Genomic DNA, 144,179 nt, shown 5'->3' with positions numbered 1-144,179 from the left:
GTGCCAGTCAGTGCTGCCAATCAGTGCCCATTAATGCTGCTAATCAGTGCCCATCAATGCTGCTAATCAGTGCCCATCAGTGCTGCTAATCAGTGCCCATCAGTGCTGCTAATCAGTGTCCATCAGTGCTGTTTATCAATGCCCATCAGTGCTTCTAATCAGTGCCCATCAGTACTGCCTATCACTGCCTCCTCATCAGTGCCGCCTATCAGTGCTGCTAATCAGTGCCCATCAGTGCTACCTATCAGGGCCTCCTTATCACTGCCGTCTATCAGTGCCACCTATCAGTGCCCTTCTGTGCTGCCTATCACTGCTTCCTCATCAGTGCCGCCTATCAGTGCACATCAGTGCTTCCAACCAGTTCCAGTTAGTGCTGCCAGTCAGTGCCCATCAGTGCTGCTAATCAGTGCCCATCAGTGCCTCCTTATCAGTGCCGTCTATCAGTGCCACCTATCAGTGCCCTTCTGTGCTGCCTATCAGTGCCCATAAGTGCCGCCTCATCAGTGCTCATCAGTGCAGCCTATCATTGCCCTGTAGTGCTGCTTATTAGTGTTCATCAGTGAAGGAGAAAAATTACCTGTTTGCAACATTTTATGACTGAAAACATTTTTTTTCCAATTTTTTTTAATTTGTTTAGCAAAAAAAATAAAAAGCCCAGTAGTGATTAAATACCACCAAAAAAATGTGTGAAAAAAATGATAAACATTTAATATAAGTACAGTGTTGCATGACCGCGCAATTGTCATTCAAAGTGTGACAGCGCTGAAAGCTGAAAATTGGGCAGGAAAGGGCGGGGAAAGTGTCCAGTAGGCAAGTGGTAATGAACATTAGTGCATACAAACACAATCTACCCATGGCTGTGTTACTAGCCAGTAACGGTGGGTAAACAAAGGACCAAAACCAGAAGTGACAAAATTGTTTTCTGTGCGGTTTCATACATCATAGAAATGATCGGGGAGTGTAAGTTGCTCAATACTTTGTCTTCTTTGGTCTTCTTTGCAGGACCTCTCAAGCTCCATCAGGTTGGATGGGGAGTGTCGGTGCACGGCCATTTTCAGATCTCTCCAGAGATGTTTAATTAGGTTCAAGTCTGGGCTCTGGCTGGGCCACTCAAGGACATTCAAAGAGTTGGTAAATATTGGCCAGGTGATGAGCACAGTGGCATAGCGTGGGGGGTGCAGGGGGGGCCAGCCGCACCGGCGCAACATCTGGGGGGGGGGCGCATCCGCTCCGCACTGTCCGCAGTGTCATGTCAGATGTCACTGAGTCACTCACTCTGTCATAGGCTGGCCGCCGCCGCCGCCGCCGCCCGCTGAGTCTGCTCTCGACTCTGCCCCTGGCTCACTCTCACTGCTTCGGCTTGGCAGCTCGGCTCGGCCGCTCAGCTCCCGAATCCGATCCAGCCGGCGTCACCCACTGTGGAGTGGTGGTGGGGGGAGACAGGCCAGGCGTGCGGTGCAGAGATGGACTGTCTGGGGGAGGGACTAACTCGCAGCGGCCGCCCAGAGCAGCGCGGGAGACGGGGAGAGAAGAACCACACCAGGCCAGCAGCAGAAGAAGCTGGCGCGACGAGGAGGACGACAGGACAGGAGTCACAACAGGACAGGAGTCAGCAATTTCAGCAAAGAAGGTAGGTGAGAGCCTGGTGACAGTGGTGCTGCAGCAGGAGGAAAACCTAGCCTGGGGTCGGTTGGGACAGGTGAAAAAAAGGTAGGAGTAGTGTACTGGCTGAACTAGTCACTGTCTGACTAAGAAGACTATGTAAAGGGGATCTATTTTAAGGGGAACCTGGCCTGCTGTAAGGGGGGAGATCTAAATGGGGGACAGGACCTCACCTCACTTCACCCTGGCCTGCTGTAAGGGAGGATCTATATGGGGGACCTCACTCTGGCCTGCTGTAAGGGGGGATCTATATGGGGGACCAGGTCCCCCATATAGATCCCCCCTTACAGCAGGCCAGGGTGAGGTGAGGTCCCCCATATAGATCCCCCCTTACAGCAGGCCAGGGTGAGGTGAGGTCCCCCATATAGATCCCCCTTACAGAAGGCCAGGGTGAGGTGAGGTCCCGTCCCCCATATAGATCCCCCCCTTACAGTAGGCCAGGGTGAGGGGGATCTAAATGGGGGACAGGACCTCACCTCACTTCACCCTGGCCTGCTGTAAGGGAGGATCTATATGGGGGACCTCACTCTGGCCTGCTGTAAGGGGGGATCTATATGGGGGACCAGGTCCCCCATATAGATCCCCCCTTACAGCAGGCCAGGGTGAGGTGAGGTCCCCCATATAGATCCCCCCTTACAGCAGGCCAGGGTGAGGTCCAGGGTCCCCCATATAGATCCCCCTCACCCTGGCCTACTGTAAGGGGGGGGGGATCTATATGGGGGACGGGACCTCACCTCACCCTGGCCTGCTGTTAAGGGGATCTATATGGGGGACCTCACCTCACCCTGGCCTGCTGTAAGGGGGGATCTATATGGGGGACCTCACCCTGACCTGCTGTAAAGGAGGATATATGGGGGACCTGCCCTGGCCTGCTCTAAAGGGGGATCTATGGGGACCCTGCTCTAAAGGGGATCAATGCCATAGATCCCCCCTTTAGAGCAGGATCCACATAGATCCTCTTTTGAGCAGGCCAGGGTCCCCATAGATCCCCTTTAGAGCAGGGTGCCCATAGATTATATGGGGACCATTCTCTAAAGGGGGATCTATGGGGACCCTTCTCTAAAGGAGGTTCTATGGGGGACCCTGCTCTAAAGAATACATGTGCTTAGGGGGTAAGGGTTTCTTTAACTAATCTAGTGGAAGAGACTCAAGTGCTAAAATCCCGCAGGTTAGGGGGCGCAAATTACTTGCCTTGCCCCGGGTGCTGACAACCCACGCTACGCCACTGGATGAGCAGTGTCCGGTTTCCTCCAGACATGACGCTTGACATTCATGCCAAAGAGTTCAATCTTTGTTTCATGAGAACAGAGAATTTTGTTTCTCATGGTCTGAGAATCCTTCAGGTGCCTTTTGGCAACCTAAAGAACAGGCTGTCATGTGCCTTTTACTATGTATTGGCTTCCGTCTGGCCTCTCTACCATGCAGGCCTGATTGGTGAAGTGCTGCATAGTTGGTTGTTCTTCTGGAAGGTTCTCCTCTCTCCACAGAGAAACGCTGAAGCTCTGTCAGAGTGACCATCAGGTTCTTGGTCACCTCTCTCACTAGGGTCCTTCTCCCCCGGTCGCTGAGTTTGGCCGAGTGGCCCGCTATAGGAAAAGTCCTGGTGCTTCCAAACTTCTTCCATTTACAGATGATGGAGGCAGCTGTGCTCATCGGGACCTTTAATGCTGCAGACATTTTTCTGTACCCTTCCCCAGATCTGTGCCTCCATACAATCCTGTCTCGTAGGACTACAGACAAATCCGTGGACTTCATGGCTTAGTTTGTGCTCTGACATACACTGTTAACTGTGGGACCTTCTATAGACAGGTGTGTGCCTTTCATGTCCAGTCAACTGAATTTACCACAGGTGTACTCCAATCAAGTTGTAGAAACATCTCAAGGATGATCAGTGGAAACAGGATGCACCTGAGCTCAATTGTAAGTGTCATGGCAAAGGCTGTGAATACTTATGTATACTGTATGTGATTTTTTTTGTTTTTTTATTTTTTTATAAATTTGCAAAGATTTCAAACAAACTTCTTTCACATTGTCAGTATGGGGTATTGTTTGTGGAATTTTGAGGAAAAGAATTAACCACTTTACCACCGGAGGATTTTGCTGTCTTACGTCCAGGCCACTTTTTGCGATTCGGCGCTGTGCGACTTCAACTGACAATTGCGCGGTCGTGCGACGCCGTATCCAAACGAAATTTACGTCCTTTTTTTCCCACAAACAGAGCTTTCTTTTGGTGGTATTTGATCACCTGTGCGATTTTTACTTTTTGCGCTATAAACAAAAAAAGAGCGTTTATTTTGAAAAAATAACAATATTTTTAACATTTTTTTATATGAAATTCCCCCCAAAAAAGATGTAAAAACCAATTTTTTTAAAAATTTTTGGCCAATTTGTTTTATGCTACATATGTTTGGTAAAAAAAATCGCAATAAGCGTATTTTGATTGGTTTGCGCAAAAGTTATTGTGTTTACTAACAAAGGGAAAGATTTCTGTCATTTTTGGTGTTTTTTTTTTAACGCGTAATGGCGGCGATCTGCGATTTTTTTTGCGGGACTGCGACATTGCGGCGGACAGATCGGACCCTTGACTGACATTTTTGACACTTTTGGGGGTACCAGTGACATTACTGCAGTAATCAGTGCTATACATATGCACTGTTACTGTAAAAATGACACTGGCAGGGAAGGGGTTAATTTTATTGGAGAGGGAGGGGTTAATGTATGCCTGGTGCTTACTGACATGTAGGGGGGGAGGTGACTGTGTGACAGAAGGACAGATGGGATGTCCAGCTATGCTGAACAGTCCGATCTGTCACTCCCTGTCACTATGGAGATCTCCAGACTCGATCCCCGACGATCGGGTAAGAGCAGCGGCGATCGCCGCTGCTCCTCCCCTGGCCCGACTCCCGCTGTGAATGAAAACAGCGGGAGCGAGCCTCCAGCGGCGCGCAAGCGCCGCCCAGAAGGGGGAGTGTCTAACGACGTTAATACTACGTCGCTGGACGATAACGAACCACTCTGCCGCAGTAGTATTACTGTGAGCGGTTCTAAAGTGGTTAATTTAACCTCTTTACCACTAGCCACTGTGCTGCTACTGCGGCACAGTGGCTCGTTATCGTCCAGCGACGTAGACCTACGTCGCTAGACTCCTCCCCCTGTAGGCGGCGCTCGCGCGCCGCCGGAGGCGCGCTCCCGCTGTTTTCAGTCACAGCGGGAGTCGGGCCAGGGGAGGAGCGGCGGTGATCGCCGCTGCTCTGCCCCGATCGTCGGGGAATCCAGTTTGGAGATCCGCCCGCCTGTGTAAACAGAGCGGGCGGATCTCCTAAGTGACAGGGAGTGACAGATCGGAGTGTTCAGCATAGCTGGACATCCGATCTGTCCCTGTGTCACTCAGTCACCTCCCCCCACACATGTTAGTAAGCACCAGGCATACATTAACCCCTCCCTCTCCAATAAAATTAACCCCTTCCCTGCCAGTGTCATTTTTACAGTAGCAGTGCATATATATAGCACTGATTACTGCAGTAATGTCACTGGTACCCCCAAAAGTGTCAAAAATGTCAGTCAAGGGTCCGATCTGTCTGCTGCAATGTCGCAGTCCCGCAAAAAAAATCGCAGATCGCCGCCATTACTCGTTAAAAAAAAAAAAAAAACACCAAAAATGACAGAAATCTTTCCCTTAGTTAGTAAACGCAATAACTTTTGCGCAAACCAATCAAAATACACTTATTGCGATTTTTTTTTTTTACCAAACATAGGTAGCAGAAAACAAATTGGCCAAAAATTAAAAAAAAAATTGGTTTTTACATCTTTTTTGGGGGGAATTTCATATAAAAAAATGTTAAAAATATTGTTATTTTTTCAAAATTAACGCTATTTTTTTGTTTATAGCGCAAAAAGTAAAAATCGCACAGGTGATCAAATACCACCAAAAGAAAGCTCTGTTTGTGGGAAAAAAAGGACGTAAATTTCATTTGGGTACGGCGTCGCACGACCGCGCAATTGTCAGTTAAAGTCGCACAGCGCCGGATCGCAAAAAGTGGCCCAGACGTAAGACAGCAAAATGCTCCGGTGGTAAAGTGGTTAATCCATTTTGGAATAAGGCTGTAACTTAACAAAATGTGGAAAAAGTGAAGCGCTGTGAAAACTTTCCGGATGCACTGTAAGTTGGTCAGCAAAGCCCCTGTGAATTTTTTCTGTGTAGCCTGTTTCTGTTTGAGAGTAACAGCAGCACATACACTAGCAATATTTAAAAAATACATTTATGATTTTATTTAACTACAATACTGGATTTCTGAGCGATCTTTTCTATCTGTTTGGAGATTAGATTTTACCATTGTATAAACATACCAGAAAATAACATAAAGTCTCAAAGTAATTTCAACAACGTAAAAGTCACCCAAATTCGAAAAGCAGTGAAAACAGAGGTGAACTTTAAAATTCTTCTAAGTTATCACGTAGGAGGAGAAAAAAAAAAAAAGTTGCTTATTACAAGACTCTGGTTGTTTAATGTCAAGGATTACATCTGTCAGAAGGCTCTTTGAACGTGCCCAATAATAAGCATGTCGTTTCGTTGCTGAGTTTTCCTCTGCATGCCAGGAGTTCGCTGGTGGTGCCCCAATAAACTAGTGTCAATGGAAATTAACTGGAGATGTTCGGTGATAGACACTTACACACGGCGGCTCCTAGCTTTGTCTTGTATCCAGCTGGATTACATCCATCACCCTTTCAGGCAGGGAAATATTAATGGATTAGTATAGACGTATCAGCCACACGGTTCTTCAGAAGTGATGGAGGTGAAGAAATGTCTTCATAGCATGGATATTTATTTGGGCTATCTCCTCCTGACAGTTCTGGGAGAAATGGATGAGCTGATAGCTATGGGTTTTATTTGGCACGTTGTGTGTGTTCCATGGGTTGGATAAATGTCACTTTTCATTTGGGGTTTATCGTTCTCCATCACTTTTTCTCTCTCAGATAATTCCCAGGAAAAAAAATAAATGCCCTCATAGAGTGCCATTTAATCTTTCCTTGGTGACAATCAATTTCTGGAGCTAATGTATTGAGTTTATGTCCCCTGCTTCTCTTATTTTATTTTATTTTTTTGTTTCCTTTGCAGGCAATTATCCTTTCATTTTCCCTCCTTCCTTTCCTTTCCTTTCCTTTCCTTTCCTTTCCTTTTCTCCCCTCTCTTTACTGCTTCTTAGAAACCAAAGCATTAGTTCAACTTTATTTATTAAAAAAAAAAAAAAACTCTATTAATAATACTTTCCTTTCCTTTCTTTTTCCTTCCCTTTCCCCTTTTGAGTTCCTTTCCATCTCTATGAATAACCCTTTCCTTTCCTTTTCTTTTTTTTCCCTTCCCTTCCCTTCACTTCCTTTTTTTCCCTTTTCCCCTCTCCTTTCTTTTCCATTTTGGATCCCCTTTCCCTCTCTATGAATATCCCTTTCCTTTCCCTTCCTTTCCTTCCCTTTCCCTGCCCTTCACTTCCTTTCCTTTTCCCCTCTCCTTTCTTTTACCTTTGGATTTCCTTTTCCTCTCTATAAATAACCCTTTCCTTTCCCTTCCCTTCCTTTCCTTTCCTTATCCCCTCTCCTTTATTTTCCCTTTAGATTCCCTTTGCCTCTCTATGAATAACCCTTTCCTTTCATTTTCCTTTCCCTTTTTTCCTTTTCCTTCTCCCCTCTCCTTTCTTTTCCCTTTGGATTCATTTTCCCTCTCTATGAATAACCCCTTCCTTTCCCTTCCCCTCCCTTCCCTTCCATTCCTTTCCTTTCCTTCCCTTTCCCTGCCCTTCACTTCCTTTTTTTTTTCCTTTTCCCCTCTCCTTTCTTCTTTTACCTGTGGATTTCATTTTCCTCTCTATGAAAAACCCGTTCCTTTCCCCTTCTTTCCTTTTCTCATCCCCTCTCCTTTCTTTTCTTTTTAGATTCCCTTTGCCCCTCTATGAATAACCCTTTCCTTTCCCTTCCCTTCCCCTTTTCCCTTTCCCCTCTCCTTTCTTGTCCCTTTTGATTCTCTTTCCCTCTCTATGAACTTCCCTTCCTTTCCTTTCCTTTCCTTTCCTTCCCTTTCCCTGCCCTTCACTTCCTTTCCTTTTCCCCTCTCCTTTATTTTACCTTTGGATTTCCTTTTCCGCTCTATGAAAAACCCTTTCCTTTCTCTTCCCTTCCCTTTTGCTTTCCTTTCCTTTACCTTTTGCTTTCCTTTCTTTTTCCTTCCCTTTCCCCTTTCCTTTTTTTCCCCTTTTGAGTGCCTTTCCCTCTCTATGAATAACCCTTTCCTTTCCTTTCTTTTCCCTTCCCTTTTCTTCCTTCCCTTCACTTCCTTTTTTTCCTTTTCCCCTCTCCTTTCTTTTCCCTTTTGGATCCAATTTCCCTCTCTATGAATAGCCTCTTCCTTTCCTTTCCTTCCCTTTCCCTGCTCTTCACTTCCTTTCCTTTTCCCCTCTTCTTTCTTTTACCTTTGGATTTCCTTTTCCTCTCTATAAATAAACCTTTTCATTTCCTTTCCCTTCATTTCCTTTCCTTATCCCCTCTCCTTTATTTTCCCTTTAGATTCCCTTTGCCTCTCTATGAATAACCCTTTCCTTTATTTTTCCTTTCCTTTCCCTTTTTTCCTTTTCCTTTTCCCCTCTCCTTTCTTTTCCCTTTGGATTCATTTTCCCTCTCTATGAATAACCCCTTCCTTTCCCTTCCCCTCCATTCCCTTCCATTCCTTTCCTTTCATTTCCCTGCCCTTCACTTCCTTTCTTTTTTCCTTTTCCCCTCTCCTTTCTTCTTTTACCTTTGGATTTCATTTTCCTCTCTATGAAAAACCCTTTCCTTTCCCTTCCCTTCCCTTCCCCCTTTTCCCTTCTCCATCTCCTTTCTTGTCCCTTTTGATTCTCTTTCCCTCTCTATGCATTTCCATTCCTTTCCTTCCCTTTCCCTGCCCTTCACTTCCTTTCCTTTTCCCCTCTCCTTTCTTTTACCTTTGGATTTCCTTTTCCTCTCTATGAAAAACCCTTTCCTTTCCTTTTCCTTTTCCTTTTTGCTTTCCTTTCCTTTCCCGTTTGCTTTCCTTTCCTTATCCCTTTCTTTTTTCCATTCCCCATTCCTTCCCTTTCCCTTTTCTTTTCCTTTTCCTTGTCATATGCACTCATCAAGCTTGCCTGCCTTTTCTACCAGCTCCTCCATTCTGTACTATACCTGTACTAGAGATTCCATGAATGAAACACAATCTACGAATGGAGGATGGGTGGATGAAGGAAGGGTCCGCCTCCTTCATTCATAGGTCATTTTTCATTCATTCATAGAAGCTATAGTGCAGCTTCTATGAATGGAGGGCATTGGTGGAAAGGGTGGGCGATCTTGAAGAGTGCATATGACAGGCACCTCGTCTCTAATAACCAATGAAACACCAGAATATTATGGAAAAAAAAATCCCTAAATAATGAGGCACAAGAACAGGTCCAGGAGAATTGAAAATAGCTTTCGGAACTCTCGGGAGCCCATTGCACTCTAAAAAAAAAAACCATCAACTTCTCTTTGACCTTGCGTTTTGAATAAATGGCAACATTTTGGCAAAATCTCCAACTTTTTGCCAAAATTTTGAGGAAATGGAAACTGCTAATTCTGGTTATCTGTATTCCTAGGATATTTCAGGGAAAATACTGTATTTCTGACATGCCCTCTATTTTGTATTACAGTACTTTCTCCTTTCCTCTCTCTCTCTCTCTCTCGATGGATTCTTACCTTCCGTTGATGATTTTGCAGTCCTACATCATGAATGATATAAAACAGACAGGTGCAGTTCTACTTCAGAAAGTCACCTGTTATAACAACCAAAACAAGCAATCATATTTGTCATTTTAATGTTGCATTTTATGGACTAGACTCAAAAAACTCAATTTAGTCGAAGTTCTGAGCCGTTGTGATTTGCATAATGTGCAGAAACTGCAAACGGGGAGAGAGAGAGACGACTGTTAGCAAAGCAACACGGGTGTCTTCTCCGTCCTAGGCTTACTGCTGGAGGGGAGAATTCTCATCATTCTGCTGCAGGCTGCCGACAGTCTAATGAGCGAGCAGACTTTCCTTCTTCTTTGTGCTGCTTTACTTTGTGACAGCAAACCTGTGACTTTGTCAAAGTTTAGTGAACTTTCCCAATACATTTTTATTTTGTCAAAACAGCAGATAGCCAAACTATTTGAAGTGCTATTACTATTTTGTAGCAAACGTGTTTATATCAGGGGTATTGCACTGAAATTCACATAGGTCTGGTCAGCAAAATTTTATTCCAGCAGAGGGCAGATTCTCATGTTTGTGCTATGACTCAGATCTTTCACATCATAAACCCCTCCCCCTTTACATCTCAGTCCCCCCCTTTGCATCAGTGTCCTCAGTCCCCCTTTCAAATAAAAACCCTCACTTTTACATCACAGCCCCCGTTTACATCTCAACCCCACCTCCTTTAAATCACAGCCCCATGTCCCATTACAGCCCCCCCCCTTCCGTTTGCATCACGGTCCCTCCTTTACATCAGTGTCCTTAACCCCCCTTCACATCATAGCCCCCATTTACATCAAAGTCCCTACCTTTACATCACAAACCCCTTCTCCTTCATATCACAATCCCTGTCCCACCGCAGCCCCATCTTTAACACCACAGTTCCCCCTTTACATCATTGTGCTCATTTCCTCCTTCACATCAAAGAACCTCTTTTTACATCACAGTCCCCCCCTTAACATCAGTGTCATCAGTCCCCCTACGCATCAAAGCCCCCATTTACATCAAAGTCCCTACCTTTACATCACAAATCCATTCTCCTTTACGTCACAGTCCCCTGTTCCATCACAGCCCCCCTTTGACATCACAGTTCCCCCTTTACATCATTGTGCACAGTCCCTCCTTCACATCAAAGAACCTCTTTTTACATCACAGTCCCCCCTTAACATCAGTGTCCTCAGTCCCCCTTCGCATCAAACCCCCCATTTACATCAAAGTCCCTACCTTTACATCACAAATCCATTCTCCTTTACATCACAGTCCCTTGTCCCATCACAGCCCCCCATTAACATCACAGTTCGCCCTTTACATCATTGTGCCCAGTCCCTCCTTCACATCAAAGCCCCATTTTTACATCCGAGCTCCCCTTTGCATCAGAGCACCCTTTTACATCACAGTCCCCCCCCCTTTAAATCAGTGTCCTCAGTCCCCCTTTACATTATAGCCCTCTTTTACAAAACAGCCCCCCTTTACATCACAACCCCACCTCCCTTACATCACAGCCCCATGTCCCATCACAGCCCCCCTGCTCTGCTTTTTTTCTAAAAATGTATTTGAATTAATTTTTATTTCCCCAGGCAGGGGCGGACTGACCCATCGGGCACTCGGGCACTGCCTGAGGGACCTGGGCCAGTAAGGGGCCCCATGAGAAGCTCTGCAGCACAAGCGGGAAACATCTGTAATAAGACCTCTTACAGCGCCCTGCTCCCCGCCGGCCCCTCCTTCTCTCCTGTCCTCCCCAGGTACTTGTAACGGACATCACCTAGGACGGACGAGAAGAGAGGAGGGGCCATGCCGTGAGAGGTCATGTTATTACAGGCATATTGGGTGAGAGTAAGACTGTGTACTTTGTTTACAGGTGTCTAGAGATGCAGTGCCTCCTCCACAGTCTAGAGGATCCCAGTGCTTAAACACAATATACCAAGAAACTTCTGCAACCATGTACTCTGCTTTGTGCCCCGTGATATGCCCTGCCATGTGCCCTATCGTGTGCCTCATGTCCCCTACTGTGTGCCCCATGCCCTGCTGTGTACCTTCTGATGTGCCCTGTGCCCTATGATGTGCCCTACTGTGTGCCCTGTGACGTGCCCTACTGTGTGCCCTGTGACGTGCCCTACTGTGTGTCCCATGAACTGCTCTACTGTGAGCCACAAGCCCTGCTGTGTACTTCTTGATGTGCCCTGTGCCCCATAACGTGCCCTACTGTTTGCCTTGCTATGTGCCCCATGATGTGCCCTACTGTGTGCCCCATGCCCTGTGATGGGCCCCATGCCCTACTGTGTACCTCCTGATGTGCCCTGTTCCCCATAATGTGCCCTGATATGTGCCTTGTGCCCTACTGTGTGCCCTGTGATATGTCCTGTGACCTGCTATGTGCCACATATGGACATCCCCTCTTCACATGTTGCTGGAATGAGGAATGCCCCACCACATATAGGCGTATGCCTGATTGGCATCATACAGCTGTGGCTCCCTGCTTATATGTTCTCCCACTGATACATACTCAGAATTTACATGCTGGATATCTCAATAGAGTCATGGAATGTCCGGGGCCTCCACAGCCCTCTAAAACTCTCCATGGAGAATGCTTTCCTTCGTAAATATTATCCTGCCATTTGTGGATTTCAAGAGACCAATCTTACAAAAGATACTCTACAATATGTTGGCAATGTCTGGGCAGGATGTAGGTATCATTCTACACATACCTCATTCACTGGGGGTGAAAGTGTGCTTATTCATAAGGCTCTGGACTTTCAAGAATGTTCGGTTAAAATAAACAAGGAAGGTAGATATGTATTTATTCACTGTAGATTATATGCTATTATGTGTTCTATTGCAATGGTGTATGTACCTCCTCCTTTCTCTACAGCTGTGCTGAGACATCTGGCGACCTTCATGTCAGATAAGCCCAGCATACAGATATTCGTACATGGAAACATCAATGGCTGTCTGAATGTGCGGCTGGACAGGCATTCTCCTTCTTCTGGGGTATCTCAGCACAAAGATTTACTCCTGGCATGTTTGGTGGCAGAATTTGGTTGGTTGGACTTGTGGAGAGCTAGGAACCCTACAACTTTAGAGTTCTCCTGCTTTTCTAAAACACGTTCCTCCTTGTCCAGGATTGACTTGTGCTTCAGCACCACGGTCTCCAATATGCTAGTTAATGATATTGTTATGCTCCGGTATATGACCACTTCCCCTTGGTGGTTGGCCTTAAAGGTAGACCCCCCCAAATCTTCCCCATGCCCCTTGGAAGCTGAACGCTTTCTGGCTCAATCTTATCTCCCCCATGCGACCCATAGAGACCCGTATTGCTCAGTTTTTTTAGGATAACAGGCCAGGTGTTGATGTATAACCTAGATGGGATGCCTTTTAATGCTTTCTGCAAGGCATCTTCATGTTTGAGATTACAGCTGCCAAAAATGCCAGTGGGCATCAGGAGGCCCATTTGTCTCAGCACGTGAGGGAGTTGGAGCAGCAATATATATCTGACCTATCCAATTCCACTTGGGCAGCGTAGCTCTCAGCACTAGATGCGGTGGTGCATCTCGCTTCTGCCTCAGCGGAAAAGAGGGGGGAACAAACTGGCCGCGTGCTAGTAAAATTAGTGTCTGCCCACACTGCAGCTCCACCCATACCAGTTCTGGTGGACTCTTTGGCGAGGGTGCTCTACACTCCTGATTTAGTTATGGCTGAATTACAACTATTCTAGACAATGCTATTCTGCTCTAAGGCTCAGTATACAAATGATGATTTGCTTATATATATATATATATATATATATATATATATATATATATATATATATATATATTTGCTTATATATTTACAATCTTTGGAGTTACCACAATTGTCTGATTCTCCAAGGGCAAGTTTAGATTAGTGCGTTCCCCACTAGGTGCCTAGGGAAGATGGTTAAACCTGTGGAGATCTACAGACAGTATGAGGAGTCAATTCTGGCCCATCTGTTAACAATGTTTAATGCCGCTCTACACTGTCAATGGCTGCCAGCCTCAACGTCTAAAGTTATTATAGTGCTTCTCCTGAAACCTGGAAAATCTCCTACACATCCCAACTCTTACCACCCCATTTCACTTCTTCAGTCTGACATTAAAATTTTGACCAAAGGTTTCTGATACAAAACGTTGCATGAAAAGCTCATGTTGTATGCTGATGACATGTTACTCTTCTTTGAAAGCTGCTTTATCTATCATTTAGGGATTTGGTGTCTATTCTGGCTTGACCATAAATTAGTCCAAGTCTGCAATATTACCTTTAGATGGGTAACTTAACCCTCAGTTACATATATATTGGCCAGTCCCTAGTGTTGAAAATATGGCTAAAACTCCAGATCTCTTTGGTGGGGTGTGCCAATTTGGTAACAATAATCATGATGCCACAGCTACCATTTAAATTGTTCTGTACGTTTAATTCTATTTTTCGCTCCCTTCTCTGGAAACATGGCCACCCAATAGAGGCATACCATTTCCAAATCTATGGCTTTATTATCTGGCGGCACAGTTACAACACCTGCTGGTTTGTATAGCTCAGGAGCGCTGCAGGAGAGCGTGGGAACTCAGGAATCTTCTTTATCGAAAGTTCTATACTACACTCACTCATCCTCCCTTCTGGAGGGTTTGGAATCCCATGCTTTGCCAAGTCCTATCGGCTATACCCCAACTATAAACTGATGCATTAAGTGGGGGAGGAGGCTAAACAAATGCAAGCTGTAGAGGGTTTTATGCAGTTCAACCCCATCTGGAATAATCTCTCGTATCCCGAATTAGCTAAGCTTCCTTACGCAAAGAAATGGTTAAACTATGGCATATTGCATTGGAGGTATATATTTAGGGGAGGCACATTGCTTTCTTTTTCTACTTTACAATCTCAATAACTGCCACAGTCTATGCATTTTTATTATCTGTAGTTGCAACATGTGGTCCAGAACAAAAACCTACCACCAGGCTACTCACACACCCCCACCCCCATTTTTGGTATGATGCAGCAAGGTCCTATACAGAAAGGTTTCATTTCTCAATGTTATGCTATGCTTCTGCCTACGTACCTAGCAGCTTACCCCTGTAAGGTGTTGGAGAAGTGGGAGCCTGATGTGGATGACTTGTCTGGTAAATAGTGGGAGATGGGGCTGGGGGTTGTCCACTCTAGCCCTTTAAATACATCTCAACGACTGTCCCAGTTGTATATTTTGCTGAGAGTACACTACACCCCCATTGGGAATTTTTAAGATGGGCCTCCTCACATAACTAACTTGTCCCAAACGTTGCAGGGATCATGGTACTCTGATCCACACGTTATGGCATCGCCCAAAGTTGCGAAGATATCGGGAGTCTGTCCTCAACACTATCAGTGTGAAGAGGAGCCACACCGATCAGGTGAGTCTGTATCTACAATCCAAGGTGGGTGCTGAACCCGGCTCCCCACCGCAAACAGCATACATGAAGAAATTGGTCGCACACCACCGGGAAGCATAGTGAAGAAGATCTTTATTCGTACATGCACAGGTACAAGGTACTGCAGGATGGATATGGTAGATGCGTTTCACCTGAATTCAATGTGCTTGTTCACTGCCAACACTATCAACCAGGCATTGTAAACTAATCTCACTTCGGATCCCAAGTGCTGTATCCTGGGCATAATCAATGATGGGATGACAGATCAGTTCATCAGGAAGGTGGTTTCCAAAGCACTGTTCCAGGCACGTAACGTAAAATGTTGTTGTTACATTGGAAAAGCACTTCCCCTTAAAGAATGTGTGGTGCATATGGGTATTACCCTCAGGTTTAAGCAGGTTATTTACCAGCATAGGGGCTGCCTGGCTAAATTTGACAGGGTCTGTGGTGGCTGGCTGAACATCCCTGGCCTAGCTCCGGATGACCTGGGTATGGATAGATTGTGTGGCTGACATTCATGTACCTTTATGCATTTATAATAGGTGTGCGTAGCCTATTGCATTAGGGTGTGCACCCCAAAGCTCCAACACACATGCATGTGTGTGTCTACATATATATAACTCCGGCACATTGGAATTCCAAAAATGTAATGGTGAAGCCATTCCTTTGTTGATTTGGATGTATGCTTTCGGTCGTTGTCATGCTGAAAGATGAAGCTCCTCTTCATGTTCAGCTTTCTAGAAGAAGCCTGAAGGTTTTGTGCCAATATTAACTGGTGTTTGGAACTTTTCATGATTCCCTCTACCTTGACTAAGACCCCTGTTCCATCTGAAGAAAAACAGCCCCAAAGCGTGATGTTGCCACCACCATGCTTCACTGTGGGTATAGTGTTCTTTTGGTGATGTGTAGTGTTGTTTTTGCTCCAAACAAATCTTTTGGAATTATGGCCAAAAAGTTCAACCTTCAGATGTGTTTTTGCAAACTTTACCCAGGCTTCAATGTTTTTCTTCATAAGAACAGGCTTCCATCTTGCCTCTCTACCCCATAGCCCAGACATATGAAGAATACGGGAGATTTTTGTGACATGTACCACACAGCCAGTACTTGCCAGATATTCCTGCAGCTCCTTTAATGTTGCTGTAGGCCGCTTGGCATCCTCCCTGACCAGTTTTCTTCATGTCTTTTCATCAATTTTGGAGGAACATCCAATTCTTGGTTATGTCTGATGCTTTGGAAGCTCTCTGGGGACTATGGCTTTTTCTGTAGGATGCAACTAAGAAAATGTCAGGAAAGACCTACTAGAACAGCTGAACTTTGTTTGGGGTTAATCAGAGGCACTTTAAATGTTGGCAAGGAATGTACTGACTCCTATTTAACCTGAGTTTGAATGTGATTGCTTAATTCTGAACACAGCTACATCCCCAGTTTTAAGAGGGTGTGCACACCTATGCAACCACATTATTTTAGTTTTTTATTTTTACTCCTCCCCCCAAAAGATTTCAGTTTGTTTTTCAAATGAGTTGTACAGTTTATAGGTCACATTTGTGACAAACTCACTCGGGACAGGGGCTTTTGGAGGGGACTATGGGCCCTGGCTTGTGAGGGGACACTGCTCTTTGTGGGGTGTATGCTGCGGGGACACTTGGCGTAATGTTACTTTGGATTCAAGTCCACATCTCTCCAAGACACTCAGACTCTGGGACTCTAGACCTAGGATCCATGTTAAAGGCCTAGCTGCCTATTGCCAATAGGGGACTGCTCCGCACAGTCAGACTCATGGCAGATGCTAATATCATCAGCTCAACCACCTGTCTTCCACACATTGTTGATTGTACTGATTAACTCATCTATTGTCTACTGTGGGCATGTGTTTACACTTATAATAATGTGTATTATACTTCATGAGCTCGATGACGGCAAGTCTGCTAGTTTATTAGCTCAGGTTAATTAAATCACTGTCATCTATTAGTTGCTAGTGGGAAAGTAAAATACTGTTTGTGTTGGTTGTTCCTTAGATATGTTAATTATATTTCTGTACAGAATTTCATCTGCATATGATAATGTAATCAGGCACCTGACCTGGTGTGGTATATATTCGGTGTGAGTCTGTTCAATAAATGCTCCAGATCTTATACAAGCTATTCTTGGCTAGTTTTGTATGGGGCAGCTAGGATATCTGCTATCTATGTTCAAGAATGAAGGAAGCAATATTCTGACGGAAGCACACAAGCGCATTGTGGGGTCGTGGTTCCGTTACAACATTAAAGGTGGAAATGTTCTGAAATTATTTATCTTTGTCTCATTTTTTTACATCACAGAAACCTGACATTTTAACAGGGGTGTGTAGACTTTTTATATCTATTTTATTATATAAACTCCAAAGTCCCGGTTTGACTTGAACGCCCCTTGTGTATCACATTTGCAGTCCCTTTAAAATCTCATCCTTTTAAGAGATACTTCTTGTTTCCAAGGGGAAAAAAAAAATGTTTGTTGGTTGATTATTTTTAAACTTCCTGATGCGGAATCAGCTGCATGGAAATGCAGAGTCATTAACATCACGCAGAGAGGAGGAAGAAAGATGATTTTATTGTGTGCTGTGTGCGGCAAGAAATGCCACAACGATTTGCGCTATAATACCGGCCTGACAAATATGACATTATGTATTCAATCTCGGGGTGGAGGCGCCTGTCACCGAGGCTTCGAGGGGCTTAAAATAAAACATTGTTACCGTTGATAAGCCTAATGGATGAAGAGACGTGTGCCACATGTTTGAGGGCTGATAACCAACTCGGATCACAAGGAGGAGAGTGATGGCTACAAAGAGGATCTGACACATCAGACTGCAAGGAGCCACTACGCCAGAGGGGTCGTGAAAGACCCCCCCCCCCCCCCCCCACAAGCACACACTCTTTACAATGAAAACTGCTAATTAGACAATTAAAATAAATATATGTTTCTTGTTTCGCCTGCCAAAGGGTTAGTCATTCTAGACAACCAGTCTTGTGATTTACCCATCACACTGCACTGAAAAGACCAAATGCCACATGTAGTTTCCAAATAAAGCAAATCTGAAGTCAACAATAAAAAGTGAAAATTAAATAGCCCATTAAAAGATACAAATAAACCTGTTTGTGCTGCAATATTCACCTTCAATCCAGAGATTTAGCCCCCGTTCACACTAAGGCGACCTGTGAGGCGACCTGGTCGCCTCACAGGTTGCCTCCCATAGGGAAGCTGCGGACCCTTTCTAATAGGAGCGACACAAGTCGCTCCGACTTAGAAAAAGGGTCCGGAGCTTCTTTGGGGCGACCAGGAGGCGACCGCCATAGACTTCAATGTTATGAAGTCCGTGGCGGCCGCTCCGAGGTCGCGGCGCGCTGCTTGTGAAGTACCGTCGCCTGCATGTGAACGGGGGCTTACCCTGCAGGACTTTATTTTGGTTCCATATTTTATTGTGAAAATTCAGAGAAATACAAACAGTGGCATAAACATTTTCAAATGGGCCCATCGGCATGTTAACATTTAACATTACATGACCAGACCAGTGGTTGAATGGTATAATTGAAATACAGATTAACAAAAGGTCAAATGGTAGAAAGTCACAGATGTTGTCAAGTTAGGTATGTTTAGTAGGGATGATCGAACTTTTCAAAAGTTTGGTTCGGCCAGAACATCCGAACTTCCCGAAAGTTCGGCCCGGATTTCAGAACCCCATTGAAATCAATGGGAAACTGAACTTCGGTAATCAAAAAACACCATTTTGAAGCCCTAAAACCCAATAAATGCCCCTAAAAAGTGCCTAGGGTTCTGGGTCATACCCCAGGGACTATTAATCACACAAAAAAAAGTTCTTAAAAATTGTCATTTTTGATAGAGAGCCAATTATTGGAGAAATTAAAAAAAAAAAAAAATCTTTGGATTTAGTATCTGGGGGGTCTAAAAAGTGTACATGTGAAGTTTCAGCTCTGTAGCATGTCCAGAACCATAAAAAAAAGATTGCTTGTATTTTGTCACTTATAGAACAGGTTAGTGCAGGGGTGGCGAACACGCGGCTCTCGAGCCGCATGCGGCTCCCCGCCGAACTGATTGCGGCTCTTTGGCTCTTTGCCACTTATGGTATACTGTGGCTCGTGAAGAGATGAGATTTAAAAAAAAAAAAAAAAAATGTAAAATTTTCGCCCATTGGCGGGCGCCGTACTGTGTCCTGGGTATAGGGGGGTGGAGTCAAAATCCAGCAGGGGCGCCGATTGGCGCTCTTCAGCGGGACACTCCCACTTTTATGATGTCCGGGCTGTGATTGGTCCAGACTCCAGCCTGGACCAATCACAGTAGGACATCATCTTCCGCCTTCCACCTTCCTTCCCGCCCGAGCACAGTGTGCGCAGCAGCGGAGAGAAGAAGACGTCGCGAGTCGACCAGGAGGACCGGAGCGGACGGAGACCAGGACTCGGCGGGAGTCGGCACTTCAGAGAGACCGGATCCAGACCAGGCCGTAGGCGCAGCGTGAGGAGGTCATCTGGAACCAGTCAGCAGCCCGGTAAGTGAGTCCTCCTCCTCCTCATGCCTATTCCATCACCTGTCCTGTGCCATTATTATACCATCTGTGCCATGCCATACCACCTGTGCCATGCCATACCATCTGTGCCATGCCATACCATCTGTGCCATGCCATACCATCTGTGCCATGCCTGTACCATCTGTGCCATGCCATAACATCTGTGCCATGCCTGTACCATCTGTGCCATGCCTGTACCATCTGTGCCATGCCATACCATCTGTGCCATGCCTGTACCATCTGTGCCATGCCATACCATCTGTGCCATGCCATACCATCTGTGCCATGTCTGTACCATCTGTGCCATGCCATACCATCTGTGCCATGCCATACCATCTGTGCTATGCCTGTACCATCTGTGCCATGCCATACCACCTGTGCCATGCCATACCATCTGTGCCATGCCTGTACCATCTGTGCCATGCCATACCATCTGTGCTATGCCTGTACCATCTGTGCCATGCCATACCATCTGTGCCATGCCATACCATCTGTGCCATGCCTGTACCATCACTTGTGCCATGCCTTTTCCCTCACTTGTGCCATGCCTATTCCATCACTTGTGCCATGCCTATTCCATCACCTGTGCCATGCCTATTCCATCACTTGTGCCATGCCTATTCCATCACTTGTGCCATGCCTATTCCATCACTTGTGCCATGCCTATTCCATCACTTGTGCCATGCCTATACCATCACTTGTGCCATGCCTATTCCATCACCTGTGCCATGCCTATTCCATCACCTGTGCCATGCCTATTCCATCACTTGTGCCATGCCTATTCCATCACTTGTGCCATGCCTATTCCATCACTTGTGCCATGCCTGTACCATCACTTGTGCCATGCCTATTCCATCACTTGTGCCATGCCTATTCCATCACTTGTGCCATGGCTACAACTGAATACAAACCTGATTTGCAAAAGATTACTGGAAACAAAAGATGCCAGAAATCCCACTGAGATTATCATCCCATCATTTCAACAAGGTAACAAAAAACACCTGACTGAGCATGTTATATTATGTGTTTAATATATTATTGTTAAAGTTATATGCTTTTGTGTGAGTGTTTGTCTGTTTTGGCAGGTCACTGCGTGGTGTGGCTCTCTGACTCTCACAGTTTAAAATTTTGGCTCCTTTTGTCGAACTTGTTCGCCACCCCTGGGTTAGTGGCTTCTCGCTTTTCACACCTTGCCGGTTTAATAGCAGGCGTTTTTTTGGGCATTTTTTGGGTTCTTTGGAGGCAGGAAAAACATCTGAACTTGTGTATAGTGGTATATATACACACACACTTATATGTATATACACACCTAGACATATATAGGTGTGATGGGAGCGTAACTATATTGGTGTTAATTATTTCATTAGCGCAAGTAGTTTTTTCTGCTCCTTTCACACCTATATATGTGCAGGTGTATATATACATACATGGGTGTGTATATATACCTCCTATACACATGTTCAGATGTCATGCCTGACTCCAAACATGTCCTCAAAAAATCACTATAGATGCCTGCAGCCAAAAAGCAAGCTGACAGGGGCAAAGCCATATTACTGCAGCGAAAGTGACTTGAGAGAAACCAGCTTTTCTCTATAGCGGTCACCCTGATATGGAAGGGTTTGGTCACCCTGCCATAGCAGTCACTGTCAGTTCACCCTACACTACATTACGGTCACCCTGGTATGGAAGGGTTTGGTCACCCTGCCATAGCAGTCAGTTAACCCTACACTACATTACGGTCACCCTGACACTTCACACTTTCCCTACAGAAACTAAATTTTTGAAGCTAACTAAAGTGTAAAAGAGCACTCTAACTACACTAGATATCCCTTTCCTCACACTAATAAATGCTAAATGACACTTTTAAAGTAAAGTTAACAGAACTGCTTCCACCCTCTTCCATGTCCTGTATAACAATGCTAGGAATTTGGCGGGGGCTATCTTATATACTGGGGGGCGTATTCACTAACGATTGGCCTAGGGACCCCCCTAGTCACTCCAATCACATTCCTAGCATTCTCCTGCCCCCTCAATTGGCTTTTGCTAATGGTTCTGGTCCAATCACAGGCTTTTAAAGCCCATTTCCTGAACCATTGCATTTTGTTCGGTTCTGATTGGCGAATTCCGAACTTTTTGGGCAAAAAGTTCTAAATTCGGCCGAACCTCGAACACCCAATGTTCGGGCCGAACCGATGGTCGACCCGAACCGTTCGATCATCCCTAAATTGTTTAGTATATATTTGGAATTTCGTAGGCCAGAGAGACCCACTTCTGTAGCCCAGTGTATAATGGAGCCAATTGGGAGCCTTTTAGAGTTGGCTTCTCGGGTCACATGAAGTAGAATGGAAATATGTTGATAAAGAAAAAGAGGGGGGGGGGAGTTTGACAGGGGATGTGTGTTGCCATAAGAGGTTTAAAATCAATACTCATATCCAGTATGGTAGTCCAGCTAGCCATCCTGGTGGGGAGGAGAACGAGAAAAAATAAAGCAAAAAAAAAACAGGGGGGGGGGGGTGGAGAGGGAAGGGTTGAGGGGAGGTATGGCGAGAGGGAAGAAGAGAGAAGACGCGTCTTAAGGTGGGGATTGTCGGATTGCAGGTGAAGAGGGGTAGGAAGGGGATGGGCAGAGCCAGGGGGGTGTGAAAACCTCCATCTAGACCATGGTCCTCGACCCATATCTTCTTGATCATCCCCAAGGATGTAGTATAGTGGGTAAGTCATGCTTTCTCCTCTCTCCCTCCCTCAACCCTCCATTAGGAGATTGCGCGATTGTACCAGGACTTTATTTCTGCAACTAGATTTCCTCCATTTGAGGGCCAGCCCTCCGACAAGGTACCCCCTGCAAGTTGAGGGCATGTTGTCTGGTATGTTTTAGGAATGCAGGTACACTACCCCCCCACCCCCTTTTTGGCCTGCCAGGCAGTATGCTTAAATAAGGGTCTGGTGTGGATTTTTTTTTTGGGTGGGGGGACCTTACATGTTTTTCTTGATTATTGCATTGGGTTTCACCTAAGATCCATACCAGACCTCAAGGTCTGGTCTAGAATTGGGGGGGGGGGGGGACTCTTTATTTTTGATTTTTTTGCGCATGCCTAGTATGAATTATGGGGGAACCCCCACCCCATTTCTCATGACTATCCCTAACTAGTTGCTTACATGGCTAAGGATCCCTGAAGTGAATAGGTCCAGGTGACATCAAATGATTAAAGTTGAACTCTAGCCAAAAATGGCATGATAAAAACGAATAGATCATTCAAAGATAACATTATAAGACCAGCCTTGGGTACAAAATTCAGCTTCAATCCAGAGATTTGCTCTGCAGTACTGTTTCCTGCTGCTAGATGTTCTCAGTCTGATGGACAACATCATTCAACCAACTTCCTATGAGCCTAGATCATTCCGGACTGTACTTAGTCTTTGATTGAACAGGGAAATGAGAAGTAGCACAATGATGAGCACATCTCACTGTCAGTTCCCCCCCCCCCCCCCCCAAGTAAAAATAGATCAACCCCAGCAAAAATAGCCCCCTCCAACAACAATAGACCCCCCACCAGCCAGCATCAATAGACCTCTCCTGCAGAAAGCAACAATAGACCCCCTTTCTTAACAATAGATCTTGCCACGCAACAATAGACCTCTCCTGCAACAACAGATCCCCCCACAACAATAAAAAACTCCAGCACACCCCATCACCCCCTTGCCATTACATACATTCAGTGTTGAAGGAGGTTCCTGAACTGTGTTCCCCCACGTTCCCTCTGAAAAAAAGCCCTGCTTATACTACTTAAATTCTCTGCCTTAGAGCACTGGAGTCCATGGTTTGAATCCGATTAAAGACGCAAGCTGCATGGACATTGTAGGTTCATTCCTGTGCTTTTGTGGGTTTCCTCTGGGTACTCCTGTTTCCTCCCACACGCCAAAGACATGCTGGGAGATTCAAATTGGCCCTAGTATGTGTATGTAGCAGTGGCGGCCTGTGCATAGGGGGCGCCAGGGCGCCGCCCCCCCCCCCCCTAAAAAAAGAAAAGAAAAAAAAATTAAAAAAAAATTACAAAAAAATCGATAAAGTTTTCAAAAAAAAAAAAATTGTGTTCGCCGGCCTATGTGGAGGCTGTGGGGGGGGTGGGGTTTACGACCCAGAAGAGGCGCCGATTGGCTGCCTTCTGGGGCGTAACCTGGGCGCAGGGTACAGCGCTAGGAAACCCCCACTTTCGGAATGTCCTGGCTGTGATTGGTCCAGTCTCCAGCCTGGACCAATCATCATCCAGGACATCCGATGCTGACCCGTGACCCCGCTGACGTCGCGTACGTCAGTCACGAGTCAGTGCGGTGGACGGACGGGCACAGCAGAGCGGAGCGGACTCAGCGGAGACTCGGAGAGCAGACCGGAATCGGCTTCAGAGAGACGGACGACCCGACCAGGCAGTCACCTCACCAGGCCGCAGCCGCGCAGCGTCTCCAGAGGAGTGGAGGTCATCTGGACTGGAAGAGAAGACTCGATCACCACCGGTAAGTGAGCTGTGGCGCTCTGCAATCATTGGGGTACAATGCTGGCACTCTGCAATCATTGGGGTACAATGCTGGCACTCTGCAATCATTGGGGGACAATGCTGGCACTCTGCAATCATTGGGGGACAATGCTGGCACTCTGCAATCATTGGGGGACAAAGCTGTGGCACTCTGCAATAATTGGGGTACAATGCTGGCACTCTGCAATCATTAGGGGACAAAGCTGTGGCGCTCTGCAATAATTGGGGGACAATGCTGTGGCGCTCTGCAATAATTGGGGGACAATGCTGTGGGCACTCTGCAATCATTGGGGGACAATGCTGTGTGCGCTCTGCAATCATTGGGGTACGATGCTGTGGGCGCTCTGCAATAATTGGGGGACAATGCTGTGGCGCTCTGCAATAATTGGGGGACAATGCTGTGGGCGCTCTGCAATAATTGGGGGACAATGCTGTGGGCGCTCTGCAATAATTGGGGGACAATGCTGTGGCGCTCTGCAATCATTGGGGGGCAATGCTGTGGAACTCTGCAATAATTGGGGGACAATGCTGGCACTCTGCAATAATTGGGGGACAATGCTGGCACTCTGCAATCATTGGGGGACAAAGCTGTGGCGCTCTGCAATCATTGGGGTACAATGCTGTGGCGCTCTGCAATAATTGGGGGACAATGCTGTGGCGCTCTGCAATAATTGGGGGACAATGCTGTGGCGCTTTGCAATAACTGGGGGACAATGCTGTGGGCACTTTGCAATCATTGGGGGACAATGCTGTGGCGCTCTGCAATAATTGGGGGACAATGCTGTGGGCGCTGTGCAATAATTGGGGGACAATGTTGTGGCGCTCTGCAATCATTGGGGGACAATGCTGTGGCGCTCTGCAATCATTGGGGGACAATGCTGTGGCACTCTGCAATAATTGGGGGACAATGCTGTGGCGCTCTGCAATAAATGGGGGACAATGCTGTGGCGCTCTGCAATCATTGGGGGACAATGCTGTGGCGCTCTGCAATAATTGGGGGACAATGCTGTGGCACTCTGCAAAAAATGGGAGACAATGCTGTGGGCACTCTGCAATCATTGGGGGACAATGCTGTGGTGCTCTGCAATCATTGGGGTACAATGCTGTGGCGCTCTGCAATAATTGGGGGACAATGCTGTGGCGCTCTGCAAGCATTGGGGGACAATGCTGTGGCGCTCTGCAATCATTGGGGGACAATGCTGTGGCGCTCTGCAATCATTGGGGGACAATGCTGTGGCACTCTGCAATCATTGGGGGACAATGCTGTGGCGCTCTGCAACCATTGGGGGACAATGCTGTGGCGCTCTGCAATCATTGGGGGACAATGCTGTGGCACTCTGCAGTGATTGGGGTACAATGCTGTGGCGCACTCTGCAATCATTGGGGACAATGCTGTGGCGCTCTGCAGTGATTGGGGACAATGCTGTGGCGCTCTGCATTGATGGGGGCACGGAACAGTTGCATTGAAGGGGGCACGCACGCTGAACTCTGCATTGTGGGGGCACAGAACAGTGTTTATTGCATTGAAGGGGGCACAGCACAGTGTTTATTGCATTGAAGGGGGCACAGCACATTGTTCATTGCATTGAAGGGGGCACAGCACAGTTGCATTGAAAGGGGCACAGCACAGTTGCATTGAAGGGGGCATGCACGCTGAATTCTGCATTGTGGGGGCACAGCACAGTGTTCATTGCATTGAAGGGGGCACAGCACAGTGTTTATTGCATTGAAGGGGGCACAGCACAGTGTTTATTGCATTGAAGGGGGCACAGCACAGTTGCATTGAAGGGGGCATGCACGCTGAACTCTGCATTGTGGGGGCACAGCACAGTGTTTATTGCATTGAAGGGGGCACAGCACAGTGTTTATTGCATTGAAGGGGGCATAGCACAGTGTTTATTGCATTGTGGGGGCACAGCACAGTGTTTATTGCATTGAAGGGGGCACAGCACAGTGTTTATTGCATTGAAGGGGGCATAGCACAGTGTTCATTGCATTGAAGGGGGCACAGCACAGTGTTTATTGCATTGAAGGGGGCATAGCACAGTGTTCATTGCATTGAAGGGGGCACAGCACAGTGTTTATTGCATTGAAGGGGGCACAGCACAGTGTTTATTGCATTGAAGGGGGCATAGCACAGTGTTCATTGCATTGAAGGGGGCACAGCACAGTGTTTATTGCATTGAAGGGGGCACAGCACAGTGTTTATTGCATTGAAGGGGGCACAGCACAGTGTTTATTGCATTGAAGGGGGCACAGCACAGTGTTAATTGCATTGAAGGGGGCACAGAACAGTGTTTATTGCATTGAAGGGGGCACAGCACAGTGTTTATTGCATTGAAGGGGGCACAGCACAGTTGCATTGAAGGGGGCACACACGCTGAACTCTGCATTGTGGGGGCACAGCACAGTGTTTATTGCATTGAAGGGGGCACAGCACATTGTTCATTGCATTGAAGGGGGCACAGCACAGTTGCATTGAAGGGGGCACAGCACATTGTTCATTGCATTGAAGGGGGCACAGCACAGTTGCATTGAAGGGGGCATGCGCGCTAACTCTGCATTGTGGGGGCACAGCACAGTGTTCATTGCATTGAAGGGGGCACAGCACAGTGTTTATTGCATTGAAGGGGGCACAGCACAGTGTTTATTGCATTGAAGGGGGCACAGCACATTGTTCATTGCATTGAAGGGGGCACAGCACATTGTTCATTGCATTGAAGGGGGCACAGCACAGTTGCATTGAAGGGGGCACAGCACAGTGTTTATTGCATTGAAGGGGGCATAGCACAGTGTTCATTGCATTGAAGGGGGCACGCACGCTGAACTCTGCATTGAAGGGGGCATGTACACTGGTCTCTGCATTGAAAGGGGGCATGTACGCTGGTCACTGCATTGAAAGGGGGCATATACCATCTCCTGTACCATGACCCGTGACATGCCTATACCATATCTGTGCCATGCCTATACCATCTCCTGTACCATCACTTGTGCCATGCCTGTACCATCACCTGTGCCATGCCTATACCATGACTTCAAAGTCACGCAATTTTTTACTGCGTTTTTTGACGCGAAGCAATACCTATTACATTTTTCTTTTTGCGCCCCCCCAAAAATTTTGAGCACCAGCCGCCACTGGTATGTAGGTAAGATAGAGACCCTAGATTGAAAGCTCCTTGAGGGCAGGGGCTCTTATAAATGTTCAGCATATAAACTGATCTGTAAAGTGTCAGTGCTATATTAATACCTGTAATAAAACAAATTATTTGTATCTTTTATCTCTTCTTGGAGTTCAGCTTAGATTTTTCCCTCCTGGTTCAGCTGTTCATTTTGTTTCACCTCTTTGGGAGCTAAGTAGAAAAACATGGATATGTACCATTTGTAGCAATGTTTAATATACATATATATAAAAAAAAAAAAAAAAAAACTATACATAGGAACACAGATGTTAACACTATTCAACCAAAGTCTATGGAATCCTGACCATCACATCTATAACAGCTTGTTGGAAATTCCATTCCAAAATCATAGCCATTAATATGGAGTCTCCTCCCTTCCTTCTTTGGGTCTATAACAGCCTCTACTCCTCTGGAAAAGAGTTTCACAAGACTTTGGAGTGTATATGTGGGAATTTGGCTCCATTCAGCTAAAAGAGCATTTCCTTAGGTGCTGATGGATGTTTGATGAGAAAACCTGGTTCACAGTCAGCATTCCAATTGACCCCAAAGGTGATCAGAAGGGCTTTGAGGATGCCACTCAAATTCCTCCACACCAAACTCATCAAACCTTGTTTTTACTGATTGTCACCAGTAGGGTTGAGGTCAAGGCTCTTTGAAGGCTACTCAAGTTCCTCCACACCAAACTCATCAAACCATGTCTTAATGGATGATAATCTGTAGGATTGAGGTCAAGTAGTTCCTCCACACCAAACTTTTAAAACCAAGTCTTTATGGATGATCATCAGTAGTGTTGAGGTCAGGGCTTTGTGGAGGTCACCCAAGTTCCTCCACACCAAACTCATCAAACCATGTCTTTATGGATGGTAATCAGTAGGGTTGAGGGCAAGTCTTTGTGCAGACCACTCAAGTTCCTCCACACCAAACTCATTAAACCATGTCTTTATGGATGGTAATCATTAGGGTTGAGGTCAGGGCTCTGTGAGGACCACTCATGTTCCTCCACACCAAACTCATCAAACCATATCTATGGAATGAAATAAGTGGTGTTGAGGTCAGGGCTCAGTGAAGGCCACTGAAGTTCCTCCACTCCAAAAAAGTTCCCCCACACCAAACTTATTAAATCATGTTCTTATGGAGCTGACTTTGTACACAGGAGCACAGTCATGCTGTAACAGAAAAAAAAACCTTCTCCAAAATGTTACAACAGGGTTGGAAGTGTACAAAAGTAAAGGCTGTTATTGCCGGAAAAGCAGGCCAACTTTTCATTTACATGGCCATGGTTGTGGAATGGGATATCCAACAAGCTCATACAGGCGTGATGGTCAGATGTCCACAAATGTTTGGCCATAAAGCATATGTACATGATGACATCCATATTTTCTCATTACATGTGCAGACTTTTGCTTACTAATTATTAGTACTGTGCAATGAGTAAAATGAGCATGCTCTGCTGAAACTTTTCACTCATTATAGTCAAATGGACATAGTCTGCCAGATTTCAAGCAATAGACATTCCTCAGTCTTAAGGCCCGTACACACGTACCGATCGTCGTCATACAAACGTCGGCGGACGAAAGATCTGCCGATTGTACGCGTGTTAGTATGGTGCCTCCGACAGCTGTCTGCGCACAATCCGCGGACAAAAGTCTTTCTTGCAAACATGAAAATTTTTGTCTGCGGACACCAGAACGGACGATTGTTCGCCTGTCAGTACACAATTCGGCCGACACACAGCTACAAATCCCAACACGCATGATCAAACCAAATGAGTTCCCGGAAGAATTTTCTCTAGTAAACTCATCATTTTATTCAGAAAGAACTTTCGGCTCGCGGCAGTCCAAGAAATAGGTGAAATGCTAAATGTGAGAAGAAGGAAGATGCTGCTCATAATGCTGCTCATAATGCCATACTTTTCTAATCAAAAGGCATGTGTTCTGTTATGATGAAGATAATGTTTGTCTATTCTATCTGTTCTATAAAATTTTATAATTAAATAATTTGAACTCTTCACCATTATTATTTTGTAAACAGCAAAGATCTAACTATTGATATGACCCTTTATTCTTGTATGAATTAATGTCTAAAACATATTTTTCAGGTTATGCACAATATTAAACATGTTAACAAATTCAGATCCATTTTTTATTTTCATTTTCTTTATTTTTTGTATCTCAGCAAAAAAAAACAAAGAAAACATCAATACTTTCCGTATAATAAACTAAACATAAAAAAGGTCCATTTGGACAAAATTAAACTAGAAACTGGCAAACAGGGGTAAAATAAATAATAGGGGGTTACAAAAATTAAAGTTGCTGGTAACTGAAATCAGGTTGCCATGAGGGCAGGTTTGGATCCTGCTGGCCATATTGCCACTGGCCATGTGGCATTTGGCGAGGTGGTGGGTGTTGTGGAGGTGGAGGTGGAGGTTGAGGGCACGGGTGCTCCTGGCATGCATGGCTGTGCTCATTAAGGATCCCGTTTTCAGCCTTTTGCAGCACATCGAGGATAATTTTTCTGGCATACTGACACTGCCTGAGGTCCACCTTATCCAAAATTTTTGCCGTCATGTTGCCGAAGGACTCATTGGCCTCCGGTTTCCTACGGAGGGCTATGGTGGCCTCCTGGATAAATTCGTCTGTGATATCATCCACGTGCTTCCTCTTTTGCCTCCGTTTGGCAGGAGGAGGTGGTGGTGGAAATAGTTCCACAGGCTCCTCAGGCTCCGCAGGCTCCCCAGGCTCCTGGCTGCAACCTGGCTCCTCCTCAGTGACACTTCCCTGTTGATGAAATGAACAATTGATTAGAATGTTATAGTGTATATAAAAATGCATGTTTGTTATATTATTGTGAACAAATAGCAGACTTTACATACAGTGGCGTATCTAGGGTCTCCAGTGCCCTTGTTGAGGAGCTGTATTTGGCAACAACCCCCCCCCCCCCCCAAGATCAATGTAAAACTGTAACCCACCCCCCAAAAAAAAAATTAAAGGGCATTAAAAGTTTCTAATTTGCCCCTTGTTTGCCCAGTGTAGAGCTCTCTAGTGGGCAATCATTGTCTCAGGTGTGAAAAAGAAAGAGAGGGTTGAGAGCTAGAGAGAGGGAGAGAAAGAGGGGGTGTGAGAGAGAGAGGAGGGGGTTGCAGAGAGAGAGGGGCCTGAACTTGCAGAGGGCTTGATGTAGGGCATTGAGGGTGAAGCAGTGCAGGGAAACAGGAATAAGGAAGCCACCTGGCTTGCTGACCCAGAGTGAGAGACCAGAGACATGGAAGCAAGGATGGATGGATCATTTGCAGGAGCTGTTAGTTTTGTATTAAAAAAGGTTGAGCCAGAGGAATGCTGAGGCTCCAGCAGTGTTTGTTAGGACCAGAGGTGTGCTGGGGATGCAGCACTGTTTGTAAGACTGGAGGTGTGCTGGGGATGCAGTGAGAGGCAGTCTCAGTCTCCTGGTTTTTTGGCTCAGCTGCTCTCAATGTTTTACACCTGCATGAATCCGCCTGCAAACTGTGGGTTCTGGGGTGTGCAGGCTGAGTGGATTGTTAAAATAAACACTAAAAAAATGCCAATGTTTTTGTGACCCACCCCCCTTGGCCTGCGCCCCTGGCGGTTGCCTGTCATGCCAACCCCTTGCTATGCCCGTTTACATAAAGGGTCAATTATGGTTTAGCTTATAATTTTGTTACATGATTACATTTTAGCAGACAAAATATTGTGAAATGCCATACCTGAGTCAAACTCTCCTCCAGGAAATCCTCATCCTGGCTTGGATCTACAGACACTGAGCCCTCTGCCGAAGTCGAAGGCAGCGTAGAAATTGACGGCCTGGATTCCAAGGTGTCTGCCAGGAACCGCAGGTTATCATAGTACCACAGCCGTGGTACATGTACATTCCGTGCACCTGCTCCAGACTGGGTGGAATCTTCTATTTTCTTTACCTCCCGCCTGTAGGCAGTGCGAATGCTGTTTATTTTTTTGCGTATATAATTAAAATTTGCCCCAGGACAGACGGGCTTGTAGAAGGCCACCAAATGTTCCATGGCCTGTTTTTTTAGTTTCTTATTTTTATATTCTGCCGACTTGACTTGCCACAAACACGGCAGTTGCCTGTACTCATCAATGAAACTGATGAGAAAGTTGTGGGTGGTGTAATTGTCCACCATATTGCAGGACAGTATATGCCTGCAAGACACAACACAACACAAAACATATTAAAATAGCATGTATTTTGGCACATAATAAAGATATTCCTAATAAAAGCTGTATAGGGCCCAAAACACACACTTTCTATTAAAAGAGTCGTACCTTTGTTTGTGGGGAAAAGTCGTGATTCACCGCTCGATCGTGCTCCAACCCTCGATATGTCCGCTAGCGAATCGTCGGCCGAACGAACTTGCGTCATTTAAATACAGCGCAGGCGTCAACTCCTCCTCCAGTGGCGGGCTTGTGCAGGGGTGTGTACGTGCCGAAGATCAGGCCTACATGTGACACTCACACCTGAAGCAGTGGAAAAATCTTGTAATCAAGAATAATGTCTCAACAATCTGGGAGCTCAATTAGTGTGGGCCGAAGTGATTGGGCCACCAGAAAATCAAGGGCTACACCCATGTCAAAGCCAGAAATGGTGGAGATGGTCTCCATTTTAGAAAAAATAGACTATGATGGCAAGTTGGCAAATTACGATCGGCCCAATGCCAGGAAAGATGGCATCATGGATAAGGTGGTGGCCTGTTTGGTAAAAAAATTCGGTGTGGAGCGATCGAAAGATCAGATTCGGAAACGGTGGTCCGACCTGAAACACCGTGAGCAGGATCAGCTTTCCCAAATCCATCGGATTTTGAAAAAAAGTAAGTTTTATTTATTTTTTTTATTTTTAATCATGCAATATGTTTTTTATAATTTGGTGTAAGTTGTATTAACATGTCTAGATTATAATGTCTATGTAAAAAGTTCGATTACTCATTTTAGTTGTCATGTCGTGATTAGATCGATCTATTGTTGATGTTTTAGTATATGTCATTAAAAGTCAGGAAGCCATAGTTAAAAATATATGTATTGTGTTGCAACGAACGTTCTTTCCTGCACGAATCTTCTCAGCAAACATTCCTATTAATCACAGATTATTATTCAAACCTTTAAATAGGAGAAAAACGTAAACTCCGTGCCAAACAATGGGAAAGGAGGAGGAGAAGTTTGGCAGCTCCATCGGCAGTTGTGGAAGAAGAGGAGGACATGGGCCCAGATGGTGGCACAGATTCGACTAAAGGTAATTGGTTCCTATGCACTGTCAAACATTAATGTACCATATTTTTCGTAGATAACCATGTACATGTCTTCATATTTGTTACTGAAAGAGCTATCAAGCAGGGCACCATGTCCTAACAAATGTACCTCTTGTGACTTTTATGATATGGCCCATGTTTTGTATTATGTAGATGAAGACATTATGCCTGAGGTGATTCTGGTAGAGCCAACAAGTGACCAGACACCAGAACAACAAGAAGGTTGGTAGTCACAGATTTTTGTGTAGTGGGATCATAGAAATATGTGTATTTGCAATGATTGTTTAACCTTATATTCTTGTATTCCCTTACAAATTTACATTGCAGATGTTGCATCATGCCAGGATGTGGCATCCCCAGCCATGTCAGAACCCCGATCTCCTGGCAACTTGGCAAGCAGCGTGGAAGCCACTTCCGAAACTGTGGAGGAACCAGGACCAAGTGTCCAAGAGCCAATTGTGTGCCCACGTAGGTTTTTTCAGAATGATTTTTATCAGTGTTATTTTTAGCCTCCAATTTACAACACTAGTTCCCTATGGGAGCCTCTTTATTTGAATGGAAGTCGCACCGTAAGTCGGATCAGGATGCTCTGACTTGCGGGGCCACTTGCGTTGTGAAGATTTTTGAGGGGGAACTACACCAAAAAATTGAAGAACCCACCGTGGGTGTCCCCCCAAGTTCACAACCAGGCCTTTTGTGTGTGGTATTGAGTTTGAGGGTATGCCCACAACAAAAAGACAGCGTGGGTTACCCCCAAAACCCCTACCAGACCCTTATACAAGCATACAGCTTGTCAGGCCAGTAAAGAGAACGAGCAAGCGGAACAAACACCCCCTGGACCACAGCAGGACACATGCCCTCAACATGGGGGGGTTTTGTTGCTTTGGGCCAGGGGGCCTCTGCACCGCACACCCAAAAGCACCTTACTCCCATGTAGAGGAGGACAAGAGCCTCATCCCCACAACCCTGTCTGGTGGTTTTGGGGGGTCATGCGGCCAGGGGGTTCCTAGGACTTTGGAAGCAACCTTCAACAAAGGGTGGCCCCCAGATCCCGGACACCAATCACTGTGTGAATGGGTATGGGGTACATAGTACCCCTACACATTAACCACATAAATGGAAGTGTATGTGAATAACGACAGGAGACGTTTATGAAATGTTCTTAAATATCTTCATCCGGTCTTCTCCACTCTGCTCTTTGGATCTTCTCCTCTCCACTCTTCTGCTGTACAATCTTCTGCTCTTATGTTGTCTGCTCTTTTGCCTTAGGTTCTGCTTCTTCCTCCTGTCCTCATCTGATGCTGTTGCCGTGCATTCTGCCCGTCTCTGGTCTCTGCAGCTTAATATATATACATTACGACCATGCCCTCACAATGACGTCATCATGCGTTCACACCCCTAATGCATATATAGTAAGCTCAGGAGACCGGCAGAATCATCAGCAACAGGATCAGAGGAGGACAGGAGGAAGAAGAAGAGCCTAGGGCAAAAGAGCATAAGAACAGGGTAGGTATTAACTCGAGAGTAATTAAAAATAACCTGGACACCAAATGTTTCTCTATTATGACCTCATGTAGGTGATTCACATTGACTCAGTTGTATATTTTTTTACAGATCATGATTTACCTACTTGCACTTTAGCAAAACTAACCCGTGAGGCACTCCAATGTTGCTCAGACCTCGAGCAAATCAAGGAAACAGCAACGGCATTGCAATCAAAAATGCGAGATTTTGTCGACATGATTGCCAAATTTTAAAAAGGTTTTTTTTATGTTTTTATTGGTTCCTTTTCTTACAAAAGTTTTTTAATATTTTATGATATCTTGATGGCACTCAGTTGTTAAGAGTGTACCCACGTTTGGGAAAAAAACTTGAAAACACCCTAACCCTAACCCTAACCCTGTGAATGTTTTGAAAAAAAAATTTTGTACATTCAACAATGTGTGTTCCATTCTTTATTTGACTTTCGTTGGGGGGGTCGAGATCTAAAGCTGTGTAAAGAAGCATTACATGTATGATGGCTGTCCTATTCCCACATTTACATGTTAATGAAAGCATTTTGGACACTGCCATATGCGAGTTGCTGGAGGTGTCAATGAAATGTTAAAGATCCCAACCGTTTATACGCATATCACAGTGCGATCTGACATTTCATACAGGATTGGATCATACAAGTGTGAACGACTGTGCAATCCTATCCTGATGCAGCTGAATAAATGCATCATTATGAGCGACTTTTGTGCGAGTGTAGTGCGAATTGAGACATACACTTTGTATGGCTACATTCACACTGAACACGCACACAAGTCGCACATGACCCTTTATTTCTGATGTATCAGGATTGGATGGCACAGTTCTTCAGACTTGTGTAATACAATCCTGTGGAAAAAGTAAGTGGTGGGTCACCCTTATGCGATGCAGGAAGGATGCAAAGTCGCAGACTTCCCACATTGCATAAGTGTGACTCAACACTCAAGGTACTAGCAGTCCTAGGATTCAATATGGCATTGATATTGGCAGTGTAGGGAGATCAGTGTAATCTATAGTGCATTGCTTGTTCGTTGCTCTAGTTCACTTTCCATTACTTATATATATATAACACTTTGAGATGAACAATGATCAAGTTTCACATAACACTGACATATCCTAACATTGGTGGGCAGTGAGAAGGATGTCATAAATGAACACAACATAACAGGTGTAGGTACGTTGTTAATACCCTAATGTATTATATTAAATATATACTATGGGCAACTTCTGGACAAGAACCACCAATGTAAGGTGACATTAGATGAACCATGGGTGTGACCTAGTTCTCAATGTGACAGGGTTTGTGTAAATTTTGTGGGGTGCAGAAGGCCCTTGTATTTACACCACTGGCTCAAAAATAACACATGGCCATCATCACTTTGGATCAGCTGGTGAGAGACTACAGTAAAGAAACACACTGATGAATGTATTAACCCTTCCAAAGTCACACATATATAACACATGATTAACCCAAATAATTGTGTTTGGCATATGTGCCCAAATGATTAGAATCCACAATACTGAATCATTGCAATTTTTTTTTTATGTGTTGAAAAATAATATATCTCTGACATTTATCTTGTGTGTCCAATCTTTAACAAGATTAATGGGTGTGTGACAGTGATTGCTGCCAGGACACAGCTCCTCTCCCCACGAAATAGTCCAGATATTCCTGGCGGATCTGACGGGCCCTGTGTGATGCCAATGCTGACCGTCCAACTTCCATTGACGTCATGGACTCCACTTGGTTAGAAGGTTGGGCCTCTCCACTTGTACCTGGCATAGCAGGGTCAGTATCCAGTTGCTGCAATACATAATTTTGTGCATTCCTGCGTAGGAAGTTGTGCAAAATGCAGCAACACAAGACCACATTATCCACTTTGTACAGTGCCAGGTTTATGGACGTCAGGAATATCCGGAACCGGTTGGCCATTATCCCGAAGGCATTCTCCACAACTCTGCGAGCTCTGGACAACCGGTAGTTGTAAATCCTTTGGTCTGGGGTGAGGTTCCTCTGAGGGTAGGGCTTCATGAGATGCTCCCCAAGCGCAAAAGCCTCATCTGCGATAAACACAAAGCTCATACCCTCAACAGTTTGCTCCCTGGATGGCAGGTTCAGAGTGCCGTTCTTTAGACGACGAGCGAACTCCGTCTGATCAATAACTCCCCCATCCGAATTGCGGCCATTTTTGCCAATATCCAAAAAAATAAACTCATAGTTTGCATTAACTATGGCTAGCATGACTATACTAAAAAAACCTTTATAATTATAAAAAAATGTGCCGGAATTCGGAGGGGGGACAATGCGGACGTGCTTCCCATCAATAGCACCCCCACAATTGGGAAAATTCCACTTCTCCAGAAATTGATCAGAAATCTCCAGCCATTGCTCTGCGTTTGAAGGAAACTGTGGGGGAAAAATAAAAAAAAAAAAATTAGTGCTTGAGCACATCACGTTATTAATTACACACACAGTTGTCTGTTTAATGCTTATGCAACTTGCTAAAAAAATAAACAACAGGAAGGCAAAGGTTTGGATATGGGGATGTAACATCTACATACATTTATTTTCAACCTCCTATTGTTCTTATATTGTAAAGGGCCATACACACTAGAAGATTCTCTGAAGACTTTTTCGTGCAGATTTACCTTTTCTATGTAGTGCAAGGGCCTACCAGATTGCATAGGATTTGAAAGTGTTTGTTGGACCTCATATTATTTGGTTTTGGTAAATCGGAAGGATAAATTGTTCTGACAATCTTCTAGTGTGTATGGCCCATTATACTCACCAGCTAGAGCTGAGATTTACAAACTACGGCCCTCCAGCTGTTGCAGAACTACACATGCCATGAGGCCTTGTAATTCTCTGACATTCACAGACATGACTAGGCATGATGGAAATTGAAGTTCGTGAACAACTGGAGGGCCATAGTTTGAAGACCTCTGAACTTGAGCTTTGGTATATGCTGACTTTGAGATTTAGCATGTGGGTGGGGGATGGGTAAGTAAAACTGGACATTTATACATCAATAAGGGCTTGTGGTCAGTGAAGGTTTTAACATCATTACATAAACATACAGAATCATAGGTGGGAATGGATGGACTGATGTATTTTAGATAAATCATTAACTAGGTACTAAAACATTGGCCAAGGAATAATTGTTTGAGGGAAAGCAATAAAATTTGAAAAATTCGACATACTGTTAACAGGCAATGCGTTTAGGGACACATAGGAGAGAATGGTGGGGTGGTTAGTGGGTAATTTTACAAATGGTTAAAGATAATCTACATCTTTACTACTATGTGCATGCGGACAGAGGGTAGTTTACAAATAATGGCCTGTGTCAATTGCTGTACATCCAAAAACATCATAATTCGGGTGAAACTAGTAATACATGTAATGTAAAAAATCAAACATACCTTGATATAGTCCTTCTGCAAGACCTTGATGATGGCAGAGCAGGTCTCAGGGATGATGATACCAAGAGCTTGGGGGGAGATGCCTGTGGTGAACTTCAGATCCTGCAGGCTTCTCCCTGTTGCAAGATACCTCAACGTCGCAATTAACCTTTGCTCAGGAGTAATTGCAAGCCGCATACAAGTATCCTGCTTCAGAATATAGGGGGACACCAGGGCAAGAAGACGGTAAAAGATGGGATCCGTCATCCTCAAATAATTCCTGAAGTCATCAGGATTATTTTCCTGGAGCTCCCTCAGCAAGGACATATGAGAAAATTGATCACGGTTAAGCAACCAATTTTTCGTCCAGGAGGTCCGCTTCTTCTTCCTATTGCTCGTACGTCGTCTCAGAGCCAAAACTCCAACACTAACGACAGCAACGGACGAATTCACGGTCGCCATAATAAATTCTCGAACGATGTCTCGGAAAATAGCGAAATGTCGTCAACCAAACAAATGCTACCGAAATCAGCGCGAGATGCCCAGAAGGGTCACGGCCAAACACTCACTTCCTCTTTTGTAGCGGCGAACGTGCGTGGAACGTAGTGACGTCATTTTCTGTCGGAAGACAAATGTCCTGGGCAAGTTTTGAGCACTTTTCAACAGACAAACAACAAACACACCAGCCGCGAACATTTGTAGGACGTTCTGTCGGCCGACGATCGGTACGTGTGTACGGGGCTTTAAGCTGGCCATAGATGGTTCAAATCTTAACCGGCTCAGTAGGGTCCGGATAAGTTACGAACCATCTATTGGCTGACTGCTTGCGGATTGTTGTTCGACTTGGGTACAACAACCAGCATGTTGGATTTATCCTGATTGGCAACAATTATAACAAACTGATTGAACCATCTCGTATAATCACCTATAGATCCTCTACCAACAACATGTAACATATGCCCTTATGCCCCATTCAATTTATATCCACAAAGCTAACCACAGCAATATCGGTAAACCTAAAGGAACGTGTGCAATACGGTTGGCACTTACGTAGCCAGCTTTGCAAAAAGTAAAATCTCGTTCATATTTTTTGTGACTGCGTTGTAGAAAAACGAATAAATAAATAAATACGTTATTTAGGCCACATTATCATGGCAATAAAACTACCATCAAATGAATTTGTCATGAGTTAAATACTATCATTATTATGTAATAAAAACTTTGACACCTATTTACAAAGTGCCAGATTATTGGTGCCAAAACACCTGTGCTGAAAACTGTGAGCCAATGTGAAATGATCTGCTAAGTCGCCCACTATACACCCGCCCCCCCCACATATTGTATTTTCAGCAACAGCGCATCTAAGTCTGCTGACACATACACCCAGTCCAGGCGTCAAAGCTTTAACCACATCTTGCCCCATGTCATCGGGTGCTTTAAATTCAGGAATTCTAACATTTTCATTGAGTAGGTTCGGATTAGTGCGTCTTTCTGTTAAAAATGCTAATAAGGTATTTTATGGGTTGTCATAGTGATGGATAGCGAGCAAACGCAGTTACGCTCTATTACGGAATTCTCATTTTGATACTGACTAGGAAAAATGATACATCGCGAGTAATGAGGTGATTCTGTTCTGTGTAGCCGTCCAGTTAAGTGTTTCAACTGCCATCTTCATGGCAACTTGTTTTCTCTTTTCCTACATCTCTTCTGTATAGAAGTACAATAAAAAATGACAGAAGTTGCGCTAGGATGAGGCATATATATATAATTATACATATGACAATGAAAAAATTATTTGATCACTGAGGTCCAGCTGCTAGCACATACTGTATATGCGGGAATAACAGCATAAAAAGTAACAATAAGTGCAGCTCTAATGTTCAAAGTCCATCAGATCAAATTATAATCCGAGAAGCAAGTGCAAGAGCTGTCTAGGTAGGAGTCCAGAGAAATCCGCCACCAACACCAAACACACTGCCTCTTACCCTAAGACACATGTTTCAAACACAAGGCCCGCGGGCCGAATGTGGCCCTCCAGGCCATTTCATGTGGCCCTCGCACCTCCCCTGCAGCTTCGCCCCCAGCGTTTTCCAGGTAGCAGCACAAGATGGGGGGTGCACTGTGATGTAAGGGAGGGTGGGGGACTCTTGACCTCTGATGTAAAGGGGAGTGGGGTGCTCTGGACATCTGCTTATCATTATTATGAGAATAATACAATTCTACGCTAGTTGAAAAGGAGGGTTGTACACCGCTGGTATCCTCCACAAGAAACTTTATTGGAGACTTCTCAGAAAGAACACCATGGCAGAACCATGTTCTGCCTGAGCATTCTCCGATAAGGTTTCTTGTGGATGATACCAGCGGTGTGCGACCCTTCTTTTTAGACTCTCATCATCTGAGTGTGAGTAGGCTCCGTGCCAGTCTCCACCTGCCCTTCACAACCTAAGTCTGTAATAGTAATAATTGAATGTAGAGTCCATTTTTTAATATGATAAAGAGTAGATACATTTATATAGTCTCATGGATAAAACCGGCCTTTTGAAGGCAACCATAATGCTGATGCAGCCCGCAGAGCTCTGTCCTGTCTGTCTTCTCACCAATTAGCAGGTGCCAGCGATCATCCACTTTCCGGCACCCGCTGATCAGCTTGTGCTGTGTCTAATCACAGCACGCGTCGCTGACGTGTGCGCCCTATTCTCGGAAGTGCCGATTACATACTAGGTACGTGATTCGGCATCGGAGAGCCACTATGCCACCACATGATGGTGTTATGCTGTTGGCAAATGGTTCAAAAGCAATTGTCACTCAAATGCCATAAGGGGGCACTGGCATTGGTAAAATGTAGCAAAGCAAAACAAATTCTAGTAATGTTTTTTAGTAATATTTCATAATTTTAGTAGCAGGCGGCACAGTCAGGCACTGTGATGTCCCCTGTATGTCACGGTGAACATTGTGGTCTTCAGGCGCACTTGCACGCGCCCCCTGCTGATCTGTGCTGTAATTGAACACAGCACGAGTTTGTCAGCAGGTTGCAGTTAATGATTTTGGCTGTATAGCTGCTGATCAGCTCTGGCAAATCACAGGCCAGAGTTCTGTGTTTACAAACACACAGAACACAGAACAGCAATCTGGCTGTTTCAATTCTGTGAAATCAACTCTGAATTCAGGGAGAAAAGACAGCCAGGTCTTTGAGTAAAAAGCAGCACACATACTGTACACTTGTTAGGTACACAAGTAACGCCTTGATAACCCGTTTGATCACCCATGTCACCCATTAGTTTCATTGGCATACCTCCCAACCTTTTGAGATGGGAATGAGGGGCACCTATTAGCAAAAGTATGTAGGCATAGGACACACCCCCTGCCCTTAAAGGAGAACTGTAACAAAAAAATGATTGGTTAAACCTACAAGTGCTTTTTTTCTTATCATTACTGTTACTTTATATTGTCTTTGGGAATTTACAAATGCAGCAATTTAGAAACTGGATGAAAAGTTTGGCACTGGGAAACACTTTTTGAAAGATAAATAGTGCATTTTATATATAACTATATAGATCAGACCAAAATGAGGGAGAAATGAGGAGGAAAGAGGGACAGAGGGACCTTGTTCCAAATCAGGGACAGTCCCTCGAAATCAGGGACAGTTGGGAGTTAGGCCCATTAGTTTTATTAGTACAGTGTACAGTTTTATCACTGTATTAGTGTCACGTCAGTGTCAGTCAGTTAGTGTCCCTCCCATCCAGTGTCAGGTAGCGCCCGATCAGTGGCGTACCAATGGGGGAAGAGGGGGTGGGGGACGGTCCGCCCCGGGTACTACACATAGGAGGGGTGTTAGGCCATCTGTAGTGGTGAAATGGTTTCAATACTGGTCTTCTGCTTTCAATCGACACCCCTCCTCTCTTATTGGCCCTGGAAAAGCTCTGCATTGTTGGCACCATTTCTGAGTCCTGAGAGGAGATAGCTGGAGGGAGGATGGGGAAATGTCAGCGCCGACAACTTGCGCGGATTGGACACTGAGCTATCACGGGACCGAGTGAAAGAGGAGGAGAGCACCACCCTGGGAGCCTGGAAATTGCCACCGTTCAGATAAGACACCCCTCGGGTCCATGGACAAAGGAGGAGGGGGTGCCGGGCTGTGAGCTTGCAAAGGAATGTCCAGGCAGGGGAAACTCGATCTCTACCAGGCTTGTGTTCCTGTCAGTACCCAAGCCCCCCCTCCAAGCGATCATTGCTACCCATAAAGCAGTCATCAGAGCTCTCCTAAAGGCTTAAAGAGGTTGTAAACCCCCCCCCAAAAAAAAGAAGATAAAAAAACCCCTGTAAGACAATGGCATAATGAGCTAGTATGCATCACATACTAGCTCATTATGAAATACCTTAGAACGAAGCCCCTGCAGTGCTGCCCGCTCAGCGGTGACACGGCCAACATGTTTTGGCCCTCCTGCTTCTTGGTTTGCGTCCCCTGGCCATCTGATTGGCCAGAGGCGTGATGACATCACGGCACAGGGCTCTGAAGGAATGGCACGGGTGGCCGTTTCTCCAGAGCGCATACGCCGATGATGTCATCGGCTGCATTAAAAGTAAATATCTCCTAAACGGTGCAAATTTAAGAGATATTTACAGTACCTATAGGTAAGCCTTTTTAAAAGCTTACCTATAGGTACAAGTTATAAGAGAGGGTTTACAACCTCTATAACTAAGATAACAGGACAATGGCAGACCGCATTCTTCTCCAGAGAGTCACACTGCATACAAATCTGTGCTGTAAACTTGCCCTGTACCTTGGCAGGACAGGTATGGTGAAAGTTAAAGTAAAATTACTCAGTATGTTAGGTATATACTGGGACTTTTCATGTGCTGATGTAGCACCCTCCCAGGTAGGTGCTAGGAAAACGCATCGATTTGCTCTTTCTTCTTATCAGGGGAGTCTGATCGGTTAGGTTGCCTGTTGCATGTCTCCAGGTGTGATTGACTGGGTCCGAGGGAGTTTCCCCACTGTATCCAATGAGGGAGCGTGTTGGACAGTGGAGGAAACCCAGCCAGTGACACATTGGCTTTTGTGGGAGTCCCAGTGGGAGGGCATTCTTGCAATGCATCCTGGGATTGCTCATAAAAGCCAGGAGGACATGTGACAGGGCATCTTTGGTGGGAAGCAAAGTCCCAAGAGGAGGTGGACGGCTGTCTCTCCTCCTGCAGTGTGTGAGGAAGGTGGTCTTAGGCGGTCGGCCTAGTGAACCAGGTGTGGAGCTGAGCTGCAGAGTATCCAGTGTAACTGACGACGGAGCTGCTGGCAGAGTCTTCTGGGAAAAAGAGTGTCCGTGAGTACTGAGGGACCTGCCAAAGGGTCTGGCCCAGGAAGGGGGACCACTCCAGTGAAGTCAGGGGATCAAGGAGCTAGCTCACAGGGAGAGTTTTACAGTAAAGGGGGTGCCATTTAGAAAGCCCTGAAGAACAGGGACAAAGGGGGTGCCAGTAGGGGCCCTGAAGAGTGTTATTCAGTACAGTACAGCTTATCTAAAGCGGTTCATTAACCACTTAAGCCCCAGAATATTTTACCCCCTTCCTGACCAAGGCCTATTTTGCGATTCGGCACTGCGTGACTTTAACGGACAATTGCGCCATCGTGCGACGCTGTACCTAAACTAAATTGACATTCTTTTTTCCCCACAAACAGAGCTTTCTTTTGGTGGTATTTGATCACCTGTGCGATTTTTTGATCATGCGCTATAAACAAAAAAAAGAGCGTAAATTTTGCAAAAATAACAATATTTTTCACATTTTTTTATATGAAATTCCCCCCCAAAAAAATTAAAAATAAAAATTTTTTAACATTTTCAGCCAATTTGTTTTATGCTACATATGTTTAGTAAAAAAAATCGCAAAAAGCGTATTTTGATTGGTTTGCGCAAAAGTTATCGCGTTTACTAACAAAGGGAAAGATTTTTGTAATTTTTGTTGTTTTTTTTAACGCGTAATGGCAGCGATCTGCAATTTTTTTTGCGGTACTGCGCACAGATCGCACCCTTGACTGACATTTTTGACACTTTTGGGGTTACCAGTGACATTTCTACAGTAATCAGTGCTATACATATGCACTGTTACTGTAAAATTACACTGGCAGTGAAGGGGTTAACTTTTTTTGAGAGGGAGGGGTGGTGTGTGTCCCTAGGGGCGTGATTCTAACTGTGATTGGCTGTGGCTTGAGGTGTAGGAACAGTGATCAACTGTTCTACATAGTAGAACCTTATGATCACTGTTTCTACACAGGGGAGAATGACAGGCGGCTTGTTTACATCACGGACGATCGGGTCTGCCGGTCACACGCGCAAGGGGGGTCCGTGACTGCGCGGGAGTGCGCCACCGGGGGCGCGCGCTCGCTCCCTAGACCCTTACAGGCTAGCGACGTAGTACTACGTCGCTCTGCCTGTGAGGGGCTGAGTTAATAGTCGTGCGGTGGTCGGCAAGTGGTTCATTACTACTTCATCACTCGTGACAAGGTGAAGCAGCAGCCTTGCCGCACTCAATTATACCTAAACGTCACAGCAAATTGTGCATAGTTTATTCAAGTTGTAGTATACCACTCAATCCATTCTCCTATCCAAGTTCTCAATAAAACCACAAAATCCAAAACTGACTGTTTCTTGACTGAGCCAGGCATTTTGAAGTCACTGAACTATTGTACTGTTGCTATGGGTGACTCAGGGGAACCCGTCACCAGCAGCTCCCAAGGGAGTAGTGCTACACTACATAAATGCATTTCATAAAATCATTCTTTGCAATATCATATGTGTATGTAGAATATATCAATGTAGCACCTGAAAAGTCCCAGTATATTCCTAACAGGTTCAGTAATTTGAGCATTAACAGCAAAGGATTTGGTGCCATAATACAGCCCAACTCTAGGCAATGAAAATAAAGTCCAATCTTGCAGTGTGTGTGTGTTTCCATGCTCCAGCCAGCTGCACTGCTCTCTTCCTCCACCAAAACCTCACTCTCATCACATACCATGCAGGCACATTAACTCTCTGTATGGTATGATGAGGGAGCTGGTGTGTGACCGTAGTCAGTAAAACATACACAGACACTGTGGGGAACCAGTCACAGCGCTGGAAGAAGCCAGCTGAAGCAAGGAATTAGATAAAGCTGGGTATACACAGATCAAAATTCAGTTTAGCAGGGATTAGCCAAATTGTGATCTCCTTGTAGCCCTTCATGTTTGACAGAAGTCGATCATTAGACCAGCTTATTGCAAATGAGACTGCTGGAAAACCTTGTTTGATCAGTGGTTTTCAGCCAATCAGCCACAGCACTGAGCAGTGTATTCTGACAGCACCCTGAGACTGAGTCCCCGCTGTCAGTATACAGTGTAAGATATTTTGGTCACCATAGTGCCAAATGAAGCCATGGCATTGTTTTCATTTGTTGAGGAGACAGTGGGCGGGCCTGTAGCCAGACTCCAATCCTTGCAGGGAGGTGGCACAAAACCACGCCCTGACCCTGCCCTTCTATCTGTTGGAGATACAACAACTTTCAGCTTAGCCTATTGACTGCAGTTCACAAACAGGACACTAGATGTCACTAATGCTCAGTGATACGCTATGCATTTTCTACGATGTGTTGTATTTCCTGTACATAGTGCTGTACTCAGAGGAGGACTGGGCCAGGGGGCAGGGGGGCAATTGTCCCCCGGGCCACTCTGATGCCCCGTAAAAAGGCTGCACTGCTTCTGCCACAGACGTGCCTAAAGGATTCCTGGTGAGAAGTAAAAAGTCCCCACTGCTGACCTACTGAGTGAAGATGAAGACAAGGACAGAGCGCAGGCTTCCCCCCTAGAATGGATGGTGTAAACTGTTCCATGCCCCACTGGAGACTCTTCTCCCCTGGTCAGCCCCAACCAAGCTGTCCCAGCTACCCCCAACCAACCTCTGCTGGCAAGGTCAGGAACCCGGATTCAGCCAGTAAGTAGAGAGTGTCTGGAGCAGGGCTTCAGCTTGGAATGGAGATCAGGAGGAGGAAGGGAAGCGAGAGAATGGGAGGGGGGATGAGTCGATGCACCATGGGCCTCTGGTTTGTACTTGCCCCCTGGGCCGAAAGTTGCCAGTCTGCCCCTGGCTGTACTCGTTGGTTATTTTTTCCTGTCTGTGTCTTCTTACCATGTGAGGTGACATCTTTGCTATTTTGTGGTTATGTTCCAATAAAGAAGCCAGTTCCTGTTACTCCACAACGTCTGATCTGAATCGACTCCGCTGCACACAGCAATTGCACTCTGCAACAGGTTATGGGCCCAATGTCCGGATAAAGTCTTATGTCCAGGTACGGCCCAGGCAGAACAAAGCCTCAAATGGGAGACAGTGTGACTGATGCAGAGATCGACATAAGGAAGGTTTCCAGTGACATCTCTTATAGACAAGTAAGACTGTTCACATATAAAGGAGGGAAAAATGGCCGGAAACTCAGAGCTTAAACTCTCAGTGGCCAAGCTGAACAATGACAATTATCAGCTATGGAAGTTTAAAGTGGAAATGCTATTATCTAGAGATGACTTGTGGGAGGTTACCACCACAGAGAGGCTACAGGACAATAATCAGGACTGGGACAAGAAAAACAGACAGGCACGAGCCACCATAAGCTTACTAGTGGAGGATGATCAGTTCATACATATACACCATGAGGACACAGCGAAAGGCATGTGGGACATACTGAAAAGACTGCATGAAAGATCCAGTTTAAACAGCAAGCTGTTTCTACTGCTGAAACTTTAAAAAATGAGACTTAGCAGAGAACAGGACATGCAGGAGCATATAAACGCAATGCTGGAAGTGATTGCGCAACTCAGATCAATCGGGGAGAATATAACAGACAGCCATGCTGCAGCCATGTTGTTATGCAGTTTGCCCGATACATATACTGCACTGATCAATGCACTGGAGACACGACCTGAGACAGATCTGACGCTAGCATTTGTAAAAACCAGGCTCATAGATGAGTATCAGAGAAGAAAGGAATTAGTGCATGACTCCACATAAACCGACACCAGAACCGCTCTAAAAGTTACAGATGCAAGGTTACACAGGAAAGAGACCAGAGTGTGTTTCAGATGCCACAAACAGGGACACATAAAGAAAGACTGTACTATATGGAAAACAGAGCAAATAAGACAGCGTCCCTCTTATGCTAAACAAAAAGGTCAAAGCCACAACCAATGATCCATGGGAAGGAAACTGGAATGCCACATTTAAAGCGACAGGCAACCATAAATGTCAAGGCTGGTGCATCGATTCGGGGGAACCAGTCACATGATGAGTGATAGAAGTTTTTTCACAGAACTTTATCTGAACAACAAATAAACTATTTATCTTGCAGATGGAAGCAAAATACATGCAGAAGGATATGGGCATGGAACCCTTGTATGCCCTGATGATGCGGGACACACTCTAGCTATATCAGTGAAAGATGTGCTTTATGTTCCTAATCTAGAAGGAGGACTCTTATCTGTGAAGCGTCTAACAGCCACTGTGAAAATTCCAAGGTGACAAGTGTTCTATTCTAAATGGCAAACAGACAATAGCAAGTGCCAAGCTGGATGATCATTTATATCACCTCAACACAGTGAAGGAAAAGGTGAGACTATGTACACACAAGCACAATGACTGTATACACATATTGCACAGACATTTAGGTCTCAGAAACCCAGAATGCATACAGGAACTACAGAGGAGGAATCTGACAAGGAATCTAACAATATCCCCTTGTCCAGTTACTGTTAAGTGTGAATGTTGCATTAAATCCAAAGCTACAAGAGCAACACTTCCCAAAGTCAGTCAGAAGAGAGCTTCAAGACCACTTGACTTAGTTCACAGTGACGTGTGTGGTCCCCTAAACCCACCTACACCTGGAGGCACAAGGTACATAGTGACTTTCATAGATGACTATGCAAGATACACAGTCGCCTACCTAATGCAACACAAGAGTGAGTTTTTTGACAAATTACAAGATTATATATTAAAAACCAGTAACAAGTTTCAGAGGAAGCCTCTCATACTTCGGAGCGATAATGGAGGTGAATTCACAGGATATAAGATACAAGAGTACTTAAAACAGAATGGAATAGAACATCAAAAGACAGTCCCATATACACCAGAACAAAATGGAGTAGCTGAAAGAAAGAACAGAACTCTGACTACCACAAAAATACTGGGATGAAGCAGCTATGACAGCTACATATTTGCAGAACAGACTTCTTTCCAGAACAATAGAGAAAACTCCATATGAACTTTGGCACAATGAGAAGCCAAATGTAAAACACCTAAGAGTTTTTGGATGCAAAGCATTCATCTACATACCTGAAGAAAAACGCACCAAACTCCAAAACAGAGCATTTGAAGGTATCTTCGTTGGATACAGTGACAATGTCAAGGGTTACAGAATCCTTAATCCCAAAACAGACAAGGTTACCATTAGCAATAGCATAACTTTTGTTGAAGATTTAAGAGACAATGTAATGACAACAGTAGAAGCAAGAATAGAAGAGAAAACTGACATTGACCAGCCCATCTCTGTAACTTCTGAACAAACAGTTGAAGTGAGTGCAGACTCTACCAGTGCTGAAGAGCAGACACAAGAAGGTTCAGACACAAAACCAAGACGTTCAACAAGAGAAAACAAAGGTAAACCACCTGTGCGTCTCTCATACAAAGCAAGTACAGCCAGTATCAATGAACCTGCAACCTGGGAAGAAATATCTCAGCTTTCAGAACAAGAAGCAAGTAAATGGATAATGGCTGCTGATGAAGAGATAAAATCCATGCATGACACTAAAACATGGACACTTACAGAACTACCACCCAGAAGGAAAGCCATAGGCTGTAAATGGACTTTCAAAGTGAAATACAATGCAGATGGCACAATTGAACGATACCATGCAAGGCTAGTAGCCAAGGGCTATTCTCAAAAATATGGAGAGGACTATGACGAGACGTTTGCACAAGTAGTCAAGCACACTACCATACAGACTTTACTGACAGTAGCCGTCACAAGGAAAATGCAAGTGAAACATTTTGATGTGAAAATCGCGTTTCTACATGGCGAGCTAACAGAAGAAATTTACATGGAACAGCCGCCATGGTTCAAAGATGAACAAAGGCCAGACCTAGTATGCAAGCTTCACAGGAGTATATATGGTCTAAAGCAAGCCGCCAGAGCATGGAATAAGTGCTTACACATCAAAACGTTCTGAGGAGTAAAGAAGACCCCTGCTTATATACAAAGAAAGTGGCAGACAGATGGGTCTATATGCTTAATTAATGTGGGTGATATCCTGATTTGCTATGAGCAAGAAGGGGATAAAGCAGAAATCCTGGAAAAACAAAATCAGAACTTCGACACCAAAGACCTTGGCAACATAAAGAATTACCTCGTCATCCAGATCAAGGGAGAGGAAGATGGCAGCTTTCTTCTGAACCAGACACAAAATACAAGAAATAATTGAAACGTTTGGAATGGAAGACGCCAAACCAGTAAAGTCTCCTATGGAAACCAACTACCTAAAGGAGATGAATTGCCAAGATAACCCATTACCCACTAATACTCAATACAGGAAGGCAATAGGTAAATTGCTGTATCTTATCACTGTTACAAAGCCAGACATTGCAGCAACTGTTGGAATCCTATGCAGAAAGGTTTCGATGCCAAGTCAAAAGGACTGGAATACTGTAAAGCGAATTATTCACTATCTTAAAGGGACTTTGTATTACAAGTTAAAGTTACCAGCAAGTGATGAAAGCACCTTAACAGGATATGTGGATGCTGACATCAGTTGGACTAGTAAAAAGCAACTCTCTGTTTCACTGTCGTCTACTGAAGCAGAATACGTTGCTGCAGCGCAGGCAAGCCAAGAAGTTATATGGCTGAGACAGCTATTAACAGATTTGGGTCAACCACAGTTGGGACCAACAGAAATCTATGAGGACAATCAAGGATGCCTTGTACTTGTGCACATGGAAGGAGTTAATTCAAGAACCAAGCACGTTGATGTGAAGTTCTACTTTCTTAGAGATCTTCAAGAGCAAGGTCTTCTTGAGTTACTTTATTGCCCAACCGAGGATATGACAGCAGATATCCTTACAAAGCCCCTGACCGCTGAAAGACACTCAAGGCTTACAAAGAAGATGGGTTTAATAGACTAAGCCTTAGCAGTTGAGAAGGGGTGTTGGGGATACAACAACTTTCAGCTTAGCCTATTGACCGCAGTTCACAAACAGGACACTAGATGTCGCTAATGCTCAGTGATACGCTATGCATTTTCTATGATGTGTTGTATTTCCTGTACATAGTGCTGTACTCGTTGGTTATTTTTTCCTGTCTGTGTCTTCTTACCATGTGAGGTGACATCTTTGCTATTTTATGGTTATGTTCCAATAAAGAAGCCAGTTCCTGTAACTCCACAACGTCTGATCTGAATCGACTCTGCAACACTATCAGCGGTACAGCATGCTTTGCCTGGTTAATATTGTCTGCTGCAATTTGTTTCACAGGACGCGCTGTGGCTGCAAGAAGAACTCAGCACTGTGAACACAACAGTAATTGCGACAGTATCGTGTTACTGAGGTGGTGGGATTGGTGACAGAGGGGTACATCAGGAGTGCAACTGTGGAGAGGAGGTACACAATAGTGACAAAGAGATATTGGGGGGTGGGGAGGTATGCAGGGGGCATAGCGGGATGTCAGACCGATGCCCCTTATTCACTAGGGATGTCTGGGCTGGCATCTGGTAGTAGCAAATATTTTCTTCTAAACCAGGTAAGTAAAAAAAAAATTGCGATTATCCATTTGTTTTTCAGGGGACCCCGGGCATGAAGATGGAGGTAAGTTTAATTTTAGGGTGGAACTCCGCTTTAAAGTAAATTAAAATAGAGAGACCATGCAGTCACTCATTATTTGGGCAGAAGGCAATATTTGTGGGTGTTTTTACATGGTAGTAGCAAATAGTAAGTGTGTCACTGTCAGTTACATGTATTTATGTCTGGCACCAGCTGCCCAATGACAATCCTCAGGTCGGTCGGTGCCGTTTTTGCAGAGGAGGGGCCTTGCCACCTGGGGGAACAGAAGGAGGAGGATTCTTCTGAGTTCCAGGCCGTAGTGCGCGGAGGCACTTCACGTGACGTTAGTTGATGTCAGCGTCAGCACGTCGATGTGCAGTGCCCTGCTTGCACTGGCCGGATTTACTTTAGGGCAAACAGTACACAGAAGGATCCTCTCTGTTTGCCTTAAAGTGGAGTTCCACCCTGGGAAAGCTTTTTTTTTAATAAAAATACCCCCGGGACAGTCAGGGCTAGTACATTCCACAATGGCTAGCCTCTGATCTGTCCCGGGTTGCACTTACCTTTTAGAAGAAATACTTACCTTGAAAAAGTATTGTCCAGCGCTGCCATCTCAGGTGTGGGCAGCTTGAAGCCAGCGCGATCCTCTTCTGTGTCCTCTTCCGTCTTCTTCGGTCCCACGATGTACTGCACCGGCCCCGCCGGAACTGACGTCGGGGCCGGTGCAGGCGCATTGATTCCTGGGAGCGATGACGTTCAGCTCCCAGGAATCATTGCAAGCCAGGAAGTGACGAATCGCCGTGGCCGCCGAGGGGAGGAAGAGGAAGTAAGGTAAGTATATTTTCTTCTATACGAGGTAAGTAAAAAAAAAAAAAATTGCGATTATCAATTTGTTTTTCAGGGGACCCCGGGCATGAAGATGGAGGTAAGTTTAATTTTAGGGTGGAACTCCACTTTAAAGTAAATTAAAATAGAGAGACCATGCAGTCGCTCATTATTTGGGCAGAAGGCAATATTTGTGGGTGTTTTTACATTTGAAGGGGGGGGGCTTCCAGATATAGGATCCGCCCGGGTGCCAAATGCTCTAGGTACGCCCCTGCGCCTGATTGCCCAGAACGCTATCACAGGTTGCTGATCACCACCATTACTAGTATAGTGTCTATAGCTGCGTAATTCCAGTACATATACCATAGTTTGAAGACGCTATAACTTTTACACAAACCAATTAATATACACTTACCAAAGATATGTAGCAGAATACATTTTGGCCTAAATTCATGATGAAATTTGATTTTATTGGATATGTTTTTTAACTGAAAAAAAACATTTTTTTAAAGTTTTTGTCTATTTTCATGTATATAATAATAATAACCAAAAAAAAAAAACTGTGGTTTTAACCACTTGCCGACCGAGTACGGTAATAGTACTGCGGCAAAGTGGTTCGTTATCGTCTGACGACGTAGCATTAACGTCGTCAGACACTCCCCCTTCTGGGCGGCGCTTGCGCGCCGCCGGAGGCTCGCTCCCGCTGTTTTCATTCACAGCGGGAGTCGGGCCAGGGGAGGAGCAGCGGCGATCGCCGCTGCTCTGCCCCGAACGCCGGGGATCTAGTGTGGAGATCCGCCCGCTGTGTGTAAACACAGCGGGCGGATCTCCATAGTGACAGGGAGTGACAGATCGGAGTGTTCAGCATAGCTGGACATCCGATCTGTCCATGACTCACTCAGTCACCTCCCCCCCTACACGTCAGTAAGCACCAGGCATACATTAACCCCTCCCTCTCCAATAAAATTAACCCCTTCCCTGCCAGTGTCATTTTTACAGTAACAGTGCATATATATAGCACTGATTACTGCAGTAATGTCACTGGTAACCCCAAAAGCGTCAAAAATGTCAGTCAAGGGTCCGATCTGTCCGCCGCAATGTCGCAGTCCCACAAAAAAAATCGCAGATCGCCGCCATTACGCGTTAAAAAAAAAAACACCAAAAATGACAGAAATCTTTCCCTTTGTTAGTAAACGCAATAACTTTTGCGCAAACCAATCAAAATACGCTTATTGTGATTTTTTTTACCAAACATAGGTAGCAGAAAACAAATTGGCCAAAAATTTTTTAAAAAATTGGTTTTTACATCTTTTTTGGGGGGAATTTCATATAAAAAAATGTTAAAAATATTGTTATTTTTTCAAAATAAACGCTCTTTTTTTGTTTATAGCGCAAAAAGTAAAAATCGCACAGGTGATCAAATACCACCAAAAGAAAGCTCTGTTTGTGGGAAAAAAAGGACGTAAATTTCGTTTGGGTACGGCGTCGCACGACCGCGCAATTGTCAGTTGAAGTCGCACAGCGCCGAATCGCAAAAAGTGGCCTGGACGGAAGACAGCAAAATCCTCCGGTGGTAAAGTGGTTAAATACCACCAAAAGAAAGCTGTATTTATGTGAAAAAAAAACTGCTGAATTATGGTCTGGTCATAAAGGGGGTAAAAACTTCCAGAGGTCAAGTGAAACATCAAATAACATGTCTGGGGGATGCCCTGACCCTGCCTGGGAAGTCGGACATCTGTACAATGTTTACAACCTACTACAGCAACAGACATTTACAAAGAAAAGAGTGTGCTCAAATTCTCGGCAAAATGATAATTTTGGTAAACAAAGCAGCCAGGGATTCCCTTACCCTAGATGAAGGTCTAATATAAATGTTAATAGAGGACCACCCCCACAACAAAATGGCATGGAGTAGGCCCTTCAGGTCTGGTAGGATTTGTAAAGGGGACCCCACAAAAAAAAAAAAAATGCGCCATAAGGTTTCCCCCCGGGACCCCTGTGATGTCATTGACCATATATGGACATGTCCATATACACCATCAGCCATAAGCTTATGACCACTGACAGGTTGAGTGAATTACATTGATTATCTCATGACAATGGCACCTGAAAGTAGGTGGGATATATTAAGAAGCAGAAAAAATGGACATCACAGTTTGTTGTGTATGGGGCTGCGTAGCCCCAGACTGGTCAGGGTGCCCATGCTGACCCATGTCCACAGGAAAGAGTCTAAAATGGGCACGTGAGCATCAGAACTGAGAAAAATGGATAAAGGTGGCCTGGTCTGATGAATCACATTTTCTTTTACATCATGTGGATTGCCGGGTGCGTGAGCATCACTTACCTGGGGAAGTGACAGTACAAGAAGGCAAGTCGGCAGAGGTGGTGTGATGCTTTGGGCAACATTCTGCTGGGAAACCTTGGGTCCTGCCACTCATGTGGATGCTACTTGACTCGTACCACCTACCTAAACATTGTTGGTAACCAAGTACACCCCCTAGAAAATGATATTTCAGCAGGATAATGCACCCTACAAGGCTGCGCTGGAAAAACAAGTCCGATCCATGGAGGCTCTACCTTGCAACTTACAGGACTTAAAGGATATACTACTGACGGCTTTGTGCCAGATACCACAGCATACCCTCTGAGGTCCAGCGGCATCCATGCTTCAATGGATCCGGGCTGTTTTGGAGGCAAAAGTGGACCTACTTCATATTAGGTGGGTGATCATGGATCATTTAATTTTCTTTTGACAGGTCAGCATGTAAGCAGGTGCTTCCAAAAGAGTTCTGAAGTTATAAAAAATAATCTTCTACTATGTGATGCTCTGAGGTTAATCAGGTCAACTATGGTAAAGTTACAAAGCTAATTGATATGATGTATAACTGTTTTTCTGTGTCCTTAGGTTGACCTGCTGAGCTGGTGACTCCTGAAGGGGAGGGGTTAACGCTGCTGGACAGGTTTTCCCTTTCTTTTCAAGAAGGTTACCAACCCCAGCAGGTAAAACCATATAAAGATCCTGGAGGGAATCGTCAAATGGAAAAGGATTTAGGAAAACTAGAAGAATGGTCAGAACTCTGGCAACTGAAATTTAATGTGGATAAGTGCAAGATAATGCACCTGGGGCGTAAAAACCCAAGGGTAGAATATAGAATATTTGACACAGTCCTGACCTCAGTATCTGAGGAAAGGGATTTAGGAGTAAATATTTCAGAAGACTTAAAGGTGGGAAGACAATGTAATAGAGCAGCACGAAATGCCAGCAGAATGCTTGGATGTATAGGGAGAGGTATAAGCAGTAGAAAGAGAGAAGTGCTTATGCCGCTGTACAGAACACTGGTGAGACCTCACTTGGAGTATTGTGCGCAGTACTGGAGGCCATATCTCCAGAAGGATATAGATACTCTAGAGAGAGTTCAGAGAAGAGCTACTAAACTAGTACATGGATTGCAGGAAAAAACTTACCAGGAAAGGTTAAAGGACCTTAACATGTATAGCTTGGAAGAAAGAAGAGACAGAGGGGATATGATAGAAACTTTTAAATACATAAAGGGAATCAACTCGGTAAAGGAGGAGAGCATATTTAAAAGAAGAAAAACTACCACAAGAGGACACCGTTTTAAACTAGAGGGGCAAAGGTTTAAAAGTAATATGAGGAAGTATTACTTTACTGAGAGAGTAGTGGATGCATGGAATAACCTTCCTGCAGAAGTGGTAGCTGCAAATACAGTGAAGGAGTTTAAGCATGCATGGGATAGGCATAAGGCTATCCTTCATACAAGATAGGGCCAGGGACTATTCATAGCATTCAGATATATTGGGCAGACTAGATGGGCCAAATGGTTCTTATCTGCTGACACATTCTATGTTTCTATGTTTCTAAGAGAGGCTTATTAGTGCCCTTGAAGGAAGGTTAGAGTAAAGTCTTCAGCCATTACTCTGCCAGATTGGACCTCTGCTTGGGGGGAGCCCAGTTGGGGTTTTCATTGGGGTCTGGAACCTATGGACTTATGTGAACATGTGCTACCTTGCTCGGACTCTTTTATGGATTGTTGCTACCTCTTGTGGATTAACTGCCTATTAACCACTTAAGCCCCGGAAGATTTTACCCCCTTCCTGACCAGGGGGTATTTTGCGATTCGGCACTGCGTGACTTTAACGGACAATTGCGCGGTCGTGCGACGCTGTACCCAAATGAAATTGACGTCCTTTTTTTCCCCACAAACAGAGCTTTCTTTTGGTGGTATTTGATCACCTGTGTGATTTTTTGATCATGCGCAATTTAAAAAAAAGAGCGACAATTTTGCAAAAATAACAATATTTTTTTATATGAAATTCCCCCCAAAAAATGTAAAAATCCAATTTTTTTAACATTTTAGGCAAATTTGTTTTCTGCTACATATGTTTGGTAAAAAAAAATTGCAAACAGCATATTTTGATTGGTTTGCTCAAAAGTTATTGCGTTTACTAACTAAGGGAAAGATTTGTGTAATTTTTATTGTTTTTTTTTTTTAACGAGTAATGGCGGCGATCTGCGATTTTGTTTGCGGGACTGCGACATTGCGGCGGACAGATCGGACCCTTGACTGACATTTTTAACACTTTTGGGGGTACCAGTGACATTTCTACAGTAATCAGTGCTATACATATGCACTGTTACTGTAAAAATGACACTGGGAGGGAAGGGGTTAACTTTATTGGAGAAGGAGGGGTTAAGTGTGTCCCTAGGGGCGTGCTTCTAGCTGTGATTGGACGTGGCTGTGTGTGTAACAGCAGAGATCAACGGTCCTACATAACAGGACTGTATGATCTGTGCTTTTACACAGGAGAGAATGACAGGCGGCTTTGTTTACATTAGCCGCCTGCCTTTCTCCCTCTCCACCCGACGATCGCGAGTGACCGGCGGACATCGGGTCTGCCGGTCACACACGCGGGCTTTTAAGGGAACGAGCGGGGGCGGGAGCGCGCCTCTGGCAGCGCGCGCTCGCCCCCTATTGGCTCCCAGGCCAGTGACGTACCGGTACGTCACTTTGCCTGGGGGGGGCTGACTGCCGCCGTATATAGTCGGGCGGCGGCAAGTGGTTAAGGACTCTTGTCTTGAGAATGACTCTTTGTGGATTTAGCCATCTTCATAAAGTATGCCTACCTCATGGGGCACTATTCGGGGACACTAGAGAACTGTGTATTAGAAGGTGTTTGGAAGATGTCTGTGAGAACTGTTTACTTGTTACCTGCAACTACTTCAATAAAATATTTTTATCGTTCGCTAAAATGGCCTTGCCTGAACTCTCTAAAGGGATGCATGCATGCCAAATCAAAAGAGCAGGGCTTACAACAAGGTTGGTCCCAGTATATGAGGAACCAGTCGCTTGTGAAGAGGCCAAGCATAAAACCCCTTCACTTCCAGGGTATCTAGGGGACTGAAGAGGTTAGAGAAGATATAGTACAGGAGTCTAAAAAACAGAATCCTGTCCACAGGAACCTATAATGCTGATGTTAACCACTTAAGCCCCGGAAGATTTTACCCCCTTCCTGACCAGGGGGTATTTTGCGATTCGGAACTGCGTGACTTTAACGGACAATTGCGCGGTCGTACGACACTGTATCTAAACGAATTTGGCGTCCTTTTTTTCCCACAAACAGAGCTTTCTTTTGGTGGTATTTGATCACCTGTGCGATTTTTTGATCACGCGCTATAAACAAAAAAAGAGCGTAAATTTTGCAAAAATAGCAATATTTTTCACATTTTTTTATAAAAAAAAAAAAAAAGCGTATTTTGATTGGTTTGCACAAAAGTTATCGCGTTTACTAACAAAGGGAAAGATTTTTGTAATTTTTGTTGTTTTTTTTTAACGCGTAATGGCGGCGATCTGCGATTTTTTTGCGGTACTGCGACATTGCGGCGGACAGATCGGACCCCTGACTGACATTTTTGCCACTTTTGGGGTTACCAGTGACATTTCTACAGTAATCAGTGCTATACATATGCACTGTTACTGTAAAAATACACTGGCAGTGAAGGGGTTAACTTTTTTTGAAAGGGAGGGGCTATGTGAATCCCTAGGGGCGTGCTTTCTACTGTGATTGGCTGTGGCTTCAGATGTATGAAGATTGATCAACGGTTCTACATAGTAGAACCGTATGATCATCCTTCATACACAGGGGAGAATGACAGGCAGCTTGTTTACACAAGCCGCCTGACTTTCTCCCTCTCCCCCGCCGATCGCAGAGTGACCGGCGGACATCGGGTCCGCCGGTCACACGCGCGGGGGGGTCCGTGACCACGCGGGAGCGGGAGCGCGCCTCCGGCGGCGCACGCTCGCTCCCTAGACCCTCACAAGCTAGTGACGTAGCCCTACGTCACTTTGCCTGTGAGGGGCTGACCGCCGACGTAGATAGTCGTGCGGCGGTCGGCAAGTGGTTAAGGACTATCATATCGTTGTTTATGCTAAACCAGCCAGGAAACGAGTGACATGGCAGAGGTAATGGATACCCTGGAAGAGAAGGGGTTTTATGCTTGGCCACGTCACAAGCGACTGGTTCCATACATGCTGGGACCAACCTTGTGGCACAAAGTACTTACAGACCTAGCCTGGAGTGAGGTCTCGGGGGGAGAACAAGTATGGACCTATTGATTTTAATCAGGCCTTTTTTTCTCAGAGAAAAGGTGCAGGAACTCCCCTTTCAAGCCACCCCTTGTCTCCGCCCCTACCAACCTCTGAGCACCATCCCTTGATTACTCCCTCTATCCACCTCCCAGTTCCACCAAGCATCATTTTGTAGTCATTTTATGGAATTTTTTATTGATAAGCCATGAAATATATCCCCTGCATCCAGCAACAATACACCCCCCTTTCAACAATAGTTTTCCCCAGCAACAAAAGACCCCCCCCCCACAGCAAAGTACCCCCCAAGCAACAATGGATCCATCACAGCATTAAGGCTCCTTTCACACTATCCGTCCGTCGGACGGATTCCGTTTTTCTAAGCGGGGAATCGAGCCGCCGATCCCCCGCTGAGCAGGAGGATGACAGCTGTGTCTCCGCGCTGTGTGCGGAGACACAGCTGTCAGTTCCCCATGCATCTCTATGGGGGAAATCGGATGGGAACGGACCGTCGGTCCGTTCTCATCTGATCCCATCTGATCCGATCCGCTGGACGGATGGAAAATAGGGTTTCCATCCGTCCAGATTTGACGAATCGGATCGGGTGTCAGCGGACATGTCTCCGCTGACATCCGATCCCCCATAGAGATGCATAGGGGGACCGTTCAGATCCGCCAAAAAAACGGACAGGCGGATCTGAACGGTCCGACTGTGTGAAAGGGGCCTAATAGACCCCTCCAGCAACAATAGATCTTCTAGAAGCCAGGATCAATAGACCCTCCAGCAGCCAACAGTTGACTCCTCCCTCTATAGTAGATCCTTCCCAGCAACAAATGAACCCCAGCAGCAATAGATCCTCAACACCCCTTGCCATTTCATGCATTCAGTGCTAGAGGTGCTGGAACTGCGTTCCCCCGCGTTGCCGCTGAAAAAAAAGCCCTGATTTTAATGCAAAAGATGAAAGGTCCCAAAGCCTGTACATCACAACAAAACAACAACCAACAAGTCACTTTAATCCCCTTTCTTTCCCATTCTGATTCGTTTTGAACTTCAGCGAGTTGTCTTTACCACGTATAGATGCCTAAATGCATTGACTTGCTGCCATGTGATTGGCTAATTAGTCATTTGTGTTACCAAGCAATTAAACAGGTGTACCTAATAAAGAGGCCGGGAAGTGTATATTTGAATGTAACTTTTTTTTTTTTTGTGTCTTACTGGAGGATGCCTTTTGAATAAAAAAGTTGCATCAGAGAGATTAAACCAAAAAGGTTGAAGCCCTTTCGCTGTCCTTTAATCAGTCATCATTGTAATACGGCTTCATAAATGTAAAGCGTGAGCTGACAGCGCATGACTTACCTCTCCGCAAAGAACAACATTTGTAAGCGCTTGTTACGTCTCATAAATACGGAGAGACACAATCACTTAAATGACTGCGGTGCACGATGCCCCCTCCAAGGTCAGCCACCCATAATTTAATGGCATTGAGCAGAGGTCGTCTGTTAGCTCTTAGCGTTGTGTGGGATTGTCATAAAAGAAGGCAGCAAAGTCTGTTATTCATTCACTCTAAACCGAGTGAATTATTGCATGACAATGAATTCTACCGACCTCAGAAATAATATGTTTCTATGGAAAAAAAAACAACAACATAAAAAACAAAAGACATTATAACCAAATTCATTGCATGGCTTGTTTTTGTTGAATGCAAACTAAAGCAGGGGTCTCCAAACTTTCTAAACAAATAGCCATTTTACTGTCCTTCAAACTTTAGGGGGGCTGGACTATGGCCAGCGGGAGAAGAAAATGTTCAGTGGGATTAAACTATGCCCCATCATTGGTATTAGAAGGTGGAATAATGCCCCACCATTGGTATCAATGGGAGAAATAGTGTCCTATCAATGGTATTAGTGGGAGGATTAGTGCCCCATCCTTGGTGTCAGTAGGAGGTATAGTGCCCCAGCATTGGCATCAATGGGAGGAATAGGGCTCCACCATTGGTGTCAGTAGGCGGTATAGTGCCCCAGCATTGGCATCAATGGGAGGAATGGGTGTTCTGTTATCACTACATGTATGCCTCAGGCGTGCATGCAGCTCAACATACAGCTAAGGCTTCAATCCTATAATAACCAGTCTTTTTGTAACTTTAGGCTTTATTCCGGTGAAAGAATGGTAGTCACATGAAACAGGATACATATACGAATAGGATTGCGAATAGATAGGATTGTATAAGATAGGATTGAGAATATGGTGAAACTAGAAATAAACAGATAAAAGCATACAATCAGTATATAAACATAAACAAGATATGCACTGAGTATACAGTCAACAGTTCTGAGGCATACCAGCGATGCTTCCTAGAAGGTTTCAAAAATCTTCCACAAGAACATGAGGGACAGTCTCACTCCTCTAAGATGGAGATTGCAAAAGGAAGTTTTCTCAGTAAGAGGTGGAGTTAATACCTAGTGATAGAGAACAAGAAATACCATTTAGTACTGTCCATCAATAGTCTTTGTCACAGTGGCATCTTATGGACAATATCGGTATTGCAGGTTTCAATAATATTAATTCTTTTCTTAGGCTGGAGGCATGACAATAGGGCTCTATCATTGGTGTCAGTGGGAGGAATAGTGCCCCATCATTGGTATCAGTGGGAGGAATAGTGTCCCATCATTGGCGTTAGTGGGAGGAATAGTGCCCCATCATTGGTGTTATTGGGAGAAGTAGTGCCCCATCATTGGTGTCAGTGGGAGGAATATTGTCCCAACATTGGTGTTAGTGGGAGAAATAGTACCCCATCATTGGTGTTAATGGGAAAAGTAGTGCCCTATCATTGGTGTCAGTGGGAGGAATAGTGCCCCATCATTGGTGTCAGTAGAAGTATTAGTGCCCCATCATTGGCATCAATTGGAGGAATAGTGCTCTATCATTGGTATCAACAGGAGGAATAGCGCCCCATCATTGGTGTCAGTGGGAAGAATAGTGCCTCATCATTGGTGTCACTGAGAGGAATAGTGGCCCACCATCAGTGTCAGTGGCAGGAGTGGTCTCCCATCATTGGTGTTAATGGGAGGAGTAGTGCCCCATCATTGGTATCAATGGGAGGAATGGTGCTTCATCATTGGTGTCAGTGGGAGCAATAGTGCTACCATCATGGGTGTCAGTAGGAGGAATAGTGCTCTATCACTGGTGCCAATAGGAGGAATAGTGCCCCATCATTGGTATCAGTGGGAGGAATAGTGCTCCATCATTTGTGTCAGTGGGAGGAATAGTGCCCCATCATTGGTGTCAGTGAGAGGAATAGTGTCCCATCATTTGGTGTCAGTGGGAGGAGTAGTGCCCCATTGTTGGTATCAATGGGAGGAATAGTACTCCATTATTGATGTCAGTGAGAGAAATAGTGCCCCATCATTTGTGTCAGGGGAGGAATAGTGCCCCATCATTAGTGTCAGGGGAGGAATAGTGCCCCATCATTAGTGTCAGTGGGAGGAATAGTGCCCTGGCCATCAAATCTGGAACAATCTCTTTAACAAAAGAGCACAGGCAGCAACAGTATTACACAGGATTTCTCTCAGGCCTCTAACTCACTGGGTCCCTGTATACATGGATGCCTCCCTCCAGTAGCAGCCAGACCCTGTACCATGGGCTTCCCCACTTAATCATGTGCCTCGGTAGCTGGTTCCCCCAGCTCTACCTGAGCTAGGACCACACAGAACTTCCTGCAGACTTCTCTGGATCCCCCTGGAGGGCAGGCAGTCTCCTCCAGGCTGGGTCACTCTCTTGCTGGCAAAGGACCCTGCTCTTCTAGGCTCCAGAGTATTTATACACATCTCAGTCCCCTGCTGGTCACTTTCCCAACCAGGGATTGGCTGAGGCTGCATGAATATGCAGTCCTGGATTTTCCACTTCGTACCTATTATGTTCCAGCACCTTTTGGAAGACGGAGAAAGTAGGCCAGACTGCACTTGCAGAATCCAGAACAGCCTGTAACAATCAAACCTACATCCTGGTTACAGTGAAGCCTAAAAATAAACTAAATTTACCTATACCTATAAGAACCTAACTAAGAGGGTGTTACATCACAATTGCCAAAATGTTGCCTAATTATAAGCTCTCAATTTCATTTTTTGAACTGATGACAGTGCAATATGTAGGGTGAAATTAGGGGTATCAAAGAAGCAAAAAAAAAAGTAGGACAGTAGACCTTAAATAATACCAAACACTAAGGTGAGGATTCCGAGAAATAAATATACTTATTCTGGCAAAGTAAGGCGCTGTTATATACAAAAATCAAATAAAATGTGAAATATCAATAAATGCTTGTATATGCTACATAAGCAACAGCCTAATGTTAAGTGCTTAACAAATTACACACCTTTGTATCATCAGCAGACCGTTTCTTTACCTTTCATGAGCAGGCACAGGTTCACTTTAACCACTTAAGCGGAGGATTTGGCTGCTCAAAGACCAGGCCCTATTTTGCGATTCAGCACTGTGTGACTTTAACGGACAATTGCGCGGTCTTGCGACGCTGTACCCAAATTAAATTGACGTCCTTTTTTTCCCACAAACAGAGCTTTCTTTTGGTGGTATTTGATCACCTGTGTGATTTTTATTTTTGCGCTATAAATAAAAAAAGAGCGACAATTCTGAAAAAATAACAATATTTTTCACATTTTTTTATATGAAATTCCCCCCCAAAAAAATATAAAAGTCAACATTTTTTAACATCTTAGGCCAATTTGTTTTCTGCTACATATTTTTGGTAAAAAAAAAAAATTGTAATAATATTTTGATTGGTTTGCGCAAAAGTTATTGCGTTTACTAACTAAGGGAAAGATTTATGGAATTTTTAATGTTTTTTTTTTTAACTAGTAATGGCGGCGATCTGCGATTTTTTTGCGGGACATTGCGGCGGACAGATCGGACCCCTGAATAACATTTTTGACACTTTTGGGGGTACCAGTGACATTACTACAGTAATCAGTGCTATAAATATGCACTGTTACTGTAAAAATGACACTGGCAGGGAAGGGGTTAACTTTATTAGTTATCAAGGGGTTAAGTGTGTCCCTAGGGGCGTGATTCTAACTGTAAAGGGGTGTTGCTTTTGATGTAACCACAGAGACATACGATCCTATATAGCAGGATCGTATGATCTCTGCAGTTACACAGGGGAGAATGACAGGCGGCTTTGTTTACATTAGCCATCTGCCTTTCTCCCTCTCCAGCGGGAGATTGCGAGTGGCCAGCGGACATCGGATCCGCCGGTCACTCGCGCAGGAATCCCAGTGAACGAGCGGGGGCGGGAGCGTACCTCTGGCGGCGCGCGCTCGCCCCCTATTGGCTCGTGGGTGAGTGACGTACCGGTACGTCACTTTGCCCATGAGGGGCTGACTGCTGCCGTATATAGTCGTGCGGCAGTCGGCAAGTGGTTAATACTATTCTTGTGACATTACTTTTTTTCTTGTGTTCAAGATGATAACATTAGGTTTCTATCCCAGAGCTGGCTCAACAGAGAAAACAGAAAAATTAAGAATCCTTTAATTTCTGTTCCCGCTGAGCAGCTATTAATATTCCATTAGTATTGCAGGATGAGTTGCATAGGTGACCACAGTTGGCGGGTTTTGCATTTCCCCAAGTCCTTTCAGACGACGTCAATATATAATTGTAGCTATCATTTTATGTATTAGTATTCCTACTGGGATTGGGAAAAATGTCTACATTAGATTAATCAGGATCTGATATCAGTGACTGGTCACTAATTAGGGTCTCATATAAGTTTTGTGATAGTTTTATAGCCACTTGCCGACCGCCGCACGACTATTTACTGCTGCAGTCAGCCCCTCACAGGCAAAGCGACGTAGGTCTACGTCACTAGCCTGTGAGGCTTCTAGGGAGCGAGCGCGCGCCACCGGAGGCGCGCTCCCGCTCCCGCGCTGTCACGGACCCCCCCCCGCGCGTGTGCGCGATCGTCTGTGACACCGGAAGAAAGGCAGGCGGCTAATGTAAACAAGCCGCCTGTCATTCTTCCCTGTGTAAGAATGGAGATCAGACGGTTCTACTATGTAGGACCGTTGATCTCTGTTCCTACACCAATAGCCATGTCCAATCACAGTTAGAAGCAAGCCCCTAGGACACACTTAACCCCTCCCTCTCCAATACAGTTAACCCCTTCACTGCCAGTGTCATTTTTACAGTAACAGTGCATATGTATAGCACTGATTACTGCAGTAATGTCACTGGTAACCCCAAAAGTGTCAAAAATGTCAGTCAAGAGTCCGATCTGTCCGTCGCCATTGTCGCAGTCCCGCAAAAAAATCGCAGATCGCCGCCATTACTCGTTAAAAATAAAAAACAACAAAAATGACAAAAATCTTTCCCTTAGTTAGTAAGTGCGATAACGTTTGCGCAAACCAATCAAAATACGCTTTTTGCTATTTTTTTTACCAAACATATGTAGCATAAAACAAATTGGCCGAAAATGTTAAAACATTTTGATTTTTAAATTTTTTTTTTTGGGGCATTTCATATAAAAAAATGTGAAAAATATTGTTATTTTTGCAAAATTGACGCTCTTTTTTTGTTTATAGCGCATGATCAAAAAATCGCATAGGTGATCAAATACCACCAAAAGAAAGCTCTGTTTGTGGGAAAAAAAGGACGTAAATTTTGTTTAGGTACAGCGTCGCACGACCGCGCAATTGTCTGTTAAAGTCATGCAGTGCCGAATCGCAAAATAGGCCCTGGTCAGGAAGGAGGTAAAATCTTCTGAGGCTTAAGTGGTTAAAGCGGAACTTAACCACTGAATAAATTGTCTCCCCTACCCCTCTTTTATGGAGCCGCATTTAAAACGACAGCATGTGTGCATATGCGCCGCTGGTGTCTTCCAGGTATCTAGGGCCCGATAGAACCGGCAGCGCATGTGCGGGGGGGATTTCTGCACATGCGCACAATGCTGCCAGCTTCTGGCAGATTGGCACTATGAAAAAAATGTGTTAAATAAAAACCACCTCCGAAGGTCTAAATTACTGTATGCTTCGACTCCCTGGGCTAAATATAATAATCATTTTATTACTTGTATCAAACATGTGAATATATAACTTTTAAAATGGCACGATAACACACTTCTACACACACACTTAAAACATGCATCCACCTCACACACGCAAATGTTACTGTAAATTGGACCCATAGTAAATATACACTATATTGTGAAAAGTATTGGGACTCCTGCCTTTACACGTACATGAACTTTAATGGCATCCCCTTTCACTAAATGATTTGGACCAGTGCACAAAGCAAGGTCCATAAAGACATGGATGAGCGAGTTTGGGGTGGAGGAACTTGGCTGGCCTGCACAGAGTCCTGACCTCAACCCCATAGAACACCGGGGTGAATTAGAGCGGAGACTGTGAGCCAGGCTTTCTCGTCCAACATCAGTGCCTGACCTCACAAATGCGCTTATGGAAGAATGGTCAAACATTCCCATAGACACACTCCTAAACCTTGTGGACAGCCTTCCCAGAAGAGTTGAAGCTGTTATAGCTGCAAAGGGTGGGCCAGCTCATTTTTTAACCCTACGGACTAAGACAGCAAAGCCATTAACCACTTTAAGACCAGAAGGATTTGCCCCCTTCCTGACCAGACCCTATTTTGCGATTCGGCACTGTGTTACTTTAACGGACAATTGCGCGGTCGTGCAACGCTTTACCTAAATAAAATTGATGTCCTTTTTTCCCACAAATACAGTAAAGCTTTCTTTTGGTGGTATTTGATCACCTGTGCGATTTTTATTTTTTTTTGCGCTATAAACAAAAAAGAGCGACAATTTTGAAGAAAAAAAAACAATATTTTTCACATTCTGCTATATGACATTCTCAAACAAATTTAAAAATCTAAATTTTTTGAAATTTTAGGCCAAAAAAATCACAGTAAGCGTATTTTTATTGGTTTGCGCAAAAGTTATCGCGTCTACAAACTACGGGAAAGATTTCTGTCATTTTTATTGTTTTTTTTTTTTTCTAGTAATGGCGGCGATCTGCGATTTTTAGCGGGACTGCGACATTGTGGCGGACAGATCGGACCCCTGACTGACATTTTTTACACTTTTGGGGGGGACCAGTGACATTACTACAGTAATCAGTGCTAAAAATATGCACTGTTACTGTACTAATGACACTGGCAGGGAAGGGGTTAACATTGTGGGTGATCAAGGGGTTAAATATGAGCCTAGGGCAGCAATTCTAGCTGTGGGGGGTCGTGGCTTCTGAAATGACCATAGAGACATGTGATCCTATATAGAAGGATCACAGGCGCTCTGTGATCATTCCAGAGAGAAGAACGGTCAGCTGTGTTTACAACAGCTGACCGTTCTTCTCTCCCAGTGGGGAACTATTGCGGGTGTCAGGAGGCAATCGGAGCCGCCTGCCTGCTGCATCGGCTTTCCCGCTTACGAGTGGGGGTGGGGGTGGGAGCGCGCCGCTCGCCCCCTAGCCTCGTGTACACAAGCGACGTACACCTGCGCCAATTTGCCTGGGAGCAGCTGCCTGCCGCCGTATAACTGCGGCGGGCGGTCGGCAACCAGTTAAAGTTCATGTGCGTGACAATATAAATTATGTATCCACATGACATTTGTATAACAATTGAGGGGGGTACAAAGACTGGTGATCCTATAAGTGGTCATATAATGGACCTGAGCTTCCCAGGGATATATTCTGTATAGACACCGTGCTTGAGCGTATGTCCGTCAGGTGTAAGTCCAAAAATGATTATAGAGGTGGATAAGAGTCTTTGACTGTGATATACTGGGTTTTCCCCCAATAGAACTCTCAAGGGGTTCTGTGGTCCAGAGTAGGGTACTTATCCAAAGCCTTTATTTGTCTTTGGGCTTCATAGGCCGGGATTGCCCATGTTGAGTGGCCAAAGTATATGTATGAAGACTGTAGGAACCTCCATCGCACACCAGTGAATTCCAGTCCATGTATAGTAAACACATTTAGCCTACCACCTCGAGAACTGCTGCTCAATGTCTTTGGTTGCATAAAGTGCATATAGTTCATATACCCAAACTTGTGTTAGTATGTTCAAGTTATGGTATGAGGAGAAGATAGATGCATGCTTGCATGGCATACTTATTGGTCCTTGGTGCATGTAAAGCCTTTAATCCAAATCACAATTGGAAGGGAAGCATATCTCTGTATGTTGGGAAATCTAGTCCATAATGGATCACCAGGCAAGAAGAGTGAGGAGGTGGACAGTAGGATGGCCTGCCCGTCCCACCGGATAGGGGCCCTCTGCTTCAGGCCACTATACCGCCCGGGGGCGTTCATGCACACAGTGGCAGCTTAGTAGGACACTGAATTGCAGTGACGTAGCCATTCTAGGTGGCAGTAGAGCATAGCCTAGGCTGGAAACCCAGAAGTGCTGCCTTTAGGCATGGAAATAAATAAAACAGTCACAAAATTATAATAACAATTTTTAGCTTTTCTGTAAAAGGGGGAGGATAACATAAAAAAAAGCGTTAAAGTGAGTTTCTTTTAAACTTAGAATTCTGACTTTGAAAATCAGAATTTTGTTTAAAACATTCTAGGAAGGCCCCAGATCTCTTCCATACTTCCATAGTTTTGTTCTGGTTTACGTAATATATCATAGATTACCCTTAAAGTATAACTAAAGGCAAAACCTTTTTTTTAGTCTTGGATGGAGTGGAGAGGGATTAGAATGCCTGCAGAGTTTTTTTTTCTGCCTGTGCCCCCTGTTTAGGAGATTCACCCTCTCTATTTGTCCTTTTTACCATTATAATTGAAAGTGAAAATAAAAGAAAATCCCCAATATGGGGTTCTCCCCAGAAAAGTAATAGAGGGGAAATCTTCCAAAGGGGATGCTAGCTCTGGTGACCTAGGGGTCCGCAAGGAATTCCTTTAATTTACAGGGATTTCTTATCACTTCCTGTTTGGCTATGGGACAGGAAGTGAAGGGACATCTCTGCAATGGGAAACCGATGGCGAAAATAAATTTGACAGGGGTTATAACCCTCCCTCGTTCTATCCAAAATAAGGAAAAAAACATGTGCCTATAGTCCTACTTTATTTACTACCAATCACACGTACACAAGAAATGTATGTGCACAGAATTTCACTAAAGGCCCGTATACACGTACCGATTGTCGGCCGTAAATATTCGGCCGTAAATATTCGGCCAACGTCCGATCGGCCGATTGTCGGCTTGTTAGTATGATGCTTCCGACAACCGACTGCGACTTTTCGGCCGAACAAAATCTGGTGTGCAGGCTTTAAAATTTTTGTTGGCCAACAAAGAACGGCCGATTGTTCGTTAGTCAGTACAGATTTCGGCCGACAAAAATGTGATGATCAAGACTGGGCATGCTCAGTGAAGAAAAAACACACGAAAAGTAGACCAGAACATGACATCACTTCTGAAGTTGGTTGTTGTTGGCCGACAAAATTCGTGTGCAGTCTTGAGCACTTTTCAACCAACAAAACAGCACCGGACAAAAGACGGCCGATCGTTCGGCCGACAATCGGTACGTGTGTACGGGGCTTAAAGGTCAAGCAACCATCCCAATGTTCAGCCTATTCCTGATTTTGCTTTGATGCAAACCATGATCCAAGTTTTTAGAATGAACTGAAGATTATTTATGCAATGTTTAAAAGCAATTTTAATGCCGGCAATTTTTCCTAATTATTGTAAGTAATTTAGTCTTATAAATGTGGCGTTCAATGAGCTATAAAAGAAATATTGGCATTTTGTTTTATTTTAATTACCCTAAAATATCATTCTTCATATAAAATTAATAACTATATTTATAATAAGTTTACAGTAATTTATAATGCCCCAAATATGATGTATGTGTGTTGGTTTGTAGTTAAAAGCTGGATACTTTGTTGGCTGCCAAGGACCACAGAATGTGTCAGCGCTATATACAGTAATTCTAAATCTTTGGAATTGTATGGAGAGGGGTAGTGTGGTAGTGGAAAGCACGTAGGAAAAGGGGAAAGGGAAATAAGGGGGAAATGTATCTACCAGACCTGGATGGTGGGGATTTGAATGTGCCTATTAAACATAAAAAATATATATCCACAAAGTGATGGCCAAAATATTGTCTGCACGCCTTAACCCAATCATAGGATCACTGATCCATAAGGACCAAACTGGCTTCATCCCTTGCCGACAAGCTGGCGATAATGTTCGCAGAGCTATATACCTTACTTATCTTGCACGACGTCGCAAAATCCCTGCTTGCTTTGTCTCCCTTGATATTAGAAAAGCATTTGACTCCCTCCCATGGTTTTACTTGCAAGCTGTGTTACGCAGATGGGGTTTTGGCCCTAACTTTCTTTCTTGGATATCCTCACTCTATTCTTCCCCGTCAGCGTTTTTCCGCTATGCTTGCTTTCAATCTTCCTCTTTTCTTATTAAATCTGGCACCAGGCAAGGCTGTACCTTATCACCTCTCCTCTTTGCACTAGTGATAGAACTCCTGGCGCACAAGATATGCGCCAACCCTGACATTAAAGGCCTTGACTTAGGCGGATTTCATCATAAACTATGTCTCTTCGCGGATGACATTCTCTTGTTTCTCACATCACCTCTCATTTCTACTCCCAACCTTCTTTTTACCCTGAACCAGTTCGCTCAGATCTCCAGCCTAGTTATTAATCCCGAAAAATTGATGGCTCTTAATGTCTCCCTGCCCCCCTCTCTCCTCTCACAACTCCGAACGGTACTCCCCTTTTCCTGGGCGACACGATACCCGCCCTACCCAGGGATTAAGCTGACAGCAGACACACTGGAGCTTTTTTCAGCTACCTAACCCCCCATTCTACACCACCTCACAAACTTGATGGCATCTTGGTCTTCCATACCTCTAGCCTGGATGGAGCGCATCACTTTTGCCAAGATGGCTATACTGCCCAAAATATTATATGTCTTCCGGGTACTGCCCATCTGTGTCCTCTCTTACTATATCCGCCAACTTCAACGCCACAACTTTTCTTATGTTTGGGGTAAGACCAGACCTAGAGTTTCCTGCAGAACACTCTATCTACACAAACTCCAAGCGGCCTGGGTCTCCCACACTTTATCAAATACTACCAGACGGCCCAATTGGCCCAATTACCTAAATGGCATGCCACTAGTGAAGTCCCCCTTTGGGTATCCCTCAAAGCAGTTTAAAGTCACCCTCTCTCCGTTTCAAACTTATTATGGCTCGTACCTCCAGACCGATGGTCAATCTCAAATCCTATCGTGCGTCATTCCCTGCGTCTTTGGGATGCCCTGAAATTCAAATTTAAGCTCCAATTACCCCACAATCTCTCCTTCGTACACAACCCATCCTTCCCCCCGGCCTGGGAATCCCCTTCGGCTTTCCATAGTTGGCTAACAGCTGGTCTTCTTCGGGCATATTCCTTGATAGCATCCAACCAACACCATTAAGCCTTTTCCTGCGCTTTGTGAATCCCACAACTTGAGGTGCTCTGAAATCTTTAGTTATCTTCAACTTAAGCACTTCGTCACCAAGTGCATCCTCACTGACTCTTCTTTGCCCAATATGACCTTTTTTGAACACACTTGCCATCGAGACCCACATACCCGGGGCCTTATTTGCCAGCTATACTCCAGACTCACTGATCCCCCCCGACAATTATCCTCCCGCTTATACTTCTAAATGGGAACAAGATCTAGGGTCCTCCATAGATATTGAAGTCTGGGCTAAAATATGGCAATCAACAAAAGCGGCCTCCAAAAACATAGTTGACTTGGAAACCAACTACAAAGTGATGATGCGGTGGTATCTTGTACCCTCGCGCATCCAGGGTCTCCGTCGATGGATGCAGTGATAGTGGTCACACTCTTTTGCTCTCTTGCCAACCCCATGTTGCTCTCTCCTACACGTGTCTCCCTGGCAGCCACACCCGAAGGAGAGGGTATTAATATGACTCCCTTGGTCACTCCTGATTGGCTGGATGTTCCCACTGTCTCCACCCTCTTTCCTTGTTGGGTGGCAGCTCCTCCTGCTAGGCAGGTCTGTGTGAAGTGCGCTTTCCGTGTGGTACAGTAACTCTTCCCCTGCCATGCTCTCTCTCTCTAGCCCACAGGGAAGTTACTGTAAAGCGGACCACGTCCCTCGCCAGACGTGCATCCAGTCTTCTTACTTGCACCCAGGCCACAACTGTGCCTCCCTCTCCGGAAGCAAGCTGTCCCTCCTTGCTAGGCAAGAGAAATATCCCACTGTCATAGGCACGGTCAATAGCCCTCTCCCTAACACATGTGCAAGTAAGGCCCTTCATACTGTCTCCGAAGATAGTCCCACTGCCTCACCAGGGGGGACCGACTGCAATCTGCACAGTATCCATGCACTCGCTGTATAGAATGAATGTCCCGCTGTCATAAGCACGGTCAACGTCAGTCCATATAACTTGTACACATACCTGGCCCCTGGCACCTTGCTCCCTGTGCCCCTGGCCAGCATCTTCTCCATCCCCACCAGGACCTCTCTCTGTTAACCACTTAAGCCCCGGAAGATTTTACCCCCTTCCTGACCAGGGCCTATTTTGTGATTCGGCACTGCGTGACTTTAACGGACAATTGCGCGGTCGTGCGACGCTGTACCTAAACGAATTTGACGTCCTTTTTTCCCCCACAAACAGAGCGTTCTTTTGGTGGTATTTGATCACCTGTGCGATATTTTGATCATGCGCTATAAACAAAAAAAAAGAGCATCAATTTTGCAAAAATAACATTTTTCACATTTTTTTATATGAAATTCCCCAAGAAAAAAATGTAAAAATCAAAATTTTTTAACATTTTAGGCCAATTTGTTTTATGCTACATATTTTTGGTAAAAAAAAACGCAAAAAGCGTATTTTGATTGGTTTGCGCAAAAGTTATCGCGTTTACTAACTAGGGGAAAGATTTTTGTCATTTTTCTTGTTTTTTTTTAACGCGTAATGGCGGCGATCTGCGATTTTTTTTTTGCGGGACTGCGACATTGCGGCGGACAGATCGGACCCTTGACTGACATTTTTGACACTTTTGGGGTTACCAGTGACATTACTACAGTAATCAGTGCTATACATATGCACTGTTACTGTAAAAATGACACTGGCAGTGAAGACTTTAACTTTTTTTGAGAGGGAGGGGATAAGTGTGTCCCTAGGGGCGTGATTCTAACTGTGATTGGTTGTGGCTTGAGGTGTAAGAACAGAGATCAACGGACCTACATAGGAGAACCGTATGATCACTATTCTTACACAGGGGAGAATGACAGGCGGCTTTGTTTACATTAGCCGCCTGCCTTTCTCCCGGTGTAACTGTCGCGAGTGACACACGCGCGGGGGGGTCCGTGGCCAAGCGGGAGCGGGAGCGCGCTCCTGGCGGCGCGCGATCGCTCCCCAGAGCCTCACAGGCTAGTGACGTACGCCTACGTCACTTTGCCGGTGAGGGGCTGACTGCCGCCGTATATAGTCGGGCGGCAGTCGGCAAGTGGTTAAGCAGCTGCAGCATTTGTACACTGACACTCATTTCCTCCCTTCTTTCCAATGCCTGATAGCAGAGTACATGTCATAGTCCATGTGGAAGGTTCCCATCACTTTACAGGATTTTGCCTCCCCCTTGTGCATGTTCCAAAACCCAAAATTGTGTTTTGTCAAGGGGTTTCCGTTATTTCAGGAGAATATATATTCGTTGTTTTGGATCGATTCGTATTTTCGGAAGCTTTGTTATTCTTTTATTATTTTGGAAGATTGACTATATTCATTTTAATCTGCTAATTAATTATTTGGGCGATTGCTTGCACTTTGATCCGAGTCACCAATGACAAGACATTGATCTTGTCATTGGCTCATGTCCATAAACATTCTGTAGCCTTCTGATGATGTTGGACAGCCTGCACCCCTCCTTCGGCAATGAACTCAATGACAGCGCATTGCTACTGCTAGGAATCCATTATTTATCTGCAGTGAATAAGAATAAAAGACATTACTATAGATGAAGAGATACTCTACCAACATGTGGAATTTGAGCGATCTATGTCAGTTAACCGCTTGCCGACCGCCCACCGCAGATATACTGCAGCAGGCTTGCTTGCGAACCGCCGTACCTGTACCTCCTGGGGGTGCGCGCACCACCAGAGACATTCGCTCGCTCCCCATTTCGGAAGCAGGGAAGCCGATCCACGGGACCCTCGATCGCTCCCCGCTAAGAGAGAACGACGGTCAGCTGTTGCAAACACAGTAGACCGTTGTTCTCTCTGGAATGAACACAGAGCGCCTGTGATCCTCCTATTTAAGATCACAGGTCACTGTGTTGATTTCAGAAGTATCCCCCCATACAGTTAGAAAACACCCCCTAGGCTCACACTTAACCTCCCTGGCGGTATGATTATGTCAGGAATTACATACCAAAAGCGGTACAATTGTTTTCATGGAAATTTGGCGTTATGTATTATAGGCCTACAATTCTTAGTAATTACTGACTTAAACCTGACCAAAACAAGACTCTAGTAGACATCCCAGATGTGATAAATTTGAAACACAAACGCGTGAATTATAATCGAATCAATAATATTATTTTATTATTTAATATATAATATATATAATAAAATTATATTATTGATTAGATTATAATTCATGCATTATATATTATATATAGATATATGTGTGTGTGTGTGTATATATATATATAATACATAACGCATGAATTATAATTGAATCAATAATATAATTTTATATATATATATGTGTGTGTGTGCATATATATATATATATATATATATATATATATATATATATATATATGCATATATATATATATATATATATATATATATATATATATATATAATATAAAATGTGTTTTGTGTAACGTTTTTTTTTTTTTTTTTTGAATTTCCCTCCCTAGTTCCGCTCCCATGCAGCATTGCTGCTGCAGGGAAACGGAACTAGGAAGTGATCACACCGATGGAGGGACGGAGGAGCGGCGGGACTCTCGGCTGGCGATCTCAGCAATGAGAGATCATCGCTGGATCGCCAGGATAAGGTAAGAGAACACCGCTGCGCTCTCTGCAATCCACCCCGAGCGTGACTCGGGGTTACCGCTCCTGATATGAAAAATCAACCCCGAGTCACGCTCGGGATTACCGCCAAGGTGGTTAACCCTTTGATCACCCCTGAGTTAACCCCTTCCCTGCCAGTGTCATTATTGCAGTAACAGTGCATATTTTTAGCACTGATTACTGTAGTAATGTCACTGGTCCCCCCAAAAGTGTCAAAAATGTCACTTAGCGGTCCGATCTGTCGGCCGCAATGTTGCAGTCCCGCTAAAAATTGCACATCGCCGCCATTACTAGTAAAAAAAAACCTAAAAAATAAAAATGACATAAATCTTTCCCGTAGTTTGTAGACGCGATAACTTTTGCGCAATTCAATCTAAATACACTTATTGGGATTTTTTTTACCAAAAATATGTAGCAATATACAAATTAGCCTAAAAGGATTGGCCTAAAATTTTTTTTTTTTTTTTTGGGGAATGTTCAGAGTTGATCAAATACCACCAAAAGAAAGCTCTATTTGTGGGGAAAAAAGACATCAATTTTATTTGGGTACAGCATTGCATGACCGCGCAATTCAATAAAATGGTACTGGGTAGGTAAAGTGCAAAGAATGTGCAAATTATGTACAGCTTATGCGCAATCAAATATTGCACCAACAACCTCAAATAAATGAACCTAAGGTGCAACAACAGTGCTAATTAACCACTTGCCGACTGCCGCCCGACTATATACGGCGGCAGTCAGCCCCTCCTGAGCAAAGTGACATGTATATATACGTCACTAGCCCGCAAGCCAATAGGGGGTGAGCATGCGCCGCCGGAGGCGCGCTCCCGCCCCCGCTCGTTCTCGGACACTCCAGCGCGAGTGACCGGTCACTCGCGATCGTCCGCTGGAGAGGGAGAAAGGCAGGCGGCTAATTTAAACAAAGCCGCCTGTCATTCTCCCTGGTGTAACTGCAGAGATCATACGATCCTGCTATTTAGGATCGTATGTCTCTGTGGTTACATCAAAAGACACGCCCCTTTACAGTAAGAAACACGCCCCTAGGGACACATTTAGCCCCTGCCTCTCCAATAAAGTTAACCCCTTCCCTGCCAGTGTCATTTTTATAGTAACAGTGCATATGTATAGCACTGATTACTGTAGTAATGTCACTGGTACCCCCAAAAGTGTCAAAAATGTCAATCAAGGGTCCGATCTGTCCGCCGCAATGTCGCAGTCCCGCAAAAAAAAAAATCGCAGATCGCCGCCATTACTCGTTAAAAAAAAAAACACCAAAAATGACAGAAATCTTAGTTAGTAAACGCAATAACTTTTGCGCAAATCAACCAAATACGCGTTTTGCAATTTTTTTTTACCAAACATATGTAGCAGAAAACAAATTGGCCAAAAATTTAAAAAAATCTTGATTTTTACATTTTTTTGGGGGAATTTCATATAAAAAAATGTGAAAAATATTGTTATTTTTGCAAAATTGTCGCTCTTTTTTTGTTTATATCACATGATCAAAAAATCGCACAGGTGATCAAATACCACCAAAAGAAAGCTCTGTTTGTGGGAAAAAAAAGGACGTCAATTTCATTTGGGTACAGCGTCTCACGACCGCGCAATTGTCCGTTAAATTCACGCAGTGCCGAATCGCAAAATAGGCCCTGGTCAGGAAGGGGGTAAAATCTTCCGGGGCTTAAGTGGTTAACAAATAAAGTGCAAAATAATTCTTCATAATTCATAAGTGTATATCCATAAAAATCTAGATGCTTGGCGTTTACCGTTGCCTGGTAACCACCGTATACATAGGGGAGCGCACTGGAGGTGATGCGACGCTGCAGAAGACATCTGATGACGAAATGCGTACAGCGCCGTCACATCACGTCCCGTTCCGGCTTCTTGGTGGAACGCATTGCGTTCCAGGACACTAATACTCTGCTCGTATTTACTGCGACATTGTGAGTACCCATTTATTGTACTACTTTGCTTAAATAAAGGCTAAAACGATATCACACTATCAAGCTTTCTTTGCCCTATATGACCCTCCTGCCCCTATACACCATCGAGTGGCCGGAGTCCACCTACGGACCACTGGATATACCACTGCCTTGATAGGAGAGGACCATAGGATCCTGCTTGGCTTCTGGGACATCTCGGACCCCCAGGGACGCCCCCCAACTACCCCCTCCACTACAGAAGGGAGTAGAAAGCCAAAGGAAGGAGCCTCATTTGCACCCTAATACCCGCCCTATACCCCTGTGTGGGGTGGGTATATCTGGTTTGTAGGTCATTTTACTTTAGGAGTCACCCAGCACCTCGCCAGTTACCCACCACGGGGTCATTGTAAGATTGATTCACAAACCACCTGTGCATCTATCAAGTTATGGACTAATCTATTCTCCATATAGCACCATTTCTATCACTGGCAATTAGGACTTTATCCCAGCCAGGCACTATATCATATCCATTAGTCACCTTCTGTGCACCTTATTGCACCATTTGTTTTCACATTCAATTATATTGATTGTTCCTAACCACTTCTTATATTTTATAGTGCAATTTCCCAGCACTCCTTGCCACTGTCACTTTACCTCGTTATTACCATCACGGTACCTATTTATTTATTTATTAATTTATTTATATTTATTCACCGTTTGTATATATATTTATTTATTTATACTTACTCTGTCACTCACATTGCACCTTATCACGGGAATATCTATTAATTATTGCATTTTTTCATACGTTGATCTTATATATTTTTATTGTGTATATTCATTTGTCGCACTGATAATTTATTGTACACCATTTTTTATATACACAACACAGTGCACTCATTTATTTATCCATACACTGCTACCCTCAATACAGGCAGCGCCAATTACCCAATACTTTCTCCTTTATTCCATACAGTCTTTTGACTGTAGTTCAGGGTAGGCTGCAGCCTATTTACACCCACACACCCCTTGGATATCCTTAGCGCGGAGTTCACTTTTTACTTTTTATTATTAATAAAAAAGGTATGTCCACTTTTGCATTCCTTTCGGTACAGCCCTATATATCATTTTAATTTTTTTCAACAAAGCCGTGGCTCCAAGAGATGGGTGAGGAGTTCTTCAAGGGAGCAGGAAACTGAGAAAGGCAGCCTAGATTTGGGCTTTAACCACTTGCCGACCGTAAAACATAGCTATACGGTGGTAAGGCGGGCCTGCTGCGCCAGATCACAAACCTAGCACGTTATTTGGCACTTCTGAATGTGAGGGGGGGGGGGGGGGGGGATGCGCCACTGGTGACCCAGCCCTGCTGTGATTTTACACAGCAGATGCTGACCAGCAGGTGTCAGCCAATAGATTGCAGATAGCCTGGAACACACACAGGACAGGGCTCTGCCCATGCAAACAAGGCAACTATCTGTCCGGTCAGCGGGGAACTAACGGATTTACTTTCCCCATAAAGCAGGGAGTAAAAAAATATTATTTCCCCCCAGTAAAAGCACCACACTGTGTACACTTTACCAGTTCTGGACCAGTAGGATTTGCCCCCCTTAACGACCAGTCCATTTTTTTGTGGTTTGGCACTGCGTTCCTTTAACAGACAATTGCGCGGTCGTGCGATGCTGTACCTAGATAAAATTGATGGGGTTTTTTTTCCACAAATAGAGCTTTCTTTTGGTGGTATTTGATCACCTCTGCGATTTTTATTTTTTGCGCTATAAGCAAAAAAAAACAATTCTGAAAAAAAAAAACAATATTTTTCACATTCTGCTATATAACATCCCCCCCCCCCCCAAAAAAAAACTGCGGCGGACTGTCCTTAAGTGGTTAAACACTGGCTAGGCACACATTTAACCCTTTGATCACCCAAGATATTTAACCACTTCCCAGCCAGTGTCATTAGTACAGTGACAGTGCATATTTTTAGCACTGATCGCTACTGTATTAATGTCACCAATTCCCAAAAAGTGTCAGTGTCAGAATCTCCACTGTGATATATCGCATTCCTGCTATAAGTCCCTGACCACCGCCATTACTAGTGAAAAAATATTTAAAAAAAATAAAAATAAAAAATCCCATAGTTTGTAAATGCTATAACTTTTGCACAAACCAATCAATATATGCTTGCTGGGTTTTTTTTTTTTTTTTTTTTTTTACCAAAAATATGTATCAGAATACATATTGGCTTAAACTTATGAAGAATTTTTATATAATTTTTATTATTGGATATGTTTTATAGCAGAAAGTAAAAAATATTGTTTTTTTTTTTTTTAAAATGTAGTCTTTTTTTTGTTTATAGCTCAAAAAAAAAAAAAAAGAGATGAGGTGATCAAACCCAACCAAAAGAAAGCTCTATTTGTGGGGGAAAACAATAGGTAGATAAGTAGTGAGTTTTATATACAACTTATATAGATCAGACCAAAATGTGGGACAAATCTGGAGAAAAGAGGAACAGAGGGACTTTGTGGGAAAAAAAAATACATAAATCTTATTTGGGTACAGTGTCGCACGACCGTGCACATGTCAGTTAAATTAACGCAGTGCTGTATCGCAAAAAATTACCTGGTCATGAAAAGGGGGGGGGGGTAAATCTTCCTGGAGGTCAAGCATTTAAATTGGCTCGTCAATTTCTGGTTCCCCCCCAAAAATGGAGAGCTGTTTCAGGCAACATGGAAATACTGATCCAGAATTCGAAAGACGGATCGAAAGATGAACACAATGCTGTCACATAATCCATTTCTATACATTTTTTATCTGGTGAAACACACTTCGATAAAGTATTACCGTTGATCTGTAAGTTCTTTTCCAAGTCACCTTCAGCAAGTTAAGGCTCATGTCGGAAAAGTTTTCGAGCCTCGTATGATGGATGGATCCTAATATGATCTGTTAGATATGAGGGATAATGGGCAAGGTCTCTTCTTGTAGCCTCATTCCACTCTATTATTGAAGAAGGTGGAGGGAAGAACAGCGAGAGTCTCTTCCATTCCCTGGGGACAGATTCAGCAGTATGACACTTCCTCTGATAATTGCAGTTCATTCGTACATTCCTTAAAACATATTTCTGAACCTGAAAAAAATTGTACGGGGAAATTAAGCAGTAAATTCTGCAGTGTAATTTAATACCCAATACGCCGGAAATATATCCATTTTGCGTGGATAGTTTTTACATGCATGGAAGATATTAAAGGCGCATACCAATTACAGTTTAATCCAGCCTTTCTCAATCAGGGTTCCTTCAAAGACTGTTAGGGGTTATCTCAAGCTGGCTGTCAGTTAGGTTCCCTGACACTTTAGATACACTTTATTACCAAAAGTATTGGGACGCCTGCCTTTGCAAGCACATTAACTTTAATGGCATCCCAGTCTTAGTCCGTAGGATTCAATGTTGAGTTGCCCCAACTTTGCAGCTATAGCAGCTTCAACTCTTCTATGAAGACTGTCCACAAGGTATAGCAGTATCCAGCAGTCACCCCTTGTCTCCGCCCAGGCCCGCACAGGGACAAAAAATAGGCCCGGGCATTTTGGACTGAGCAGCCCGCGAGGGGGGGGGGGGCGTGGCGGGGCGTGGCGTTCATCGGGATGGTTGATTTAATGTTCCAGGATGTGTGGATTCGATTACGGTACCTTTTTTAGTTTAATCTTCAATTTAGATCAGAGCTGCCATATGATGCTGTTTTTTTTGTCTTACTTTAAATCCTGTTTTGATGGTTGAGTCCTAAAAATAGTATGAAGCAGATCAGTCCCAATTCCTGCACTATCACACCTCAGATCACCCCAATTCCTGCACCTTCACACATCAGATCACCCCAATTCCTGCACCTTCACACATCACATCACCCCAATTCCTGCACTATCATACCTTAGATCTCCCCCAATTCCTGCACCTTCACACCTCAGATCACCCCAATTCCTGCACCTTCACACCTCAGATCACCCCAATTCCTGCACCTTCACACCTCAGATCAGCCCCTGGTAGGCTAGCACTGGCAGCAACAATTTTATTCAAATCAGGATTTCTTCTGCAAATAGGCTGACCTGGCACTGGCAGGCATAGTACTAGACTAGTACTATGCCTGGCTGCCAGTGCCAGGCCAGCCTATTTGCAGAAGAAATCCTGATTCCTTTGAATAAAATTGTTGCTGCCAATGCCAGTCCAGCCTATATGCAAAAGAAATCCCTAAGTAGAAGTCACTCCTCTCTCCAGTCTTCCACTTACCTTGGGTGTGCTGTGCGGTGTGGCTGCAGAGTGTTCCCGCTGGACATAGTACAGGAGATGATCAGAGACTGCAAACATGATACAAGAGATGGTCCGAGACTGAGGACATGATACAAGAGATGGCCAGAGACTGAGGACATGATACAGGAGATGGTCAGAGACTGAGGACATGATACAGGAGATGGTCAGAGACTGAGGACATGATACAGGAGATGGTCAGAGACTGAGGACATGATACAGGAGATGGTCAGAGACTGCGGACATGATACAGGAGATGGTCAGAGACTGCGGACATGATACAGGAGATTGTCAGAGACTGAGGACATGATACAGGAGATGGTCAGAGACTGAGGACATGATACAGGAGATGGTCAGAGACTGCGGACATGATACAGGAGATGGTCAGAGACTGCGGACATGATACAGGAGATGGTCAGAGACTGCGGACATGATACAGGAGATGGTCAGAGATGGAGGACATGATACAGGAGATGGTCAGAGACTGAGGACATGATACAGGAGATGGTCAGAGACTGAGGACATGATACAGAAGATGGTCAGAGACTGAGGACATGATACAGGAGATGGTCAGAGACTGAGGACAAGATACAGGAGATGGTCAGAGACTGAGGACAAGATACAGGAGATGGTCAGAGACTGAGGACCTGATACAGGAGATGGTCAGAGACTGAGGACATGATACAGGAGATGGTCAGAGACTGAGGACATGATACAGGAAATGGTCAGAGACTGCGGACATGATACAGGAGATGGTCAGAGACTGCGGACATGATACAGGAGATGGTCAGAGATGGAGGACATGATACAGGAGATGGTCAGAGACGGAGGACATGATACAGGAGATGGTCAGAGACGGAGGACATGATACAGGAGAGACAAAAAACATGAAATTGCTGCGCATTAAGGTAAAAAACTGTAAAAACAGCAAATATACAGTAGTGGGTACAGCAGCCACACTAATCTGAAATGTAGCAGATTAAAAGAAATAAAAAACAAAACTGTGGCGCTAAGACCCTTAATGAATGACAGTCCCACTTGAGGATGTGTAAAAAGCAATAAAAAAGCAGTCCATGTGTGTCCGTCTCCACATAAAGAAGTAATTCTCGAGCAGAAAACCACCACCAGAAAGCACTCCAACACCAGTACTTCTTACCAAAAGTGATTGATCTCCATCACAGAGATCAAAAGTAGCGCATAACTGGAAATCATGAAGGCTTCTCCAACGCAGTCTTAGTAAGCTAGTTGTGAAGACAATAATAGCGAGTTCCCTCACGGAGGAGCTGTATGGCGGGGTCCGCCTGCAGTGCGGACCGCTGCCTGGTCTAGATGTGATGACGCGGCGCCTCCTCTCTGACGCGTTTCTCCCAATAGGGCATCCACTTAGATAGGAGGTCCTATCTAAGTGGATGCCCTATTGGGAGAAACGCGTCAGAGAGGAGGCGCCGCGTCATCACATCTAGACCAGGCAGCGGTCCGCACTGCAGGCGGACCCCGCCATACACCTCCTCCGTGAGGGAACTCGCTATTATTGTCTTCACAACTAGCTTACTAAGACTGCATTGGAGAAGCCTTCATGATTTCCAGTTATGCGCTACTTTTGATCTCTGTGATGGAGATCAATCACTTTTGGTAAGAAGTACTGGTGTTGGAGTGCTTTCTGGTGGTGGTTTTCTGCTCGAGAATTACTTCTTTATGTGGAGACGGACACACATGGACTGCTTTTTTATTGCTTTTTACACATCCTCAAGTGGGACTGTCATTCATTAAGGGTCTTAGCGCCACAGTTTTGTTTTTTATGATACAGGAGAGACTGCAGATGTGATACAAGAGAAGGTCAGAGACTGCAGACATGATAGAAGATAGGACACTAGGGGGGCTGGAGAACACAGGGAAAGCAGATAGCACTGGAGGAGCTGAAGGGCAAGGGGGGGGGGACTGGAGAGAATTAAGGAAGGCGCAGGGTGTGGATAGCACTGGGGTGGGGGGGGCGGGCAGGGAAAACCAGGGGGATGGAGAGCACGGGGTAGGGGGACTGGAGAGCACTGGGGGGGGACTGGAAATCACTTAGCCAGGGAGCACAGGGGGGTGGAGAGCACTGGGGGAGCCAGAAAGCATAGGGGGAGATGAAAAGCACTGTGGGGACTTGAAGAGCAGGGGGGCCTAAAGAGCACAGGGGGGGCTAAAGAGCACTGGAGGGGGGGTTGAAGAGCACTGGGGGGGGCTAAGATCACTGGGGGGGCAGTAAAAGAAGTTGAATAGGAGGGGGATGGGACAGCTCAGCTGCATATAGAGAAATTGATATTTCTCCTGCAGCCGCAGAATGGCTGCAGAAGGGAGGAGGAGAATCAGGCATCCATCCAGCGGCAGCAGGATCCGGAAGAGGGAAACATCAAATCCTCTATATGAAGCCGCCCCATCCCCCTCCTATTCAGTAGCAGTACACACGGCCGGTGACAATGGGGCTGCACAGCACTGAAGACACTGGCGTCATGAGGAGCCGCACTTACCTTCTCTCCCCGGCCCGCCGCCGCCCCGCCCCCCGCGAGCAGCCCGGAGTCAGAGTGAAGGAGCTGCCATCTGCAGCTGCTTACTTCGATGGCCGATGCTGCGAGTGCGGGCTGTGCTGCTGGCCGCGCCGGGCAGGACACCGGCGCGACGGGAAGGAGCACACAGACACTGACACAAACTTCAGGAACATACTTCTCTTCACTTCCGGCTCCCTAGCCAATCAGCCTCCTGCTCAGGGGGGGGGGGTGTGACTCACACCCCCCCTGAGCAGAAGGCTGATTGGCCGCGGAGCCGGTGTAGCTGGCAAGTACACCGGCCGCGGCCGCCGCAGTGAGGGAAAATGAATGTCTGGCTTCTACATTCTACTATGAGGAGTCCGACTGAGTGCGAGCCGGCGCCGCGGCCCACCGGGAATGTGCCCGGTGTGCCCGATGGTCAGTCCGGCCCTGTCTCCGCCCCTACCCACCTCTGAGCACCGTTTCTTGGTTCCACCCATTACCCACCTCCCAAGACCACCCCTTTTAGATAATACATTAACATTTGTGGTACTAATTTGTATTGAGCTTATTAATGATAACAAAAAAAGCAGTAGAACAGATCCCCTGCAGCCAGCAACAATGGACCACTCACAACAAAACACCCCCTCCCTAGCAGCAACATAGCAGCAACAACAGATCTCCTCGCAGCCAGCATCAGTAGACCCTCTGGAAGAATAGATCCCCCCCCCAGCAACAATGGACCACCTCCAAGAAAATACCACCCCCTTCCTCAGCAACAATAGACCCCTGGAAGCAACAACAGATCTTCCAGCAGCCAGCAACAATAGACCTCTTCCTCAACAGTAGATCCCTACCAGAAACGACTGACCCCCCAGCAACTTAAAACCCACCCCTGCCAGCAACAACAGATCTCCCCAGCAACACCCCCTTGCAATAATAGATTCCCTTCGGTGACATTAGATCCCCAGCAACCAGCATCAACAGACCCTGCCTCACACCTCCAGCACCCCTCGCGATTACATACATTCAGTCCTGGAGGTGCCGGAACTGCGTTCTCCCGCGTTCCTGCTGAAAAAAAGCCCTGGCAGTATCTATGGGAATGTTTGACCATTCTTCCGGAAACGTATTTGTGAGGTCAGGCCTGGACAAGAAGACCTGGCTGGCAGTCTCCACTCTAATTCATCCCAAAAGAGTTCTGGGTCAGGACTGTGCAGGCCAGTCAAGTTCCTCCACCCCAAACTCGCTCATATATGTCTTTATGGACCTTGCTTTGTGCGCTGGTCCAAATCATTTGGTGGAGGGGGGATTATGGTGTGGGGTTGTTTTTCAGGAGTTGGGCTTGGCCCCTTAGTTCCAGTGAAGGGAACTCTTAAGGCCTGGCTCGCAGTCTCCACTCTAATTCATCCCAAAGGTGCTCTATCGGGTTGAGGTCAGGACTCTGTGCAGGCCAGTCAAGTTCCTCCACCCCAAACTCACTCATCCATGTCTTTAAGGACATTGCTTTGTGCACTGCAAGAGGTGATACTGTTCCTGCATACCTAAACCTACTGTAGAAAAAAAAAAGGGGGGTAAACCTGGCGCACAACTGGGGAAATGAGTGTCCAAAAACTTCCACAAGCTCCAATACAGACGTATGCTACTTAAATAAACACAGTAGCCTAAAGGTATTAAATTGAATTGGAAAAGTCAATATAAAAAGTCCATGTACATACGTCTCCATATGCTACACTCCGCAGGCTGCACTGCAAACAAGTAGAAGGGACTTGTGACTAGCTGCAGGAAGAAAACAGGTGCCACACTAAGTGCAGTATGTCTGGATAAAACGTTTAATAGACCAAATAGAAAGGTACTCACAAACGATGGTATAAAAACAGCATAACAGTAGTAAAGGGAATGGTAATCCCAGTGTCCGAATTCAGGATGGCACAAGCGGTCTCAAAGCATAGAGATGTATAGAACTGTTCGCCGGCGAACAGTTCCCGGCGAACTTAGCATGTTCGCGTTCGCCGCTGCCGGCGAACATATGCGATGTTCGGTCCGCCCCCCATAAGACATCATTGAGGCAAACTTTGACCCTGAACTTTACAGTCAGCAGACACATTTCCAGCCAATCAGCGTACCTCCCTCCCACACCCTCCCACCTTCTATAAATAAGCAAGGGCAGCATCCATCTTAGATCATTCTGAAGCAGTGTGTGTAGTGAGAGTAGGGAGAGCTGCTGCTGCTGCTGCTGCTGTTAAGCTAGGGACAGTTAGTCAGTGTTCCTGGTCTTGCAGTGTTCTTGGTCCACTACTGCTGTAATATCAGCACCCCAAAAAGCCCTTCTAAGGGCTGGTATTTGTGTTTTTTTTTTTTATATATATATATATATATATATATATATATATATATATATATATATATATACCTAGCGTCCCCAAAAGCCCTTTTAAGGGCTGGTAATTGAGTTGTTTCTTCATATATATATATATCTATATCTATCTAGTGTCCCCAAAAGCCCTTTTAAGGGCTGGTAATTGAGGATTTTTTTATTTATATATATACATATATATATATATATATATATATAGTGTCCCCAAAAGCCCTTTTAAGGGCTGGTAAGGTAATAGATTTTTTTCTTTATATATATATATATATATATATATATCTATTGTACACTGCAGTTGCCTGCCCGCTGTGTGTGAGAGGCCACAGACCTACCACAGACTGTACTGTGTGCACACCACACTCATTTCGGGTGGCACAGGCACAGTACCTGGCATTTTAAAAAATATTTTTTTTTCCTCTGTCATAATTGCAGTGAGTGCTGTGTCAGGTCCACAGAGTGCACTGTACCCACTGCAGTGCACTGCCCACCACTGATATATATACGTTGGCACAGCATCTTGTTGCAATAAATTGAAAAAAAAAATATTTTTTATTATTGCAGTTGCCTGGGCTGCCAGTGACTGTCAGGTCCACAGAGTGTACTGTGCCCACTGCAGTGCCACTGTGTGCCCACCCACCACTGATATATAAGGTGGCACAGCAGCTTGCAAAGTAAAAAAAATATATATATTTTTTTAAATTGCAGTTGCCTGGGTGCCAGTGACTGCTGTCAGGTCCACAGAGAGTGTACTGTGCCACTGCCCACCCACCACTGATATATAAGGTGGCACAGCAGCTTGCAAAGTAAAATAAAATATATTTTTTTAAAATTGCAGTTGCCTGGGTGCCAGTGACTGCTGTCAGGTCCACAGAGAGTGTACTGTGCCACTGCCCACCCACCACTGATATATAAGGTGGCACAGCAGCTTGCAAAGTAAGAAAAAATATATATTTTTTTAAATTGCAGTTGCCTGGGTGCCAGTGACTGCTGTCAGGTCCACAGAGAGTGTACTGTGCCACTGCCCACCCACCACTGATATATAAAGTGGCACAGCAGCTTGCAAAGTAAAAAAAATATATATATATTTTTTAAATTGCAGTTGCCTGGGTGCCAGTGACTGCTGCCAGGTCCACAGAGAGTGTACTGTGCCACTGCCCACCCACCACTGATATATATGCCTGCAAGAGAAAAAGCCAGCCGCAGAGAAGCCGTATTCCTGAAAATATAAGAAAAATGCTTTTTTTTAGGGGTTCTGGACATGCTACAGAGCTGAAACTTGACAGGTACACTTTTGTGACCCCCCAGACACTAAATACAAAAAATGACATGCCTGCCTAAAAAATGCCCGATAAATGCCTGCAAGAGAAAAAGACAGCCGCAGAGAAGCCGTATTCCTGAAAATATAAGAAAAATGCTGTTTTTTAGGGGTTCTGGACATGCTACAGAGCTGAAACTTGACAGGTACACTTTTGTGACCCCCCAGACACTAAATACAAAAAATGACATGCCTGCCTAAAAAAATGCCCGATAAATGCCTGCAAGAGAAAAAGACAGCCGCAGAGAAGCCGTATTCCTGAAAATATAAGAAAAATGCTGTTTTTTAGGGGTTCTGGACATGCTACAGAGCTGAAACTTGACAGGTACACTTTTGTGACCCCCCAGACACTAAATACAAAAAATGACATGCCTGCCTAAAAAAATGCCCGATAAATGCCTGCAAGAGAAAAAGACAGCCGCAGAGAAGCCGTATTCCTGAAAATATAAGAAAAATGCTGTTTTTTAGGGGTTCTGGACATGCTACAGAGCTGAAACTTGACAGGTACACTTTTGTGACCCCCCAGACACTAAATACAAAAAATGACATGCCTGCCTAAAAAATGCCCGATAAATGCCTGCAAGAGAAAAAGACAGCCGCAGAGAAGCCGTATTCCTGAAAATATAAGAAAAATGCTGTTTTTTAGGGGTTCTGGACATGCTACAGAGCTGAAACTTGACAGGTACACTTTTGTGACCCCCCAGACACTAAATACAAAAAATGACATGCCTGCCTAAAAAAATGCCCGATAAATGCCTGCAAGAGAAAAAGACAGCCGCAGAGAAGCCGTATTCCTGAAAATATAAGAAAAATGCTGTTTTTTAGGGGTTCTGGACATGCTACAGAGCTGAAACTTGACAGGTACACTTTTTAGACCCCCCAGACACTAAATACAAAAAATGACATGCCTGCCTAAAAAAATGCCCGCTAAATGCCTGCAAGAGAAAAAGCCAGCCGCAGAGAAGCCATATTCCTGAAAATATAAGAAAAATGCTGTTTTTTAGGGGTTCTGGACATGCTACAGAGCTGAAACTTGACAGGTACACTTTTGTGACCCCCCAGACACTAAATACAAAAAATGACATGCCTGCCTAAAAAAATGCCCGCTAAATGCCTGCAAGAGAAAAAGCCAGCCGCAGAGAAGCCATATTCCTGAAAATATAAGAAAAATGCTGTTTTTTAGGGGTTCTGGACATGCTACAGAGCTGAAAATTGACAGGTACACTTTTTAGACCCCCCAGACACTAAATACAAAAAATGACATGCCTGCCTAAAAAAATGCCCGCTAAATGCCTGCAAGAGTAAAAGCCAGCCGCAGAGAAGCCATATTCCTGAAAATATAAGAAAAATGCTGTTTTTTAGGGGTTCTGGACATGCTACAGAGCTGAAACTTCACAGGTACACTTTTTAGACCCCCCAGATGCTAAATCCAAAGAAATTTTTTATTTTTATTTTTTTTTAATTTTTCCAATAATTGGCTCTCTATCAAAAAATTATAATTTTTAAGAACTTTTTTTTGCGTGATCCCTCTCCGGCATGCCACAGTCCAGGTGTTAGTCCCCTTGAAACAACTTTTCCATCACTATTGTGGCCAGAAAGAGTCCCTGTGTGTTTTAAAATTCGCCTGCCTATTGAAGTCTATGGCGGTTCGCCCGGTTCGCCGGTTCGCGAACATTTGCCGATGTTCGCGTTCGCCGTTCGCGAACCGCGAATTTTAGGTTCGCGACATCACTATCAAAGCATAGGGCAGTAATGAGTGGAGGATCGATACTTCCCATCTACTGGGGACACAGCGCTGGCCGCTCTGACGTCACTTCCGGGATGCGTACTGGCGCCGGCGACGCGTTTTCGGAGCATGCGCTCCTTCCTCAGGCCGATAATGCGCCATTTTGCTCAAGGGCTTAAGTAGACAGGTAGAAGGTATTATCAATAAGTCAGAATATTCCTTTTTCCATAGGGACTTTTATTCTACCGTAGTTTCCATAGGGACTTTTATTCTACACCGTACTTTTATCACATTCCAAAAGTACATAAGAATTTACAGAATCCGCCTGGTAGGCCGATAGTTGCGGCAATGGATAGTGTCACCAACCCCTTTTCCCAATATGTAGATCAGTTTCTGCAGCCTCTGGCTCAGAATCTACCATTGTATATTCGGGATGGGGTCCATTTGTTGGAACTATTGGCACCGTATAGTTGGGAGTCCACATACATGTGGGTTTCCCTTGATGTGGATTCCCTTTATACGTCCATCCCCCACTCTGTAGGCCTACAAGCAGTCACTCAGTCCCTCATGGATCATCCTACCATCAATTCGTCTCAAGCTCGGTTTATTGTGGAGGCAACTAGATTTTGTCTTACTCACAATTATTTTTTATTTGATGGAGACTTCTACGTACAAATAAATGGCACTGCTATGGGGGCTAATTTTGCCCCCAGCTATGCCAACTTAACTATTGGGATGTGGGAGGATAAATACATCTGGAAAAACAATCCGTATGCCTCTCACATTGTCTTCTACGGGAGATATATAGATGACATTATTGTTGTCTGGGATGGCCCTGAATCTTTACTCTTTGAATTTGTTGGTCACTGCAATAGCAATGAGTACAATTTATCTTTCACTTCAGTTCATCATTCTGCAGAGCTGGCTTTTCTAGATTTACTCTTATATCATCATGAAGGGAGGATAGAAGCTAAAAACTACACGAAGCCCACAGCGGGCAATTCCTTCCTACATTTCAAGAGTTGCCACCACCCAAGGTGGATAAACAACATCCCCAAGAGCCAGTTCTGCAGACTGTGAAGAAACTGCACCAACGATAATGATTATATAGAACAGAGTGCCCAACTCAGGAAAAAATTTACAGATAAGGCTTTTCCGGAAACCCTTCTTAACCATGCTCATAATATCTATTTGGCCGGCCACGAAAGTATTAAAAAGGTAAAACCTGATACAGAATCTATTATACCCAGATTTGTGACTCAATTTCACACTAAGTTTAAAAAAATGGAGAAAATTCTGGTCAAGCATTGGCCAATCTTACTGGAAGACCCCCACCTGAGGGAGAATTTACCCCCCAAACCCAAGGTTACTTACAGAAGAGCAAGGAACATTAAGAGTATGGTGGCACCCAGTAAGTTGAAGGGTCCCCCTATATCATCTTTAGAGAGACCTTGTTTGATCCCACTTATTGGAATGTTCCAATGCCGTAAAAAATTGTGTTTGACTTGTAAACACGTCACTCATGGACAGAAAAAGTTTTTAGCAAAAGGAAAAACATACCCATTGACACAGTTTTACAATTGCTCCACGGAGTTTGTTGTTTATTGCCTCACATGCCCATGTGGGCTGTTTTATGTAGGAAGGACAATCCGCACCCTGAGGAAGAGATTCGGTGAGCATCGCAGGTTTGTGGAGGCTGGTGATGATAAGCACAGTGTTCCACACCACTTCCTGCTGCATCATGAACACCTGTCTCTCGGCCTCAGGGTGTGGATTATCGAGTCCATACCTGCTACTTTGGCGCCTGCAGAACGCTTTAAGAGATTATGCCAAAGGGAGGCCTATTGGATATACACTTTGGATACCTTAGTGCCCGGGTGGTTTGAACGAAGAAATTGAGACCAACACTCTCATATGACCCCATCCAATAATTTTGGATTGGACATCTGAGAGTAATGCCCCACCACCTTGTTTATACCCTTTTATAATAATTATGTATGGAGCCAGAATAGGATACATTAGTGGATGGTTATATTGGCTGATGGTTTTTTAGATCATTTTATCCTCCTTTCTACGGTGGTTTTTTATGTGGCGGAATTTTTTTTTTTTAAAAGAATAATGATATTTTTTTAAAAAGTATAATGATATTTATACATATATTTACGGTTTTACTATTACATTATATCATTGTATTATGATAATATATCCCTATGTGTAATAATATGTGGATGTATACATATACAATGTGCATTTTTAAACTTGTATAATTTAATGTTAGTATTTACATATTCATTTATGTTTTTATTTTTTATTATTTTTTTTTGTTTATTATTATTTTATTTTTATTTTATTATTTGATTTTATTTTTATTTTTATTTTTAATTTATTATCTTTTCTTATTTTTTTCCTACTATTTTTTCTAATCATTATTATTATCATTATTATTTTCCTTATTTTTATTTTTATTATTATTTTTATTTTTATTTATTTTTACATTAATTCCTATTTCCATTTATTCCAAAAAAAAATTCTTATTTTGGTTGAGAACTAGTTGTAATAGATTTCTTGTTACTATATATTTTGACTACTGCTTTGGTTTCCTTTCATAATGCACACTGCCCCAGTTCAGTGTCACAGCGGGTTCCTCTTGAGTAAGAATTATTGGCACTCTTTAGGACCCAGCTGGCTCTGCCTCCTTGTCTACTTAAGCCCTTGAGCAAAATGGCGCATTATCGGCCTGAGGAAGGAGCGCATGCTCCGACAACGCGTCGCCAGCGCCAGTACGCATCCCGGAAGTGACGTCAGAGCGGCCAGCGCTGTGTCTCCAGTAGATGGGAAGTATCGATCCTCCACTCATTACTGCCCTATGCTTTGAGACCGCTTGTGCCATCCTGAATTCGGACACTGGGATTACCATTCCCTTTACTACTGTTATGCTGTTTTTATACCATCGTTTGTGAGTACCTTTCTATTTGGTCTATTAAACGTTTTATCCAGACATACTGCACTTAGTGTGGTGCCTGTTTTCTTCCTGCTAAACCTACTGTAGGTAGCTCCCTACTTGGGTGAGGCATAGGGCTACAACCTGCGAGCTGTCAACAGTGAACCCAACCACCAATTGTGGGATGTTCTAGAGAAGACCAGGCAGTTTCTCAGATTCTATGTCTCTGTCCTTTTAAAGACTCTTACCTCTGCTGAATGAGCGGGTATGCTGGGTTCTCTCCCACTGGTGCCAGCAACTATCCCATTTCTTCATTATTGCTGCCTCTCCAAGTCTCCCCAAAGTTCACTGCCTCGTTCGCTTACACCATTGACAATCCAAGCTGCTACAAACAAATTATGAGTAGAAAGTTGCAAAGTTCAGTTCTCCTGCATACAGTAAACTGTATGCCATATATTTATATGCCCTAGTTAGTCATAGGCAAAGTTGTTTGGCCAGTCCCACATTCACAGTGAATTGAGCCAATCTGAGTAAATTGTTGGGTAAACTGATCAGCTTGGAGAACTGGTAAAAGGGGTTCTTTGAAGGATGAAGTGCTAAGTAAGGGCATTTATGTAATGATGATGATGTGCCACACCTATAAAGCATTCAACACTTCATAGTTAGACCATGCTTTATAAGGTTTTTCTTTTTTTTGCATTCCTCTGGATCAACTGAAATTGATGGTTTTATGTCTTTTCAGCCAGACTAACTATATAGTTACATTGCTCCCAACTGCCCCTGATTTCAAGGGACTGTCCCTCATTCTGAACAAAGTCCCTCTTTCCTCCTGGTTTGTCCCTCATTTTGGTCTGATCTATATAGTTGTATATACAACTCACTACTTATCTACCTACTAGTGCTAAACCTTTCATCCAATTTCTAAATTACTGCATTTGTAAATTCCAAAATCCATCGTAAATGAATAACAGTGGTAAAAAAGCACTTGTGGGTTTACCCAATTAATTTTTTTGTACAATTCTCCCTTAAGGGGAGTGTGGCAGGGGGGTGTCTCCTATGCCTACATACTTTGGCTAATAAGTGTCCTTCATTCCCATCTCAGAAAGTTGAGAGGTATGTAGTTATAAAATTGCCCACAGACTTAACATTTGAAACATAGTGAAAGGGTTACCTGCAGACGGGTAAAGGGTCCTTTATTTTCAGATGTATGCAACCAAAGCTTCTCTTTTATTTTAGCCTCCTTGTCCTAAACAGGGGCTACTATAACTATTAGGGTTGGCCAAACGGTTTGGGTCTGGTATGGATTTTAAGTGGAACCCCACACCAAAATAAAAAAACAAAATGGTGTGGGGTCCCCCCCGAAAACCAATTTCAGACTTATCCAAGCATGTAGCCTGGCAGGTAAGGAAAGGGGGGAGCAAGCGCACCCCTCCTGAACCATACCAGACCACATGCCCTCAACATGGGCAGTGGGTGCTTTAAGGCATCTGGTGGCATCGACCCCTTCTGACGTCACAGACTGCCCCTTATCTATATAAGAACTGACTATTTAGTTTCTGGCTAAGCTTTAGTTACTCAGACTCATTATACAGTTTTTCACCCATTTTTTCCATAAACTTAAGTCGGCTTGAGATTTCTCACTGTCGCCAGTAGATGTCACTGGTATCTATATTCATAATAGAAGATTTTACAAACAAAACTAAGTTATGAATATTTATTTTTCCTTCAGCCAATCCAGTAGGAGGTTTATGCAACTGGTGCATGCTGGGGGAGGATATAAATGTGGGACAGGCCATGTGCTCACTCTCTTCCCCTGGGCTGAGGCCTAGGAAAGTGCTGCTGGATGGAGCTCTGCTTTTAGGCCCAATAGCCTATTTTGGGGCCTAACGTGTGCTCAAATGGTTCTGAAGCCTTCGTGCGTTGTCTGGAGTAAGCTGTGCCAAAGAGGAGATCCAGGTGAGGCCCCTTGCTGGAGAGAACCAGGATGAAGGCTCATATCTCAGAAAGGCCTGGTGACTCACTTGGAGGACGCACTGAAATTTGTGAATGTGCTTATGGTGTTGCCAGGTTGGCCTAAAGGTTCTGACACCGTAAAGCTGGACACTGATCTGGACCTAGAGAATCTGTAAATAATCTACTACTGCATCTGGGACCCCTAACCCTCAACTCCTTAACTGTTCTGCAATAAAATTTTAAAAAGGCAGAAATTACTGACTCATAATATCCTTTCTTGTCCCCCCCCCCCCATTAGCCATGGACTCAGCTCTCGGTGAAATGCTAGTCCACCCATGGCCCTGGAGGTGGTATCCTGCCTTTGGGGTGTCAGAGGGGTACTACACCCATACCACACTTATTTCAGTACAGCACAATTTACCTTGCAGTACCATGAGGGCTTGTTTACACGTATTTTGCTCTCTGTCAGCATTTGACAGCCAGTGAGGAACTGTGTATCGCCTCCTCACCACCTGCCATAACCCCTTGAACCCTGTACTGGCGCACCGCAACCAAGTGCAATGCATGTAGTTGCAGGTCACTTGTAAAGTGGCCACATTTACTTAAATGGGTCACGCTCGTCGCGCGTTAAACCTACCTAAAGCATTGGGGGTATAATTCCTGCCCAGCTGCAAAGCAAAGTATTATGGCCATGGCATGTGCGCATCCTCTGCCACTGCCTCTGCAGCTAAAGGGGAAGCGGTTGGGGGTGGTAAAAATGCTTGTAGAGTGGCCCCGTTCCATTAAAAGTGGCTCAACTGCAGAGTTTTACTACCCCTCAACAACCAGTGTGATACATTGCACTTTGTGCATTGCGTTGTGGTGTCTTTCATTTATTAGAGTATCCTAAGTACAGAAGTTACCAACAGACCTGTGACGATACTCACTGTCACTGGGAGTGAAACACAGATACTTAATGGACACTGAGAACATGGTTTGGATTGCTTCAAATGGGTTCTGTGTTTACACTTATGATAATGTGTATTGAACTTCAAGGTCAGAGACAGGCTCTCCCTAGTGTCTGTGTATTGAGGTGTGATGTGGATTCTGTTAAGCCTGTCTGTCCCATTGTTAAATGTTAATGGACTCACATATAGTTTCTGTCCAGGTGGCTAGATAATTAGTTCAGGTTAATTCTATTTCTGAATACAATGTCATCTGCATATGATAAGGTAATCGGGCAGCCCCTGACCTGATGGGGTAATTTGCTCAGGAGGGGGATGTCCATGCTGTATATAAACTGTGTGAGAATGTTCAATAAGGGAGATGGTTCCAAAACTTATACAAGCTAAGTTGTCGGCTAGCTTTGTATGGGGGGGGGGGGGGGCGGCTGGAATGTTTGATATCTATGTTCAAGACTGAAGGAAGCCGTATACTGACGGAAGTCCACAAAGGCAGTGTGGGTCGCGGTTCCTTTACAAGACCTGCACTGGAACACACCATAATGCATGTCAGCTTGAGAATAACCTGCGTGCAGCAATGCACCACCACTAAAAAGGCGTGAGGGGCCCCAGATGTTATAAATTGGTCCTAATGAGACCCCCTTTGCTGGCGAATAGAGTTAAGTGGTGGGCAGTATTTTTTGTTTTTTTAATAGCAATCCTGTATTAACCACTTAAGCCCCGGAAGATTTTACCCCCTTCCTGACCAGGGGGTATTTTGCGATTCGGCACTGCGTGACTTTAACGGACAATTGCGCAGTCGTGCGACGCTGTATCTAAACGAATTTGGCGTCCTTTTTTTCCCACAAACAGAGCTTTCTTTTGGTGGTATTTGATCACCTGTGCGATTTTTTGATCATGCGCTATAAACAAAAAAAGAGCGTAAATTTTGCAAAAATAGCAATATTTTTCACATTTTTTTATATGAAATTCCCCCCAAAAAAAATGTAAAAATCAAAATTTTTTAACATTTTCGTCCAATTTGTTTTATGCTACCTATGTTTGGTAAAAAAAATCGCAAAAAGCGTATTTTGATTGGTTTGCGCAAAAGTTATCGCGTTTACTAACAAAGGGAAAGATTTTTGTCATTTTTGTTGTTTTTATTTTAACGCGTAATGGCGGCGATCTGCGATTTTTTTTGCGGTACTACGACATTGCGGCGGACAGATCTGACCCTTGACTGACATTTTTGACACTTTTGGGGTTACCAGTGACATTTCTACAGTAATCAGTGCTATACATATGCACTGTTACTGTAAAAATACACTGGCAGTGAAGGGGTTAACTTTTTTGAAAGGGAGGGGCTATGTGTGTCCCTAGGGGCGTGCTTTCTACTGTGATTGGCTGTGGCTTTAGATGTATGAACAGTGATCAACGGTTCTACATAGTAGAACCGTATGATCATCCTTCATACACAGGGGAGAATGACAGGCAGCTTGTTTACACAAGCCGCCTGACTTTCTCCCTCTCCCCCGACGATCGCAGAGTGACCGGCGGACATCGGGTCCGCCGGTCACACGCGCGGGGGGGTCTGTGACCGCGCGGGAGCGCGCCTCCGGCGGCGCGCGCTCGCTCCCTAGACCCTCACAGGCTAGCGACGTAGACCTACGTCGCTTTGCCTGTGAGGGGCTGACTGCCGACGTAGATCGGCGTTAGGCAGTCGGCAAGTGGTTAAATGTCTATTTATTATGAACCCATAAAGAATCTCAGGGTATTTATGTGATCTCATGATGTTGGAGAAACTGACTATCTAATGGCGGCCGGTACCCCTGGATTCTGAAAATTGGGCTCCTAGACATCCCAATTCTGGCAGAATTATCCACAGTGTAACTGTTCCAGCCCTGGATAGAAGAGTGCAGATCGTCAACTAATTCGTTACCAGGGACAACCCTACTTTATCTCTTTCTGACGGTAAACGTCAGCGTTCTACGCTCTGATACACAGGAGCTCATGTTGCTTGGCAACCATTTCCTCCTTGCACCAGCTATTATAACAATTGCTGCATCGCACTGTGAAAACTTCTTTGGCTTTTTTCGAGTGTAACAATATATTGGCTTAAAAATACATTTGTAAAGCATTTTATTAAAGATACGACTGAAGGTCAGGGTACTTTGTACAATGATAAAAAAAAAAAAAAAAATGCAATGCACAATTCTTTTATTGAAATCAGAGGTAGTTAAAGGGTAGCCCTACTTTTGGTGAGTTCTTGGTGCTAAATGCAGAATCAATCTGCTGTAGTGGTGAAGGTGTTTAGTTAAAAATTGAACTTAGCTTGAGCAAAACTTTTCAGAGAAAACAGGGTAGTCTGAGGTTCCAAACTACACAGTAGAGAATAGTCCTGGAAGGGGATGTCCAGCGGTTCCAGCAGTAGCTTGTTATGTGACTATTCCAACAAGGCCATGGCTGCTTGTAGCAGAGCACAAATGACCTCTACTCTGGGCTGGGCCTATGGGATACAGTGATGGGGCACTACGTACAGGTCTGATAAGGTGGCTTGGTCGGGGAGTTAAATCGGGGTCGCCCTCAGGTTGATGTGCTGGACCAGGACCCTCCCTTTGTGAACCTTGGATACGGTGCATGCAACTAGCCACTCCCCTGGTGCCACTAAGTCCTTATGGGGTTCCACCATTACTGTGACCCTTTGAAACTTCTTGTGAGCTCTGATTGGAAGCTCTTGGATGGGTGCCAGAAGTGATTTTTGTTTGGGAGGCATGCCAATGACCTGTTCAGGCTTTTTTCTTGATGCCTTCTGATGAGCTTCATAGGTCTGTATTACATTGAGCCTCACAGCTGGCAGATCACATCCCCGCATGCCGGCTGCAATGCTCGAACTTTGCCAGTAAGCGGGGCAAGTCCAAGTCCACCACCATGTTCATGCCCAGAACAATAGGTACTGGGCCACGAGCCACCACAACCCCTACTCAGTCCACCACCTGAGCACTGATTTGGATCTTCACCCAGGTGACACCTTCTACCAGAATCAGCAAGTTATTGGCCTCCTTGAGGGATAGACAGGAGGGGTCCAGCTGGTCTTACGTCCCAAACTGCTGAGTGTAAAATCATAGTCCATGACAAGTGACCTCAGAACCTGTGTCAATCAGATATAGGACCTCTTGTCCATTAACAAGGGCGGTCACTAATGGACTTTGCACCACATATGGACTTTTCTGGGACCTTGCGCCACCTGTCTCAGGGGATGTCCTTTTGCCCCAGGAGCCAATAGTTTAACGGCGACCCGCATTTGCTTTTGAATTCAGGCCAGCCACAGTTCTTGCTTACATGTCTGAAGTGACTGCACTGCCAGCAATTCCAGTCCTCCTCTGGGTTCTTCATAATGGATTTTCACCCTTAGAGGAAGGTGCCAAATTCCATTTGAGTGAAGACATTTTCTGTTTCAGGGAGGCCACGTCCAGGGCAAGTTCCCTCAATGCTGTTTGTATGGCTTACAGGGGTGAGGGAGCTAAGGCCTCCTTTTTTATGTGTAACAGATCATACCTTTTTGTCACTGCCACAGTTGCTTCTGCATCTTCCTGTTCACACTCGACCGCATCCACCACAATATCATAAAAAGAGATGACTGGTTTGGCTCTGACTCGCTCCTGCAGGGCCCTCCTGACTGGGCCAGCTTTCAATCCTACCACAAACTGGTTTCTTAGTAGGTGATCCAAGTCGGTTTTGGCGCCCGCACCGGAAGTGGTGTGTTATCACTTCCGGTGGAGTCTGATACATTTAGGGGGTGAAGACGCGGCCTCGGTAGCGGCTGCTCGCCTCTGCCTCCCTACTCAGCAGGAACTTTGGATCTCTGTTCCCTGTTTGGTCACAAGGTAGGAAGCTTTGCAACATGGGGTTATATTTGCTTTTCCAGCCCACTAGCTTTTGTTTAATATGCTGCCATCTGGTTTACAGATATCTTGTACACTGAATGTACTTGACTGTTTGTTCCTTAATAGGCTGGGTGGGAAGTTGTATTGGGATGGTATTGGGATGGTGTGCCCTTAGGTATTAGATTAATTACCCCTGCGTGTGGGGGAGCACCATTTGAGTGCTGCTACCTGGCTCACCATTATCCCTCTCTTTTCAGACCCTTGCTTTTTAATATTTTGGGCGATGTGCTGGATACCCCTACGTTCCGTTTGCCCGTGAGTCTTGGGTGACCTATTTGAGGATTTCAGACTCGACACCCCATCTCTGGGTCTAGCCCTGGTCATTTCCATGGGCTTTGAGCTCCCTTTGGTCGCCTGTGGTGTGGCATGCATGGTCAGTGACTGGAGTTCATGGCTGTTCCAAACCATCATCCATCACTGTTTGTAACTTGGTGAGCGCAACTTAACTTTTTATAGTATTATGTGTAAATATGAATGTAATAGTTGTTCATTAAAGACACAAAGATGTTATGTAAATCTGAATCTAATTATGTATCTTTTTCTTTGTAATAGTCCGCCTGGGATACTACGTGGTCTTTGAGAAAGCCTCTGGGCGAAACGCGTCAGACCCTTCTGGCTGAGACTACAATGGTTACACTATATGGATATTTTGTATAATGTATTGTGAGATTTATTCTCTTTTAACGATTTTTTTCTTTTTTTATCTTTTCAATAAACTTATACACTTTTTTCAATGTGTTGATTATTATTTGAACTTGCGCTCACCCATCAGGAGCCCTCCTCAACAATCCACTTTTTATTTAGAGGAACCAGTGTTTTGTTACCCTTAGGGGTCTAAACCTGGCTCCTCTGATATAATAATTTTATTCATTGTTTAATAGGATTGGAGGTCACCTGGATAATCTGACATATCCAGCAATATACCCCCCCCCCCTTTTTTCCAAGTCGGTGATATCTGCACGAATGCATGCATCCCCCTTCCCCAGCTTTTTCCAGAGATTCTGGAGTGCTACTGCAAAATGAATGACGCTATTCTTCTTCTGCTGCCTCTAGGAAAATAATCTGTACTTCAACTCTGGGACCATCATGTTCTCTCCAAACAAGGTCTTGTAGGCATGACATGATTTGTTCCAGGATGGCCTGGTCCCATTCCAGGAGTGCCATCACCACCCGGCGGGAGGTAATAGCTAGCTCTGCAATTAGCCAGGCAGGCAGCACTTTCTAGTCTCTTCTCCCACTCTGCCAGATAAATATTGGAGCCAATAAACTTAGGCAACAGGGCCAGGGATGATCCCAATGGTGTCGGTATGGTGCCTGCTCCTCCTTCCGCACCCGTTACAAGATGGGACAAATGTGGGGGAGGTGCCAGTGTTGCCAACCTACCAGATTGAAATTTACTGACACAACATCCAAAATATACTGGCACAGACACATTTTACTGCCATTTCTATAAGTTACAAAATTACAGTTTTAAGTACAAATTTCAGTATTTAGGCTACAAACAAGTACAATATGCAATTGATTTAATGAAAATGTGATTTAAGGTAGATATTAAGGCAAAAAATATATTTCTTATTTTATTTTCGATATAGTAAGTAATTAGCTCAGGGACAGGTTTTAGGAGGGCAAGAAATAGAATGGGCAGACACACACACATGAAATTGACTCTCACAGTGACACTGACAGCAATTTGCATGTCCTCTCCCGAGTCACAGTGACAGTCTCTCTTCATGTCAGGTGGTCCCTTCAGTCCACTCCAGTCCAAACTGGAATGCGGAATGCAGTCATCCCAAAACAGGGAGGCTTCCATGAAGGATGGTGTGTCACTATCCTTTCCCTACTCATCTGCAACCTCTCCCAACCTCTCCCTTCATTGTCCCTGTCAGACAGTTGACCTGTCCCTACACTACCCACACAAGAAAAGCGTGCCAAGCCTAGGAGCCAGGATCTTAAATAGACTCTGCCTGACTCAAGATGGCCACCAGAGTCACATGGGGTGGCATCATCCAATTGGATAACTCCTCCAGTGATTCAGAATATCATAGAGGAACCATGTTCCACTTGACTTTGTATCCCTCTGCAATGCCGCTGCGGTTGAGCGCCAACTTCAGTGGGGAAGGTAGACTGCATCTGTCTACAAGCTTCTGTATTTACACTATATTAAAAAGTATTGGGACGCCTGCCTTTACATGCAAATTAACTTTAATGACACCCCAGCCTTAGTCTGTAGGGTTCAATATTGAGTTGGTCCACTTTGCAGCTATAATAGCTTTAACTCTTCAGGGAAGGCTGTCCACAAGGTTTAGGAGTGTCTATGGGAATGTTTGACCATTCTTCCAGAAGCGCATTTGTAAGGTCAGGCACTGATGAGGGACGTTCCAAAAAAGATAAGTGCTATACAGCACCCCCTTTCCTGCGCTCAGAACCTGTTCCTCAGGCTGCCTCAATCCCGGAACTCGTGCTGATATTAGGCATCCATGATGGTAGACTGTGGACTGTCAGGTGTAATCAGTTATCATGAAAGAGGGGAAGATACTAATACTAGGCACATTACCTGGTGGTCTAGTGGTGTCCGCTATTAGCTTGATTGTCCTAATATTGAAAACGGTTACACTGTAGCGGCGGAACAGCGGTGGAAAGCACGCCGCTCATCCCGGAACTGGCGTGCGCACCACCGCATGACATCACTTCCGCCCGTCCAGGCAGTGACGACTTCCGCCCGTCTCACTATCCGGGCGGTGGAACACGACTTCCGGATCCGGAAGGTGAGGGGAAGCCATCCAATCCGATGGCGCCCCCAGCAAGCTGTTCCCACAGTAACCGCAAGAGGAGGACGCATGTATGCTCCGCCCATACATAGTGCAAACCATACCATACGGGCCAGAGTGGAGCAGATCGGAAGAATCCAGAAGAATTTATATTTAACCACTTGCCTACTGTGCACTTAAACACCCTTCCCATCCAGGCCAATTTTCAGCTTTCAGCGCTGTCACACTTTGACTGACAATTGCGCGGTCATGCTACACTGTACCCATATGAAATTTTTATCATTTTTTTCACACAAATAGAGCTTTCTTTTGGTGGTATGTAATCACCTCTGGGTTTTTTATTTTTTACAAAAAAAAGAATAAAGACAGAAAATTTTGAAAAAAAAAAAAAGTTTTTCTTATTTTCTGCGAGTAAATTTTGAAAATACATTTTTCTCCTTCACTGATGTGCGCTGATGAGGCGGCACTGATGGGCACTGATAGGCTGCACTGATGGGCACTGATGAGGTGGCACTTATGGGCACTGATGAGGTGGCACTTATGGGCACTGATGAGGAGGTACTAATATGCCGCACTGATGAGCACTGATAGGCGGCACTGAGAGGCGGCACTGAGAGGCGGCACTGATGAGCACTGATAGGCGGCACTGATGAGCACTGAGAGGTGGCACTGCTGGGCACTGAGAGGTGACACTGCTGGGCACTGAGAGGCGGCACTGAGAGGCGGCACTGATAGGCGGCACTGATGGGCACTGGCGGATGGCACTGGACACTGATGGGTGGCACTGATGAGCGGCACTGATGGGCAGCACCATCAGTGCCCACACTCAGTGCCCATAGTGCTGCCAGTCAGTGCTCATCAGTGCCTAGATGAGCAGGCACTGATGGGCACTGACTGGCAGCACTATGGGCACTGATTGTGGGCATTGATGGGGGGCACTGATGGCGGGCACTGTGGGCACTGATGGGGGGGCACTGTGTGTGTGTTTTTACCTTCAGTAATCAGGGCACTGGTGATCGGTGCCCTGATTACATTCTCCTGTGTCCCCGGCGCTGTGAGGCTCCCCCTCCTTCCTCACACTGCAGTCTACGTGTGAGGAAGGAGTGCCGGCGATGAGAGATGATCTCATATGTTTACATATGAGATCATCGCTCATTGGACAGCCCGATCACGTGGTGAATGGCCGCTGTGATTGGCCATTCACCACGATCTGTGATCGGCCGTGTCCAAGGGACACGGCCGACACAGATTGTCCCCGCAACGCGCTCGCGGGAGCGCGCTGGGGGCGTGTCACTGGGAGGCCGTTTAAAAACGGCCTCCCGAAAATTCGAGTCCGCGCTGCAGCCGTATATAGGCTGTAGCGCGGATGGGAAGAAGTTAAATACACAATGGAGAATCTACTCTGGTGGGAATTATATGGAAAGCTCACCAAAAGTGGAAAAAATGGTAGTCACACATGATTGTAATAGCAGTAACAATATTCATACATGACATCAGATATATGATGAGGGACGAAAAGGCCTGGCTCGCAGCCTCTGCTCTAATTCATCCAAAAGGTGTTCTGTCGAGTTGAGGTCAGGACTCCGAGCAGGCCGGTCAAGTTCCTCCACCCTAAACTCGCTCATTCATGTGTTTATGGACCTTGCTTTGTGCACTGGTCCAAATCATTTGGTGGAGGGGGGATTATGGTGTGGGATGTTTTTCAGGGGTTCGACTTGGCACCTTAGTTCCAGTGAAGGGAACTCTTAAGGCTTTGGCATACCAAGACAGGTTATTGCTCCCAACTTTATGGGAACAGTTTGGGGATGATCCCTTCCTGTTCCAACATGACTTTGCACCAGTGCACAAAGCAAGGTCCATAAAGACATGGATGAGCGAGTTTGGGGTGGAGGAACTTGACTGGCCTGCACAGAGTCCTGACCTCAACCGGATAGAACACCTTTGGGGTGAATTAGAGCAGAAATTTATTGAGCCAGGCCTTCTCGTCTATTATCAGTACCTGACTTCACAGATGTTCTTCTGAAAGGATGGTCAAACATTCCCATAGACAAACTCCTAAACCTTGTGGACAGCCTTCCCAGAAGAGTTGAAGCTGTTATAGCTGCAAAGGGTGGGCCAACTCAATATTGAACCCTACGGGATAAGACTGGGATGGCATTAAAGTTAATCTGCGTGTAAAGACAGGCGTCCCAATACTTTTGACATTATAGTGTATGTAAAAAATTCCTAGAATTAGATCTATATAGGTTAAGTGAGCAGAGGACAATTGATTTTTGACTAGAGAACAGTGCAGAAACACAATTTCTTCAGTTTACAACCACAGCATGCAGACTGCTCTGCGTTGCTTCCCCAAACTTCCAGTTGGGGAGCATGTGTTCATAACTTCGTACAGTGTTCTCTTGTTCTTCAATATCTATACCATGGTCCCAGCTAATGAGAAACTCATTTTGTACAGCAAGTCCAGGATAGATAAGATAGATTATCTAATATTAACCACTTGCCCACTGCTCACTGTGCTGCTACTGCGGCACAGTGGCTCGTTATCGTCTAGCGATGTAGACCTACGTCACCAGACATTCCCCTCTCTCACAGCAGGAGTCGGGCCAGGGGAGGAGCGGCGGTGATCTCCTAAGTGACAGGCAGGGACAGATTACAGGATTCAGCATAGCTGAACCTGCGATCTGTCCCTGTGTCACTCAGTCACCTCCCCCCACACACGTCAGTAAGCACCAGGCATACATTAACCCCTTGATCACCATTAAAAATGAACCCCTTCACTACCAGTGTCATTTTTACAGTAACAGTGCATATTTATAGCACTGATTACTGTAGTAATGTCACTGGTACCCCCAAAAGTGTAAAAAAATGTCAGTCAAGGGTCAGATCTGTCCGCCGCAATGTCGCAGTCCCGCAAAAAAAATCGCAGATCGCCACCATTACTAGTTAAAAAAAAAACAATAAAAATGCCATAAATTTCCCGTAGTTAGTAGCTGCGATAACTTTTGCGCAACCCAATCAAAATACGCTTATTGCGATTTTTTTTTTACCAAAAATATGTAGCGGAAAACAAATTGGCCTAAAATGTTAAAAAATTTAGATTTTTACATTTTTTTGGGGGGGAATTTCATATAAAAAAATGTGAAAAATATTGTTATTTTCTCAAAATTGTCGCTCTTTTTTTGTTTATAGCTCAAAAAGTAAAAATCGCATAGGTGATCAAATACCACCAAAAGAAAGCTCTATTTGTGGGGAAAAAAAGAACATCAATGTTAATTTAATTTGGGTACAGCGTCGTACAACCACGCAATTGTCCGTTAAAGTAACGCAGTGCCAAATCGCAAAATATGGCCTGGTCAGGAATGGGGTAAAATCTTCCGGTCTTAAAGCGGTTAAAAATACGCTCATTGAGAATTTTTTTGTCAAAGACATGTAGCTAAATACATTTTGGCCTAAATATATGACAAAAATTGAATATATTGGATATTTTTTAACTGTCAAAGTAGAAAAATATTGTTATTTTTTCAAAATTGTCGCTTTTTTTATTTAATTTCGCAAAAAATAAAAATCGCAGAGATGATCAAATACCACCATAAGAAAGCTCTGTTTGTGGGAAAAAAAGGACGTCAATTTTGTTTGGGTATTCGAAAGAAGATTGTTCCCCTGGGGGTGGGACTTTAAAGGCACTGAATATATAACTAGAAACACTGTATACAATTAAATAAATTTATTGAAAGACATGAATACAAAACGTTAAATATTAAAAACAAATAGCAAGCTGTATACAAATCATGGTGTCATGGGGTAAAAAACAGATACCGCTGTGTTGAAGGTAAATGCCCGACGCGTTTCAGAGATACAACTCAGAATTCCTTCTTCAGGGGCTACCTTTGTATAGCGGTAGTATCTGCCAAATGACACTTTAGATTGTGAGCTTGCCCATAATAAAAACAAGAAACTGGATTGCTCTCATCCCTGCATTGGGGTGCCTTAATCAGGAAAATGGAAGGATTGGATGAAGACGTATCATGGAGGCACGTTCCTGCTCATGTGTGCCCGTCAGCAAAGAGCTGAATGGGGACAGCTGGAACCCACAAAACACTGGGAGATCTGAACCTTGTTCACTTGCTTGAAGGTGGATGCTGCAATACATGGTCTCACACGAATTTACATTACTGCCAAGCAGATCTCCCAGTGTTTTGTGGGTTCCAGCTGTCCCCATTCAGCTCTTTGCTGACGGGCACACATGAGCAGGAACGTGCCTCCATGATACGTCTTCATCCAATCCTTCCATTTTCCTGATTAAGGCACCCCAATGCAGGGATGAGAGCAATCCAGTTTCTTGTTTTTATTATGGGCAAGCTCACAATCTAAAGTGTCATTTGGCAGATACTACCGCTATACAAAGGTAGCCCCTGAAGAAGGAATTCTGAGTTGTATCTCTGAAACGCGTCGGGCATTTACCTTCAACACAGCGGTATCTGTTTTTTACCCCATGACACCATGATTTGTATACAGCTTGCTATTTGTTTTTAATATTTAACGTTTTGTATTCATGTCTTTCAATAAATTTATTTAATTGTATACAGTGTTTCTAGTTATATATTCAGTGCCTTTAAAGTCCCACCCCCAGGGGAACAATCTTCTTTCGAATTTCCGTTTACGGGATGTGGCACACTTTGGGGTGATTTCACACGGGCATATTATATGCATTTTGTTTGGGTACGGCGTTGCATGGCCGCGCAATTGTCAGTTAAAGTCGCACAGTGCCGAATCACAAAAAGTGGCATGGACGTAAGACAGCAAAATCCTCCGGTGGTAAAGTGGTTAAAGCCCTTCAAAACCTACTGCATGCTTAAAACAGTGCTTCTCACCCAGGGTGCCGCAGTACACTGGGGTGCCATCTGGGTTCCCCTGAGTTGCCACGAGCTTGGGACCCATTTTTCTCTGGAGCTGCATCATGGGCTGCCATGGTGTGAGAGGGCACTATCACAGACAAAGGCGCTCTAGGGCCAGGATGCATAGTGTCTTTCATTGTTATGGTAATGGAGGCCAGCATGTCCCTGGACATGTGCAGATAGAAAACATTTTTTAGTTTTGATTCATCATTTACATAAATTCATTTTGTTAATTTTGTTAAATTTGTAGCAAATTTTCCAGGCCTATGGCCTGATGTGGGTCTACCATTAGTACCGGAATCCTCTCCAGTCCATGTGAGCTGAGTCCCCAGGTACGACAATTGAAACAGTGACAACTCCGGCATCTTTGTTTGTAGTTTTATTGAAGTAAAGGGGATGGGAGAAGGGAAATAGTGGGATACTCCTTGACGCTTTAACCACTTGCCGACCGCCGCCCGACTATATACGGTGGCGGTCAGCCTCTCCCAGGCAAAGTGATGTACCGGTACGTCACTAGCCTGGGAGCGAATAGGGGGCGAGCGCGTGCCACCGGAGGCGCGCTCCCGCCCCCGCTCGTACCCGAAGAAGCTGGCGCCTGTGACTGGTGGACCCGTGTCCACCGGTCACTCGCGATCATCAGGTAGAGAGGGAGAAAGGCAGGCGGCTAATGTAAACAAAGCCGCCTGTCATTCTCCCCTGTGTAAAAGCACAGATCACTCGTTCCTGCTATGTAGGACCGTTGATCTGTGCTGTTACACACACAGCCACATCCAATCACAGTAAGAAACACGCCCCTAGGGACACACTTAACCCCTCCCTCTCCAATAAATTTAACCCCTTCCCTCCCAGTGTAATTTTTACAGTAACAGTGAATATGTATAGCACTGATTACTGTAGTAATGTCACTGGTACCCCCAAAAGTGTCAAAAATGTCAGTCAGGGGTCCGATCTGTCCGCCGCAATGTCGCAGTCCCGCAAAAAAAAAAATCGCAGATCACCGCCATTATTCGTTAAATAAAAAAAACAATAAAAATGACAAAAATCTTTCCCTTAGTTAGTAAATGCAATAACTTTTGCGCAAACTAATCAAATTACGCTTATTGTGATTTTTTTTACCAAACATATGTAGCATAAAACAAATTGGCCTAAAATGTTAAACAAATTAGATTTTTGAATTTTTTTGGGGGGGGAATTTCATATAAAAAAATGTGAAAAATATTGTTATTTTTGCAAAATTTACACTCTTTTTTTTTTTATAGTCCATGATGATCAAAAAATCGCACATGTGATCAAATACCACCAAAAGAAAGCTCTGTTTGTGGGGAAAAAAGGACGTCAATTTAATTTAGGTACAGCGTCGCGCGACCGCGCAATTGTCCGTTAAAGTCACGCAGTGCCGAATTGCAAAATAGGCCCTGGTCAGGAAGGGGGTAAAATCTTCCGGGGCTTAAGTGGTTAACTAATTACAATTTGGGACTTTTCTCCGTAAATACCCGTTGGCACTTCTTTGATGCCAGCCAACGCTCACTGACACTGAGAACACTCGGTATAACAGAAGAAGTGTTAAATCCTCGACTTATAGTCCTGTAGATCCAAGACTTAGAACTGTAGAACTCCTGACACTGTTGTGCTGTGTAAGCCACCAAATACTTTCCTCCGCTTGGTACCGCTGGAGGTAGTATGTTGTAGAACTCTGTGTAACTGTCACTGTACTGATACGCTTTGCACAATTCAGGGCCCAAACTGGGGGTGCCCCCTTTGCAACTTCAGGGTCCTCAACCTAGGTACCCCCTTTACCGCTAGCTGACACTGGATCCCAGAACCTTCTCCGGAGTGGTTCCCCACTGACTCTAGGCAGACCCCCAGGGGCAATACTCAGTACTCACGACCTGTGTAGGCTTTCCTGGGACTGGACCCCTCTCTCTCTCCGCAAGCTCTGGTCACACCGGATCCCCTCAGCTCAACTCAGCACTCTCTGGATACTCAGACGACACCTCGAGACAGCCACCTTCCTCAGACAGGAGGAGAGACAGCCGAAAGACAACCTGTCACGCACTACCCCTAAATTTATACCCACTCCCAGAATCCTTTGCAGCATAATCTGCCTTCTGGGGTAGTTACAAGCTGGGATGTGTCCCCTGATTGGGCTTCCCACTCTGCCCTATAAGAAGCCTCTCACAGGAGCCAGTGGGGATACTTCTCCCCTCAGCAGGCACATCTGGAAGCCCTGACACCCTATCTAACAAATCACAGCCCTGCTGTTAGGCAGACGAGGCCCACTATATCTTTACCTAGCACCTACCTGTAGGGTGCTACAAATTCATTTAATTTGTTTTTGGAATTTGTTTCGTTGATTCGAATTCCATTCAAATTTTCTGAATTTGTTCAAATTTAACCGAATTCGGAAAATTGTAACTGAATTCTAATCAAATTCCTTTTGAATTCAAATTTATTCTATTCTAAATTCAAATTTTGAAGGATGGTTATATTCTTTCTATTTTACTCTATTCTTTTTTTTTTTTTTTTTTGTAATCTATTCTTTTATATTCTATTCAAATGTATTATATTCAGATTTTTGGGAAATGGTTAAATTCTTTCTATTCTATTATATTCTATTGTTTTTTCTATTCTATTATATTCTTTTCTATTCTTTTATTTCTATTCTATTATATTCATATTTATTCCATTCAAATGTGAATTTATTCTATTCGAATATCGGAAGATGAGTCGTTCTATTTTATTCTATTGTTTTTTTTTCTAAAGTATTCAATTCTTTTTCTTTATTTTATTCTGTTCTTTTATTTTCTATTCTATTTTATTGTGTTTTACTCTGTTCTTTTCTTTTCTATCCTATTCTTTTGATTTTCTATTCTTTTCCTTTATTTTCTATTCAGTTTTTTCTATTCTTTTATTTGATTTTCTATTCTATTTTTTCCTTTTCTATTTTTTTCAATTCTATCCTTTTATTTTTATATCCTATTTTTTCTTTTTGGAAAGTCGATTTCGTCGAATTAGAAAAGGACTTGATTTCGAATCAAACTGGAAAGTTTTGAATTTGATTCAAATTGTAATTTTTTTTCGAAATTGCCTTTTCATTATTTCAGATTGGTTTAAAGTCATTACTATTGTTATTCGGAAATTCGAAAACAAATTAGTCTGAATTTTGAATTGAAACGAAACGAACCGCACATGTCTACCATCCCTAGCATTCAGGAAAATATGGAAGTTCACCTCCTCTAGACCAGTGGTCCTCAACCCTGGCCTACAGGGCCCACTAACAGGCCAGATTTGCAAGATAACTGAAATGCATCCCAGGTGATATAATTTGCTGCTCAGTGATTGCAGTACTCTAGTCTGCATCTCCCCAAGGTAATACCTAAAATCTGGCCTGTTAGTGGGCCCTGAGGACCGGAGTTGAGGACCACTGCTCTAGACCCCCTCCTGCCCCATTGAGCCAAAAGATAGGTCTCTGATATAAAGAGGGGACTGTGTGGTGATGGGAAGACTATGATGTGTATAGAGGACCTCTGATGTATAGGGGCAACTTTGTTGCCATAAGGGGGCTCCCATGTAGAGGGGGGCTTCTGATGTGAGAGGGTGACAGTGATTTAAAGGGGGGCTCTTATGTATCTTAAAAATGCATTGCTGTTCAGAATTTCCCCTGAAAATAGTAGTGCACTACTTGTATTCAGAGGTGCCTAAGTAGTGCGATTTGGTGACTTCACTACTGTGTTGCTCACTGTTCTCCTTGCTGGAGGCTCTGACACGAGGAAGCAAAGCCCTGCCTCTACCAAGGATGGCCACCTCCACACACAGAGACACAGGGCAGAACAAGGCATGGTAAGTCAGTCATGGTTAAAGGTCAGCCAACACTGGGGACAAGCCCTTTGTCCTCTGCTTTCCTTTTTATGGTCAAAGCTTCCAGAGTTCAGTGTCTCTTTAATATTACCTTCTCAATAGACTCCATTGCATTTTTTGCCAAAATATTCAAATTTTTGCTGAAATCTTTATACAAGAAGCTTATTATTAACTGCTTGCCGACCGCCCGCCACATATATACTGCGGCAAGCTGGCTCAGCTTCGCGAATCACCATACCCTGTACGATGGTTCGCGGGAGCGACTAGGCAGCGGGGATGCCGATCCACGGGACCGGTTGCACCAATTGCCGACGGGCTCCCGCGATCGCTCCCTGCTGAGAGAGAAGGATGGTCAGATATTGTAAACACAGCCGACCGTTCTTCTCCCTGGAATGATTACAGAGCTCCTGTGATCCTTCTATATAGGAACACAGGTCTCTATGGTCATTTCTCAAGTCTCTACCCCATACAGTTAGAAAACACCCCCTAGGCTCACACTTAACCCTTTGATCACCCCTGGGTTAACCCCTTCCCCGCCAGTGTCATTATTGCAGTAACAGTGCATATTTTTACCACTGATTACTGTAATAATGTCACTGGCCCCCCCAAAAGTGTCAAAAATGTCAGTTAGGGATCCGATCTGTCCGCAGCAATGTCACAGTCCTACTAAAAATTGCTGATCGCTGCCATTGCTAGTTAAAATAAATACATTTTTTTTTTTTTTTACCAAAAATATGTAGCAGAATACAAATTGGCCTAAAATGATGAAAACATTTTATTTTTACTTTTTTTTTTTTTTTTTTCAGAATTGTCGCTCTTTTTTTGATTACAGCACAAAAAATAAAAAATTGCACAGGTTAGCAAATACCACCAAAAGAAATCTCTATTTGTGGCGAAAAAAAGGACATCAATTTTATTTAGGTACAGCATCATCACACAACCGCGCAATTGTCAGTTAAAGTAATGCAGTGCCGAATTGCAAAAAATTACCTAGTCATTAAGGAGGCTAAATCATTTCAGTCCAGAAGTGGTTAACACTCTCCATACAAGTTAACCTTAAAATTTACATAAAGCCAACCTTTTTCTTCACTTTGGATATTGTAGGGAATAGTTAGGAAACAGCAATAAAAAATAAAATCCCCCCCCAATCTACCTCAAGCTTGTGACTGGCCTGCAAAAGAAACAAGCGGAAAACTTTTGAGCTCTTCCCTCTGGTCACTCTGCTGTCTCCTCCAATCAGCTTGTTTCTTGTGTGCATGCAACAGAGTTTGGTGCGCATTCAGTATGTGGGTAGTGTAGAGGTAGGTCACCTGTCTGTCAGGGACAGTAATACTGACAGCTTACAGTCGAGTAGGGAAGCCTAGGGATCCTCCACACTTCCTGGAAACCTTCTCGCGTGTACATGCACATGTGTGTATGGTGTATTCCCCAATCACAGAACTTAAGTGTTTAAGGAATACATTGTATGTGCATTATCTAAATTTTCGATTAGCCATTTACTTCCATGGTCAGCGGTACATGCCATAAGTAATTCCCCGGGCCCAGAAAAACACCAGAATTTTTATGCTAGTGAACTTTGGACCACAAATCGTCTGTCAGGAACTGGATCACCTGCTGGTGGCACTGTGCATTCCAGAGCGTGAAGTTGTTGTTCCAGTGTCCACTAGCGGGTGTTTCCCAGCAGCCAGTAAATCGTAATTCGTTTCCACCTGATGCTGGCTGCTGGGAGGATATTTAGGTTCCTCCCCTACTAGTGCCTCTTGCTCCAGTGTTTTGCATTGCTGCCAGACACTGCTTACTATTGATCCTGGTCCTCATCTTGCTTTTGCCCTGCATCCTTTACCCTGCAGCCTTGTACCTGATCTCACTCCTGACACCCCCTTCCTTGCATCTCCAGTTTTGTCCTGTTATTTGTATTTTCCTTTTTGTATAATTTGGTTTATATGGTATTATAGTTAGATTGTTAGGTATTTTGTCTTTGGGTTATGAGTCATCTGTATCTTCACATTTGCTGTGTTTCGTATTTCCATTTGCTTTATGGACCTTGCTTTGTGCACTGGTGCACAGTCATGTTGGAACAGGAAGGGGCCATCCCCAAACTGTTCCCCCCAAAGTTGGGAGCATGAAATTGTCCAAAATGTCTTGGTAAGCTGACATCTTAAGAGTTCCCTTCACTGGAACTAAGGGGCCAAGCTCAACTCCTAAAAAACAACCCCACACCGCAATCCCCCCTCCACTAAATGATTTGGACAAGTGCACGAAGCAAGGTCCATAAAGACATGGATGATCGATTTTGGGGTGTAGGAACTTGACTGGCCTGCACAGAGTGCTGACCTCAACCTGACAGAACACCTTTGGGATGAATTCGAGCGGAGACTGCAAGCCAGGTCTTCTCGTCCACATCAGTGCCTGACCTCACAAATGCGCTTATGGAAGAATGGTCAAAAATATATAAATATATAAATAGATACAATCCTACAAACCTTATGGACTGTCTTCCCAGAAGAGTTGAAGCTGTTATAGTTGCAAAGGGTGAGCCAACTCAGTATTGAACCCTACGGACTAAGACTGGAATTCCATTAAATTTCAAGTGGATGTAAAGGCAGGCATCCAAATACTTTTGGTAATATAGAGTATATATAGTCTATTCTTAATTTCTTGTATAGCTCCCTAGATTTCCTAGATAGGCCATCTCTGCTGCTAATTCCTTACACGGTCCATGTGCTCGAGCCCTCATTGAGGACGTGTGGAGACAACCAATGGTAACCTATGCAAGCAAAAAAATTGGGGGAGCATACCCATGTATTTCTAAAGCTGGTGCAGCTATGAACCAAAAGACATGTATATTAAAAAAGAAAAGCGCACACATGCAAAAGAAATTACTACCAAATTTGAAGACAATCCATAAATAAAAATGGGGATTTGTTCCCACCATATGGCCATATAGTGCTCAAGCCCACCACTACGTCAAAGTACCCCATTATCAGTGGGTCCTACACTATCCATGAAAAAGAGATGAATCCAGCCTTTCTAACCCTTGGAGACAACACTCCTTGCTGGGAAAGATGTGCAAATGCACTACAGGGGACTCCTCCTATATCCACTTGATAGTGGACACTGATAGAGTACAGTACAAGGGTTAGAAAGCCTGGATTCATCTCTTTTTCATGGATAGTGTAGGACCCACTGATAATGGGGTACTTTGACGTAGTGGTGGGCTTGAGCACTATATGGCCATATGGTGGGACCAAATCCCCATTTTTATTTATGGATTGTCTTCAAATTTGGTAGTAATTTCTTTTGCATGTCTGCGCTTTTCTTTTTTAATATACATGTCTTTTGGTTCATAGCTGCACCAGCTTTAGAAATACATGGGTATGCTCCCCCAAATTTTTTGCTTGTTTATTATGTATTCGGTCTGACCAGACTACCGAGGTTGAGCAACCCATCCCACCCCCCACACACACCTGTACTCTATCAGTGTCCACTATCAAGTGGATATAGGAGGAGTCCCCTGTAGTGTATTTGCACATCTTTCCCAGCAAGTAGTGTTGTCTCCAAGGGTTAGAAAGGCTGGATTCATCTCTTTTTCATGGATAGTGTAGGACCCACTGATAATGGGGTACTTTGACATAATGGTAACCTATGCTCCCGGATAGACTAACTGTCATGTTGATCCAATGGCTTCATTACATTCAGAGTCACTGACTTGGAACACATATGAAGTCCAGGAGTTCAGACCTCACTCTCATTTTGCTACATGCTTGTGCCAGGTCAGAATTTCAAAATACAGAAGCAAAGGAGAGCCAGGCAATTGAGAAGAAGTAGTTCAGCAGCGGCACCTCCTGTATTTTTGTTGGCACATGTTTCTTTCAATAGATTGTTTTAATACCAAGCTTACAAAATATCCCTGCACCAAGCGTTAGGCTTCCAGGGTAAATACAAAGATGACGGAGGTAACCAGAGGCAAGGATCTGACAGGTCTGGTATTAAAGGACGATCGTGGCTTTATAACATCAGGTATCAGAGCAGTTGCCCCGAATTCACCCCTGCTCAGTTGTGCACAGCGTGCTCCCCTGTCCTTTGCTTTCTTCACAACCAGCCATTGATCTGCGTGCAGTGTGATGATAGTTGAAAGTTGAGCTGAACGGGTGAATAAAAAAGTCTTTATACACTCCAAGTTTGAAGTTGTGTAACGTCTGCGAGCTTAAAACTCAGACGTGACTTGAAGGCTCCTTTTTTTCCCACATAAATGCCCTTTCTTTTTTCATTCCAAAGCCCCTTTCTTTTGTTGCTTTCTTTTGATCCAGCAGAAAAAAAAAAAAAATCAAAGTAATAAAGGAAAACACTGTTCCACTCCGTGGATTTGCAATAGCAGCCAAGAACCAATCCACCCATAGTTGTAAGAATGGACGCTTAATAATCCGCCTACTTCCTATCTGTCTTTTTTTGGCTCTCAATTGTTAAGGTATAAATTAATAGGCAGCCGCCTGAGATGAAACAGACATAAAAATGATATATATGTAGGAAAGGAGAATGTAAGCGGTAGTTGTAATTTTTTTTCCATTGTGGCAGGGCAGGCACCAGAGGGCTGCCCAATCACCCGAAACTTGAAGGTATTTGTTCTGTGGATTACCGTTTTAATCTGGTTTGGTATCAACAATCAATAGAGCATGGAGAGACATGTGCAGAGGTGTATTCGTGATGTTGGTTTTCACAATAAAAAGTTATTATTTTCCCATAGAAAAAGCCAAAAGAGGCTCATTTTACCACCAGGCATTGGACAAGAGCAAGCTGCAGTTTGGAAAGTTGAGTTAGAGTTGTGTTCCCAGATTGGTCACTTTTTTGTTTACCACCTGAATCATTAGAGAACTTAAAGCGGAGTTCCGGGCACGAAAACGTTTTTTCAATAAACATACCCCCGGGACAGTCAGGGCTAGTACATTCCACAATGGATAGCCTCTGATCTGTCCCGGTTCGCACTTACCTGCAAGAATAAATACTCACTTATAAAATTTCTTCTCCAGCATTGCCATCTCTGTTGTGGGCAGCTGAAGCCAGCGCGATCCTCTTCTGCGTCCTCTTCCGTGTCTTCTTCTCCCAGAATGCGCCTGCACCGGCCCCTCTCGTCACTTCCGGTGCGGCGCCACATTCCTCCACAGCTTCTGGACATGCCCAGAAGCTGTTTAGCAGGGAATGCGGCGTCGCCCCGGAAGTGACGAGCGGGGCCGGTGCCGTCGCATTGATTCCTGGGAGCGATGACGTTTAGCTCCCAGAAATCATCGCAAAGAGGAAGTGATGGCGGAGCCGCGGCACAGAGGGAGGAAGTGGAGAATAGGTGAGTATTTTCTATCTGCAATTACAAGGTGAGTAAAAAAAATAAAAAATATACCTAACTATCCAATTCCTTTTCAGGTGAAGAAGATCCAGCGGATGGGCACAAAATCGATTAGGTCGATTTTGTGCCCGGTACTCCGCTTTAAAGAGTTTTCAGTCCCTGGTGCTTTTTTGTACCCCTCAGCTATTCCATCAGTAATGCCTTCCCCCAGTGGTTGGAGCTCAGTGACATGATGCTGGGGTTCATGCGCACAATCATCCAGCCTATATCGAACCCATAAAATGTAATGTGCTTTTCATGAAAAGCTTAGCAAACACAACTCTGACCCAGTTTGGCCATCTGGTATAGCTAAAGTGTACCAAGCCTGACCCAACCAGTGACCCGCGGAGCCCTCTGATGTGGCCTTCGACCTCCTGCTCTGGGATGGTGGGAGGGCAGGCCCAGATCACGGGTTGCCGACCCGCCATCCCAGAGCATCAGTGTTGTGAATAAAGCAGGTGGTAGAGGAAGCTAACGGCTATGGGGAAGAGCCCCAAAAGCCAATGCTTCCTGTATAACGCCAACTCCTGTCATAGACATAGACATAGTGATACCAAATCCACTCTGCCTGAGACAGCAACAGCCGGTGTTACCTGAATGGAAGACTATTATTAAAGGTAAGTTTTCTTACTAAAATCACAGTGTATATATGGGCATATCTGTTCTGCAGTGGTTACTGGACTGCTTTCAAACTGATCTGCAGGTGCAGCGCAGTGCACCTATGGGACACCTGCACTGAGCCGTAGACTTCTGTTATTACCTGCGGGTTTGGTGGGCTTTCAGAAAGTGCACCACACCTGCAGGATATAATAGAAGTCCATGGAAAAGTGCAGCTAACCCACAGGAAGGAACAGGTGCACTGCCCTGTACCCTCAGTGTGGATAAACCACCATTAGTGTGAAAGCAGCCTTAGGCCCCTTTGACAGGATCGGCCTGATCCAATCAGAGCCTCCATTCACCTCTATGAAGCAGCAAATATAATTTGACTTCTGTCCGTTTACACCCACCTACCTCCAATCTGATCTGCTAAAAAAAAATCTTCCATCTGGGCGCAGCGGATTTGAGGGCCCATACAGTATAGTGGGTTGTGTCCGTGTCCGCTCTGCATATGCAGAGTGTACACCGACCTGTCATCTGCCCGCTCCTCTCATTGTGGCCAGCGACCGGTTACCAAGTTGTTTAAGTGGCCCTCACTCTTCAAAAGGTTGGACACCACTGTGCTAGATAATACTTTGCCATTCTATCTCTGGCACCAAGTTGTAAAGGTTGCCAGGGGCCCCAGTCATTTGCATGAGCATGCTGCAACTGTAAGATTATCTGCCATTTCAATAAAAGAATAAAGGAAAAAATTGTTCCACTTTGTAGATTTGCAATACCAGTCAAGAACTAAGACACCCAAAGTTGTAAGAATGGTGTCACAGTCTGGAGTCAGGATCGGAGGCCAGTAGCTATAGCAATAAAGAGGCTCTCACTAACCAGCTGGATAAGTACACAAGCCGCTCACCCTGGCGAATGACACAGGCTCACCTGAAGTGCGGACTCTAAGGACTAACCAGTGTTCACCAGAGCTCCTGATGGTGGAGATGGGTTTTGCTGCATGTTAGTGCCAGGTCACGGTCCTCAAGATCACCCCACCAAGAGGTGAGCAAGCCAGGGTCCAGTAGCAGATATAGCAGGTGGGGATAACCAGAAGCATAGTCAGTAAACAAGCCAAAGGTCAGTAAAAAATGGTTGTTGGTTGGGATCAAGCCAAAGCATAGTCAAGGATCAAACAAAAGGTCTATAACAAATGGATGAAAGTTGAGATCAAGCAAAAGAGTAGTCAGTAAACAAGCGCAAGATTGGTAACACATAGTTGCAGGTTGGGATCAAGCAGAAGTGTAGTTAAGGAAAAAGCCAAAGGTCAGTAACAAGTGGTAGCGAAGATACAGGTAGCAGGAGTGACAAGAGCGAGATATTGGCTTGAGAGAGCAAAATAATCTGACAAACAATAAGTTCAAAGGCATGGCTTAAATCAGGAAGTTCATGGGAGGAGCAAAGAGCTCAAGGGTAAAGAAAAACAGGGTTCAAGTCAAGATCATTCATAAATTGTCCAGGGGGCTGTTCAGTATCCCAGGTGGCTCAGCAAGAAGAGACATCACAAGACACAGCATCGTTTGTAGGTTCAGATCAAGGTCCGGATAATGGTCCTTTAAAATTCTGTCTACTTCTTATCTGCCTTTTTTGTCTCTCAATTGTTATGGCATAAGTTAATAAGAAGTCGCCCGAGATGATACAGACATAAAAATTATATATACAGTATGTAGGAAAGGATAATGTCAGTGGCAGTCCTTTTTCCTTTCATTGTGGCAGAACAGGCTCCAGAGGACTACCCAATCACCCGAGACTTAAAGGTATTTGTTCTGTCATTACTGTTTTAATCTATTTTGGTATCAACAATTAACAGAGCATGGAGAGCCATGCAAAGAGATATACGCTGGATGCTGGTTTTCACAAAGAATGAATGGCAAGTTCTTATTTTACCATAAATAAAAGAAGCCAGTGGAGGGATTGGCAGAGAGGGTGGCTGACTCTGAGTGGTTGGTAAGGTGAATGAGTCTGGCAGCAGCATTCATGATAGACGGAAAAAGAGATAGCCTGCTGATCTTCAGACTATCATGAATGTTGCTACCAGACTTATCCACCTTACCAACTGTTTGGTGTCCACTACCTCTCTCTGCCACAGTCCTTGCACACAATAAATCAGCTTGGTTTCTCCAAAAATAACTCTCATCTGCTTGTCTTGAAAAGGTTAGCAAACACCAATTATGACCCAGTTGGCCCACCTGGGCACTAAGGCATTCCAACTCTGGCACCTACAGGTTGTACAGGCTGCTGACGTGTTTCTATCCTTTGCACAGACATGTAGCAGATGTAGGTGCTTTTTTTTTCCCATCCGGTGCAACAACTTATGAAGCAGAGATATTTAGGTAAAGTATTTGCACCCCCTGGATGTGGGGGTGATCTGGCTGCGATATCTGTCACCCCATTGATTGTTCGGGTTGATTTGGCTGATCTGGCTGGCTAGTGTAATGTTCCGGTACCTTTGGTACCCTAAATTGCACTTTCCACAAGTGTATGCGCCCCACCATTTACTTTTGGAAAGGTGCGCATACACCTTTAAGACTGGAGCTGTCATCACCCAGCGCCGGACTAGATGGCTATTTAAAGCGCCGGTTCTCACTCACATGTGTTCGTTCAAACACCCTTACCTGGATGCTAACCTTGCTTGAAGCTTCCATGCTTGCAAGCTTACCTCGCTGACGGAACCTCGCCGCGCTGATCCCTGTATCCCGCTACTGGATCATCCGCCTCTCCTGAACCACCCTTCGGCTGTATCGCTAATAGTGCTAAGTACCCCGCAGGGGAATTCTCTATAAACTTATACTAAGCTTACACTATCTAGCTCTGCATAGTAAAGACTGTTTATCACATCTGCATAACTAGATTGCTAGCTCTTGAGACTACTGCTACTTTTCTGCACTGGGTTGATCTCTTTTGTATGTCCACCTGCTATTCTGTCATCTGCTACCATACAACATTGCTAAACCTTCCTGCATCCATCTGCTACTGTCTCACCTTCAAGTGTCTATCACCTACCACCTCCACTCAACCTATCCCTCAACCTTCATCATTGTGTTACCACATACATAAAGTCATTCTAGGAACCAGCTTGTTAATTGTGTGTATTTACTGGCTGAAATAAGACCTTCCACACATGATGAGTCATTGAGGTTGGGAATGGTATCTCAGCATATCTCTTACATGACTACTGACGTGGAACTATTTCTGCAGCTGAAAATCCACACCATATAAGAAACGCAGGAGCGTTACAGATTGAACGAACCCAAAAAAGGGATTCAGCAGAAATAACCACTCAGGTGACACAATTAAAACAGCAAGTATCTGCGTTAATACACGCACTTGCTGAATTAAAAGAAGACAATCAGGCTCTGTCGCAGCAGGTAATTAGACTGACACAACTTACCTCTGCTCAGTCCCCTGAACCCAAGATAAATCCCCCTTTGGTATTTACAGGCGATCGCAAAAAATTTTGCGAATTTAAAAACGCATGTGAGTTATTTTTTTTGCTAAAACCTCGTACCTACCTTACTGATCACATTAAGGTTTGTACTATTATTTCTTACCTATCAAGCGATCCTCGAGCCCGGGCAGATTCTCTTTTTGAGAAAAACAACCATCTTCTCAACTCCTATGCCTTGTTCCTGGCAGAGCTCACTAGCCTATATGATGACCCCAATAGGCAGAGTACTGCTGATCTTCAGTTAAGATCCTTGAAACAAGGAAGGAGGCCTGTAGAAGACTTTGTCGCAGAGTTCAAGAGATGGACCCTTGATTCAGAATGGAATGATGCATCTCTGAAAACCCAATTTAGGCTTGGCCTATCAGAAGCCGTTAAGGACGAGCTCGCCCGAGCGGATCTGCCAAAAACCCTGGATGCATTAATACAACTCAGTATTACAACTTCCGGTTCCGGCGCCGCATGGAGTAGGTGAGCGCTCTCCAGCTCCCGCGGCGTGCCCTCCGAAAATCGGCTAAAAAAACCTGCCCACAGCCCAGGATCAGCCTCGAATCCCTCTCCGGAGGTCCATCGACACCCAGGGACCCGGCGGTGCTGTTCTAAATCCGGCCGAATGGAGCGGTTCCTCGAGAAGGCCGCGTCCCGACCTCCGCCGGCCCCTCCGCAAATTGAGGCCCCGGTCCCGGCCTGCTCCGGCGCGGCCGCGAAGCTCCCAGCCATGGACATCACTCCGCCACAGCCGGGCACGACACAGCAGCCCCCTACACTGGCTCTCTCCTCTGCAGGGCTAGGCACCTCCACGGAGCAAATAGCTCAGGCTGTCGCAGCTCTGCTGAACCCCACCATTGCGGCCTCTGTGGAGAAAGCGGTGGCTGCTGGCATGGCCAGCATAAAGAAGGAGCTGGAGGCACATTATAAAAGGCTTAATGAGGCTGAATCCCGCTTATCCAATATCGAGGATGAGGTGTACCAAATGAACAGGCTCAGGATAAGCTCAATCGCATCATCATGGATAAGTTGGAGGACCTGGAAAACCGATCGCGTCGGAGCAATCTGCGATTTATTGGGATTCCGGAGAACATTGCCCCCTCTGCCATTCCTGAACTTTGCGCAAAAAAAATCCCCGCTGCCTTGGGGCTACATGGTACGTGTGTGGTCGAACGGGCCCACAGGATGGGGCTTTACTCTGAAGACCGTAAAACCCCGCGCCCGATCATTGCAAAATACCTGAATTATGCGGACAAGTCTGCTATCCTACAAAAATTCCGGCAGACTTCCAATTTCCAAATTGAGGGCATGAAAGTTCTAATATTTGCGGACTATTCTGTGGATGTCGCAAAAAGACGCAAAGCCTTTCAGACCGTATGCTCAAAACTGCACCAGGAACACTTGAAGTTCACCTTGGCCTATCCGGCGACGTTGCGCCTTCGTGCACCTAACGGCGACCAAATGGCGTTTCAGGATCCAGAGGAAGCGGAAGCTTTTGTTCGCTCACTTCGCCTGGGGGATCAGGGCCCCTCTTCTTCTTCATCTGCTAAAGCCCTTCCTTTTTCCAGACCGCTAGATCAAAGGAGCCCCAGTAAGGAACCTGCCAAACGGCAAAGATATGCCGATGTGGTCAGCTCTGGTCGCCCGAATGTTCACCGTTGATCTGACCCTCCCGACTGTCTCTGATTTGCACTACTGGGCCCATGTCTGGGCCTGTTCCCACTAGGACGTGGGCTTAGAGGACTCGGGGTACTCCCGTCATTCCCTCAGGTTTGATATCTATGTTGCTCTGTTTTATTGGCATGTCTCTTTTGTTTGTTCCGATGCCTAGGTATATCGTTTACTGTTTCATGTAATTTTACACTGTGTGCTCCTGCTCTTCTTCCGATTTGTACACCTCGGCTGCCCAGAATGCCAGAAGGGCTGGGTACCTGAGCCATACTGACCACTTGGACCGTGAAGTGGGTTTACTACCATGGTTTGACTCGGGGGCACGCTTGGTGGGCTGGGCTCCGTGTTGTACACATGCGGAAAAAAGAGAAGTTCTTACTGCTTACATTGTTATTCTGCCGTATTGCACTGTGTGTTTATGCCCGGTTTCCCCCTGTTTTCCTACATTCCCTACCTTCTCCCCTCCCCCCAACGAAGGTGTGCTTCTATCCCCAGTATGCGAGCTCATGGTTCCGAGAGCTGTCTAAGGTCAGACTTATAATTCCGGAGTTTTACATAACATTGCCCCAGGGTGGGGCTAGGCCGACCCTGCATGCTTCTAGCATAATTCCCCTTTTTCCTGTCCCATGCCTATAGTGACGTGGAATGTTAAGGGCCTTCGATCCCCGGTTAAGAGGATGAAAGTCTTACGACATCTCAAACGGTTAAAGGCGGACATTGCTCTTATCCAGGAATCGCATCTGCCTGCGGAGGATATGAAGCGCATGGAGAAACTCTGGGTAGGCAAAATAGTAGGGTCACCTTCCTCCGGCCGCAAAGCCGGAGTGATGATACTGTTCCATAAGCGCCTCCCGGTGGAAATTCTTTCCACAGACACGGATAGCGAGGGGCGATATGCATCCGCACACATACGGCTTCATGACACTGAGTTAGTTATATCCAACATATATGCCCCGAATGTCCTGGACCACTCCTTCCACGCCACAATTGCGGCCCGGCTCCTCTCCCTTCCTGATGTCCCCCGTATAGTGGGCGGCGACTTCAACGCGGTAATGGACCCGGTTATGGATAAATCCACGCCCCGGCAGGGACTGCGCGACACCCTGCGAGCTGACCCCACTCCGCTAGCGTCGTTAATAGATTCACTCTCCCTGTCAGATGTTTGGCGTCACTCGCACCCCGCGGATCGGGAATACTCCTTCTACTCCCACCCCCATAAACGTTTTACTAGAATCGATTACCTGTTCTGCACGGACTCCCTCCTCCCCCTCCTGCGCGACGCCACCATACATGACATCGCGATCTCAGACCACTCCCCAGTTTCAGTAGCTCTACCATTAGCGGAATCCCCCCCAGCCCCCCTAATTTGGAGGTTCCCTTCCTACCTTAAAGACAATTTGGATTTTGCCCTGTACCTTCGTCGTGAGTGGGATGATTACTATGCGACGAATAAACAACACAGCAGCTCCCCTCTCCTCTTCTGGGAGGCGGGGAAGGCCTTCTTGAGAGGTCGTATTATTTCCTATGCGGCGGCTTTCAAACGGCACACGAATAGCAGCTACAAAACGGCTAGTGAACGGTTGGCGACGGCCCAGCGGGCACTGATACAGGCTGACACCCCCATGGTGCGCACGGCATGGCTTGAGGCTAAACGGGACTTTGACACTTGGGCAGATAGGGTTGAAATGATTCACAAAGCACATCTCGCCGCGACATTACACCGCTTCGGTAACAAGGCCGGGAAACTGCTTGCCCGGTTATGCAAGGGCCCGATGTCCACCACGCACATAGGCTCGTTACGGAACAAATCGGGAGTGGTGGACTCCACTCCGCAAGGGGTGCAGGGGATCATGCGCGATTTCTACGCCTCGCTGTACGCCTCCGAGGCCATGGACAGCTCAGTAGCTGATTTTTTCCTATCTGGGACTGAAATCCCCAAAATATCCGAAGAGCATTTAAATACACTTAACGCCCCGATCACGGCGGACGAGATTGCGTCGACTATAAAACATCTTGCAGCCAATAAGTCTCCGGGCCCCGATGGTCTTTCCGGGGAATTTTACAAATTAGTCTCCCCTGGTGTGATCCCGACTCTAGTGGACGTGTACTCTTCAATTTGGCACGGCGGACCCTATCTCCAGACGGGTAACCAAGCCATTATCAAGCTTCTCTCGAAGAAAGGGAAAGATCCGCTGGAGCCGGGCTCATACCGGCCCATATCCCTATTAAATCTTGATGTCAAGATCCTGTCTAAAATTGTAGCCACGCGCCTGGCCAATATCATGCCGCATCTGATCCACCCCGCGCAGTCTGGGTTCACCAAGGGTCGCTCGGCCACTGTTAACATAAGGAAGGTCCTGGTTGCTCTGGACCAGGCTCGCATACATCCTGGCCGAGACATGGCTATTGTGACTCTCGACGCCGAAAAGGCATTTGACAATGTCAACTTCCAATGGCTGAGTCGGGTTTTGCACAGCATGGGCTTTAGTGGACCCTTTGTGAATCTCATCACTTCCATGTATCTTACACCATCAGCCAGATTGTGTGTAGGGGGGGGCGCTTACGGACGAGTTTAGATTACACAAAGGCACTAGACAAGGCTGCCCCCTATCGCCGCTGTTGTTTAACCTCGCTCTAGAACCCCTCTCCCGGTATCTACTGACCAGAGCCCCTCTCCATGGTATTCGCATAGGCTCTCAGGAGCTGCGCATATCCCTTTTTGCAGATGATGTTCTACTGTTTACCTCAAACCCCACAGAAGACATCCCTGTAATAGTTTCCACGTTCAACAGATTCAGACAGTGCTCGGGTCTCAAGATAAACTATTCTAAAAGCGAGATCCTCCCCTTGGGTACTGGCCCCCCTCGTCCATGGGAAAGGGAATCCCCATTCATGATTGCATCTAATCACATCACCTATCTGGGTATCAAGATAGGACGCACTCCGGCATCAATTTACACTCTGAACTACCCCCCCCTGTTGTCCAAAATAACGAAGGAACTGGAAAACTGGAAGGAACTGCCGCTGTCGCTTTTGGGGAGATGCCACCTTATTAAGATGGTTAGCTTTGCCCGCCTTCTCTATCTCCTGCAAACTCTTCCCCTATTAATCAGACATAAAGATGCGCAGACCCTGCAGAAAACTTTCTCCCGATTTCTATGGCGGGGAAGGAGACCGAGAATCTCGTATAACAAATTGCAACTCTCCAGAAGCGACGCGGGTATTAACTTGCCTAATCTGAGAATGTATAATCTGTCTTGTTTGCTCAGGGCTGCTCTGGACTGGGTATCTCAGACCTCACATTACTCCAATTATGAGCTTGAGTCTCAGATGGCCAGTCCATTCTCCCTAACTGCTCTCTTACATGCCAAATGGGTGACGTTATGCCCTGATCTACGTCAAAATGTACTTTTGAGGGACACTGTCATAGCGTGGAGGGAGGTTCGAAAACTACTGAAACTGCCAATACACTTTTCCAAATTCCTTCCAATACGGGGTAACCCGAATTTCACTCCAGGATTGACCCATTCCGTGTTCCACCAATGGGAGGAGAAGGGTTTGAATACCTTCGGACAACTGTGCGACACCAGCTCGGGTACTCCCCTTCCCTTCCGGGTCGTTAAAGATAAATTCGGTGTCCAGGGCAAAGACATTTTCTATTGGACACAATGTATTCACTATCTCTCCTCAACTACTGGGAAACCAGGGTCCCGCTTTCATTTGTCTTTAATTGACTCCCTGCTGGATGCTGACACCTATACTATTTCCTCGATCTACAAGCCCCTCTTGCGACAATGCCCGCCGGCCTTGTCCACCTCTACTGCCTCCAATTGGCTTAAGGACTTTCCAGGCAATGACACGTTACCCAATATGGTCAAGGGTCTCCAAATCACCCTTGCTCTAACTCCTAACTCAATTTGGAAAGAGACCCAACTAAAAATCTTTCATCGGGCGCATATTCCTTTTCTATCGGACAAAACCATGCCGGACGCCCACAAATGCCCTTTGTGTCTGGTGGTAAGACCTTCACTCCACCACAAATTTTGGTCCTGCCCCGGTATAAGTCACTTTTGGGACCAAGTCCTTTTGTACATTACAGACGTGACCAAGTTCAGCCTACCCAAGGACCCTATGATACTCCTGTTCGGCCACTGGGACAAGCGACTCCAAAAATGGTCTAGCCCCCCTCCCGGGACACCCCGTGTGTGGATCCTGACTTGTCTACTGATCGCCAGGAGGACTATCCTAAGCAACTGGATCTCCACATCTCCTCCATCTCTCTCTCGGGTCAGATCAGAGCTCTCCACACTTCTCACAATAGATATCGCCAATACGGACTTCTCAGCCTTATCTTCAAGGGAACTCTTCCACCTGAAATGGGACAGATATATCACTCACACCTTTCCCCAGACTGATCCCACTATGGCTCAATACAGGTTTAACTTCAGAGACTCGCCCAGGACCTTACCCCCACAATCAGATTCACCTTCCAACCTCAAGGATTATTGAGGCTCCCCCCCCCTCTCCCTCTCCTCCCACCTCCCCCCTACTTTGCCAGCAGATGTTCTCTGCTCGGACCTCCTTTATGCTTAAAGTATGAAAATGTTTTTGTTACAGCTGTTGTTGTATTCTGTGTAATGTCTGATAAATTTTCAATAAAAAAAAAAAATACAACTCAGTATTACCATAGATAGAAGACTACGAGAAAGAAAGGCTGAAAAGATGGGAATGCCATTATCCGTTTCCTCTCGGAGTCTGGCCGTTCCTATGGAGGTAGGAACCATACGCCCACCGCTATCAACTATGGAAAAAGCCAAAAGACGAAATGAAAATCTCTGCTTGTACTGTGCATCCCCGGATCACAAGATAAACGTCTGTCCCCTAGTCAACAAAAAGAAGGGTGAGTGTTCACATGTCTCCCTAGGAGGATTGACAACTTCATTCACTAACCCCTACATTTCTGTTTTTTTGACATTACAGTGGGACCAGAACAGGATTACTACTAAGGCCATGATTGACACAGGATCTTGTGGAAATTATATGGATATATGTTTTGCTGCTTTAAATAAAATTCCTATTATTTCTAAACTCAAACCTGTCTCAGTAAGTCTTATTACCGGTGTTCCGTTATCCTCTGGTCCGATCACCGATCAGACACAAGCACTTCTAGTCACTATTAACGAGTCTCATAGGGAGACTTCTACCTTCGATTTAATACCATCACCCCACTTTCCCATTGTGTTGGGACTTCCCTGGTTGCACACACACCAACCAACCATAGATTGGAAGAAACGGTCCTTGACCTTCCCTTCTTGTTATTGTGAGGAAACGTGTAACCTCCTGTTTTCCGGGAAGATTCTGTCTGTGGTGACAGATGAGATTGCACCACTATGTTATCAGGATCTTTCTGAGGTTTTTCTTGAGAAAAATGCTCAAGCATTACCTCCTCATCGAGACTATGATTGTAGCATTGATCTACTCCCAAATAGCAAATTGCCGTTCGGTCATGTTTATCCTCTTTCACAGGATGAACTTGCCCATCTCAAAACCTATTTGGATGAGAACTTGGAAAAAGGTTTTATTAGACCTTCCACTTCTTCCACAGCAGCAGGACTCTTTTTTGTTCGCAATAAAGATTCAAGTCTCAGACCTATCATCGACTACAGGAAATTGAATGCTATCACAATAAAAGATCGCTATCCTCTACCGCTTATCCCTGAGCTCATTGAGCAGGTGCGTGAAGCTACCTATTTTTCAAAATTAGACCTGAAAGGAGCATACAATCTCATTCGAATCCGTGATGGACACGAGTGGAAGACTGCATTCAGAACTAGATACGGATTGTTCGAATATCTTGTGATGCCATTCGGCCTATGCAATGCCCCTGCAGTTTTCCAACGATTTATAAACGATATTTTTAAAGACTTACTAGACGTCTGTGTTGTGGTATATCTGGACGATATACTTATATATTCACGGACCCTGTCTGAACACATAAGACATGTAAGACTAGTATTATCGAGATTGCTTGCACATAATCTTTATGTGAAGCTGAAGAAATGCTTGTTCCATAAAGATGAGGTACTCTTTCTAGGCTACATCATATCCAAAACAGGAATCGAGATGGACATGAGTAAAATATCCTGCATTCAGGGTTGGCCTACACCAACTACACGCAAGGCGCTACAGCGATTCCTGGGATTTTCAAATTTCTACAGGAAGTTCATAAAAAACTTTTCTGCTATTGTGAGACCCCTCACACAGCTCACTAGCATAAAAATACCATTTAAATGGTCAGAAGAAGCAAATAAAGCTTTCCACTTGTTAAAGACAAGGTTTACTTCCGCTCCCATATTACGCCATCCAGACCCATCCCTCCAATACATTCTGGAGGTAGATGCGTCAAACATGGCAGTAGGAGCAATACTCTCCCAACGACCTACCCACACTTCACCACTTCATCCAGTCGCTTTTTTTTCTAAATCCCTGAGCAGTCCCGAGATAAATTACCCCGTGGGTGAAAAGGAACTGCTTGCTATAAAATTGGCTCTGGAGAATTGGCGACATTTACTCGAAGGCACCCAACTACCAATAATTATATACACGGACCATAAAAACCTCCAATATCTTCAGACTAGCAAAACTCTCTCGCATCGACAGGTACGATGGCCACTATTCTCTCTAAGGTTTAACTTCCTAGTGACCTACACACCTGCAGATAAGAACAAAAAGGCGGATGCACTATCACGACTAACTGAAGAAAACTACTTTGAAATCCCTTCCGTTCCTATAATACCTCACAAACGCATTATTGGAGTTGTCCGTTCCTTAAAGGAAGAGGTTCTGCATGGTATAAGTTTGGATTCACCCCCACCACAACTAAATACTGATGCAGAAGGCTTCCTCTACTACAACGACAAACTTTACATACCACCTACCCTACGCACCAAGATCTTGGAATTATCGCATGATGTGCCTATGGCAGGACATATGGGTATGACAAAGACTTTCAATTTTATTTCTCGACAATTCTGGTGGCCTGACATGAAAACATCTATACAAAAATTCGTCTCTTCATGCAATGTCTGTGCCAGGTCCAAAATTGACACTACGAGACCATCCGGTCTACTATGCAGTCTACCAATACCCCAAACTCCATGGGAGGTTTTGTCATTGGACTTCATCGTAGAATTGCCTCCTTCCAAAGGATTTAATACCATCTTGGTGTCAGTGGACCATCTGACAAAGATGGCACATTTCATTGCTATTCGCAGACTACCTTCGTCCAAACAAACGGCAGAACTCCTGATGAAACATGTCTTCAGATTACATGGTATCCCAAAAACTCTTCTGTCTGACCGTGGATCCCAATTTATTTCTAAATTCTGGCAAGAACTATGTCACATACTACGGATTGAGCGGAAGCTCACTTCTCCTTACCATCCGCAGACCAACGGACAGACTGAAAGAGTCAACCAATGCATCGAGCAGTATTTACGTTGTTACACTTCTTACCAACAGGATGATTGGTTGGATCTTCTCCCCCTGGCAGAATTTGCCTACAACAACGCAACTCACAGTACAACCAAGCAGAGTCCGTTCTACTTGAACTATGGGTTCCATCCCTCTATTCTCCCTCCACGCATCCTTCCTTCAAATAACCCAGTAGCCTCAGACTATCTTACCCAAATAAAGGATTCTCTGGGTTTACTAAATACTACTATTGCACACGCTCACAGTCAACAAAAGAAGTACTATGATCTTCGTAGAAGACCTTCTCCACAGTATACTATCGGGGACCTCGTTTGGCTCTCAACAAAAAACTTGAGACTGAAGATCCCTAGCAAAAAGCTTGGACCTCTGTTCTTGGGACCTTTCCCAATCAAGAAACTTATTGGAAAAGCTGCAGTGCAGCTTACATTGCCAATGGACCTAAAAATCCATCCCATTTTCCATGTGTCGCTACTAAAACCCCATGTTCCGGACCAAGGAATAAGGCCTAATATTCCACCTCCCCCTCCTGTACAAGTTGAAGGTGGAGAAGAATACGATATAAAAGAGATTCTGGATTCTCGTATCTACAGAAGAAGACTTCAGTACTTGGTTAGATGGAAGAACTATGGGCCCCAAGACGACACCTGGCTAAACACCTCTGACATACATGCCCCTAGATTAATCCGCAATTTTCATGCGAGATACCCAGACAAACCAGCTCCAGAGGCCTTCAGGAGCAGGCCTTAAGGGGGGGGTATTGTAATGTTCCGGTACCTTTGGTACCCTAAATTACACTTTCCACAAGTGTATGCGCCCCACCATTTACTTTTGGAAAGGTGCGCATACACCTTTAAGACTGGAGCTGTCATCACCCAGCGCCGGACTAGATGGCTATTTAAAGCGCCGGTTCTCACTCACATGTGTTCGTTCAAACACCCTTACCTGGATGCTAACCTTGCTTGAAGCTTCCATGCTTGCAAGCTTACCTCGCTGACGGAACCTCGCCGCGCTGATCCCTGTATCCCGCTACTGGATCATCCGCCTCTCCTGAACCACCCTTCGGCTGTATCGCTAATAGTGCTAAGTACCCCGCAGGGGAATTCTCTATAAACTTATACTAAGCTTACACTATCTAGCTCTGCATAGTAAAGACTGTTTATCACATCTGCATAACTAGATTGCTAGCTCTTGAGACTACTGCTACTTTTCTGCACTGGGTTGATCTCTTTTGTATGTCCACCTGCTATTCTGTCATCTGCTACCATACAACATTGCTAAACCTTCCTGCATCCATCTGCTACTGTCTCACCTTCAAGTGTCTATCACCTACCACCTCCACTCAACCTATCCCTCAACCTTCATCATTGTGTTACCACATACATAAAGTCATTCTAGGAACCAGCTTTTTAATTGTGTGTATTTACTGGCTGAAATAAGACCTTCCAAACATGATGAGTCATTGAGGTTGGGAATGGTATCTCAGCATATCTCTTACATGACTACTGACGTGGAACTATTTCTGCAGCTGAAAATCCACACCATATAAGAAACGCAGGAGCGTTACAGCTAGACGGGTGCCCCCTTCTTCTCTCACCAATCCATGTGCATCCCTCCAAAATATCCACGCTCGTTCAAAGAGGAAGGCCACCCTTGGTAGATGAAGCACCAATCTTTGGTCAAGAGTATATGAGTAGCTACGCTCCCCTGCTAGAACCTCCAAACAAGATCCAAAGTATTTGCACCCAGGCCAATGGCCCTCAACTGTCAGAACTTGAATGGAAGCAGCTGGGCCAAAGTCTAATAGCTAATAATTCTCTGGAAGACCCAACTCTTGCGGGATCCTTCTCTCACCACCTACTGCTCCTCCATTCCCTCATTCTTGACTAATCTTTGGTCAAGAGTATATGAGTAGCTACGCTCCCCTGCTAGAACCTCCAAACAAGATCCAAAGTATTTGCACCCAGGCCAATGGCCCTCAACTTTCAGAACTGGAATGGAAGCAGCTGGGCCAAAGTCTAATAGCTAATAATTCTCTGGAAGACCCAACTCTTGCAGGGATCCTTCTCTCACCACCTACTGCTCCTCCATTCCCTCATTCTTTTACTAACAAAACCTGCACATCCTCCATCTCTTACCACCCAGTGCTCCCACTGCTCAGCCCCCCTGCCCCCCTCATCTTGTAGCACTCACCATTTTTGCAATCCCCTATCTATTGAACCCATAACTCCCCTTTTTCCTGGACACATCCTGATCTAATCACCAATCACAAGTGACAACTGCATCCCCTCCCCCTTCTCTCAGAACTCATGGCTCTTGCAACCCTCCTTTTTCTCAAAACCCCCTTCCCTCTTCCCTTATGGCTGTATACCCTCTTTCATCCAACCTGTGTACACTTCTCTTCCCAATTCTATCACACTTTTAAACCCCTAATGACCTCAAACGTCCTTCACTCTTCCATGGCTGTGGCCCCCTGTTTACCATTGTTCCTTTCCCTCCTCTCTCACCCAACCTATGCACAGCTTTCTCCACTTTTACTCAATGACTCCCTCTCCATGCTTGAAAAATGCACACCTCCTTTAAGACCTTGTACTCCTTACCCTCACCCTCCCTTCCTGCTGTGAACACCATGCCTGAAACTACCCCCCTTCATGCTTTCAGCACCCTCACCGCACCTCAACCTTGCCCGTTCTGCATATGTGCAATGAGTAGTATTAATAAATACAGACCCACGTTTTTGTGTGTGTCTTTTATGTCTGCATGGAGTTCAGCTTCAATATACATGTAAATGCAGAGGAATGACCCAAGAGACAGTAAACAATTTGTGTTACTATAATTTTCTTGCAGAGAAGCAGCATGCGGATGCATAAGCCTTGTTATTTCTACAAAAAAATTGAGGAAATAAATCAATAAAGCAAATTAACAACAGATATATTACAGGACACTAGTAATCACAATACTGCAAAAATGAGACAAGGATCTTTTCAGGATGCAGGCAATCATCCACTGCAGTACAGTACATAAAAGTCATAATCCAGGGCCCAACTACCCTAATTATCTGATAAGTCGATGACTGGACTTTTTCTTTTGGCAGAAGAACAGGTTCAGACTAGTTAAAAAAAAAAGGAGCTTGCATGACCCTCAGGGGCCATTTAAAGCCTTTTGTACCCTTTAAACCATCTTTATTTTGTCTTCCTCATTGACTCCAATTCATCTTTCCTAAATGGCAAAACTTTGTTAAAATCTCCTGATTTTCAGAGAAATTTCAGGGAAATGACAAATGTTAAAACGGTTGTAAGGGTTTTTTCTTTCTAAAATAATAAACATGTTATTGGTACCCACAAAGCGGCCCACATCTCCTCTTCTAGGGTCCACCTGCTGGTGCTATCAGCTCCTCCTCTTCTGTGTCTACCACTATAGCAAGCCACTTGTTATGGGGAAAGATGTGTGGGCTTGATCCTGAGCCAGGCTGTGTGTGTCCATAGAAACACACAGCACGGTTTGGCCCCACTCCCTGTTTACAGTATTTTATTGACAGCAGCAGGAGCCAATGGCTTCTGATGTTGCCTCTCTGTCCCGTGTGTAGCATTACCCCCGCAGGGGCCACTGGATAGGATAGGTCCTCTGCTCTTTGTCTCAACCTTTCCAAGAACCTCAGCCCCTCTGGCACACCAGGTTGACTGTACAAACATACAATATCACAGGAAATCACTGAAGGTAATACTTAGTACTCAATAGAAGTACTATATCAAAGAAAACAGACACCAAAGCAGGTAGTTAAGGCAAACTCATTATATTGTCACCTTATATGGTTGGTAACTAGGCAAGCATAATATGGATTAACAATGGTAATAACACAATTTAGCATACACAGTAATAACTAGGCATAACATTTTGCATACATATCAGCACAAACAGTAGCAAGGCCACATCAAGTGCAACAGTGAACAATAGTAAAGTTTAATCTAATGAGGGCTGGAACTATACTGCCAGATTTATGGCGGCGCTGCTAGTTCTAGACCAACTGTGTGTACACTGTCCAAAAAGAAAAGGATGATAGGGGAGAGAGCAGGGGAGCAAAGGGGGCTTGCAGATAAATTATTATGGTAAAGAAAGTCCTTTGAGATGTATTTCTGACAGCTATCGTTGGGGCCGTTTAAGAGCATCAGTGCACCTAATGACAGTTCCAGTTAACCTGCATGCAGTATAAGTACAGTATAGGTACAGTATAGTCTCAACACAGGTGCGAGATAGATGTGTTTGCAGGGCAATAAAGGTTCGAAATAATGTGGTATAGGGTTATATACTGTAGATGCAGTCTAGGTTTGACATAAGTGCAGTAAAAGGTGCAGTATGGATTGGGTACACTTGTGGCACTTTTCCACTGCATGGAACCGAACGGTTCGGATCGCTTTTGTGCTTTTCCACTGCTGGTACCGCCTGGTATGGTGTAGGAACGGTACGGTACGGTACGGCGGCGCTTTTCCACTGCATGGAACCGAATGGTACGGCTCTCAAAAACAGTACCTACTCGATTGTGGTTCCAAGAGGTACCATACCCGGTACCATATCCCACAATCCTTTCCATGCAGTCACTACTAGCCACTGATTGGTCAGAGAATCCCACCCACCCCATTGTTATCCCACCCACTTAACTTTAGTACTACTTTAGTGGAAAAGCAAACCATACCGTACTGTACCGAACCGTTCCAACACCGTACCATGCGGTACCAGCAGTGGAAAAGCAAACCGGGCCAAGCAGGGCCGAGTAGAGCCGAGCCGGTACTTGCAGTGGAAAAGTGCCATTGTTGTCCTGCTCTCTGTGGCTCAGTCCCTGCTAGCAGTATCAGCTAAAGGCGAATAGCCCTCTCACCAGTCCCTAGGATGCTTCAGTGACCTCTCGCTGTAAAAGGGGTGGGGACCCCTCGCTTTCTCCCTAAAAGCCTCTGGTGACCAGCAGTGGGAAGCATAGGGTGAGTGACAGCTTCAGTCTCCCTGTTGCAGCAGTGCAACCACTGTCATGTGAGCAGGGTTGCGCTGCCCTCAGGTATCCTTTCTACTTTCCAAGCAGAGGTGCTCTCTTTCTAACTATCTTAGTGCCAAGAGGAAGAACTTTCCTAGGCAGTTTAATAAGAATGATCCCTCACTCCTCTCACTGCACATTGCCTATTGGGATCTGTAGTGTGAGGAGTCTATTGTTTCATTATATGGCTGCCATCTCAAACTACAACTCTCAGGATTCTTAGCGCTCTGCATATTAGTCTTTGGGTTTGCCTGGCTTTAGTTCTCTTCCTGCTGGCTGGAAGAGAATGGTGCAGCATAACATTAGTATCTCAGTAAAGGGGAAGAAAAATAATGTCTCCTTCTCCAAGTTGCTCTAGCCCAGCACCTGGCTGCATGTGAATGCAGGGAGAGAGGAGAGAGCCCCTACAATTTGGCATAGAGCTGGATGGAGTGAGGACTTTTACTTGGATACTTTTTTAAATTCTGCAGGGAACACTATTGGTAAAAAAATGTCTAGCCTTTAGAACCACTTTGAAACAGGATCTAAGAATAGAGGACAGGCAGATGATTGATAGCGCCCTCTGTCCATTCAGAGATCCTGTTTCATTAGACAGCTAGGTGGAAAGTGTGGGCATAGTTGGGCTCTCCTGATGAGAGCCAGTGGCAGTCACTTAACTATATTAACACCACTGTAATCTTCCAATGCATTAGGGGGGGGGGGGGTTAAGGACTTGAAGGAGGAAGATTTAATCTAAAGGAGGACACAGCAGCACACATCCTACTGAAAGTAAGTAATGTCCCTTGTGCTATTTTTTTTTTTTTAACAAAACTTAGCTAAACTTAACCTGGGTACAGATGGATTGAAAACTGTCTGAATTCCTATCTGTGTGTAGCCCTCCCAGTTCAACAGCAGCCAATTGTTAATAGATCGGCTTCTGTCAAACGGTCCTGCTGGAAAACCTGCATTCGATCAGCTGCTGCAGCCAATGGTTGCAGCGCTGATCCGTGTATTCTGACAGTGAAGATGTCCCTGCTGTCACAATACAATAACAGAGATTTCTGCATCCAACTAACTTGTGTGGATGCAGGAATCTGAGGGTTTATTTTTTTGTTTTTCAGACTGCTGGTTGAACGAAAAAACTTACAGTGTGTTCCCAGTTTTAGGTTTAGGTTTAAAGTGCAGCCCCCTCTTCTGCACATCATTTGCCTAGGTGATTGATGTGCACCGTCCTCCCTTTGCCTCCTGGGATATGCATGTCACATTTCAAGGAGGCATAGCGCTTCATTCAAAAAATTAGGAGGGGGCCACCCTAGCTAATCACTGAGAGGTACTGGCTGAACCAGGAAGAGCCAGCGGGCCTCTTGATGATGTCCCAATCATCATGGCAGTGTGGGACCGAGAGGTGGCACAATACAAGTGGATTTCAGCAGGACAACACTGAATCCTCTTGGTGGGTGAGTATACGAAATGTGCCACCCGAATCCAGAGAGGCAGCCGAAAATCCTCTTTAGTTTAGCTTTTCATTAATGATTATCCTGTGTACATACTGGTATTTTTACTAAATCATACACTTTTAGTATTAGATATTTTCAAAGTTATTTATTATACATCAAGTTGATCAAGTGATCAGGTGATTGGGAGTCAGATTTACTCGCTACTGTTATGAAAAGTTGGACACTCTGAAAAATTTGACTTTCTTCTTTTTTTCTACCCCATGCTACAGAGATAGGCAAAAATGCAACTCACTTCAATTACACTGTCCCTGCTATAATATACTTCCACTATCTTCAGATCTATTCGGAGTCTCCAACAAAGATGGACTTTAACAAATTAATCCTGAATGCTCATGGACTCAACCACCCGACTAAAAGAAGATCCATGTGGAAAGAGGCCCAACAACACAAAACGAACATTATCTCCTAAAAGACACACCTCCTAAAAGACGCTCTCCTGGTGTGTAAACACCCAAAGTTTCCACACATTTTCTTTTCTACAGCATCCGCCAAGAAAAGAGGAATTCTACTGGCGATAAAAGACACGGTGGCCTTCTCCCTACTCGAATCAATCTTGGATTCAGAGGGTAGATTCCTTATTTTGGTATGCACTATTGAAAATAGGTTGATTACCTTTGTATCTATTTATGCTCCTAATTTGCACCAGTTGAGATTATTTCTCAAACTGCTGAAGCAGATCTCTAAGGTGAGAAAGGGAAATGTGATAATTTGTGGAGATCTTAATGTGGTACCGGACCCTGCCCTCGACTCTTTCTCACTGTCTAGGGGTTGCACAACATCCCTAAAAGGCCTGCTACACAGTGAAGAACTGTACGATGTATGGAGGTGCTTACATGTAAATTAAAGAGATTACACATTTTTCTCAGCCAGATACAACTCCTATTCTAGGATTTACCTATTTGTGGTGGATAAGTGGCTGCTCCAAATCATTTCTTCCTCTATGATACATGACATCACATGGTCTGACCAAGCACAGGCAGCAGTCACTGTCACACTGCAGACGGGCACTCCTCCTAATCGACCCTTTACCTGGCGATGTAACAACACAGTGATCCAATCCCCTAAGCACTTGACCCAACTGACCCAACACATCCAGTCCTTCCTCTCCACCAACAACATGACTGACTTATCAGCCACTACCTTGTTGAATGCCCATAAGGCATACATGAGGGGCATCCTGATACAACTTAATGCCAAACAAAAGAAACAACACCAAGCTTCTCTCAACAGTGTCCTTAGAGATATACATCCATTAGAAGACCAAAACAAATTAGACCCTACCCCACAAATCTCGAACCAACTCCTTAAACTCTGCACGGATCTAAGGAATCTTCTGGTCCAAGACCATGATAAATATATGCGATCCCTTAATCAAATATTATTCCCAACACAACAGATCTGGACAATGCCTTGCATCCAAATTGAAACTCCTCCAGCCTCAATCGATCGCAGACGCCATTGCAGACTACTATGAGGCTCTCTATAATTTAAAGAATGACCACTCCACCATACAGCCTAACAAACACACTATCCATTCATTCCTACAAAACATTTGCCTTCCCAGACTGTCAGGAATCCCAATTGGAATACCTCAATCCTGAATTCACTGTGGATGAAATCACCAAAACCATAGATGCTCTGCCCACCGACAAATCCCCTGGCCCAGGTGGCTTCACAAATGAATATTTAAAAAAATGTAAAACTCTTTTATCCCCTTATCTACAAAAAACGTTCTTGGAAAACTCATCCTCTGCTTCCTTCCCAATGGAAATGCTCAAGGCACATATTATGACTTTTCCCAAACCAGGAAAAACACCCAACTCCCCAGCTAATTTTCGCCCGATATCTTTACTCAACTCAGATATCAAAATCTATGCTAAAGTTCTGGCTAAACGCTTAACAACAATCTTCCCAAACCTTATCAAATCGGACCAAATGGGCTTCATGCACGACAGGCAAGCGTCAGATGCAACCAGAAGAATTTTGAATATCATTCACTACGCTGAAAAATCCAGAACGCCCTCTCTGCTACTCTCAATAGATGCAGAGAAGGCGTTAGACAGAGTACATTGGCATTATATGTCAATCGTCCTAGAGAAATTCTGATTCCAGGGGTTATTGGCCATATTGGAACTATATTCAAACCCATCAGCGCAAGTGTTCCCATTTGGTATTCTCTCAAAGCCCCTAAACATCTCCAATGGTACCCGCCAGGGCTGCCCTTTATTTCACTCCATCTTTAACTTAATGATTGAGCCTTGGTGAAGACTATACGCACACATCCAAATATCTCTGGGTTCAAATTACAAGGCACAGCCCATAAAGTGAGCTTCTTTGCAGACAATATTATCCTGTCCCTAACTAATCCACTACTCTCTTTGCCCTTTGTACACAAAACTTTAACAGCCTTCAGTGAAACTCCTATTATAAAATAAACTTTACAAAATCTTTAATCCTAGACCTAGGCGTACAAAAAAAAATACAAAAATCCATTTAATGACACAACTACCATATAGCTGGACCTCTGGAGGGATTCCCTACCTGGGAATAATATTGACACCCTCAGTGTTAGCTCTGGCAGATGTCAATTACAAACCATTAGTGGAGAAAGTGAAGTATGAGCTATCCCAACCATCATATAACGAATTATCATGGGCAGGCAGATAAGCTGCATTCAAAATGATGGTACTTCCACAGATTCTATATATATTCCATACTCTATCCATTCCGCTCCCCCCTTCTTACCTCACAGCTCTAACCAACCTCCTCAAGAAATATATATGGCAACATAAACGCCCTATATGTACATGGGCCCACATGCTTAAACATAGAAAAGTAGGGGGATTTGGTATGGTGGATCTAAAAGACTATTTTATGGCAACGCATTTGTCACACATCAAACAATGGTTTAATCTGTCCTCTAAAACATGTTGGGTTCAAATAGAATCAGCAGTAACAAAAGTCCAAAATCTTCCTATATTGCTTATGGCTGATTGCTGGAAACCACTGCAATTGAGTGAGTTACCAGTTACAGTACAAATATCTGTTATAGCATGAATATCCAATCTGGGGTCCCCTCTAGTTTCCAGGAACTACGCTTTCCACTTATAGTGCTGGAAACCCTTATCCCATAAATGTCTCTTCAGAAGTGGAGAAATTGTGACATACAATGGGTGGATGATATTATGGAGAGCGGACAAATTAAGTCCTTCCACACACTGTCAAAACAATATGGAATTCCATCTTCAGAATTTTACTCATACCTCTGAATCAACAAGTTTTTGAAGAAATAGCCTATTCGAATACTGATATACCCTACACCCTTACTCAATTATTACACCTTTCCAACACTTAATTCCAAAGGTATATCCCTCTTATACAACACTCTACAAAACAATTCTACCTTTGACAAGACCAAACATATGCTAAAATGGGAAGAGGACCTCCAAAAAACATTCAAAACAGAACAATGGATGCATTCGTTTAAATATACTTACAATATATCACAATGCATAAATCATTGGGAGATATCTCAAAAAATCATCTCCCAATGGTATCTCACCCTGTTTAAACTGGCCCATTTCTATCCTTTTCAATCAACTCTGTGCTGGCGTTATTGTGGTCAAGTGGGTTACCTATACCACATTTTGTGGTCATGCAAAAACCTGACAAGTTTATGGAACCAGATATTTAGTCTTATTTCCTCTATCACTGGAATTCTAACACAACCTAACCCAGCCCTAGCACTACTGTTTCTAGATATTGGAAATTTTCTACCTCCTCATCACCTAGTTGTTGCCCACATACTGATAGCGGCCAAAATGGCAATAACTAGACACTGGAAAAAAGATTTGGCTCCCAACTTATCTGAAGTAGTAGCGTCTGTCAACCTCACATATAACTACGAAACAAATCTCTCCCTACGTTCGGAGAATTCAAGAACAGTTGAGAAACTATGGTTACCTTGGTTCACAAACTAGTAATGTAAATATCGTATCAAATGTTCTATCCTAAGCACAACAACAATTTATTAATTTCTCTATAAGCTGCATACTATATTGTACCGCAATTTATAACGAGCTGTTTCATCATGTTTTGTTACACCATACCCTACCTGGCTATATACATTTGATACTTTAAAAATGTTAACTTTTGTCTAAATTGTTCGAATTAATAATACCCCCTTTTTTTTCTCCTTACTCTTATACACTAATGTCTATTGTATGTTATGTACCATACTGAAAGCCAAATAAAGATCTGTATTTAAAAAAAAATAAAAATCTGGGTATTATCCACTGGACAAGTTAAACTTTTGTTAACAGAAGAAATGGCAGCATCCACAGAAGGTATACTCCATTTTCTCGTGAATTTTTCCTCCATAGTATACAATAGTGAAAACCTTTTGGGAGGAACAAAAATCCTATCAGGGTGATCCCAATCAGCATAAATTACCTGCTCTAAGAGCGGATGTAAGTCTGAGGGCTATGAGGAGGGTGCAATGAGCCTAGAGAGGAAAAAGAGACATATCTAAGGGAGGTACTTTGTATCCAAACCAGACCATTTCAGTGACAGACTGAATCAACAATCTCTGGGATTGGGAGGCCGAGTATTACTACTCAGGTCCTGACTCCCCAGAAGTGGAAATCTCAGTTTGACCTTCTACAGGGTCATTTATAGTTCCTTCTTCCACATCCTCAGCCCAATCCTTAACTGACTCAGGGGGTGGCTCAGGTAAGGGGGATCTATCACGTTTCCTCCCTCTTTGTGATGCTGCAATCATGCCAGCAATCTTACCCTCAAGGTCGGCCACCGCTGATGCCAACTCGTCCTTGGCGACGTATGCTGTGGCAGAAGCACAAGATGTGGCTACTATGCCTGACAACCATAATGGCAAAGATTGGCTAGTCGCCTCTGGCCCTTCAGGGGAGGTAAATAAAGAGGAAGCATGACAAGGATCTTCAAGTCCTAAAGGCAGCACCACAGTGCCCCTTCCAGCTGTGGCCCCCCACTCCTCTTTCGGGAGGATATTGCTCTTAGGCAAGACAAACTGGTGGTACTAACTTTAGTGTACTCAAGGCTTGTGCCAATGGTATACAGTTTATAAAAACACAGCACTGATTATCCCAAAGTAACAGAACCAGACTGTGCCTGTAAACATACACCCACAGTGAATCATGCAACCCAGCTGCTGCCGCTCTGTGTCCCCTTCAGCCTCTGACAAAGGCTTGCATGCTGCAAACACTTCCTTAAGAAATTGCGTAGTCTGCGCTTGTACTGCGCATGTGCGGCGTGCTAGGTGACATCCAGGTGCATGGCAATTGTGTCATGACACGCCACTCCTGGCTTCATGAATACACTTGTGCTTAAATGGTGAATATTCATGTGCACACAGACGATCCTTCACCACAGACAGGCCACTGAAGGCGTTGCAGTGCCGGAGCTTTCCGAGGAGACGAATGAGTGGGCGCTTTTGCACCAAGGCAAACATCTGTAAATAGGGTGAGAGCAGATTAAGCAAACAAAGTGTGTTTTATTACAGCTGACACACCTTATGGTGATCAGCACAGGGTGAAAACAATATGTTTAAACAAACAAGGTGTGCTTTAACATAGCTGATACGCCTACTGTTATGCACAGGTAGAGAAAAAAACATTTAAACAAACAAGATGTGCTAATACACCTATTGTCTCTTTATAAGGACCAACATGGCACACAGTATCTGTTATCTTTTAAAGGGAACAGTGCATAAAAATATTTTTACAAATATTTTTACATACCAGTCCTGCCGCAGGATTCTGTCTTATAACAAGAATCCAATCTTCCCCCATCATGGTGAGTTTCTGTCACTTGCCAACCTTCAAGGACTGGATCCCCTTGTTTTTCAGGGACAACTCCCTTGGACCTGTAGAGTACCCTTCCAGAGCGCCTTTGGGGCTGGTTTTACCAAGGGTCTGGATCCCAGGGTCCAGTGCCTAAAAAGGATAACATTACAGGCAAAACCTTGTATCTCATTTCCCGAGGCTCAGGTACAATCCTTTTAGTCTTTGTGACTCTTTTGGATGGATCTGATTGCTGACCCCTTAGATTCAGAGATCTTTGATCAGGGATTGCAGCATAATCTTTCTTTCTTCTTCTTTGAAAAAATGTAAAAAATGTGGAGAGCTTCTCCACTGTGACCATCATCTTTAAGACACTGGCGAAAAAACTGAGGTACTTCCTGTGTAGGAGGGTTTATATAGGGGGACTTCCTGCCAGTGTCCATTCACCTATAGGTGGCGTATAACCCATATGGTAATGAATATGGCTCTATGTCTCGTGATGTACAATAAAGAAATAATGGTGGCCACACAAAATATTGAGACTTTGGGCCCAATTTGGACATTTTCACTTAGGGGTGTACTCACTTTTGTTGCCAGCGGTTTAGCCATTAATGGCTGTGTGTTGAGTTATTTTTAGGGGACAGCAAATTGACACTATTATACAAGCTGTACACTCACTACTTTACATTGTAGCCAAGTGTCATTTCTTCAGTGTTGTCACATGAAAAGCTATAATAAAATATTTACAAAAATGTGAGGGGTGTACTCACTTTTGTGAGATACTGTATACCCAAACAAAGAAAAAAAGCAAAGGATCTAATTGGAATTGAGTATGGAACACATACATTTAATTCAAATATAATATTTTATTACAAAAGATTTTTTTAAAAATCAGGTTTAAAAGCCATAAAAGCAAAACATTGCACACAGCTGACCTACTGACTGCTGAACTCTCATGCATCCTGAGGAAGTGGAACAAAGAAACGCATTGAGTTATGAGGACTTACGGCCACAATAATTACTATTATACTGAATAGAGATTTAGGCTAATACAACCAATTTATATGGTGATCAGAAGGTCAGCAGTTGAACTTGCTATATTGTGCAATGCTTTGCTTTTATGGCTTTTTAAACTGATGTTTTTTTTTTAATCTTTTGAAACAAAGAATTATATGTTTATCAAATGTTTCCCACGGTTTCCCACAGTATAAAGTATTATATTTTTATCAAAAGTATTATATTTTCCCAACTCAGTACAAAGAAAACAAACAGAAGGCACTTCTAAGTGCAGAAAACAAAATACTTTTATTGCCAAAGGATAAAAATGCACTTACTAACATTAAAATAAACCAGGCTCATCATAGGATGTGGCAAGGAATCCAGTGACAGGTGGTCCCAGGGGTGGTTTAATGTGCAGCTTGATGGTGGAGATCCCAACCAACCAGCAGAGGGGGGGCCGCAGGTGAAAGAACAAGGAAGGACGGCCCTGCTGCCCGGACCAGCGTGGAACACAAATGCCAGGAAGGGATGTCAAAAGGGTGGTACGCATTCCGGAGCGTCCATTGGCTTCTTCTTCATGCCGATATTTCAGACACATGGCCGTGTCTTTATATACCCACTGGGAGGGAGGTCATAGGCGGGACTATGGGTGGGAACTGGGATAGCAGCAGCCCGGGATGCAGAAAACAAAAGACTTTTATTTCCCAAGGATAAAAATGCACTTACTAGCATTAAAATAAACCATACTCATCATAGGATGTGGCAAGGAATCCAGTGACAGTTGGTCCCAGGGGTGGTCCAATGTGCAGCTTGATGGTGGAGATACCAACCAACCAGCAGAGGGGGATGTCAACAGCCCCCCCCCCCCCCACCATCAGGAGTCAAGAGTCACCCACCCTTCCTTACATCACAATGCATCCCCTTACCTTGTGCTGCTGCCAGGAAGAAGATGCAGGTGGATCTGGGAAGAAGTTCAGAGTCTGGAGGAGAACCTGAGGAGGGCTGGTGTCAGCTTCCAGAGTCTGCTGAATGCTAAGACCAGGGGAGGCAGAGACAAGGTGGTGTTGCAGCTGCATAGAGAGGTGCAGGGTCTGTAGGAGGAGTTCTGCCCTCCTCTCTGCTGCAGACTGCTGAGAAGGGGGGGGGGCAAAGACAAGCCTTTCTGCAGCTGCACAGAGGAGTGCAGGATTTGCAAAGGAGGTTTGTCCTCTCTGCTGCCGACTACAAAGACGAGGTGGGGGCTAGAGACAAGGGGGGTGCAGTAGCTGCAGGAGAGGAGCAAGGGCCACATAAAATGACCTGGGGGGCCACATTCAGCCCACGGGCCTTGTGTTTGACACCTGTGCCCTAAAGGGTAAGTTCCACTTTTTGTCTTCCTCCCCACCTCCTGCCCTTTTTTGGAACTTTTTTTTGGGGGAGTAGCAGGTTTTGGTAGGTACCCGCTCCCACTTCTGGCTGAATCGCCTAGGTGATTCCACTGAAAGTCAACCCCCCCCCCTCCCCCCTCCCCCCTCCCTCCCCCCTCCCAGCCTTCTGGCAGATGTCACAGGTCCTAGCAGACTGTGGGACCATTCATGCAGTGCAGCATGACTCTGCAGCATGTGAAGCCGCAAGGAGCCACAGTCAACTTCCCACACTAAACATCCCAGTGACGGGGACCATAAGACCAGCGAAGAACCGGCCCAGGTAAGGATGGCGCTGGATCCCTGGATAGGTAAATGTCCTTTTACTTACTTATCCCTAAGTTGGAAGACTGTTAGAAAAGAAGGGGGATTTTAAAGTACCAAAAACTATAATGACTCCTACAATATCAATTTAAAAAGATTTAATTTATACAAAATTTAACCACTTGCCGACTGCGCACAGTATATTTACTGCGGCAGTCGGCCCGGCCAGGCAGAGTGACGTAGGTCTACGTCGCTCGCCTGTCACTCCTTCTAGAGCCAATAGCGGGCGAGCGCGCGCCCGCCTCGGTTCGTTCACGGAGGAGTGCGGGAGTGTGACTGGCGGACCCGATGTCCGCCGGTCACACTACGATCGCCGGTACAGCGGGAGAAAGACAGAGCGGCTTATGTAAACAAGCCGCCTGTCATTCTCCCCTGTGTAAAAATTAAGATCAGACGGTTCTACTATGTAGAACCGTTGATCTTTTTTTTTTACACCAATAGGAATGTCCCACTACAGTTAGAAGCACGCCCCTAGGACACACTTAACCCCTCCCTGTCCAATAAAGTTAACCCCTTCCATGCCAGTGTCATTTTTGCAGTAACAGTGCATATATATAGCACTGATTACTGCAGTAATGTCACTGGTACCCCCAAAAGTGTCAAAAATGTCAGTCAAGGGTCCGATCTGTCCGCCGCAATGTCGCAATACCGCAAAAAAAATCGCAGATCGCCGCCATTACTCGTTAAAAAAAAAAACACCAAAAATGACAAAAATCTTTCCCTTTGTTAGTAAACGCGATAACTTTTGCGCAAACCAATCAAAATACGCTTTTTGCGATTTTTTTTTACCAAACATAGGTAGCGTAAAACAAATTGGCCGAAAATGTTAAAAGATTTAGATTTTTACATTTTTTTTGGGGGGGAATTTCATATTAAAAAAAGGGAAAAATATTGTTATTTTTGCAAAAATTACGCTCTTTTTTTGTTTATAGCGCGTGATCAAAAAATCGCACAGGTGATCAAATACCACCAAAAGAAAGCTCTGTTTGTGGGGAAAAAAGGACGTGAAATTCGTTTAGGTACAGCGTCGCACGACCGCGCAATTGTCCATTAAAGTCACGCAGTAAAAAATCGCAAAAAACCCCCTGGTCTTTTAGCAGGAAAATCCTCCGGTGGTAAAGTGGTTAAAAGCATATATGATATTATAGACACAAATTATATCAGCATAAACAATATACGACCATTCTGTGCAAACAATGCATAACAAAGAATTTATGGATCATGGATTAACGTGTTTCGCCCAAAGCAGGGGGAGGAGGCTTCTTCAGGATCCAGTTTGCAACATTAGTAAATTTGATAATTCATGGGAAGATCAAAAAGTATGTTCATCAGCCATTCACCATTCCTGATATGAAAGATATCCAACAAGGAAATATGTGTCCACAATCTTATAAGTAAATGTTAAAAACAAAAGGAAAAAAGAGTCGCTCACATGTATGCGTCATCAATGATATAGCAATAATGGGACTCAA

Source organism: Pelophylax lessonae (genome assembly GCF_965119305.1).
Source record: "Pelophylax lessonae genome assembly, chromosome: 2".
Taxonomy (NCBI): Eukaryota; Metazoa; Chordata; class Amphibia; order Anura; family Ranidae; genus Pelophylax; species Pelophylax lessonae.
Note: the sequence above shows the minus strand (reverse complement) of the source record.